Raw genomic sequence first — 144,179 nt, 5'->3', positions numbered from 1 at the left:
CATAACTTTCTCTTTTTATTCTTTCCAGAGCTCTTTACGCGTACATACAATGGGAGAACGCAATTGAATAAAATACAAATCAGAGAGTGACGTTTTTATTTAAATTTTGTTGTGAGCATTATCAACAAAGGCAAGCCATTAAAAAAGGTTGTTTCCTTCCGAGTAGATTAATGGTAGAAGGACAACCAGTGTAAACTATTCCGCAGACAAGCCAATAATGAAAACATAGTTAAAGCAGTTTAGCTTGCCAACTACTGATGAGACTCAGGAGACATTTCTTAACAGATGTTTCCCTGAGCAAATATATACTTTGCCTACTCTGATTATGATGGTCTTGAGAATTCGTGATTTGATTCAACACTCAGCTAGTCTTCAGCAGCCTCATAAAAATATGATTCTTACAAAGAGCATATTCTAAATTTTCCTTTCCCGAGAACCAAGATATAATATATTTATGGTACTCAGTCCCATATGGCGAAGCAGCGGTCCAACAGCACGGTTTATTACACTATAATTAAGGTTGTGGCAGTATTTTATTCTGAACGAAAGGAGGCAAAGCCTTTTTGTGTTTTTCCTTTTATAAGCTGCCTTTAGTGGAGAGCCCACTGACTATGGCAATCTGCTCTGACCTCCCAATTGGCCGCCTGCAAAGAATTTCTGACATCTTGCTCTTGGCTGACTGATTTGTGTACAAACAGTTCAAAAGAGCATTTTTTGAAAACAAAGAGATTGTTCCTGACAGTTTAACCTTTCAGGTTCATGTCTAATAGTGTATTATTCTGAAGACTTCTTTCTGGAATGAGCTTTAGCAGGAAAAATTTGGTGGTTTTTAACAGCCATAAAACAAAATTTATAGAGAGCAGCGAGGGCCACAATGATCGAGTCTATTCCAGTGCTTATCGCTGGCATCACTCTGATTTTATTAATATCTATTTGTGTTTATTAAAACCACAATAGCACTCATAATTTCTTTCTAAAAATCTTCCTTTTTTTTTAATTGGCTGAGATAACATGAAGGTATGCCCTTACTAGTTAGTTGTGTGACTTTGGGCAATTTACTCAGTTGCTCTAACATCGGATCTCCTGACTACTGAATGGGGATAATACGAACATTCTTTCCATCAGACTACGTGAGAATGAAATAGGATAAGCCATGCAAAGTCAGCCCAGTGCCAGTTACGTAATGATGACCCACACGCTCTCCAGCCTTACCTAGCTCCACTTTAGGTACTACCACAGACCCCTCATTCTGCAATTGCCTGACGTAAGATATAAGTATCTAACTTTCTAACCCACACTCTAAATTTTTTTTTTTTTAATTCTAACACCAGCTACAAATTGACTGAATCGATGACTGCTGTTAAGATTAATACATTATCCTCTAGGCTCCCCAAAGGAGAACAACTAGTGCTGACTACGGCTGTTTATCAACCTCAGAGCCTTGTGCCTGGTGTAGAAGTGTGTGCTTCATAAAAGGTTAGTTTTTAGTGCTATTAAATACATATGGTATTACATGCAGTTCTGCAACTAGCTCGGTGCAAATAATTCACTTCTGAAGCTGTGGTTTGAATCTCTGATATGGCTGGTAAGTGAAAATGCAAACTTGCTCTGGTGTTTTGTTATTTTTGCAGCTTTTGCGTGAGTCAGAATCAACTTGACGGCAACTGGTTTGGGTTTTATGTTAGAGCTACTGTTAACTCACACTTTCCCCCAGAGGTTTTGAGCTGAAACTGGAAGACATGCTATGGTATTACCAAGGTGCACTAACCAAGTTGCCTGGACACTGTGATTGGCAAGGAACCCAAAGTCCACAGACATCCTGAGCCAAAGAGAACTTCAGCATACCTCTTTACACCTCCTTGCTGTGGGCTGAAAATATTTATTGCAGCTGGTGCCTCTTATTGCTAAGCCAAAATTCTCCCACCTCTTCCCCGCTCCTAATTTCCACTTCCAGAATTTCCAGGACTTCAGGAGAATCTTTCATCAAACTCCATTTAAAAGAATAATTGCCTCTGTGCATAATTAAAAAGAGCAGGCATCTAGCTGCTAATATTTCCCAGTTATATTTTAACTATTATGTATTTTTAGGTCACCTTCAAATATGAATGAGCAATCTCCTGTATAATTTCGTGAGAACCCGATGATAAAGCAGCTGTATCAAAAATTGATCAATGGTAAAATAGCCGGCAGGACAGCCCTTCACCAGAACAATAGAAATGCTAGCACATATTCGGGGTGTATTCACAGATTTCTTTTCTTTTGTATTTGACAGGTAGCAGATTCAATAATAAAGCCTTAAAAAAAAACTGGCATTAATGCTTTATTATCACAGAATCTAAATATTTCATCCTGTCCTGATAGGCAAGAACATTTAATCTTTGAAGGATCTCCCTGAGTGCGTTACCAAGGGATAATTCACACGTGCCACCTTCTCTTACCAGTTGTGGCATTCTCAGCGGCTGAAAGCTGCTGGAATCATTAACCGATTCTACACTGTTCCATTCCTTTTGCTGTCTAACCTGTCACCTCCAGGCTTTCCGCGGTCTTTCCTCGCCTTACCGACTCCCTCTCAGAAATGCCTGTCAGGAGAACTGGCTCCTTCCCTTTGTCCCGCTGCCTGACAGGCTGCTATTTTGCCTTCGCCCTCCTGGGAGCGCTGCTGGACCATGAGCCTGCTCTGGATGTGGTGAGCTGAGTTACTGCCACTCTCCAATCAACCCAGGAAGAAAAAGATTCTTTGTTAGAGCAATACAGTAGTGCCGGCATTTAACGAGGATTTTACTTCTGATTTCAAAAGACAACTTGTTTATGTGAATGAGACACTAACGTCGAGCACCTTAAGGTAGTTAAGTTGTTTTTTTTGTTTTTCCCTACTTGGTAATTTTGCAGAGAACATGCATTATCAGGGCAAATTCTTTGTTTTAGCAAAGCTTCATTATACAGGACAGTACAAGCATTCTTTTTACTGAATTTCCCAGAAATGCTGGCATTTTTGGCCTTTTAATTCATAATAGGTAAAATATGGATAAAACAGTAAACCAGAATCAGTTTATTAATTCTATTGTAGAATTATACCTTTATAATTCTAAGAGCTTACATTTTGTATGCCCCCGTATCAGTACTCCTTGTAGCAAAATACAACTTAAATGTTATTTAATGAGCATTGCATAGCTTTAGAAAAGTTACTTAAGTGACTTTCATCAACAATGCTAGGAAGCACTTAATAATGTCTCCATCATATATCTTTTCCTTTATTTCTTAGCAACATGGAAAGATTTTCTAATTTTGCATTTTCTACAAATTATTTATATGAAAATGTGTCTTAGCATTCAGAAATAGTTTTAAATGAAAATATGGGTTTCTCTGTCTGAAAGTATTTTCCACATGGTGTCTGTGATGTATCAGAACTACCTGAAACAATGAAGAAACACTGGGTAAGAGAAACAATTACTATTATTGTTTAAATGTGGTGCTTGTATCGTGACCATTTATTGCTAAAGAGTACAAAAAGCAGACCGAGTGATCTTTACAAAACATAAATAGGACTGTGTCGCATCCCTGCTTAAAATCTTGCAATGACTTCCGATGAAAGCAAAAATGGAATGCAAAGTTTTTATATGGCCTGCAAGGCCCAACACGACCTGGCCCCTGACTCCTCCTGCTCATATGTCCTCTCTTCCCCACCCCCACCCAGCTCCTAAACACACATCACAATGCACTTCTTTCAGTTCCATAAACAAGCTGAGAAGATGCCTACCCTGCTGTGGGGTCCTTACACTTGAGTCCTTTTGCCTTCAATGCCCTTCCCACTCTTTGCCTGGCTAAATGCTGCTTTCCTGTTCAATTCCAACTTAAATGTCATTCTCAGAGTCCTCCCAGACTCTCCTTTTCATTATACTTTCTTGCAACACCTTTTGTTGTTCCTGGATAGCACTTGTCACATTTGCAAGTTTCAGTAGGCGTTTTGTGTGATGATGGGTTTTTCATTTCCACTGATGGTGGAGCAGACACCACAGCTTACCAGTTAAGAACATGGTTTGTAAAGACTGGCTACTATGATTCATAATCCCAGCTCTGCCAATTACTAGCTTCGTGGCCTTGAGCAAATTTCTCAATATTTCTGTGTCTTAGTTTTCTCATGTATAAAATGCAGTGAGGGTTCAATAAGTATGTGTATATGTAGGGCACTTATAACATGCCTGTAACCCGATGAGAATGGGCCCCGCCCTGTGCAACCCCTCGAGTTAACGGAGAGACACCAGGCCTTTGAGAAAGAGAAAGTGGACTTGAATGCAAGCCTGTCAAGCAAGGTGCTTGGAGACTAAGTCTCAAACTTAGGTCCCCAAGGTTGAGGATTCTAAGGCAGTTATAGGGCTCAGGATAGGCAATTTATGCATAATTCATGAAGTATCTGGGAATAGGTGGGCAATTTCAGAAACTAACATGTATGGGGGTGCAGTGGGGGATGCAATACGGCATCTGGGGGCGTGTATGACGTATGAAGTTTATTTAAGGACAGTTTTTCAGCTTACTGCTCATTTCTGAATGGAGGGAGGTGGCAGTTGGTGAGTAGTGAAATGGCCTTGAGCAGAGAAGCAGCAAGACAACCTTGGGCTCTAACACAGAAATGTCTTATCAGGAACTCAGAGAGCCTGGCTGTCATGGAAGGAGGAGGGGGAATAGTTTAACCCTTTCGGCTACTTTTCAGGAGGGGGAACAGTTTAACCCTGTCTGTTACATGTCCAGGGTAATTACTATGTAAGTGCTTACACAGTATTTTGTGTGTCACTGTATAAACAATGCCTAACACATATGTCTTAGTTATCTAGTGCTGCTATAACAGAAATACCACACATGAATGGCTTTAACAAAGAGAAATTTATTCTCTCACAGTCTAGAAGGCTAGAAGTCAGGGTGTCATCTCCAGAGGAAGGCTTTCTCTGTCTGTCAGCTCTAGAGGAAGGTCCTTGTCATCAACCTTCCCTGGTCGAGGAGCTTCTCAGCACAGAGACCCCAGGTCCAAAAGAAGTGCTATTCTCCTGGCTCTTGTTTCTTGATGGTATGAGATCCCCTGTCTTTCTACTTGCTTCTGTCTTTTACACTTCAAAAGAGATTGATTTAAGGCACAACCTAATCTTGTAGATTGAGTTCTGACTCACTAACATGACTGCCTCTAATCCTGTCTCATTAACATCATAGAGGTAGGATTTACAACACATAGGAAAATCACATCAGATGACAAACTGGTGGACAATCACACAACACTGGGAATCATGGCCTCGCCATGTTGACAGATATTTTGGAGGGACACAATTCAACCCATGACAACATAATAAACCCTCAGGAAATATTCGCTATCTGAATGAGTCAGTGAAAATTTTTCCTTTTCCTTTTCCTCATAGAAAACTGGATACCAAATGAAAGAACTCTTCCAGTCGACTGAGACATAGATCTTAATTTTCTTGAGAGTGATCTAATAAGAATTGGGGTAAAAAAATAAAAGGGACAGGGGACACATACGTCGGGTATTTGAAATCACTTTCTCTTCTCCTTTGCCATTCTCTTCTCCCATATCTCATGATTCCAAATAAATTTAGGATATATGAAGGGCGTGATCCATGATAGCCAATGAATTCATTTATTCATCATATATTTTTGAGCACCTGCTATGTTCTAGGCATTATTCTATCTAGGGATTAGAAGAGGACGAAAACAAAACCTCAAAATTCCTGCCCTTGTGGAACATGCCCTCAGTAATAGAGGAAAGTAAACATGAAATTTTTGGGTTCTCCCTAACTTTTTTTGAATTTCTAAAGTAAATGTTATTGCATATCTTGAACTACCTGGAAAGTTTCAGTCCTATTTACTCAGCATACCTAAGGGTCTCTGGAACTTAGAGCCGATACGGAGTGGGAAGTACACGCATAGAGAATCTGACTGAATTAATGAAGCATTTCTCAAAGTGCACACTGTTAGACAATGGATGTTACTCAAAATGCAAGTTCTGTGGTCAAGTACGTATGAAGAACAATGGTTAAAAAATCTTTTTTGGTTATTGTTGTGGCTTTTCTTGTTTTATTCCATTTTACTTTATGTTGACTCCAGGGCCTTCTCGCTAAGGTAACTGTTAAAATACTGTTTCACTTTTTTCTACTTGCGTCCACTTGGGCAAATTATGAAATCTTTCTATGCTTCAGTTTCCACATCTGCAAAATGAGCATAATAACATACTTGCCTCCTAAAATTATTCAGGACTAAATGAATCAATAGATAAAAAGATTCTTTAGTACAGAACTTGGAACATGGTAAGTACTCAATGTTTTGTTATTGTTGTTCTTGTTATATGCCTCCTAATTAACCAAGAGACTCTTTATCCCAGGAATTAATTTCTGTAGATCGCACTTGGGAGATACTGAATTAACCAAAACATTACACTTACACACTGAAGATACCAACGTACTTCATTGTGGCAACTTCAAAAATGGAGCCCTGGCTCAACAGGCACAATCAAATGAGCATGTGTAAGAAGGGCAGGTAGTTAAGAATCAGCCACTCATGCTACAGGGGAGTGTTGAGGGCCCCTACAGTGATAGGAAAATCCTTTTCCAACCCAGGCAATGTCAGTGACATTAAAATAAAATAAAATTTCACATGTTCTGTGTGACCAATATGGCACAGGCTAGCATATTTATGGCTAAAAGCTCTAATACTCCCAGTAAGATCTATTACTTCATCTCCAAAAATTGTGAATGTAAAAACAGAAAGTGCAGATGGAATTTGATCACAATGAATGCCAATAAAACATGAGCTGTTTTCCGTATATAACTGATAAACTTACAATGAATATTCTGAATCCGAATATCATACACAGCAATTATTCTTTTGCCTCCTTCTTACCCCCAAATTCCCATCCTATCAACTTAAACTACCAAATAAGCTACTAAATAACATAATATAAAAATGATCTTATAGACAGAAAAGATGTAGATAAAGTTTTATGTCTTTCATCTTCTCATTTTCTCTACCAAATAATTATACTAAGCTTAAAAAAAAAAAAATGGCCAGTTTTGATGGGGAAAAAGGTCAAGGGAGGAAGTGAGTTAGAGAATTGAAGTTAGATGAGGAATCAGGAATCCAAAAACATAGATTTATTGCAAATCAAGACAAGAGAAGAATTCAGATAGAGCAGAGGTGGGGCCTCAGCATAGGATTCATAAAACAAGCACACATCAGTAAGTTTCCATCCGAATTTACCCGCATGACCAGGGTTATAAAAGCCCCTCATAACTTGTACTTGGGCTCCTGTGACACTAAGATCCTCCTCACGTATCTCGGTAGTTCATAATCCAAAAAGGAGATATGCCCTGTGTGACTGAGAAATGGCGCTGAAAGACTGTGCCTGGAAGTATTCTAACATCTCTACAACTTCCTGGGATTTCTTTTTCCTGCTCTACCGTACCTTTTACCTTTATTAAAGCCCTACATGCGTATATCTTGTGGACATTTGTGAGTCCTTTCAAATATATATTAGGACACCCTGGTGGCATACTGGTTAAGTGGTACAGCTGTTAACCAAAAGTTGCGCAGCTTGAATGCACCAGGTGCTCCTTGGAAACTCTATGGGCAGTTCTACTCTGTCCTATAGGGTCGCTATGAGTCGGAATCGACTGAACTGCAAGGGGTTTGGGTTTTTTTGGTTTTCAAATATGTAATCCAGCATAATCATTGCACTCATTTTTTGAAGCATTTCTTTTCATTATTAATGTCAAATGCAAAATGAAATGTTTGCTGTTTCTCGTTTAGAGCTTTCGTACTAGAAATGCAGTTATAGTTATGTACCCCTTAGATCTCAGTTCTACTGCAACAAAGATCAGCTACCTCTTCTGGTCCATAATAATGATAGTTTTTGTATGGGTCATACATATTCTTTATCTGTATGAGAGTCACATTCTGAGATTTCTGATGTCATTGGAAATACCTAGTTCCAATAACTTAGAAAATGCCATAGGAAATAAAGTTTAAAACTTGGTATCATATATCTATTAATATTATGTCTTCCCAAAGCCAATCTAAATCTTTGAGAGAGGTTTGAGGAACAGAAGGAATCTTCTAGTCACTCTAACAAAAGTGAACGTTTTTTTTCGCCCCCCCGTGGAACCACTGATATTTGCAACCTCAGCATGGGTTTATAAAAGCGGTCACAGGGCTTGCCGAGGATAGGTGTTCTCAAAGGCCAGACAAGAGATTAAAACTTGACTCTAATATATCCCCACCTTATGTTCTTTATCACCCAGCTAGAGGAGATTCTTCTCTCATCAGTCAATGCTTAACCATTAGCCAGTTGCTGTCGAGTCGATTCTGATTCACGGCAACCCCAAAGGTGTCCGAGTAGAGCTGTGCTCCATAGGGTTTTCAATGGCTGAATTTTCAAATGTAGATTACTAGTCCTTTCTTCTGAGGAGCCTCTGGGTGGACTCAAACTTCCAGTCTTTCAGTTAGCAGCCCAGAGCCTTTGGACCATCTTAGAGAATGCTTAGGAAATAAATATCCTGAAGCAAAATTCAAAGAGCTAAATGTATTAACTAATAACACTTTGCAAACCCATACTCATTACTGTTGAGTCAATTTTGACTCAAAGCCGCCCTATAGGACTTAGTAGAGCTGCCCCACAGTGTTTCCAAGGAATGGCTGGTGGATTCGAACTGCTGACCTTTTGGTTAGCAGCCAAGCTCTTAACCACTGGGTTACCAGGGCTCCAAACTTTGCAAGTATAAATTAAAATGTAAAGTTCAACAAAATAATTTACTCTTTAAAATCAATGAGTAAATATCCACAAAATGAGAACTTTTAAATAAACTATCAGAAAGATACTTTTTAAAATGTTTCTTTTATCTTAGTCTTTTTTCCATTAACATTGAATTCTTTTGCCAATAATGAGTAAGTCCTTGCTTAGAAGAGATAAACAAGTATAAGTAAAACAAACACAATGCAAGTTATTTTATGTGTACACACTACTGAATCAGATACTATTTCTAGCCAATTGAGCTTTTTCCTGTGGTTTCTGTGCAGTTCATACTTTTCATGCTGTGTATGTGTGATTTATCTTTCAGTTTCATCTTCCATAATAAAAGGAATCCATCCCCCAAAGCTTTAAATCCAATTAACTTAGGGTTATATTTCTTCTTCTTTCCTTATGAGCTTCTACTTCAGTTAAAAATACAGTTAAAAGTACAGTTGCAATACAAAAGAGGATGTGTTTAGATCAGAACCTATAAGAGCAAACACACCAAATGTCCTAATAGTTAGCAGTCAAGAGTATGTCAAAAGGCCAGCACACTCAGTCTGGCCCAATTGCCTCCACGAGAATACTCTGGATGGACTGACCATCCATACCCTATTGTTAAGAAATCAACTTCACCATGCTGTATCCGAAATACGAATATATTAATGAGTCATATATGAGTCAAAATTGACTCAGTGGCAATGGGTTCAGGGTTTTTTTTTTTTTTTTTTTTTTGTAATTATTAGTTAATTGACTTTAATATATCAAGGCTTTATTAGAAAAGAAAAATGCTTTAGCCTTAAGTATGAAACTAAATATCGAAATTACTTTAGCAATGGGCTGGTTGCCACTTATTTTCGTGACTTAAGAATATTGAACAAAAGAGGGCAAAAGTGCTCATAGACTTCAGTCTGGAGGAGTCAGAAACATCCATTTTATGAGTTTTATGAGGCATGGTTTATAAGTACACACTATGAGAACTGAACCTAATATTTACTGCTTACAACTAACACCAAAAGCAGATTCCTGGGCTTGATGGCGCCTGAGCCTGAGCGTGGTAATTCTCACTCGTTGGGTCGTGTTAAATATTGCGGACTGGCTTGCTCAACCTGGATTCTACCCTATTTCTAATTGAGATTTGGGAAAGCTGAAAACAACGTTTATCCATTACAACTATGAGTTATGGAGGCAAATCAGGTTCCTCAGATTAAATGCACTTGAGTGTGATTTAGTAACTAAGAGCGAGGCAGAGACCCTTTTCTTGTCCCTTTTGATGCTTTGCAGGCTAGCAAGATCATGAAAATGTGAAGGTTTTCTGCTTCATTACTTACGTGTCTCTTTTCCTGCTTCTATTGTCTTGATGGGAAGTTGTATCAGTGGTAGCAGTGGCATCAGTCTCTTGAGGCTGGCTTCCTGATGCCTGTAGCATAGATCTATTCCATTCCAGTCATTGCTTCAGTGAACTTGTCCTTCCAGTCTTCCTTAATGATTTTGTAAGCATGCAATTCTCTGTGTTTAGTCTTTTTGTCGTGGATTGAATTATGTCCCCCCCAAAAATGTGTGTATCAACTTGGTTAGGCCATGATTCCCGGTATTGTATGGTTGTCCTCCATTTTGTGATTGTAATTTTATGTTGAGAGGATTAGCGTGGGATTGTAACACCACCCTTACTCAGGTCACCTCCCTGATCCAAGGTAAAGGGAGTTTCCTTGGGGTGTGGCCTGCACCACCTTTTATCTCTAAAGAGATAACTTTATAATTCAAGCATAGGGTTAGGTACCTCATACAACCAAGAAAGTAGTGCCGGGAGCAGAGCGCGTCCTTTGGATATGGGGCCCCTGCACCTGAGAAGCTCCTAGACCAGCGGAAAATTGAGGATAAGGACCTTTCTCCAGAGCCAACAGAGAGGGAAAGCCTTCCACTGGAAACGACGCCCTGAATTTTCACTTGTAACCTACTAGACTGTGAGAAAATAAATTTATCTGTGTTAAAGCCAACCCTTTGTGGTATTTCTGTTATGGCAGCACTAGTTGACTAAGACACTTGGCCTTTTTAAAATACCTAGAGTAGATCCTATTCTGCACTGAGCTCTGACTCGTAGACTATCTGGTACTAGAAGTAGTTGCAGGCACATATCCTCAAAAATGGGAATTTGGGAGTGATAGTGAGGCCTGATTTAGTGTGAGACAAGGATGATCCCAATACCATTAAAAAAAATAGAATACACAAAGCCTATAGCATACAGTTACTCCTGTTGTCACCTTCAGTCGCTTTAGTAAAGAGCCTATTGAGGCAAGGTTTTAGCAGATCAAATGACTGTCATGATAGAGCATCGTGAAGGGAGTGAAAATTACAGAACTCTGGCTGTTTCTCGTGACACTGGACAGTTGAAAGTGGGGGTAGGGGGTGGAAAAGACAATCACCAGTTTTAAATTCTCAGCCCAAGACATGGTTAGAAGATCGCCATGAGTTGGAATTGACTCAGTGGCAAAATGGCAGCTTTTTATTTTTTAATCATGATCTCATGCAGCTACAAGGCTGACATTGCCAGAAATCACACACAAAGTCGGTTCCTTGGAAGAAAGGCCTGACCACCGACTTCTGAAACGTCATAGCCATTGAAAACCCTATGGAGCACATTTCTACTCTGACATACATGGGGTTGTTATGAGTCAGAATCAACTCAATGGTCACTGGTTTGGTTTGTTTAATTTTAATTTGCTACATCACAACATAAGTTGAGTACAAAGCTTTGCCATACCTCTCGTATCAAAGATGAGGCATTTATTAAGAGAACGTGGAGCCCTGACTGGGATATTTTGGTGGATTCAGATGAATATGATCACTCTGAAATGCTAAAGACCAATGAATATCCTTTTGTTAACAGAAATAGCTCTTCCTCCCCTCTCTGATTAAACAAGCCTTGACTTATTTGGACACCCCATAATACTCCCAAGTCTGACAATATCCCTCTTCTCCAACCTCGTGTCTACTGCACCTCATAGACACTAGACTTATGACAAGAGTTGGATCCCAGCTTGCCCAGGGAGACAAATAGTGCCTAGCATGGAAAGAGGTATCCAAAAACCAAAACCAAACCCAGTGCCGTCGAGTCAATTCCGACTCATAGCGACCCTATAGGATGGAGTAGAACTGCCCCATAGAGTTTCTAAGGAGCACCTGGTGCATTCAAACTGCCAGCGCTTTTGGTTAGCAGCCATAGCACTGTACCACTACGCGACCTGGGTTTCCAGAAAGAGGTATGTTACATATTAAAATGGATCTGTGAATTAGCTAACATATATTAGCAGAAAGCTGAGTAATGTGTGTTAGAATGGGTTCTAACAGGTCTGAGTAAGGAAAAAGAAATATAACTGTTGATCAGGCTAAATGCATCAATATGGATATACCTATGAGAGATTATATATTCAATGTACCAACTCAAGCTTCTTTTAATGGTCGTAAATATTGATTTGGTTGGTTGACTGGAATCTGGGCTCAGCAGTGGCCAGCGCTAAATGAAGGTGAGATGCCTAAAATTATTTAGCATAATACGGAAGAAAGAATTTTAAAACTTAGAGAGGTTAAGAATGAAGTGGATTTATTTGGTGCCACTCCACTTATTTAATCTATAAGAATTTCTCCTGAAGTGGCCCAGAAGATCCTCCCCTTGCATAGGCATTTAGAAATAAATTGATAAAATAATTAAAGGCAGAAATAAACTATCAACCACTGGGGAAAAATGAAAAAGTGTGAATCTTTACCACTAATAACTAGATTAATAAATAAGTAAGTAATGGAGGGGCTAGTGCTTTAGAATAATGCCCGTTGGCTAGTAAATATAAAGTACTGGAATTTGAAAAAAAATCATTGTTTTTGCAATTATTATAGTAAAGATGGGTACAGGTAAGAACTCAGAGGATAAATTTTCATAAAGACCAAAATATTTGTATGATCTTAAATTGTTTATGGATTGTTTATCAACTGGAAGGAAAAATATACATATAACTATACGGTGGAGAAATTAGACAATACATTGACTTGGGAGTTAAGACATCGTGTGCCTTTGGATTTCATATTCTGAGAAGAACATAATATCCCCTATATGGTATTCTGGCTGGAATATGCAACCTAAATCTAATCATGAGAAAACATCAACGAAACCCAAAATTAGGAAAATTCTTTTCTATTTTCTAAGTGTATGGGTAAAAGAGAAACCCTGGTGGCATGGCGGTTAAGAGCTACGGCTGTTAACCAAAAGGTCAGCAGTTTGAATTCACCAGATGCTCCTTGGAAACACTATGGGGCAGTTCTACTCTGTCCTACAAGGTCACTATGAGTTGGAATTGACTTGACGGCAATGGGTACGGTATGGTATATGGGCAAGGGGAGACTGCATTCTGCAAAAAATCTAATGTCATAAAAAACAAAAAAAGGCTGAGGCAATAGTCCAAATTAAATGAGTCTTAAAAGACATGACAACTAAGTGAATAACTGACACTAGACTGTGTTCTGTACTGGAGGACAAACAACTTCAATAAAAGACATTATTGGATCATTTGACAAAATCAGAGTACAAGTGGTAGATTAGATAAAAGTCTTGAATTAATGTTAAATTTATTGAAGATGATAATTGCACGGTTGCTATATAACAATATATCTTTATTTCTAGGAGTAAGAATTTAGAGGTAAAGGACCAAGATGTATGAAACTTACTCTCAAACGTTGAGAGAGTCCAAACAATGATGCAAATGGACCAACACATTAACAATCAATGAATTTGGGTAAACAGTGTATGGTTGTTCTTTGTATGTGCTCATTTTTCCACCTTTCCTATAGGTTTGAAATTATTTCCAAATCAGAGATTACAAGTATATATGTGTATAAAAATACATATACAGAACCTTATAAGGTGCTGGAATGACTGTCCCTAACAGCCAGGTAAAACGGTGGGAAATGCTGCCATTGAAATGCACTCACTGATTCCAGTGAGGATGATTGGATCCAACTGCTAGAAACAAGGTGTTCAAGGTTACAAAAATAGGCAGCAGGGACAAAAGGATAATCAGAATAATTTGCCCTGTAAAGATCTTCGATAGTTGCTAATTAACCATGGTGTCTCTGGGACTAAAATAGTTAGGCTGACTCCTAGGTTCTAGTTGATCTGAACATACTAACAAAAACTCCAGTGTAAGCAGAGGCCTAATTTTGATGCCATATAAGAGCTTGCCTGAGTTTCCTAAGGCGGCCACAACAAAATACCACAAACTGGGTTACTTATAAGAACAGAAATTTATTGTCTCACAGTTCTGGAGGGTAGAAGTCCAAATAAGAGTATCAGCCATGCTGACTCCTTCTTAGGGCTCTGAAAGACAAACTCTTCCATGCATCTTTCCAACCTTCTAGTGGCTCCCAGAAGTCCTTGCTCTTCCTTGGCTTGCAGTTGCACCTGCCTCCATGGTCACTTGGTCATCTTCCTTTCAGTCTCTCTTCTCTTTTATGACATTGCTCAGATTGAACTAGGACCCACCCTACTCTGGTATGACCTCAGGTTAACTAATATCATCTTCAAAAACCCTGCTTCCAAACAAGGTCACCTTCACAGGTACTAGTGGTTAGGACTTCAACATATCTTTTGGAGGGACCCCATTCAATCCATAATAGAATATAAGAGCCTCTCATCTAATTCTCATACACCAGTTTTCATGAGCAATAGTCCCTCAAGTAAAGAGTAGAGCAAATTCCTTAAGGAAGGACCTTGTGACATTATTCCTCCCCTCCCCCACCAAAAGAACATAAAGTCACTTACCATAGGACTGGAAAGCAAAATTCCCAGACCCTTCAGGGATTACTGAGCTTCAACTGAAACCTGGAGTTTTAAGGACCCCAGTGTTATGCATCTCTCTCTTCCTAGCCTAAGGCTAGAATCATCTGATATTTAAACAAGTCAAAGGAGATTAACATACGTTTTAAATACTAATAAACACATTTGGAGAATTTTCATTGGATAAGGCCACCTAGGTTAGGTAACACATCACCACAGGTCCCTACCCATGGAAACACCTGAAGTATGGCATAACGTCCTGTCTAACACATACACCGTTACACCATGGTGGCCCAATTAACAGCCTGGTGGAGGCTACTGCTTCAGTTATCTAAAAGTAGAGACTGAGTTGAATGGATTATTTTTATGACCTGCTTGGCAACGTGGCCCTTTATGTAAGTCGCTGAGTGGATATATTTTCAAGACATAGCACTATGGTTATTTGAATGGTTCACTCATTTTTTTTTTTTTTAAAGGCTATAGAATTAACATTAAAACAAAAAATAAGCAATATTTACCTATAGAAGATTTTCAAATTCTCTTTCATTTTCAGACCAGAGAATGCATGAGAAACTGTGAATCATGTCAAAGATATAAAGGGGTTACTGATAACGTGAACGTTTTTTCATCCTAACAGCTGTGCAGAAAAATTTTCATAATAATGATTGCATTTAATTACATAAAGAGCAGTAAAGTCTCTTTCATTTTATCCCAGTAATGAAGCCTTGATTCTGATGATAACCCTAGCCCCTTCTCTGTCAAGGCCAGCATGTAAGTAACAGTGAATTCAATTCCCAGTCTTAACTATCCTTAGAGGATAAAACGAGAATAATTTTTTCACAGACATAATGAAGATGGAAAATTTACCTTAGGGCATAGTTTCTTTAATGTAATCTAAAATAGAAAGATTGATAAACCGATATACAAAAGGTAAAACAATTAGCTCTGAGTCATTCCTAAAGTTAACTGTAAACACCATTCAACAGCGAATTTAAAACAGGAGAGTCCTTCATTAAAAAGCAGCAGTTGGTTAAATTTTCTAGTATCCAAGCCTATTTCTGTGAGATTTAGCCATGGCCTCGGAGGCTGACACCTTTTCTTGCCCTTTGTTTCTGGGTCGATCACCAGTATTATGAAAATAATCAGGGAGCTCAGTTCTGCCACGCAAACTAGAGTCTTGGTGGTGAATTAAAATGGAATGAATGCTGCACATATGTGAACCACCGATAAAACCTGACCATCAGGTACCCGAGGTCTGTCATCTGCTGAGAACACAAAGAAAGACAGCATTGCAAATTAACTGGGGACCTTCATGTTTCGACTTTTTATTACAATCTTCAATTGACATTGATATCTGACACATTATACCAATAGAATCCGTAATTGTATATGACACAGCTTGTATTCACAGTATTCAGATATTTCCAAAATATTTCTGTGTATTCCTAATATGTAGTGAATGCTTTTTTTTTTAAGAAAAGTTGATACAATAATTTTGAAATGGGTTCACTGACTTCAGTGAGGATGTCATATGTCAGCTAGCGTACCTGGCCATATCTGACAAAAATTCTTTTTCAAAAATGACTTAGTCCCAAAAGTCACTCAAGAAGATGGTAGCAATACCAAAACTCCAGTACAAATGTCCTACTTCTGGGAGGAAATTAGAGCTAGGAGACCTGGGTTTAGAGCCTGAATCTGCTTCTTCAAATGATAGTGACCCAAGCAAGTCTTCTAAACTCTCTTAGTCCCTCTTTTTTAAATATAAAGTGCATACAAAAACAATTCACTATGCGTATATTCGATTTTTTTTATTGTGATAAGCTACGTATCACAAAAAAATTGCTGTTTCAACCCTCAAGTGTAAAATTCAATGGGATTAATCACATTCATCACGCGGTGCAACCATCGTCACTATGCATTTCCAGAAGTTTTTCATTACCCCAAAGAGAAACCCAACGCCCCTTAAGCAATAATTCCACATCTCCTCTACCCCTTCCCATGGTAATCACTGATAAGGTTTTGTCTCTGTGCATCTGCCTGCTCCAGGTACTTCATATACCCACATATAGAGTATTTGTTCTTTCGAGTCTGATATTTCACTTAGCATAATGTTTTTAAGGTTCATCCATATGGTAGCATGTATCAGAAATTCATTGAATGAATAATATTTTCAACAATAATAATAATAACATTCATTGACTGAATGAATAATAAATTCAGTGAATAATATTCCATTGTATGTATATACTGCCTTTTATATTTCGATTCATCTGTTTGGGTTGTTTTCACATTTTGGCTATTGTAAATAATGCTGCAATAAACATTGGTGTACAAGTATCTGTTTGAGTCCCTGATTTCAATTCATATGGGTATATTCCTAGGAGTGAAACTGCTAGGTCATATTAGAATTTCATTATAAAAAAATTTATTCTCTCTTTCCTTTGGATAAAGAAGTTTACTATTCTTGAATTCGTTACCTGAAAACAGCTTGATGGTAGGGTGAGGGGTTGTCTCTCCACAAATGCCGGAAGCTCTGGGCCACCACCAAGAAGTTAGAAGTTCACAGTAATGGACAGAGATAGAGCAATGCATGAAATTCCAATCAAAGATAAGAGACAATAGGAGTCAGAGATAGCGGCGCGTATAGAGTGTTCACCTACAGTGCTGTTTATACCAGACATACGTAGGCTAGGAGGACACAGAACTGAGAACATTATAATCTCAATCATAAAATTACCGAAAGATTTCAGAAAGTACCATGTTACGTTAATTGAATGGTACTTTGTAGCAGGTTACAATAGTTAACAAAGTTAATATACAGTCATCTGAAGCCTAAAGAATAGTATTCTGCTCTTGAGAGGCCTACAAAGTTTCCTATATGGCAGTGAAAAGCAATTTACCAAACTAGGATGTCAAAATAAAAAAGAGTAAAATAATATCATAATAACACCGCATTTCTATCCTCTCTGAAACAAGGGAGGAACTTGAGGGTTTTTTAATGAAATTCAAGAGCATGAACGTTAGAGCACAGATTTGTACCAGCATTATTGACAGGTCAGAGGCATTGTTTTCTTAATCCTGTTTTAATATATTCTGAACAATACCTTATTGAGTGAAGTACATGCATTCTACATGCATACATAAAACACACACACACTCCTTCATCAGATAGGAAAATTGAATTGATTTGATTTTTCATGGTGGAATACACACTACTCTCAAAGTGGTTACCTTTCTCAAACAAATTTAAACCCAAATGGCTATTTCTAAAATTATACTATATCAGGTTACGTTAATCCCTGTCTGGGAAATACTGTAATTTCACTCATGATTACAAGTCATTGGAGAGAGCTCCTCACTCCAAACAAAATTTCAGTAATCTGGGCCAGCTCATTATGACAACAGATTGAAAACCTGAATGTATCAGTTAGGATATTTCAACAGCAGCTATCAGAATACCTAATACCTGTTGTTTAGTGGCCTACACAATAAAGATGTGATGTCTTCTCATACAACAAGAAGGCTGAGGCAGGTGGTTCTAGGGTCAGTCCAACAGCACAAAAGAGACAGAATGTTAGGGCAGCATCTCTACGAATTCTTTTGTCTCTTCTTCATGGTCAAAAGACAGCTGCCACAGATGCAAAACACATCCTGGCATAACTAACCCCCATATAAGAAAGAAGGGACTGGGAGCAAACATGTAAATTCCTTTCTATAAGTTTGCCGTTAAAAGCCCAGAAATATCCCTGGACATTTCCCCTTATGTTTCATTATTAGAGACAGTCACATGCCCACTCCAGGCAAATTACTGGTAAAGAGGAACAGGACTGACAAAACTGGCTTTACAACAGTGTGGTCCTGTTAAGAAGGTAGAGGAAAAGTGACTTTGAATAGGCAATTAACAGGGCTTACCTCACAGGTGGCCCAAAATTGGAAAAAGTGTGTGGCGGGGTTGTATTCTTTCACCTTCCTTGTTTAACCTGTACTGTGAACAACAGTCCAAGAAGCTGAAGTCTATGAAGAAGAGCTCAGCATCAGGATTGGAAGAAGACTCATTAACACCCTGCAATATGCAGATGATACAACCTTGCTTCCTGGAAATGAAGACAACTTGAAGCACGCGCTGATGAAGGTCAAAGACTATAGCCTTCAGTATGTATTACACTTGAAAGTAAAGAAAACAAACATCTTCACAATTGGTCAAATAGACAACGTCATGATAAATGGTGAAGAAATTGAAGTTGTCATTGATTGCATTCTACGAGGATCAACAGTCAATGTCCATGGAAGCAGCAGTCAAGAAATGAAACAATGTTTGCATTGGATAAATCTGCTGCAAAAAACCTCTTTAAATTTTTGAAAAACAAAGGTGCCTTTTCTTGTCTTTTTATATAAGTGAGGTCTTGTAATATTTGTCCTTTCGTGATTGACTTTATAACCCTCAGCATAATGTCTTCAAGCTGCATCCATATTGTAACGTGTATCTTCCACTTTGTTTCTTCTACTGGATGAGGACTATTCCATTGTATGTATGGACCACGTTTTGTTTATCCAATCATCTGTCGATGGGCATTTAGGTTGTTCCATCTTTTGGCTATTGTGAATGGGTTTTTAAGCCTCTATTGAGCCTCTGCTTTCAGGTCTTTTGGGTATATACCTAGGAGTGGAAATGCTGGGTAATATGGTAATTCTATTTTTAGTTTTTTGAGGAACCACGACACTATTTTCCACAACAGTTGTACCATTTTGCATTCCCACTGACAATGGATAAGGGTTCCAATTTTCCCACATCCTCAAACATTTATTTTATGTTTTCTTTTTTTAATCTTAACCATCATAGTGGGAGTAAAAGGATACCTCATTGTGCTTTTGATTTGTATCTCTCTGATCGCTAATGATGTTGAGCATCTTTTCGTGTGTTTGGTGGCCATGTGAATGCCCTCTTTGGTGAAATGTCTATTCCAGTCCTTTGCAGATTTTATGATTGGATAATTTGACTTTTTTTTGTTCACTTATCAAGGGTAAACATATAGAGACCAAAGTATATTAGTGGTTGCCAGGGACAGGAGGGAGGGGGAAAGGAAGAAGGTTAACGGTGATGGGAAAATTGCACTGATTAAGGGTATAGTTGCACAGCCAATTATTGGAATTGATGTCAGTAAGTTGTACGCCTGTAAAAAGTTGAATTGGCAAAAGTTGTGTGATAAGTCTGCAAACCCTTTTCTGTGAAGAGCCAGATGGTAAGTATTTTGGGCTTTGTGTGCCACATAATCTCTACCACGTATTATTCTTTATTTTTACAACCCTTTAAAATTTTTAAAAAGCCTTCTTAGCTCACAGGTTGTATAAAAACAGGCCAGGGGCTGAGTTAGACCCTCATTTACTGACCCCTGGGTAGTCACATAAAACCCAAAACCAAACCCATTGCCATGGAGTTGATTCTGACTCATAGTGACCCTACAGAACAGAGTAGAATGGCCCCTTAGGGTTTCCAAGGAGCGGCTGCTGGATTCTAACTGCCAGCCTTTTAGTTAGCAGCTGTAGCTCTTACCCACTATGCCACCAGGGCTCCTGGTTTAATTATCTTTCATTCAGTTAGTTAATAAAAATTTTGAGTGTTTAAAACAGTCAGTTATTAGACTAACTGTTGAGGGGACAGAACTTAAGGACATAGAGTATGATCCTTAGAAATGGTGACAATTAGTGTGATGACCATAATAAAGCAACCTCAAATGTAAGCCAATCCCTTCTTTCCTTAAATGCTATGGATTAAATCGTGTCTCCCAAAATATGTATTGGAATCCTAACCCTTCCACCTGTGGATGTAGTCCCATTTGGGAATAGGGTTTTCTTTGTTGTGTTAACGAGCCCATACCAGTGTAGACTGTGTCCTAAACCCAATCACTTCCAAGTTATAAAGAACAACATAAACACAGAGATAAGCGAGCACAAGATCGAGGGAGGACAGATGCCACATGAGTATTGCAAGTAACCAAGGAATGTTAGGGCTACAGAAGCTGAAAGAGACAAAGATCTTCTCCTATAGCCAGTACCTTGAATTTGGCCTTCTAGCCTCTTGAACGATGAGAAAATGAATGTCTTTTCTTTAAAGCCACTCACTTGTGGTATTTGTGTTACAGCAAACTAGGCAACTAAGACACCAAAGTTGCTATCCCCCAATTTTTCTCCAACTTTAGTATATAAACCTTTACAGATACAGACAAAATTTCATGAAGTCATTTATAAACTTATTAATTGATTTGGGAAAATCACAGTTTCTAAAGATTTACACATACTTGAAGCGTTTATAGTCTACCTAAAATATAAAAAGATGCAAAATAGCCAAGACAATGCACAAATGTCCTAAGCTGTTGATAACATTGCTCACGCTGAAGCTAAACCAAAAAAAAAAAAAAAAGCTAAGCTCCTATTAATTTATTCTGTCTATCTATATATCTATATATGGAAACCCTGGTGGGGTAGTGGTTAAGAGCCATGGCTGCTAGTCAAAAGGTCAGCAGTTCAAATCCGCCAGGCGCTCCTTAGAAACTCTATGGGGCAGTTCTACTCTGTCCTGTAGGGTCGCTACGAATCGGAATCAACTCGACGGCACTGGGTTTTTTGGGTATAGGGTCAGTATGAGTTGGAATTGACTCAATGGTAGTAGGTTTGCTGGGTTTTGGTATATATGTATGTATATATATATAATGTATTACATATATAATACATTATATATATATCATACTGAGGCCTAATAGCATGAGTTTAGAAAGTAAAACTCAGAGTCAGTCATTTTTATAAGGGCTGTTGTCAAAAGAAAAGAAATTGTTATGCTGAACATAATACAAGATTGTCTGCAGTAAGGAAAATTAATCCATCTCTTAATGTAAAAGGTTAACATTTTATTATTGAGAGTTTAGTATTTTTAATGGAATTTCTTAAATACGCTGTGGAAGATAGACATTCTCTAGGAAAAAAAGAACACATTTAATCTGAATCAATCTGACTGGGCCAGTGTTTGAAGAGTATTTTAGCCTGATTTAAAACTCTTTACCCATATTACCTAGAGTGCCTGTTTGTGCTTGAGACCTCTTCAATCCATTGCCTTGAGGCTGTTGTAGGATCATTCAGTTGCTTGTTTTTGTCTTTCTTTTTTTAATTTTGACTAAAGAGGCACACTAAGCAGTCCTTCTAAACAAAGCAAAACAAAACAACAAAAAATAATCACCAAGGCATTTCTGGAAAAGAATAAAACTGTCTTTCGGAAAACTGAAATTGCATTTGGGAACTGTGTGTTTCTGTCTTTAAATGTAGTCAACAAAATTGTTGCTCTCTTAGAAATGGTTAGTTTGTGATAAGTCAGCTTTCTTTCCACAGACAAGTCCCCAGAGAAAGTTTCCATCACCAACATGTTCTTTCCTTGGACTTCATAAATTAGAGTCTGGGGATAACATACTTGCCTCCGCAGCACAAAAATGTTCCTGACTTCATGGGACTCCTGAACAGCTTTGGGAAACAGAATCCCAGAAACCACCCTGGGGAGTGCCCTGGGATGTTTATGGGGACCCTAATTCTCTACAGATGCACATTAAAAGTTTGCAACAGGCTTCTCAATAGACCTTCCTGGTGCTTTTGTGCTGAGGAAGTTCAGGATGCTTGATGGTTCTACACCTCGGAACAGTGCTAGAAACAAAGTGGAAAGTAGTCACAGGGAATTAATACAATCTTCTGAAAGAACATGACTTGCTATGTCAGCTCTGAAAAGTTGTATAGGTTTAACAATTTGCTAATAGAAGCAGGCTGGAGTAAATGAGAAGAGAAATGGCTCTCGAGTCAGAAGATTTGGTTTAAGTCTTTGTTCTATGGCTTATCATCTCTGTGATCTGGAAAATTATTCCTTAATTGACCTGTCTGATTCTTTTCTCATCTGCCTAATGGGGATAATGGTGTGAGCACCAAACGCAATAATTCCTTCATTAATTCTGTCGTTCACTGAATGTTTATGGAGTCAGGCACCGTGTCAGGCTCTAAACTAGGTGCCAGGAAGACAACAGGAAGAAGACAGCCATAGCCCTGCCTTAGGAACCTGGAAGTGCCTGGTGAACTGTGAAGCAATCTATGCATGCGAGTTACTGTCATTAAGAAGGACATAATGCAAATGAGGTGTATAACAACAACTGATTTCATTTCTGCTAATATATGGCAAACAATGCCAATAATTACTCAACATGGAGCTGATAAAAGTACATATACAAACTATTTTAGAGTCTTTCTTTAATATATGAGGTCCCTCACATAAATCATATTTCCACACGGTGATAGAGATATTAACTTGATACCTTTTGCCAGACTCTGATCAGTCCTATTCAATTCTTGTTATGGAGTACATCACTGAAAAGCCACCCTTAAGACACTGGACTTGTTGGCCCTGAAATCTGGATATGATTTTAATAAGAAGCCTAATGTGACAGTTCGATCATGCCTCAAAGTAGGTTGCTGATGGAATATATCAAAATGTATGAAATGGAAATAGTTTAGCAAAAGTTAATCATCTTGCATGAAAATTTAAAAAGGAATCTCTTTCCCCAAACATAAAAGGACACTGTTCCTCTCCTAAAGAACTGTAAAGTCGAGGTACTTTAAGTCTTAATTTCAGTTATATAAATTCTTCTTCAGAGAATAAATTTAAATAATACAGAATCCATTAACACAACCATGTTTTAAGAGCTATCACAGAATTTCACATTGAATTTGGTCTTAAAGATAACTTTTTAAATGAAGAAATAAAGAACAAACAAGTGAGCTTTTTTTGTCCTAGTTCACACAGCATTTTCATAACAAACTTGAGATCTGAACGCAGAACTCTCAAGTTTAATCTACGTATTCCTTCTACGAAATTTCTTTTATCTCAGAAGCAAATAAATCAATAGCATAAAAAAGAATATGAAAACAAAGAAAGTAATTACCGAAGGGCTTTGTCATTAGTGAGAAATAATAATAAAATGCTATTTCATTTCTATAAAAATATTTATTCATCCATTAATTGAGTCAATAATTTTTTTCTCTGTGCATACAAAAATAAATAAGACACATCCCTGATTTTTTAAGAGCATCCAGGGAGGAAAGAGCCCGTTGCCATCGATTCAATTCCAACTCATAGCAACCCTATAGGACAGAGGAGAATTGCCCTATACGGTTTCCAAGGAGCACCTGCTAGATTTGAACTGCCAACCTTTTCATTAGTGATCATAGCTTTTAACCACTATGCCACCAGAGAGGAAAGAGATTGGAGCAAAATCAGGTCATATAAAAGAGTGTAATAAAGACTATAATACCTTAGAAAGCAGGTACAACATCCTGGTAATAGCAAGACCCATGAATCATGCTTTTTTCTCTACTGATGCCGTTGCGAAAAGAAGAACTGGGATTCGCTGGGGAGCAACCGTACAGAACTGGTGAAGCTGGACTAGTTTAACATAGACTGGCAGGAGAAGATGATTTAGGTAAATTCTCAGGACAGCAGCCTTTGTTTCCTTGTCTATAAAATAGTATTAGTCCCTATTTCATAATAAGATTATAACAAATGAAGTGAGAGTGTACAATGGCAATATTAATAGAAATACTTATAGAAGCTCTAATACCAGAAATCCCTCAGCAAACTCCTAGAAATTCAAATAGAAGGCAATTGGTGAATGGCACACAGTCTCCGGAACACTCTTACCCAAGTTCATCTCATTAACTTTCTATAATAAGAACTCCACATCTCCTAATTTCTATGAATGGATTTTTGATCCACTAACAGCATAATGGTAGGATTTTATTCACTAGTAAGAACTACTATTTATTAAGCATATATATTATTCCAAGCACTCCCTTATTTAATCCCCACAACTCTATGACAGGACAACTCTCAGTATCCCTGTTTTACATTCCGGGAAACTAAGGTTTAGAGAGGTGGAGTAATTTGCCCAAAGTCAAGCAACTCCTAAGTAGGTGAGGCCAAAATGTGAACCTCAAGAGTCTGACTCCAGAGTCTGTAAAAGTCTAGTTCAAAGGTTGGTAAACTAAGGCCCATGAATCAAATCCAGCCCACTGACTATTTTTGTACAGCCTACAAGGTAAGAAACCCTAGTGATGTAGTGGTTAAGTGCTAGAGCTGTTAACCAAAAGGTCCACAGTTCAAATCTACCAGGTGCTCCTTGGAAGCTAGATGGGGCAGTTCTACTCTGTCCTATAGGGTCACTATGAGTTGGAATTGCCTTGATGGCAACAGGCTTGGGCTTTTTTGGTTTTTACAAGCTGAGAATGGTTTTTACATTTTTAAATAGTTGGAAGAACTGCCTTCAATCACTATTCTTAAGCATGGGATGACTTTTAAAATCAGCTTTTGCTAATTATGTCTATAATGTCTCTCAGTGAATTCAATGTAAAATTACAAGGCACAACAATACATGTAAAAATACCAATGCACTAAAGCCATTTCTATAACTAACATTGTTTGAAACAGAAGTAACGTCAGACTCTTGTGTATACTTCACGTGCTGACAAAGTGAAAACAAGAAACACGATGGCTATTCCCAAACAGATTGGCAGAGGGTATACTTGCCAAGTTGAAACTCTAGTTCTAGCAGCTTTTTTTAGACTTCGATGAAAGTCAAAAAAAAAAAAAAACCTTCATATTTCAAAATCTATTCAACTGTAGGAAACCCTGGTGGCATAGTGGTTCTACTCTGTTCTATAGGGTCGCTGTGAGTTGGAATTGACTCAACATCATTGGTTTGATTTGGTTTATTCAGCTGTACAGTTGAGAAGCTTCCACCTAACCTTCCTTTAGAAATTACTAATATGCAATGTAGTAACACACTAAAATCAAACATCAGGAGAAATGTTAATAGAATTCTATATTCCCCCAAGGAATGAATACGTTCAATGAAAATCATATGCGTGTATATTGATTCCAATATTTAATGATAATTACATCTGTGAAACAATATTTTCAAAGATGTAATACATAAAATTTCATTAAAGATATACTTTAACAGATGAATCCGTGATCGATTTTGATGATAGAGAAACTAACTGTAACTTTGAACACCAATTGAGCAAATTGTTATCCTTCCACAAAAGACTTCCATTCTTCTCACTCATAGATCTGTACTACAGAAAAAAAAAAAAAGTTGAATTCAATTTTTATTATTATCATATCCTGAATTTTATCACTAAATGGCTCACGGAAATTTGTTTTCTCACTTGTTACATATATACCTACATTATATCTTTAATTTTTACTCTTAGCCTGAAATGCCCAAAATATTTTCTAAATTTGCCCTTCTACAGAAAATGTTTGCTGACCTCTGGCCTAATTCCCTTAAATGTTCATTTCATATCATTTCTCTTCTAGAGTTGTCTGCTGAATATCTTGACCTAGACAGCAATTCCTAGTACTACTTCAGTTGTCTCCAAAAGCCTTGGGTAAAAATTACAGGCCATACAAAATTTTATTTTATGGACTTCCCATCTCTTTCTAAAACATCTTCACCTCTTGCTTACTAATGTCCTTCCATTCCCTGCCCCATGACACCTCTACAGATACCCAATGTCTCTATGCTTCTCAGTCATTGCTCTTTGTCATCCTCCTGCTAAAGCTTCTCCTTGGACTCCAAAATTTCCCTTCTCTTTTCTTGAATCAGTCAAAAATCATTTTATTTGAGTGCTTAGCTATGCTCATGTCATTGTTAATCCATTTTCTCTGTGTAGGCAGGGACTGAGGTTCCTGACTCCTCCTAATGATTCCAGTCCCTGAAGGGAGCTCCCAGGCTACATGAGTGAGCCTATAGCTACCATATCTTTCTCAAGACCTAAGAAACAACTGTTCATGAGCAAGTGAGCCATGAACAGTTAGTTCCCAATATTTGAGGAGGGGAGGCCATTATTTGACAATAATGGATAAGGCAAAGAATATGAAATGAATCAAAGCAACACGTTCCAGCATCTTTAGAACAGGTAAGCTATTCAAATGCAGTGATGGAGGACGACCCAAGCATCCCCTTGTTCATGGAAGGACACTGAGGCTATTTCTTTCAAAATGACTTCTGCAATGTTTAGACTCAGCCGAGTTTCAGGGGGCTTTCTTCCTTCCGTTAGGTGGTATCATGATTGAAAGAACCACAAGGAAGAAGTGCTGCAAGGGGAAGGGCCAGAAACAATCTGATTAAAGGAATTTATATTAAAGGGAAATAATGATCTAATTGTTCCAAAGCTATTTTCTTTTTAAAAGGAATCTATCTTGCTCACATTGGTACATGACTGTGTAAGGGGTCTATTTCTGAACAAGGGCTCCAGTTCCTTGAGTATTTCTTGCTCAGTCAGAGTGTGGGTAGCCCATCACATTGTCAGTATTGGAAATGCAAAATCTTTGTCTATGAAAAGACATTCTTTTGTTGGAGGGGTTGCTACAGGGGGGCTTAAGGAATCAAGGTTTGAAAGGAGTGGGATATTAAATTGTCATTAAGTGCTTAAATATAGTAGAATGAAGAAAAGTGACTGACTATTCATGGCATTAGAGAATAGTACCAAAAAAAAAAAAAAAAAAAGCAGCTGCCATTGAGTTGATTGAGACTCATGGCGACCCCATATGTGTCAGAGATGAACTGTGCTCCGTATGATTTTTAATGGCTGAGTTTTCAGAAGTAGATCTCTAGGTTTTTCTTCCAAGGTGCTTCTTGGTGGACTCAAACCTCTAACCTTTCAGTTAACAGCAGAGCATGTTAACCATTTGCATCACCCGGGGACTTAAATAAGCTTAAATCACAGAAGAAATTGAAATAAAATAGAATAAATAAATAAATGCAACTTTCTAATATCAGATCAATGACTTCCAAATTATTGCAATAATACATATTGATTGTGTAAATTCTCTTCTCTACAACTCTCCGTTAGTGTACGAGTTACATAGTTTAACAGGATTTAATAAAAGTTTTTTTTTTTTTTTTTGCTGTATTTTTAATACCACAAGGTATTTTCATACAGTGTGATATGTCACACAAGCTAGTTTGGACACCCTTGTTCAAAAAGTTCTAAGATGTTGCAAGTGGGTTTTGTAGTCGTATTACAAGTATTGAAAGTTACCCAAGCTCCAAGTTTTAAATTGGACTCTGACTTTTATTTAGCATATGATACAAGTTCCCAGGCAGCCAGCTTTGAGCCCAGGAGTTTACACAGAGCAGGCTGTATTATTCAGGTACCCATGAGATGTGGGTAGGGATGAAGTCAAAGATGCCTTGAACACAACCCTAGTCCATTACTAAACTGAGAAGTGAGTCCACTGAGGCAGAATCAGCCCTAAGTCCCACCTACGTGTCTATGAATAAAGAGGTTATTTAGAAAATAATACTGGAATTATTATTATTATTATTATTATTTTGTCCTTGACCATAGAGAATGTGACCCAGCTGTAGCTGGGCTCACAAGAGTTCACAAGGACACATCAACTGGGCCCGGAGGTATAAAGACAATAGCTAGTGTAATCTTGGAAAATATCTTTTAGGGAACCTTAAACATAAGCCAATCAAACACAACACAAAAGAGTTTCCACTCTTATTTTTTTCTGTTAGAATTTAGTGAATAGAAAATCTGTTGGACCAGTGAAGACCCTCCTGACTGTCATTACTGAAACCTGCACCAACGATTGTTAAGAAAGATGATTCGAAATGTAGGATCACTGTTTCTAGCCAATCTGTGAAAAGGCAGCTTTCAAAGGTTTTGCCCATTTGTAATGTTAATATATGAAATGTTAAATGTTAATTTTTTTTTTATTTTTAATGTTAATATATACTGATGACTCTGTAACGTTCCTTGGACTAGGCCAGACACGGTTGTGGCAGCATGCTTGTCCATTTTCCCACTTTTGCTTATTCTGTAATTTCCCTGGAGTTGGGCAGACATGGCTGTGGCAGCACACTTGTTCGTTTTCCCACTTTTGCTTATTCTGTAATTTCCCTGGACTCGAGCAGACGTGCCTGTGGCAGCATGGTTGTCTGTTTTCCCACTTTTGCTTATTCTGTAATTTCCTTGGACTCGGGCAGACATGGCTCTGGCAGAACGGTTGTCCATTTTCCCACTCTTGTCTGTTCTGTAACAGTTCTTGGATTCAGGCAGACATTAGCTCTGGCAGCGTGTTTGTCCAATTTCCTACTTTTGCCTTTTTAAACATCTGCTGAATAAAACTTTCTTTTTGCTTTACTAAACTTTGTGATTTTTTTCCCCTACAACAGAGGTTTCAGTTTTTCTTGGAACTTTCAATATTGTTGAATTCATGTTACACTCCACACTCTTAGAAAGCCCAGCCCTTCAAGGTGAGGACAAGAACAAGAGGAAGCAAGGTACTATGTCAGCACTGTCCAACATTCTGCATGGATGGAAGTATTCTTTATCGGTGTCATCCAATATAGTAGCCACTAAGTACATGTAACTAGTGAGCACTTTAAAGGTGGCCATTGCAACTAAGGAATGGAATTTTAATTTTTATTTAGTTGTAATTAATTTAATTTTAAGTTGAATAGCCTCATGTGGTCAGTGGATACTCTACTGGACAGTGCAAGCAGACAGCTCCAATCCTAGGAAGACTCAGGAGCACGAGGGAGGGCAACTTTGTTTTTTTCTACACTATAGCTTCCTTGGGGCATATGTGTTGACAAATAAAAAGAACATGTGATATAATGCAATTTCCAACCACCTGCTTTATTAATAATATTCTCATGACTGGAATCAATGGTAAAAGAAACAGAGTTTCTTTACCCCTAAATATCTTAAACACTCATAATCAGATTTACATATTTACACCAAATCTAAGTCCTTCTTTCTTGTGTTCTATTTTGACTCAACAGGTTTCCTGACCCAGGAAGGTCCTCAGCACCACCTTCTCCTGTGCACAAATTAGGCTTGTACGTTTGGATCATTGTCTTACCATCTTATTTTAATACTGGAAAATTGAGTGTCTTAGGAAACCTTGGTGGCATAGTGGTTAGGAGCTACAGCTGCTACACAAAAGGTAAGTGGTTAGAATCCACCAGGCACTCCTTGGAAACTCTATGGGGCAGTTCTACTCTGTCCTACAGGGTCACTATGAGTCGGAATCAACTCGATGGCAATGGGTTTTGGGCGTGGGCTACTTTATTCAGTACCTATTCAGTCCTTTATTGTGGCTAATGTTTGCCTTCTTCCAAATGGGTAAAAACTATATTATGCTCCTGTGACTAAAAAATATGCAAAGAACCTGATGTTTAATTTGCATATATATTATAAACAGCTGATGTTATTTTACTATTCCTTTATATTTGTTTCTTTTTTTCTTTTTAAGCAAGCTTGTTTTTCTTGGTCTATTTATTTCTAAAGTATGTTTAGATCTGGTTTTATATTTTATTTTTAGTCTTCCATCAGATTATATAGCCAATAAATTTTTTCTGCTAAGCATATACTTGTAAAGACATGTACTGCCAAAGTATTACCTTATTAATTATTTGTCCTTGACAAAGTTGATGCCTGACTATCAAGATGGTATGAAGTTGATGAAAATGTCTTTGAAATAAAATCTGCAAACGTGGTATATCTCATGCCACTAGGTCAGAAATGTGAGTTAAAAAACAGAATGTGGGATAAGAAGCAGGAGAAACTAATACAATATATTTGATCTTTGATTTCTAATACAAAACATTTTCCACTACTGAGACTAGTTAAAGGAAAGAACAGCTCCCTTACACCAAATACTGTAAAGGAAGAGAACATACACCAAATGACATCTAGATTCCTGTTTAAAGTTATCATGCAGTTTAAAATCATTATAGATGGACTCCTTAGAAGTAAAGAAAACTGTGGCACCTATGAAATAGAAAGCACAATTATGTTTAACAGCAATCACAATCTGCAACTGTCCGCACGCTTAGTGAATCATTATTTAAGTGAGCAGGAGCATCAGGCTTTACCAAGTATAGGCTTTGAGAAAATAAGCATGCTACAGAAAAGCCATCTGCAATTGTAAAATGCAGAGAAGAGGGAGGATTCTAAAACACTCAAGAAATCAATGTGCACTCAGGAATAATGCAAGAGGAGAACGTGGCTGATGTGAATGACTAAAAACGGCGAAAGCTCTTGAACGAAAGTAAGAACGCACGTGTCAAATTTAGCATCACACTTTGTTTTGCTACTAAAACAAAGAAGAGTTATGAGCAAAGATAAACTATTAGAAAAACTCTCATTATGATGGAGGACTCGCTTATAAAGTGAGTAAGCAGAATAAAGATGCGAATATACACTGGAGAAACAAGCCGTACTAAACAAGAATGTAGTGTGATTTTAGTTGCACTACCGTAAAAGAACATAATCCATAATATAACTTGAATAAAATAATAGACCTTGTTCCTGAATTTTGTTAGACTTGTTAAGCACCTTCATCTACCTTGTGACATCAACTATGCGTCCTCACGCACCGTTACAACTAATGTCAATAGGAGATGTGGGACCATTAGAATATTTTAAGTTTAACTGAATTCACTAATGAAGATTAGGTTTTGTGACCTCTTGGGAAAATGTTACCACACTTATTAAAGGGCAACGTACTGAAGTTGAGAGATAACTGAACTATGACCCAGGTTCGAGTTCAGTTTTACCAGTTGTATGACTTTGGACAACTAATCTAAACTCTGACAGCACCAGCTGCTTCATCTACAAATGTCTGTCCTAATTATCCCTTTGCAGGGGTAATTTAAGGATTAAAAATAAATCATTTAGTAGTGTTCCCAGGACCTATAAATATTAGCTCTCTCTTCTTCCTACAAATCCTAAAGGTTCTGGCACATCATGAACTCAGCAATGTCATTGCTGAGCTCCATAATGAAGAAAATCGTTTCTACTAATAGGCATGCTGAGTAAACCCATTAATGATGAAAAAACCTAGCTAAAAAGTGTTAGTGTCACTTTTTCCTCAGATGCCTTCAGGGAATGTCCACAGTGTAAAAAGCTTTAACTTCAGGGAGCTGACAGCAGTGGACAGTATTGCTTGCAATCAGAGAGAAGCTCAGTGAGAACATAAACATCTGATGGTTCCGAAGCAGAACTGGAGCGGTAAACATTATGCACAGTACTAAGTGCCATGCCCCCTGTGGGCCCTGAAAAATGAGGTAATCCATGGTGATTATGACAGTGATGAATAGGACCCAGCCCTGGAATCAGAGTCTAGAGCCATTAATGAAAAGACACACTCTTAGGAGGAAGGCTGCTGTGTCCATGACACTAACTGAGCACGTTCCTGCACTCTGGGTTACAGGGCAGTGATTTGAGAAGTGTAGGGCTTTGAGAAGACAGGAAATGGCCTGTTTCGTGACCCAAATAAAATGCTGACAGCCTGTCATGAAACCATTTTCAGTTTCTGTCCCGAAACCTTATTTACATCTTTTTTCCCCCTTTAAAGTTCCTATCGTAGGGATAATAAATTCCACCAGAAAAAAATGTTATCTGCAAGTACTTGTATCAGAAAACTATGAAGTTAAAGACATGGCTTGGAGGCTTCTGGAACTATCTGAAGTAAAGCCAAGGAAGTGTCTACTTACAAGGAAGACATTGACCAAGAGAAAGGAGAAAGATTGATGTGCTTCCTCATAACATAAATGAATAAATGAATGAAGAAACAAATAAATGGAACAAAAATAATTGTGCAATGTTCTCTGTATTTTCTAATTTTTGTACAGTAATCATGTAGCAGGCACTATCACTTACTACTACCTATTTTTTTATTCTCCATAGCCTCCTTGCTAATAGAACTCCAATTTTGTTGGAGGTGGTTATCAATGTTCCTAACTTAATATGTAAATATATCTACCTCCTCAAGCTCTTTTATAGCTAGGGGAAGGTATGTCATCTATTCTATCCAGTAAAAAATAGGCAAACATACCTGAGGACAGTAGCCCTTCACAAGGACAAGACATAGCCTTAAGGAAAAGACTCCTGGAACTTTCTCTTTCTTCCTGCCTAGAATGGGAAGGTGATGCCTACAGGGGCAGCAGCTATCTTGCAGACAGGAGGACAAAGGCCACACACTGAGGAAAGCAGAGTAGGGAAGTAGAAGGAGTCTAAGACCTTGATGATCTTGACGAGTTTCATCTAAAGCAGCCCATAACAGAACTGATATTATGGATTGAATTGTGTCCCCCAAAAATGTGTGTCAACTTGGCTAGGCCATGATTCCCAGTATTGTGCGGTTGTCCACCATTTTGTGAGCTGATGGGATTATCCTATGTGTTGTAAATCCTAATCTCTACCATGTTAGTGAGGCAGGGTTAAAGGCAATTATGTTAATGAGGCAGGACTCATTCTATAGGATTAGGTTGTATCTTGAGTCAACCTCTTTTGAGATACAAAAAAGGGAATCAAGCAGAGAGGAGAGGGATCGCATGTCACCAAGAAAGAAGTGCTGGAAGCAGAGTGTGTCCTTTGGATCTGGGGTCCCTGTGCTGAGAAGCTCCTAGAACAGGGGAAGATTGACGACAAGGACCTTCCCCCAGAACCAACACTGAGAGAAAGCCTTCCCCTAGAGCTGGCACCCTAACTTCAGACATCTAGTCTCTTAAACTGAGACAGAATAAATTTCTGTTTGCCAAAACCATCCTCTTGTGGTATTTCTGTTATAGGAACACTAGACAACTAAGACAACTACCTATCTTCACACCTTCTTGTACATGAAAAAAATAATCCCATTCTGCTGCTAAGCAACTGTTCGTCAGATTTTCCATAGGTCAAAGCCATCAGGGATCCAAGCCAAACTCACTGTTATCTAAAACTAGTTGCCACAGAGTTAATTCTACCTCATGGTGACTCCATGTGTCACAGAGTAAAAGTGCTCCATGGGGTTTTCAATGGCTGTGATCTTTCAGAAGTAGATCTCCAGGCCTTTCTTTCAAAGTGCCTCTGGGTGGATTTGAATCACCAGCCCTTGGCTTAACAGTTTGTGGTACCTGGAAGCTCCAGTGTTACGTGGAGCATGTGTTAATGGTAGAATGTGGAATTTTTATTAGGTTTAAAATATAAGAAGCTTGGAAACCTGAGATTGGATAAGTCCTAATAAAAACCAAACCCATTGGCCATCAAGTCGATTCCAACTCATAGCGACCCTACAGGACAGAGTAGAACTGTCCCATAGGGTTTCCAAAGAGCACCTGGTGGATTCAAACTGCCAACCCTTTGGTTAGCAGCCAAACTGTTAACCGCTACACCACCAGGGTTTTGTCAAGATCCTAGTAAAAGGAGACTGCCCAGGAGGAGATAGACGGTTGAATAGAAGTTAAAGGACCCCAGGAATCAGCCCTTACTCATTCTACAAGTGACTGTACCTTAGTCTAAAATCCATCTAAAGGATATACTACTCTCCTGTTAGGCAGATTTCCTTGAAAATTCTTGTCTTTTAAAGCCAAAAGAGTCTACCTGCTTTTAACTAAAGAAAAAAAAAATCTGAGATGCCAGAGGCATTTTTTTTTTTTTTTCAGTGTCAGACAACACTAAGACTCACTTCATCTCTACAGTGGGGTATTGAGACCCTGGCTCTCAAAGAGATTGTATTACCTGTAGTTCTAGTCCTGGTTTGATCAAGCCTCAACTCTGCATTTTCTACTCATCTTGCCTTGACTTGGTTCCTGGAAAACTCATGTTTGACTGCTGACATTTACTTCTAGGCTCAATTCTGCCAGTTTCTTGGCCTCAAAGTCTGCCTGCTCAACCACTTAGCTGCTGAAACCTGGGTGTGCCCGCATGGCCTATTTTTCTTGTCAAGCCACCAGTACTTAGCTGAATGAAAAGAAACTACAGGGAAGCCAAGGCAGCAAAATCTCGTAGTTGATAAAGGTGGGGAAAGGGCATTTTAAGAACTTTATTTTAATTAGGCAGACTTTCGCAAACTTCTTCAAATACTCACAAGACTTAATTCTAAAGAACTAAAAACAGCATTTCCAAACTGCATTTATTGGAACACTTATCAATGGCCAAATAGGTTTGGGAAATGGTGTACCATACCTACATCTTGGAAGTTCACAGTGTACAACTTATTAAAACCATGAGAAGTCTTCACAAAAGAAATCTCCTTTAACTTTATTTAACCCCATTTCCCAAAACTTAACTTTTCTTGGAATACTTTTTTCAAAATAATAACTGGAAGAGCACAATTTGGGCAATACTGACCTAAAGGATAAGGCCAAATATTTAAAATAATGTGGAGCGGGGAAGGGGAGGCAGATATTTTTTACTTCAAGCAGGAGTCAAGATGAATTAACTTGCTTGAAATACATATGCCTTAAGTACTGAATCAAAGTAGTTCAAAACTTGTAAGAAAGGTCCTGAATTAGACAGTAGGCATTTACTTTCTCAAATTGTATTCTAAAATTTTAGGTTTAAGCACAAGGTATGGACTTAATGCCATTTAATTCTAATAAATTACATATAATCTTTTTTTATCAAGGTTTAGAAAATCCTATCGTTAAAAATCTGAATTTTTTAAAAATACACTTTTTTAATAATAATTCATATATGCCAGGGAGTACAGAGAAAAGGCAGACCTATTGAGGCTCTGATTTGCAATGACAAACATGCCTCCTATTCTCTCTCTTAAATTATGCATATTCCTCCCTACAGTAAATAATTATAATTTTTGATTGATATTAAGATTAAATCAATCTTTTTTTAAATTTTTATTGTGCTAAGTGAAAGTTTACAAATCAAGTCAGTCTCTCATACAAAATTTTATATATACCTTGCTATATACTCCTAATTTGATAAATCTGTCTTTTAATGAAGAATTATATTCTGTTCTCCATCCAAAATCATAAATGGTAAATAACTGTGTTTGTTTGAGGTGGTATTGTTTCTTTTGCTTGCTTTTCATCATTTTTTGTTCTTTGCTTTGTTTTTGCTTTTGTTTTTTCAGTTTGCCATTAATGTTTTTGGTAAATTTTTACTTTGATGAATTTCCAAATTTATAGAAAATATGCAAGGATAGTAAAAAACAACTTCAGATGCCCGGTACTCAGCTTCACCAATTATTTACATTTTGCCTCATTTACTTTGTTATTACTTCACTCTAAATATATATATGTATTTTTTTCTGAACTATTTGAGAGTAACTTCAAGAAATCATGGCATTTTACCCTAAATATTTCAGTATTTGTTTTCTAGGAACAAGGTCATTCACTTGAATACCCATGGGATACTTATCAAAACCAGGAAAATTAGAATTTATGCAATATTATTATATAATCCACAGTCCATGCTGAAATATCATTAATCGTCTCAATAATGTCTTTTATAGCATTTTTTTTTTTCCTAGTCCAGGATCCATATCTCTTTAGACTCTTATTTTGGAACAGTTCTTCAACCTTTCTTTGTGTTTCTTAACTTTTATATTTTGGAAGAGTACAAGCTGGTTGTTTTGGGAGATGTTCCTCAATTTTGGTTTCTCTGATATTTCCTCATGATTAGATTCAGATTATTCATCATTGGCAGGTGTTATGGATTGAATTGTGTCCCCCCAAAAAATACGTGTCAACTTCGCTAGTCCATGATTCCCTGTATTATGTGATTTTCCACCATTTTGTCATCCGATATGATGTTCCTATGTACTGTAAATCCTACTTCTGTGATATTCATGTGGCAGGACTCAATCTACAAGATGAAGTTGTATCTTAAATCAATCTCTTTTGAGACATAAAAGAGAAAAGCAAGCACAGAGACATCACAGGGACCTTATACCACTAAGAAAGCAGCACTGGGAGCACGTCATGTCCTTTGGACCTGTGATCCCTGTGCTGAGAAGCTCCTCGACCAGTGAAAGATTGATGACAAGGACCCTCCCCCCAGAGCCAACAGAGACAGAAAGCCTTCCCCTGGAGCTGGAACCCTGAATTTGGATTTCTAGACTACTAGACTATGAGAGAATAAATTTCTGTTTCTTAAAGCCATCCACTTGTGGTATTTCTGTTACAGCAGCACTAGATAACTAAGGCAAATGGTATCAACACAGTGTATCCCTTAGATTTCAACTCTCCAAGACACCTTAGGAAGAATGCTTTGACTAGCTTTTGATTTCTTATCCAGCATTCTCAATCTAGCACACCTTCCTAGCCTTTCTGTGGTATGAATAGTTGTTTTGGCAGGTTTTGTTTGTTTGTTTGGTTGGTTGACTGGTCGGTTGGTTTTTTGATTGTGGTCTTTTTGAAGCACTGTGCAGGAATGAACTCTCCAGCGATAAGCTCTCAGGATGTCATTATTCCTTGAGAACAGAAGCTCTGTGCACTAAAGTTATTTTAAACAAAATCTATTTATAATTAAGTACATTATGAATAAGAAGATGTGATGTACAAAATAACTATCAGTATGTCACAGGCACTGTCAAATTATAACGTTGTTGTTGTCATGTGCTATTGAGTTGACTCCAACTCATAGTCACTCTATAGGACAGAGAACTGGCCTAGGGTTTCCTAGGCCAAAAAGGACTTTTCTCCCTCATAGCCGCTGGGTGGGTTTGAACTGCTGGCCTTTCAGTTAGCAGCCAAGTGCTTAACCATTGCACCAACCAGGGTACCTTCCAAATCATAATGGACACGGTTAAGTGCCTTAAGAAACACCCTGCTCATTATCTATCCAAGATCCATTCTCTTCTTTTTTACTAAAAGAACCTGTATTTTGTTTTTTATTGGCAATGCATGAAGGGAGAAAAACGCCTACTCGCAGACTCTATTACAGCAAAGCCTGGCCATATGATGACATGGTTGGGTCAATGAACTTAGCTAAAACCACCTGGGAAGGTTTGCTTTGCTGACACAGATGCCAGCCCTCATAGCTTTCTTATTCTTCCTGCCTAGAATATAGAAGGGAGACTACTGGTAGCGAATACTATCTAGTGATCATGAAGTAACTATGAGGATGATGGAAGAAAAAGACAAAAGAAATTCAGAATGTTGATGACATTGCAAAACTACTACACCAGCCCCTCACCTCCTATGTCCAGAGTTATTGTTCTGAAAGAAAGAAAAAAAAAGTCCGTATTCTGTTAAGCCGCTATAGTTGTTTCTGTTATAGGCTGTTGAACATAATCCCTAAGCAAAAAAAAGAGAAAATCTTAGGAAGTTCATGATTCTATCGGAAGCCACATTCAAACTTCTGCTTTCACATTTTCTACGATTCTAGAATAGTTCCTATAAAGAACAAACTTTAAAACCTTCTATGTTATCATGCAAAGAACTCAGTGTGGACTTTTTTCCATTATACATCATTTGGTAATCAGAATTCCTCCAAGCAGAGTTTTGCCCTCTTTAAAATACCACTACTTTTTCTAAAATTAAATATTAAGTCCAGGCTATAAAGAGGAAGATTGTTGACGGCCCTTCTGTGAAACAACTCAAATTCCTCCATAGTTTGAAAGACATGACCAAGGTGAAATTTGTACGGAATTATTTTCCTGTCTGGAATTTCTGCAAGTGGGTTTCTGTAACTGCCTTTCCCTTTTCTAGCTGAGCTGATGTTATGCTTAACCCTTTGCTTTTGGGGAGTTTTGAATCCCCAGTGTGCAGTGCTAAATCCCTTTCCCATTAGCACTCAACCTCATAAGCAAGTCCTAACACGCATGTGGCGAGGAATTAATCACAACCATTTATAATCAAGCTGTCACATAAATGTCTCCTGAAGCAAACTTCCACATCTAACATAGACAGTAATTCCAGTCGGCATTTAGGACATGGCTCCGGATGCCCTAGTTGAGAGTTAATACATGAATAGAATGCAGTATTTCTCAGCTTTGCTAATCTGAATTAGAATGTTTTGTAAAGGTGAGCACTTATCACTGAAGGACTATAAAAAATATGCATGTACGCGAGCGGGCGTGTGTGCACGCATACACACATCTTAGCATTTCCCATCTGCTTCACAAATGAAACCAGTGGAATAGAAAACCCTAGGTGTCAGTATTTAGCAAGTAAGCAAGATCTACACATTTTTAAATGCCTGATAGGTTTAGGTCTGATAAACCTTTCACGTACGAGAGATTAATAATGAAAAACACAGCCTGTTATGGCTTAATCGCTAGTTCATATTGGGTCTAAGCCAATAATAATCAGATCAGAAAGGCAAAAAAATCCTCGCTAAGGCTTAATATATCAATTCTCAACCCTGTCTGCATAAAATGAAAAATTTCTAAATATTATTGCAGTTTTTAATGGGTTTCAAGATATCTACAAATTATAAAAGACTTTTTCTGTTGACTTTGGTAGCTGGTTGAAATTATATGCTAAAAGTTCGGGCAAGAAGTGATCTTTTGTTTAGCTACTTAAACTGATCTTTCTGTTCTGTTAAGAATATTAATCCATTTTCCTATATTATAACCACCATATTCTCATTAAGACATCAAATACAATAGGATACAGTAGTACAATAGACTGGACACGATCACCTTCCAAGGTTTCTATTTGTTCTATTGCATAGGTAGAGATGGACGTACATATAGCTGACAAGTTCACTCTCAGGAGTATAAATGTGATCGAGAAGGCTTAGAGCATGCTCAACTGTCTTAAGCAAGCTCACTATATTTACATCTGACCTTTAGTTAACGACATAACCTGCTTTTACACAGTCTGTCAAGTTCAGGATTGAGTATTTTTGCTTCAGCTTCGCCCACCTTTGATTGCCTCATGTAGCAAGGTCCATACGTGGCTGTCACTTCACAGCTACCGATTTCAGTGTTGCCTGGCTTCAAATCATGTCTGAATACAACCAAGCGTAGCTCGGAGTGTCCACAGAGTAGATATCATGGCGTAGTGACATAATTCAAGATTTCTCTTTTAAAACTTCAGGTCCATTCTTATATTCAGGGTTCTTTTTTTTTTTTTTCTTTTTCCTTCTTTGTAGCAGTCAGGAAGACTCAGCTCAGTCTTTGCTCTTCTTGTCAGCTACCACTTCCAACTCTGTCCTTTGCTTCCACTTCTCCAAACACCTTTCTATCCCTAAAAACAACCTCAGAATCAAGCTTGTTTATGTCTTAAGAGTTTTCTAATTACTTGCTATGAAATTGGCAGGCATAAAAACAGCAACACCAGATCTGTAGGTAAAAAGCTTTCAAGCCTGTAACAGTCTTGGTCTTTAGCCGAAACACTAGCTAAAATCTAGTAAGATTTCTCATTTTACCTTCTATTTCTTAAGGTGAACTCATCACTAAACCATTTCCCTCACATTGAGATCCAATCAAAGTGGATGACAGCTGCACGTTACCTCAGTGGGAACCATGCATTTGTGAAGAATGATGACGTGTACTATGAAATATTTCCTCACTAGAACAAAGGTGATCTCCATTAGAAATTTAGTTTTCATCGTAGTTGACTTCTGGGCCCTTCTCCCTTTTATATTTGAGTTTGCCCACTAAAACACAGCTTATATTGAAATGATTATTTTAATTATTTGCACTAATAATCTGACAGGAATTATGGGGGAAACTGTCTTCTAAAATGGCTAGCAACCAAAATGGCAACAGCAAATGTGACAACTATACAAAAATGCTAATGTTCTTAGATCTTTCCAAAATTGCCAAATACCAAGAACTTGGAAATTCTGCTGCAAAGCTTTAAAGCTCATTTGTAATGAATTACAGCAAACATTTTAACTGACTAAATAAGCTTCTTCTAAAAATGTCTTAAAACACCTTTGGTATTCCTCTTTTTCTCCCTTGATGCTTAGTTGAAATGGGGTCCTTTAAAGTGAAACTTTAAAAATTGCACAATCTTTACCTTATAAAATCTCTTCCAGAAAAGAAAAAGCTGCCCAAGTCATTTTATAAACCTAGTATTATAATCTTGATATAAAAACTGGATAAAGACAATATAAAAGAAAAGGAAAAAAATAGAGAGCCTTAGTTCCCTTCCAAGCACAAATAAGAAAACACTGAACAAAATACTAGCTAACTAAATTCAAAATGTATCAAGAATACAGTGTGATTAAGTAGGGCTTATTCCACTATTGCAAGAATGGCTTCTTGATCAAAATTCTATTAATATTCAACAAGAATACAACAAACAATCCAATCAAAAATGGCAAATGATTTAAGTAGAGATATCTCCAAAGAAGAAATATGAATGGCCAATAAGGACATGAAAAGGTGTTCAACATCATTAGTTATTAGGGAAATGCAGTCAAAACAAGATTGAGATACCACTTCACATTCACTAAACCAAAACCAAACCAATGGCATGAAGTCAATTCTGACTCATTGTGACCCCATATGTTGCATAGTAGAACTGCACTGCACAGGGTTTTCAAGGAAGAAGATTACCAGGCTTTTCTTCCAAGGTACTGTTGGGTAGGTTCAGAGGTACTAAGATGACTATTATGAAAAAAAAGGAAAATAACAAATGTTGATGAGGATGTGGAGAAATTGGAATTCTTGTCCATTGCTGGTGGGATTAAAATACTACAGACACAGTAGAAAACTGTTCAGCAGTGCCTCAAAAGGTTAAACAGAGAATTACTATGTTATTGTTGTTGTTAGATGCCCTCAAGTAGGTTCTGACTCATAGCGATGCTATGTACAGCAGAAGGAAACCCTGCACCATCCTCACAACCACAGCTATGTTTGAGCCCATTGTTGCAGCCACTGTGTCAATCCATCTCCTTGAGGGTCTTCCTCTTTTTCGCTGACCCTCTACTTTACCAAGCATGATGCCCTTCTCCAAAGACTGGTCCTTCCTGATAACATGCTCAAAGTACGTGAGATACAGTCTCACTGTCCTTGCTTCTAAGGGACATTCTGGCTGCACTCCTTCTAAGGCAGATTTGCTCATTCTTCTGTCAGGCCATGGTATACTCAATATACTTCTCAAACACATTATACAAGGACATCAATTCTTCTTTGGTTTTCCATATTCGTTGTACAGCTTTCATATGCATATGAGGCTACTGAAAAACCATGGCTTAGGTCAGGAGCACCTTAGCCTTCAAAGTGACATCTTTGCTTTTTAACAATTTAAAGAGGTCTTTTGCAGCAGATTTGCCCAATGTAATAAGTCACTTGATTTCTTGACTGATGCTTCTACAGGTATTGATTGTGGATCCAAGTAAAATTAAATCCTTGACAAGTTCGACGTTTTCTCCGTTTATCATGATGTTGCTTATTGGTCCAGTTGTCAGGATCTTTGTTTTCTTTATGTTGAGGTGTAATCCATACTGAAGGCTGCAGTCTTTGATCTTCATCAGTTGAGTGTTTCAAGTCTTTTTCACTTTCAGCAAGGAAGGTTGTGTTATTTGCATATCACGGATTGTTAATCAGTCTTCCTCCAATCCTGATGCAGCGTTCCTCTTCCTAAAATCCTGCTTCTCAGATTAAGCGCTCAGCATACAGATTGAATAAGTATGGTGAAAGGATACAACCCTGACATACACCTTTTCTAATTTTAAGCCATGCAGTATCCCCTTACTCTGTTCAAATGACTGCTTTCTGGTCTACGTACAGGTTCCTCATGAACACAATTAAGTGTTCTGGAATTCCCATTCTTTGCAATGTTATCCATAATTTGTTATGATCCACACAGTCAAATGCCTTTACATAGTCAATAAAACACAGGTGAACATCTTTCTGGTATTCTCTACTTTCAGCCAAGATTCATCTGACATCAGCAATGATACCTCTTGTTCCACATCCTCTTCTGAACCTGGCTTGAATTACTGGCAATTCCCTTTGATGTACTGCTGCAACTATTTTTGAATGATCTTAGTAAAATTTTATTTGCATGTGGTATTAGTGATATTGTTCAAGGAATTACTATATTACCCAACAAATCCACTCCTGGAAAGCAATGTTCATTGCAACACTATTGATGATAGCCAAAAGGTGAACGTAACCCAAGTGACTATCAACAAAGGGATAACACGATGTGGCGCATGTGTACAATGGAATATTATCCCACCGTTTAAAAATGAATGACATTCTAATACATGCTACAACATGGATAAACCTTGAAAACATGATGCTCAGTGAAATAAGCCAGACATGAAAAAACAAATATTTAATGATCCCACTGATATGAAATATTCAGAATATCTAGAAACCCTGGTGGTGTAGTGGTAAAGAGCCACAGCTGTTAGTCAAAAGGTCGGCAGTTCAAATCCACCAGGTGCTCCTTGGAAACCCTATGGGGCAGTTCTACTCTGTCCTATAGGGTCACTATGAGTCGGAATCGACTCAACAGCAGCTGGGTATCTAGAATAGACAAATGATAGATACAATAAGTTGATTAGTGGTTACCACGGGCTGGAGCACAAGCGAATGGGGAGTTATTGCTTAATGATATAGAATTGCAGTTTGGGGTGATGAAAAATTTTCGAAACAAATGATGGTGATGATTGCACAACATTGTGAATGTGATTAATGCCACTGGATCATAGATCTGAAAACTTAAGATGGTAAATTTTATGATGCATACATTTTACCACAATTAAGAACAAAATAAAAAAACTCTATTGATGTAATTCACCATAATGGTGAACTAAAAGAAAAAAATACAGGATCTCAACAGATGTGGAAAAAGCATTTAATAAGTTATTAGATATAACAGTGATGGCATCACAGATAAAAGGACTAAATGTACACATAAATGTTTAATTTCCTCAGGTTATTCTGCATAACAAACCATGCCAAAATCTCAACAGCTTACAACAGTAACGTTTTATTTCTCACTCACAGGTTTATGGTTTAGAGAAGTAACGTTCAATTGAACAAATGTAGTCAAATGGGCAGGCCTATGGAGCCCTAGTGTTGTAGCAGTTAAGAGCTCGGCTGCTAGTCAAAAGGCTGGCAGTTTAAATCCACCAGCCGCTTCTTAAAAACCCTATGGGGCAATTCTACTCTGTCCTATAGGGTCGCTACGAGAACCAACTCAATGACACCGAACAGCAACAACAGTGGCACAATGAAGTCTAACTCCCCAACAGGGAGACATGGCAGGGATGGGGACGGTACCACCACTGCAAGGGAGCAAGTGGGTAATTGGGATCAATAATCAGTGTACCATCATAAAGCTCTAAAGCTAATGGAAAAAAAGATAGCAAGACATTTTTATGACATTGGGATGAGGAAGGCTGTTGCTTGACTTAGGGGAAAATACAAAATAATATAAAATAATGATAAATTAAACAAATGAAAAGTAAAAACTTCTCTTCAGGATAGAAAAAGTTTGCAAACATATGATAAACTAGGAAAATCAGCATTATATAGGGTTTTTTTTTTTTTTTTAGTGTAATAAGGAATTCATAAAAATCACTAGCTTGTAAGCTTCAAGCAAAGAGGAATCTCCAGTTGTAGCTCAGTGCCCAGAAAAATGTTGGGCCATATGAATACCTCCTTACTCTTTACCCAAGGAGCCCTGGGGTGCAACCCTTAAAACCTCAGCTGCTAACAGAACAGTCAGTTCAAACCCACTCAGCAACTCTGCAGGAGAAAGAATTGATGATCTGCTTCCGTAAAGATTACAGTCAAAAAAAACCCTGTGGAGCGCTTCTACTCTGACACGTACCCTGTCTGGAGATTTTCTTCCATCTATGCATCTTCTAGATCAGATGTCTAAGCTTCCTATTGCTGCTGTAACAAGTTACCACAAATTCAGTGGCTTAAAACAACATAAATGTGTTCCGCAGGTCAAAAATCTAAAGTCAACATCATTGGACTATAGTTAAGGCGCCAGCAGGGCTGGCTCCTTCTGGAGGCTCTAAGGGAGAATCTACTTCCTTGCCTTTTGTAGCTTCTGGAAGCCGCTCACATTCCTTGGCTCGTGGCCCCTTCCTTCATCTTCAAAGGCGTCAGCATAGTGTGTAACGTCTCCTTCCCTGACTCTGCTTCTGTCTCTATTGCCTTCTCTGCCTTTGACCCTCCGTCCTGCCTCCCTCTCATAAGGACCCTTCTGATGGCATTGGGCCTGCCAGGATAATCTAGGACAATCTTTCCTTCTCAAAACTCTGAACTTCGCATCACATCTTCGAGTTCCTTTTGCCATGTGAGGTAATACATTCACTGTCTTGGCGGATTAGGATGTGGACTTTTTTGGGGGGGAGGGGGCATTTTTCAGCCTACTACACCAGGGTTTCTCAAACTTGGCACTATTGACACTTTGACTGGATAATTCTTTGTTGCAGTGAGTTGTCTTGTGCATTGTAAGGTACTTAGCATCATCCCTGCCCTTTGCCCACTAGATGACACTAGCTCCCTCCCTCTACCCTAGTTGTAACCAAATGTAACCTGAGGGGCCAAAATTGTTCCCAGCTGAAAACCACTGTTCCACAACTGTTTGTTCTGCTGATCTTTTTAAACAGCAAATCTAATCCTGTTACTCTTCTGCATAGAATTTTTTTTTCTTCAGTCCTCATTGCTTTCAAAATAATACCCAGACTTCTTAGCATATCATATTAGATTTTTCATAATCTGGCTTTGCTTATTTCTCTTAGCTCCGTCTACCCTCTCTTCCTATCCTCCTGCCTTCCAGATATCCTTCCAGCTCCCCAGAATATCATGTTCTCTCACACCTCCTGGTGTTGCAAGTGTGTTTTCTTCCATTTGCCTGGAAAGCCCCTTCCTGTATTCTGCATTTGATGAACCCTTATTTCTCCTTCAAAATTTAGTTTAGAAACCCGAGGATCCAAGTCCCCTTGCTATGCATACTTGCAGCACTCTAAGTGTTACCTCTGTCGGAAAGCAGATATTTATTTCCTCTATTCACTACACTAGTCTCTGAGCTTTACACCTTTCACCTTTAACTGTATCCATGGCTGTAGCACTGTTCCTGGAATGTATTAGTTGTACTATAATTGCATTTCGACTGAATGCGTAAATGGTGGATTTCATGCCTCAACACTCAGACGATCTCCTGTGGGAATCTGAGACTGAGGAAGGATGTTGCTCCAAGATATTAACAGAAGATATCTTGGTTTTCTATTTCAAAATAGAAAAGAAATTAATTCTCCCATCCTCTCTTACACAGAGAACTCTTTACCAAGAGATCATTTCAGTTCATTTGCGAGAGTTTAATAACCATTTAGTCATTTTCCCCAGTGTTAAGGTTCATGTTCAGAAACTACTTTTACCCACTTAATATTGTTTACACTTGAAAACTAAACTGGAAAAATTTCTTCCACAAAGAACTTGGCAAAACAAAGTTAGAATTAAAAGACCACAATCATGGATTTCACAACACTACGACAAAGGCAAAGCTTTCATAACAGTTCCTTTTATCACCCAGGAGGATAAGGTTGATTTTGCAATTTAGATCTTCACTTTGTAGGCAGAAAACTGTCACTTGGGCACTTCCAGAATTCACAATGGAACAAAATCAACTGATTGGCAAAGTCCCAGCATTTGGTATATACTTCAAACAATAAAAGTGTCAAAATGTTTCTTTTGCTGTGCATTTTATTATTCTTCTGGTAGTCTAATGCTAAAAGTTTCTCTTAATGTGTAGAAACTGGAGACTCTTTAGTAAATACCACCAAAAACACCTGCACATAATGTTCACTAATGATGGTTTCTTTGATTCAGAGCTCAAATTAAGGGGGTGCCCAGAGGGGATGAATGCCATCTCTCTACTTGTTAAATATATCAGGTAATTTATGTAAAACACAGAAATTAAAGAAATTTCCCCCATGCTACATTTTTATCACTCCAGCTATGAATCTACCCACAGATCTCGTAAGGAGAAGGGCAAAAACAGAATTTCATTATACAAAATATGTCAAAACTTAATATGTATAATGAAGGGTTTTAGAATCTGTTTAATTCCCACATAATGTATGTTTAAAAGGTTACTTCTCCTCTAAACCGTAGTTTTTAAGTTGTTGCTAAAATTATTTAGTTGATGGCCAGTGTAACACCACTGATGTTGCTGAAAATATCTGGCTAATTATCTTGGCTTATCTGGTTGAATCCCAATTCGTAACCTTGGGCAAGTTACCTCGTCTGTGCCTTAGTTCCTTCCCTTGTAAAACGAAGATAACAATAATAGGAACTTCCTCAGAGGATAATTGTGAGGATCATGAGTTAATATTTGCAAAACACTTTGAATATTGCCTTGTACATTGTCTACGCATGGCCTAGGTAAGTGAAATTTGCCTCCAAAAATGGAGAGTGCTAAGAGACTGAAGAAAGAGGTGGGCAACTCCAGTGTGGCAGCAAAGGAGTTTTATTAGGGATATTTACATATGATGCCAAGTCCTGGGTAGGTGCAGAAGCAAAGCAGATCTCCATTCCCTGCACTGGGAGGATGGAGGTTTTATAGTGGTGGTGGACAATAGTGGCTCCATGCCAGGGACTTACATAAGAACCCCAACTGTAGTAAACTAGTGGACCACATGAGGGCGCCCATGTTTGACCTCACACAGCCTGTTTCCCTTCACATATAGAAGTACTAAAATAGGTATTTGGTATTATTATTAGAGAAATAGAGAAAATTTGAACTAAGGACTTTTCAAAATGCTATAAACTCAGCATTGTATAATAAAATCTACCCACCTAATATCAGCAACTGTGAAGAATAAGGAAATAGGTGATCCAAGTGAGCAGCTTGGGTTCTCTGTCATTGTTTGAATGAAGCTCTGCGTTTTAGTTTTAATAAACACATATTGCTAAATGTGGATTTGGGGGATCCTTAAATACTTTTTTTTTTTTTTAATACCAGATAAGGTATTTAAGTGGTTAAGTGCCTGGCTGCTAACCAAAAGGTTGGCAGTTTGAACCCGCCAGCCACTCTGCAGGAGAAAGATGTAGCAATTTGCTTCCATAAAGACTGCAGCCTTAAAAACTTTATGGGGCTATTCTACTGTGTCCTATAGGGTCACTATGAGTTGGAATCTACTTGATGGCAACAGGCTTAGTTTTCGGTTTTTAAAAGCTGGTTGCTGTTGGGTCGATTCCAACTCATGGTGACCTCACGTGTGTCAGAGCGGCACTGTGCTCCATAGGATTTTAATTCACTGATTTTTCAAAAGTAGATTACCAGGCCTTTCTTCCAAGGCCCTTCTGCATAGACGTGTACCTCCAACCTTTTGGTTAGTACTAGTTCATTAGCCATTTGCTTTACCCAGGGACTCCTTACCAAGACCTGCCCAAAAGTTTTATTATCTATCCCAGAAACATGAATTCTATTTTGTTTTCTTCTGGATGCTACATACTATGGTTCCTTGGAATCTTTCCAAAGTTATCTACCGCTACTCCTCTGTTTGATACTTCTGCTTGAATAACTGAGCCTCCAATATATAATACATTTGTGTCTCAAATACATCACATATCTTCTTTAATATTCCTTGCTTGCCTTGCTTGGAATTTCCTTACTTGGCCTTTCTACTTGCCAATGGCCCCCACTTCTTTAAGTACTCACTTAGTTCTCCTCTCCCCTCTATGTCCTAAACTGTATCTCTTCTGAGTGATCTACCCACTAGTGTCTATATCCTTTTTGTACTTAGCATGAGGCCTCTTCTCCTTCTATTACATTTTTAATGCTATTTTCTCCAGCTATGTTGTAATTTCCTCATGCACAAAGGCTCCTCTCTGTCACTTTGCACCTTGGAGCCTGGCTCTGTGCCTCACACACGGCAAGTATTAAATATGATTTTATTAATGAATTTTTTTGGAAGTAAAATTGAAAGTAACATTTTAGACTCATCTCTATTTCACAATTTATTACTGCTTTTCAACACTTGTTCCACTAGTACTATGTGCTTATATGCTATATATTGGCTACTTGAGGTCCTGAAGGAAGCCATCCTTTCCAGTGTTTTAGACGTTTTTACTTCTCAACATTTAACTGGATTATGAGTAACAAACAAACAAACAAACAAAACAATCTCTTGTCTACGGGTCAGAGGTTTTAGGTTCCATGTTAATTTCTTTGTTGGTTCCCACATGCGAGCATAGAAAATAAAAAGTATGAAACTTGGTTTCTTTACTGTAAAATAGTAACGGTATTATCTTGACTGGCTACCAGACAGGGTTCCTGTGAAGATAAATGCATATAAGTTAAGATACAAAAATGACCGCGCATTTTATTTTGCTAGGGCTGCCATAACAAAACACCACAAAGTGGGTGGCTTTAAAGAACATAAATTTATTGTCTCACAGTTCTACAAGCTACAAGTCCAGATCAGGGTATTGGCCATGTTAATTGTTCCCCAGGGGCTCTGCAGTAACGCTGCACATGTGGTTGATCGTGTCCCTCAGGAATACAACTGCACTAAGCAAGGGACACAGTAGAAAAATTCTACCTTCATTGCTAACTGCCTGGTAAGGGCCAGTTTGAAGCTAATTCCCGCCTGGAAATAGATCCAGTCTTCACCACTCCACTTCTCATCCTCATCACCAGCCATCCAAGGGCCGCTCTTTCCCAGACCCCAGTCACCTAGAGTTGAAAATCGAAATACGGCACATTAAAACAATGTCAATTTATAAGTGACTGTCTTAGTTATCTAGTGCTGCCATAACAGAAATACCGCAAGTGGATGGCTTTAACAAAGAGAAATTCATTCTCTCACAGTCTAGTAGGTTACAAGTCCAAATTCAGTGTGTCGGCTCCAGGGGATGGCTTTCTCTGTCAGCTCTAGAGGAGGGTCCTTGTCATCAGTCTTCTCATGGTCAGAGAGCTTCTCAGGTGCAGGGACCCCAGATCCAAAGGACATGCTCTGTTCCCAGCACTGCTTTCTTGGTGGTATGAGGTACCCAAATCTGCTAGCTTTCCCTTCCTTTCATCTCTTGAGAGATAAAAAGTGGTGCAGGCCACATCCCAGGGAAACTCCCTTTACCTTGGATCAGGGAGATGACCTGAGTAAGGGTGGTGTTACAATCCCACCTTAATTCTCTTCACCTAAAATTACAATCACACAATGGAGGACAACCACACAGTACTGGGAATCATGGCCCAGGCAAACTGATACACACATTTTTGAGGAGACATAATTCAATCCATGACAGTGACTTAAAAAGCATATCATTGTGCTGCAGTTCAACCAAAAGAATGCATATACTAGTGACTTTGAATATGCCAAAGACGTAAATTTGAAAAGTGTTGCATCTTTCTCTTTGTGCAAAGAGATAAGTGGTCAAAAGTTGGCTGGACCATGTTCAGGACAATTTGTACTTTGCTCCCTTGTTTTAACTTTTGTTTACTCTTCCGGATCATGTTACAAAATGATGAAGAAAGAATCCTATTCCCTCCAATTTAAATGCAGTCATAATCTCTGTTCTTTGATGGTGGAAAGTCCTATACAGCTTCAGGTTCAGCTTTTTATTTTGTATCACTACATAACGAGTTATACCATTTGTTAGTTCAAATTTTCTGTGGATCAGAAATTTGGCAATGGTCTAGGTGGGTGGTTCTGGCTCAGTGCCTCTCAAAAGGTTGTGGTCAAGATGTTGGCCAGGGCTGTAGTCATCTGAAGACGAAGACATTTAAAGTAACAGCATGGGCCAAGACACAAAAAGTGTAGAGTTTATTCATAAAATAACACGTAGACTTTAACTTAATTACTTGAATTTGTAGACTGCTTTCTGGTTTTCAAAGAGTTTTCACTTAGTTTATATTTGTGAATTCCTCATTTTACAGATGAAGAAAGTGAGTATTAGAGAAACCGAATAACTTATATAAAGGGAACAATTAATAAATTGTGTTTAAGGAGAAACTGCACTTAAGAACATTAATAATACTGTGAAAGGGAGTTTTGGAATAGTTAAGTGCTCCGCTGCTAACCAAAAGGTTGGCAGTTCGAATTCACCCAGGGATTCTACAGGAGAAAGACCTGGAGATCTGCTTTCATAAAGATTACAGCTAAGAAAACCGTATGGGACAACTCTACTCTGTCACATGGGCTAGGTGCAACGTTCCAAGAGTCCCCACCAGGCTAAGTTTGCTTGTGATGGTGAGGCGGCGGTTTTTACAAATACCACAGATGTACCTGCGTGTGATTTTGCTCTTGACTGGATACAAGGAATGAGAGACAAAGAAGGGCACCGAAAGACTCAGAGGCTAGTCTAGTCGCCTATAACAAATATCTGGCTTAGTTTTGCAGGTCACATCACTGAGGTCTCAATACGTTCAGTGCCAATGCTGAGCTCTTAGTTCTCTGAGGAATGGTAAAACCTAATTTTTATTGAACATCATATTTGGCCCAAATGTACATCAGTATACAATGCCTACATAGAAATGAGAAGTCCTTGATGAATAAGATAAATGAAGGTTATGATGGTGTAAAATGTGTCCACACATTTTTTTACATTCCTCCCTTCAAGAGGTAAAGCTTATTTGGCCTCCCCTTGAGTGTGGGCTGTACTTTCTTACTCTTTTCTAGTGAATACAATAAGGGATAAGTGATGAGGTGTCACATCAGAGACTGGGTACTGAAAGGCACTGAGACTTTCTCTCTGGCCTCTCCCTTGGATCACACACTCTAGGGGAAGTCAGCCCTCACGTTATGGGAATAACCAAATATCTATATGCAAACACCCATAAGATGAGAAACTGAAGTCTCTGGCCAAGAGCCATGCAAGTGAGCCATCTTGGAAGCGGACCTTTAGATGACTGCAGCCCTGGCCAGCACCTGGACCACAACCTCTTGAGAGGCACTGAGCCAGAACCGCCCACCTACACTATTGCCAAATTTCTGATCCACAGAAAATTTGAAGTAACAAATGGTATATCTCGTTATGTAGCGATACAAAATAAAAAGCTGAACCTGAAGCTGTATAGGACTTTCCACCATCTAAAAATGAAGAGGTTTTTAAGGTAACACTAATATATATTTAGCATGCAAAGCCATTTTTTCTAGGACATGGTAAATCTAGAGGGGAAAAAAAAATACAATAAAGCTGTATGTTCCAAAAACCCTCCTCTCAATCCCTTTCCTCCTACCGCGTCTGAAACAGAGCAGGCAAACAAACAGAAGCCTGCCAGGCTGTGACAAACTTGGGTTTTAGGACGGAGGAAAAGGCAAGTCAGTCACTATGGGTTGGTGTGCTGAGTAACTCAGGGACAAGGGCAGAACCTCAAAGCTGAAAATAAGTTTGGAGTTTATCAAATGCCAAGTTCCTCTCTTCTACAGTTCAGATTTGTTGGGTCAGCTCCACTCACCCAGCTTTTGCCAATAACATCTGGAGCCAAGGGGTGAAGAGAGGGCTTTTGCTGCAGAACAGCCAGCACTTGTGAGGGGAGGACCTCGGGGGGCCTGGGGCGGGAGGCCTGGGCGGGGCCTGGGCGGGCCTGGGCGGAGTCCTGGGCGGGGTCTGGGCGGGGCCGGGGTGCTGGGCGGGGTGCTGGGCGGGGCCGGGGCGGGGCCAGGGTGCCGGGCGGGGCCTGGGCGGGGCCTGGGCGGGGCTCGGCGCGCGGGAGATTTGAACTTCCTTTCCGCGCTCAGGCTGCACAGCAGCCTTCCTCTCTGGGCCCTGCGTCTAGCGGGCCGCGGAGCCGGCTTCGGAGATGGTGGAAGGCCCAGGTTGTACCTTAAATGGAGAGAAAATTCGGGCGCGAGTGCTCCCCGGCCAGGCGGTGACGGACGTGCGGGGAAGCGCTCTGCAGGGCCTGGAGGGCCGGGGCTTGCCGCGCGCCGCCTCCGTGGCTGCGGGCGCTTCTCAGGTGAGCTGTGCCTGTTGACTTGCCGCGGGGCCGGCAGAGGAAAATGGGCTAAAGACCCTCAGGTCTCCAAAGGGTCGTCTCTTTCATCTGGTCCAGGCTCCCTCGGGCCTGGCGTTTCCCAGTTGGTCTGGACTTGCACGGAGGGCGGTTCCAGCGCCCCTGCGTAGGAGAGACCTGCTGGGGTGCTGGGCGGGTGTGTAGACACAGGCAGGAATTGACTCGGGGTGTTTTCACGTCCTGTCAACTTGCTCAGCTTCTTTATAACCCAGCGAAAGATGTTCGCCTTGTGTCTGTAGCTGCGTTTTCTACTGTTAATATTACCATCTCTACAACCTCTTAACATGTTTTTTTTCCACTGCCCTTCACATTTTTAAGACAGTAAGTTTTAACACAGAATTCTAGCTTCTTGCTTGCCTAATATTCTGCAGTTGGTAAGTAGTTCACAGCTAATGTATAATTCTAAAACTGCACATAGAAAATTTAGCACTAATCTTCCCACTCGACTTAATATTGCCATCTAGTGAAGGGGCAGCAAAACCCAGTTCTGGGTGAGTTTATTTCTTTTTAAAATAAATTGCAGCACAGCTTCTTGCCACTCAGGCATTCATTGCAGATAGTGTGGTATTCATCTGGTAAGAAGTTAGAACTTCTAAAAATATTCTGATTAAGCCATGGTGCTTTAAAAAGCCCTTTAAATGTGTGAGTGATTGTATTTCATGGATGAATGCAATATTGTATTGTACTTCATTTTCTCTTGCAAAGCGCCGTCATACCTTTGGTCCTGGAAGAAAAAGTTGCTTGCTATGAAATTAGCATATGCTTACAGCTTGAAAGAAATGAGGCTCTAAGTTTGAGAAAACAAGTCTTCAGACTTAGAAAAAGAATGAGAGTAAGTTTTCCATCTCCTTCCGATTATCCTTTTGTTTTATTTATTTTGATATTTTTTCAGTAAGTACTCTGTCCCTGTTCTTTGCAATAGTTTTTCTCAAAATTGTCTCAGGGCACCACAGAGATGGATCTTGGGTTGATTTCTTAAGAATATTAATGCTTATGGAAAATCACTCATTCAACAAAATTTTGAATACTTAAGGCACCTGGGGAACACATGAGGTGCAAAAATAAAGACTTCCTCTCACCTATACTTTAATTGGGGAGATACACGGACATTGATAAAGTAATAGTATAAAGAACTACTATAAACCGATATGCACTCAGAAGGAAAGGTACACGGAATTTATAGGAAGAACTTTTAGGAAGATCAAAAGAGGCTTCCTAGGGAAGTGACAGTTGAACTTAGCTATGAAAAATGAGTAGGAGATATGCGGAATCTGGCCCAAAGGTTGGCAGGCAGAAAGATAGCAAAGAATAGTACTCAGAATAGAGGAGAGGCTGAAAGAAAACCAGTGTGGATGGAAAGGGAGAATGAGATAGAAGAAAACAAGTACCTAGTTACCATCAAGTCAGTTTGCACTCCTGGTTGCCCCATGTGTGTCAGAGTAAAACAGCCCTCCATAGCATTTTTCAACGGCTGATTTTTCGGAAGTAGGTTGCCAGGCCTTTCTTCTCAAGGGCCATCTGGGTGGACTAGAACCACCAGCCTTTAGTTTAGCCGCCAAGTGAGTTAACCGTTAGCGCCATCAAAGGACTCTGGGTTTTAATGTAGGTTGTTTGAAATAAGGCTGGTGGGTAGCAGCCAGACCACGCAGAGCATCGTAGACCAGTTTAGGGACTTTAGTGTTTATCCTAGAAGTAATGGGAGTCTTTGAAGTGAGATAAGATCCATTTGTACTTTCAAATGAACACTCTACCTTGAAAAGGGAAAAAGGAAAAGACAAGGAAAGCCAGAGTCCATGTTGCTCTCTCAGTTGGGAGACTGCTGTAATAATCCAGACAAGGAGTGACTAGAGCTTGGACTAGAGTTCTGGTGGCAGAGACGAAGAGAAGGGAACAGAATTACTATTTTGGAAATGAAGGCTATAGGACTTGGCAATGGATTTGATACGAATATACGTAATTTGCATCTTTCAACAATAATGTATTTTGCGTTAGGCTTTACGCTAGCCCCTGGGAAGACAAAGATAAATAAAACAAGGTTCCCAAGGTGAGAATCCAACCTAATGTTTTAAATAAATATGACTTCTTTGGTATTTAGGCCAAAAATAATGTGAGCATTTCCTTTTAGTTTTGCTGTGATTTCCTTTTCGGTTTGTTGTGATTTAGGCACAAAGTGCTGTTGAAGTGCTTTTACACACATTATCTCATTTAGTCCCGAGAAATAATAACCCTCTGACAAAAGACTCACCTGATTCTTTGTGAGAATTTTTGTTTTCTTTATGTTGAGGTGTAATCCATACTGAAGGGTATAGTCTTTGATCTTCTTCAGTAAGTACTTCAGTCCTCTTCACTTTCAGCAAGCAAGGTTGTATCATCTGCATATCGCAGGTTGTTAATGAGTCCTTTTCCTATCCTGATGCCATGTTCGTCTTCATATAGTCCAGCTTCTCAGATTATTTACTCAGCGTACAGATTGAGTAAGTACGGTGAAAGGATACAACCCTGATGCATACCTTTCCTGATTTTATGTGGTAATGATTACTTATTAACTAGAGAAGTGAGACCCTGGATTTTTTGCATGTCTGCTACTGCTTTTAGTTATGTTCAATTTATATTCTAAATTCTCTTATCCACTCTGCTAATTCACTCCTAATGGCTTTCATTTCAATGTTCAGATTGGACAACAGAGTGTAGCCTCATATAATATAAATGCTTCATTAATGGTTGTAGAGTTATTAACATCACTTGGTAAATACCCAAACAAGCTGTACTCCACAAGTAAAAAGCCATACCCTTAAAGCTATTATGTTTGGTATCTTGACAGAGAAGGGCATTAAAAATTAGAATAGGTCTTTGTGACTTAGGATCAGGGAATCTAGTGCTATGGAAACTGGATTTGAAAATCAATATGGAATTATGTAATCTCTTTGTGGCTGTTAGTAAAGTTCCAAGTATTTTTCCATGCCTTCATTTCCTGGAACTTTGATCTGAAAAAAAAAAATAACCGTTTGTAAACATGAAGGGCCTGTTGCATTTTAGAGGTATGTTGGAACCATAGTAAATGTCATCAAAACATGGTAGGTTATCACAAACCTCAGGCAAGATCATTACAGTAACAGATTCCATTTTTCCTAGGCATTTATGCCAGAACGTTGAAGCTATTTAAATGTTTCTACTACTAGCTAGAAATGATTAGTTTTCACATGACAACATTTAAAAATAATTTAGATAGTTGGGGCCAAGATGGCAGAGTAGTCAGATACTTCCTGTGGTCCCTCTTACAACAAAGACCCAAAAAAGCAAGTGAATTGATTATATACGACTATCTAGGAGCCCTGAACATCAAAGTCAAAGTTGGGGAGTCAGACTGAGCAGCAGGGGGAGGGAGAGACTGTTCAGAAGCAGCGAGAATTTGCCAGACCTCACCTGGCCGGCACCCTGCAGCGTGGATCGGCTGGCGCTCAGAGACTGAGGCAGGCAGTAGCACTCAAGGTGCATTTTCTGCATCCGGAGAAACAGCGGAGGAGAATCTACTCAAGCCTCTGGAACTAGGGAGAAGCAGCACTGAATCAGCAAAAGTTAGGCGCGTGCCTCTAACCTACTGCGCAGGATAAAAAAAAAAAAAAAAAAAACCCTCCCCGCTTTGGGAAGTACCTCTCTCCTATTTATCAGCCCTCTATCCTCTCTGCTCCCATCTGGTCCAGCTTCAGCAATTGCTGCCCTCCCTAGGCCGGAAGTGGGATTCCTCATGCACCCCAAGCCATTCTCCCAGTTTTGGAGAGAGAACAAATTAACAAACAGTAAAAAATAATCTGCTAGTTTCCCTAAGCTGGGAACTCAGGCAGGCAGAGCCCCTTTGCCTAGACATAAGGGGTCTATGGACTTTAAAAGCCTTTCACCCCTGCATAGACCTGTGTAGGCCCATTTCAATAGTATAGGCCCTCATTAGCACAGTACAACAGGGTATATACCTGAAGCCATTTCAACTACAGCTGCAAAAGCTTAGGGGGAGTGGCAGATTCATGACATGTGACACTGCCCTGCCCGTCAAGCAGGGTCCTCATCTACCCAAGACTAGAACACAAGATGGAACAACCAGGTATCAACCCAGACAGGGAAGTCACGAAAATAAATCAAAGCTAAAACACTGAAAATAGGGAAACAGAGATGTCAATATGTAAAAGATGACAACATTAAAACTAAAAAAAAGGGACTAAATAATGTAGTCATAGAACTTTCATATGGAGGGGAAATCAAGGCAGTATCAAGAAATAAAAGATTTGTTTAAACTTAGAAAAATAGAAGTAAATATTAAGGTAACCACAAAGGAAACTAACAATCCTACACATCAAACTAAAAATGAAGAAAAACATAAAGATGCAGTAAATACAAAATCAGCAACAATGAAAAAGATTAAAAGAAAATGCATAAAGAAAAACAACTCAGTACAGAAAATTAAGTGCAACAAAGACACTGTCAACAACACACACACACACACGAAAATACATCAACAAGACAGCACTAAACTCATGTCTATCAATAATTACACTGAATGTAAATGGACTAAATGCACCAATAAAGAGACAGACAGTGGCAGAATGGATAAAAATAAGGTCAGTCTATATGCTGCCTACAAGAGACACACCTTAGAATCAAAGACACAAGCAAACTAAAACTCAAATGATGGGAAAAAATACAATCAAGCAAACTACAATCAAAAAAGAATAGGAGTGGCAATCTCTGACAAAATAGACGTTAAAGCAAAATCCACTACAAAGGATAAGGAAGGACACTATATAATGATTAAAGGGTCAGTACACCAGGAGGACATAACCATAATAAATATTTACGCACCCAACGACAGGGCTCCAAAATAAATAAAACAAACTCTAACAGCATGGAAAAGAGAAATAGATAGCTCCACAATACTATTAGGAGACTTCGACACACCACTTTCAGTGAAGGACAGAACATCCAGAAAGAAGCTCAATAGACCTAGAAAATCTAAATGCCACAATCAACCAAGTTGATCTCATAGACATATACGGAACACTCCACCCATCAGCAGCCAAGTATACTCTCTTTTCCGATGCACATAGAACGTTCTCCAGAATAGACCACATATTAGGCCACAAAGCAAGCCTTAACAGAATCTAAAACATTGAAATATTACAAAGCCTCTTTTCTTACCATAAAGTCGTAAAAGTAGAAATCAATAACAGAAAAATCAAAGAAAAAAAAAGTCAAGTACATGGAAACTGAAGAACACCTTGCTCAAAAACTACTGGGTTATAGAAGAAATCAAGGATGGAAAAAAGAAATCCATAGACTCAAATGAGAATGAAAACACATCCTACCAGAACTTTTGGGACACAGCAAAAGCAGCACTCAGAGGTCAATTTTTAGCAATAAATGCATGCATCCAAATAGAAGAAGGGGCCAAAATCAAAACATTAATGCTACAACTCAAACAAATAGCAGCAAAAGAAGCCCACAGGCACCAGAAGAAAGGAAATAATAAAAATTAGAGCAGAATTAAATGAAACAGAATAGAAAAACAATTGAAAGAGTTAACAAGACCAAAAGCTGGTTCTTTGAAAAGATCAACAAAATTGACAAACCATTGGCCGAACTGACAAAAGAAAAACAGGAGAGGAAGCAAATAACCCATATAAGAAATAAGATGGATGATATCACAACAGACCCAACTGAAATCCTAAGAGAATATTATGAAAAATTATACTCCAACATATTTCAAAACCTAGAGGAAATGGACAAATTTCTAGAAACACACTACCTACCTAAACTAACACAAACAGAAGTAAAAAACCCAACAGCTAAATAAACCTATAACAAAAGAAGAGATCAAAGAGGTAATTAAAAAACTCCCAACAAAAAAAGCCCTGGCCCTGACAGCTTCACTGGAGAATTCTATCAAACTTTCAAAGAAGAGGTAACGCTACTACTACTAAAGGTATTTCAGAGCATAGAAAAGGATGGAATACTCCCAAACTCATTCTACGAAGCCAGCATAACTCTGATACCAAAACCAGGTAAAGACACCACAAAAAAAGAAAATTACAGACCAATATCCCTCATGAACTTAGAGGCAAAAATCCCCAGTAAAATTCTAGTAAATAGAATTCAACAACATATGAAAAAAATAATTCACCATGACCAAGTGGGATCCACACCAGGTATGCAGGGATGGTTCAGCCTTAGAAATACAATCGACGTAATCCATCACATAAATAAAGCAAAAGACAAGAACCACATGATCTTATCTATTGATGCAGAAAAGACATTTGACAGTCCAACACCCATTCATGATAAAAGCTCTCAGCAAAATAGGAATGGAAGGGAAATTCCTCAGCATAATAAAGGACGTTTATACAAAGCCAATAGCCAACATCATCCTAAAAGGAGAGAGTCTGAAAGCATTCCCCTTGAGAACAGGAACCAGACAAGGATGCTCTTTATCACCACTCTTATTCAACATTGTACTGGAAGTCCTAGCCAGAGCAATAAGGCAAGAAAAAGAAATAAAGGGCATCCAAACTGGTAAGGAAGAAGTAAAAGTATCCATGTTCACAGATGATATGATCTTATACACAGAAAACCCCGAAGAGTCCACAAGAAGAAAAAACTCTTGAAACTAATAGAAGATTTCAACAAAGTATCAGAACACAAGACAAACATACAAAACTCAGTTGGATTCCTCTACGCCAACAAAGAGAACTTCAAAGAAGAAATCACCAAATTAATACCATTTACAATATACAAGAAGATAAAATACTTAGGAATACATCTAACCAGAGACATAAGAGACCTGTACAAAGAAAACTACAAGACACTACTGCAAGAAACCAAAAGAGACCGACACAAGTGGAAAAACACACCTTGCTCATGGATAGGAAGACTCAACATTGTGAAAATATCAATTCTACCCAAAGTGATCTTCAGATACAATGCAAACCCGATCCAAATTCCAATGGCATTTTTTAATGAGATGGAGAAACAAATGACCAACTTCATATAGAAGGGAAAGAGGTCCTGGATAAGTAAGCATTACTGAAGAAGAAGAACAAAGTGGGAGGCATCACACTACCTGATTTTAGAACCTAATATACCACCACGGTAGCAAAACAACCTGGTACTGGTATAACAACAGATACCTAGACCAATGGAACAGAATTGAGAATCTAGACATAAATTCATCCACTTATGAGCACCTGATATTTGATGAAGGCCCAAAGTCTATCAAATGGGGAAAAGACTGTCTCTTTAACAAATGGTGCTGGCATAACTGGTTATCTATCTGGAAAAAAGGAAACAAGACCCATACCTCACACTAGGCACAAAAACTAACTCAAAATGGATCAAAGGCCTAAATATAAAATCTAAAACGATAAAGATCATGGAAGAAAAAATAGAGACAATGCTAGGAGCCCTAATACATGGCATAAACAGTATATAAAACACTACTAACAATGCATAAACACCAGAAGAGAAACTAGATAACTGGGAACTCCTAAAAATCAAACATCCAAACACTTCACCAAAAGAGTACCTACAGACTGGGAAAAAAATTTTGGCTATGACATAGCCAATCAGGGTCTAATCTCTAAAATCTACCAGATACTGCAAAACCTCAAAAACAAAAAGGCAAATAACCCAATTAAAAAATGGGCAAAGGAAATGAACAGGCACTTCATCAAAGAAGACATTCAGACAACTAACAGATACATGAAGCAATGCTCACGATCATTAGCCATTAGAGAAATGCAAATCAAAACTACAATGAGATACCAACTCACTCCAATGAGGCTGGCATTAATCCAAAAAAAACTAAATAATAAATGTTAGAGAGACTGTGAAGAGACTGGAATACTTATAGACTGCTGGTGGGAATGTAAAGTGGTACAACCACTTTGGAAATCAATTTGGTGCTTCCTTAAAAATCTAGAAATAGAAGTACTACATGATCCAACAATCCTACTCCTAAACATCTCAAAACATGGATGAATCTGGAAGACATTATGCTGAGTGAAATTAATTGGTTGCAAAAGGACAAATATTGTATGAGACCACTAGTATAACAGAACTCAAGGAAAGGTTTAAACACACAAGAAAACATTTTTTGATGGGTATGAGGGTGCCAAAAAAAACCAAACCCAGTGCCGTTGAGTGGATTCCGACTCATAGTGACCCTAGAGAACAGAGTAGAACTGCCCCAAAGAGTTTCCAAGGAGCGCCTGGTGGATCTGAACTTCCAACCCTTTGGTTAGCAGCCGTAGCACTTAACCACTATGCCACCAGGGTTTCTGACTAGATAGTAAAAAAAAAAAAAAAGATAGTAGACAAGGATTTTTTTAGATGAAGGGAAGGACAACACACTCTACAGGGGAAGTCAGCACAACTGAACTAAACTAAAAGTTAAGTTTCTTGAACACACCCAAGTACTTTGAGGGACCAAGTAGCAGGTCTGTAGACCATGGTTTCAATGGACATCTAGGTCAATTGGCATAACAAAGTGTATTAAGAAAACATTCTGCATCCCACTTTGGTGAGTGGCATCTGGGGTCTTAAAAACTAGCAAGAGGCCATCTAAGATGCATCAATTGGTCCCAACCCACCTGGAGGCAATGAAGGCAAATGAAGAACACCAAAGACACAAGGAAAATATGAGCCCAAGAGAAAGAAAGGGCCACATAAACCAGAGACTCTATCAGCCTGAGACCAGAAGAGCTAGATGGTACCTGGCTATCACCAATGACTGCCCTGACAGAGCAGGAGAAAAGTGTGGTGCAGAACTCAAACTCATGTAAAAAGACCAGACTTAACAGTCCGACTGAGACTGGAGAAACCCCAGAAGATGTGGTCCCCGGTCTGTCTGTTAACCCAGAACTAAAACAATTCCCAAAGCCAATTCTTCAGACAAACAATAGACTGCAGTATAAACATAAAATAATACTCTTCATGGGTGTGCTTCTTACTTCAAGTAGATATATGAGACTAAATGGGAAGCTCCTGTCAGGAGGGGGATGAGAAGGCAGAAAGGGACAGGAGCTGGTTGAATGGACACAGGAAACCCAGGGTAGAAAGGAGGAGTATGCTGTCACATTGCAGGGATTGCAGCTAGGGTCACATAACAATATGTGTATAAATTTTTGTATGAGAAATTAACTTGAGCTGTAAACTTTCACCTAAAGCACAATAAAAATAATAATAATATAGATAGCAACACTTCATCTTGCTTACTTTGGACACATCATCAGGAAAGATCAATCCCTAGAAAAGGGCGTCATGTTTGCCAAAGTAGAGGGTCAGAGAAAATGAGGGAAACCCTGAATGAGATGGATTGACACAGTAGCCACAGCAATGGGCTCGAACATACCAACGATGATGATGATGGTGAAGGACAAGGCAATGTTTTGTTCTGTTACATGAGAGGTTGATGACAACTAACAACAGCAACATATACTCTGCAATGCTGTAAACATGACAAGAATTATAAAGGAGAGTTAGAAAAATACTAATTGAACATTAAAAAATTAATTCTTACACTTCAGTAATCACTGTACTAAAAATAATTTTAAAAAACCCACCTCAGAGGCTACTGCTTTAATGAACAACTCTATTTATCATAGAGTATTCTACTTTGTTCCCGTTTAAAGTTCATAGACTTTGTTCCTGTTTAAAGTTTATAGACAGTACACCTTAATGCATGCCTCCTTGTGACAACTGAGCTTCATTTTAAAAAGAAAATCTAGCCATGGAAGTTCCCAGCATCTGCTAGTCATGTATGCACTATATTATTTCTCAGGGTTTTGAGCCACTATCCTGTCAGCATAAAATTATGCCACTGTGTGAGCACATTGCATAAAACCCTGCTGGAGCCTATGGGACCTTATGGTAAGAAACTACTGGAATATAAATGAACAAGTCTGGTTAATGAGCTGTGAAGTGTCAATCCTCCCATTTTAATAGCTGGGCGGATACAATATTTTAGTGAAATCAGTAGGTAATCTGCATGTGTTTCCAATCTCCTTTTACAAAATGGGAGATGAAACAGAGTTTATCTATGAGCATTCATTTCTTTTGAAACATGGTCATCTGGCCATTCCCATTGCTCCTTAAGATTTGATCTAGGTATTTAATATGCAAAAAAAAAAAAAAACCCAAATCTGTTGCCATCAAGTTGATTTTGACTCATAGGATGGAGTAGAACTGCCCCATTGGGTTTCCAAGGAGCAGCTGGTGGTTTTGACCTGCCAACCTTTTGGTTAGCAGGCAAACTCTTTACCGCTCTGCCATCAGGGCTCCATTTAATATGCCAGCTACTCTTACTCACTTTTTTATATCTTTATAGTGTCATGGGCAGAGTATTCACTTAATAAAAGTTTTAGCGAATGGATGGATGGATAAGAGCAAAGTTTTGTATAATTGCCAATGAGTAAGGATTTAGAAATACATTCACTTTGGAATGGTCATAATGAGTATGTATGTGTAGCGTGTGGATGGTTATATATATGTTACTTGGAGCTCCCTACTGCAAAAGAACAAAGAAGCCACACGCTCACAGTTTTCCTTCTACCTCCCCTTCTTCTAAATGGAAGGAAAAAACAAAAGCATAGCTTCTTTCATTGCCATTATTTGTATACGAACTGGGCAAGGCTTTTGCAGACATTAGCTACATCTATGTCAATTCATTTTTTCCAGATAAATTAAGCTCATTCCTTTAAAATTAATATTTTATAAACCACTAATTATATAATTTCTTACATTCTTAAACTAATATAGATGATGACTTCACCTTAATGACTCAGGGTCATCAAAACAGCATCCAGCATTACATGGAATCTTCAAACAAGAGATAACAGATGTCTGGCCAACCTTATTCTCAGCGCTAAGAACACTAAGAAAGGTGATTTGTCATGGCCCTTATAGTTTTCAATCCAACATTAAAGTATTCCTTGTGCTGTAGAGAAAAGAACATCTGATCATCTTGACTTTGAAGTCTAGTTCTTTACTTCCTCATCTGGAGATGCTTATATACATTTCAGCTTGTCTGGTCAGGATTAAATTAGAGAACACGCAAAACTCTTAGTTGAGCGCTAGCAGAGTAAACATCCTGGCAATTGTTTCTTTTCCTTTGGGTCAGGGCCGTCTCACCAGGCCAGTTATCTGACAGATGCCTTCTTCCCTTATGAGAGGTTTGTGTTCATTTGGTCTCCTTAAATTATGTACAGAGCATTTAGTTTCTGGGTAAGGACGTGAAGGTTCTGCTCTTACAAACCTGTAGAATATGTTTTGATGTATGGACCGTATGACCTCTATTTTGATGCTTAGAGACCATTTTAAAATTAGGTTCTTTACTATGTTCTCGATGGCTTAGATTGGTAGGTAAATAACCTTTGATTAAGAAAAGGATTGTATTAGGGAGAAAAAGCATGTAGAAAAAGAGAGACAATATGCAAGTGAGTACGGTATTTTTTTTCCCTCTGTGGGAAAAATATGTAATGGCACTAGAGTTGAAACATCTATCTAAGGAAAAGTCTTATTCTGCTCTGAAAAGTTCATTTTCGTTCACCCATGGGTAAGCAGGATAAATGGTAATCAGCACGATAAATCATGTGCTGTCTCTGAAAATGGATGTTGTTTTGAAGATTTTATATTATTAAGCCACTTGAAAATGGGAAGGTGAACCTTTCTCAATCACACTTAAAATTGTGGCAAAGGAGATTTTTGTCTGTGTTTCAGGGGGAAAAAAAGGATGAATGTTCAAATAACACAGCACTGGGATTATAAGGGTCAACACGAGAAAGTCAAGTGTATATTGGGCAATTGTATATAGTTATAGCAAAGATAGTAGGCTTATGGAAATTAATTTTTGGATTTGTCTGGGCAGCTGAAGCTTATAAAAAGAGGTGATAACCTACATTTCTATAGGAGTACAAGTGAATATCTTGTAATCTTAGTTTTATTGCAAAAGCCTTGCCCAGTTCGTATACAATAGCACTCAAAATAGTTGGAACAAGCCATCACTGAAACACCAGAATTTCTCTTTAAAATGGAGCAAAAAAAAAAAAAAAAGTGAAAAATATATTCACGTGCTTGAGATGGTTAGTCAACTGCTTAAAATATTATTTTGTCCCCTGTATATTATCCAGAGCTGTATTTTAGAAATGATAGTAGACTGGGGACCAGGTGCCTTGGGTTAGGCATGATAAACCACTGAATAAAAACATCTCTAGGTATCATTTCCCTCCAACTCAGAATGAAGTACTGGAATACCAAAAAAACACCCATTGCCATTGAGTCGATTCTGACTCATCGCTACAATAGATGGATTTAAACAACCATTTGAATGCGGAGTAAATGTCTCAAATAAAAACAAGGGCATTCTAGGACTGATTGGTGAAAATACATCAATCCTTTTCTAAGCTAGGTTCCTTTTACTTTATGGGAAATCCCCGTAAATATAGTATTTTACTTGTATATAGCTTTTGGTGGTCATGAGAATTTGGTTTTCCTGTTTAAATCTCTCTATAGTGGATAATTAGAAAATAAGAGACTGGGATGTTAATAATATAAAAAGAAGGTGAAACCAAGGACGAAGTAGTTTTTGTCAAGAAGTCTTGGGAAAGGTAAAGGAAGATGGGGATGGTGGCCACGCTCAGTCTTAGGAGGGAAGGTAAAAGGAATCTGAGTAATCCCACCAGGTGAAGGTGGAGCTCTCAGGATATTAGCTAAACACAGTAGCCACTGTCTGCAAGGGGCTTAGAGACACAAGTCACAGACATATAATAATTCAGCGTGGTGAACACTATGAAAAGAGTTGTGGGAAAGACTATACTAGTTTGGGAGGTAGAAAGCCTCAAGTTTATTCTTCTATCTTGCTGGGGAAGCTCTAGTCCCAGAGGGCCTGGGGTGGTGCACATGATTACTGTGCTCAGTAATTCTGGAAAATGAATCACCACTGATTAGCTACTATATTTTTCTGCAAATAATGCACGGCTGCTATGTTCTCTTGCCAGCCGAGCATCCCCTCATGAGACGTTTTCATAAGCATGCTATGCTAATATTTTTACAGCAATGTGTAAAAAAAATTGGCATAGTGGTGCTTATGAAAATACCTTGCAAGGGTAGGGTGCGATTGGCAAAGAAACTTAGAAGACGTGCATTATTTGCATAGAAATACAGTAATTTCTTCAAATAACGGCAATAAAAGCAGTGATGATTTTGTTTTTTTCTTCCATTTTGAAGCAAAGGAAGGCTAACTGAAAGGTCAGAGGTTGAAGGTTTGAGTCCACCCAGAGGCACCTTGGAAGAAAGGCCTGGTAATCTACTTTTGAAAAAGCAGCCACTGAAAACCCTGTGGAGCACAGCTCTATTCTGACACACATGGGGTCTTTTTTTGTATGTGAGCAAGAAAAAGGTTATACTGACATTTCATTTGAATTTCCAAATACGTAATCAAGGATGAAAAAACCAATCTCAAGCGTATTGAAGCCAATGTCACACAACCTGTGCAACTGGGACAGTTTCTGCTGCTCTGAGGTCATTTGGTGGTTTCCGTCACTTTTTCCACAAGCGAGTATTTCCCTTCCTGTAATAGTTCTTTCACTTGCCCTTCTGCCGACATCTGTGCCATAATATTCATATCCATCAGATCATAAACATTTTTTTCTGCATTTGTAGAGACTTTGATTTTATAACTGCTTCAACTTTTGTTTTCTGATGTCATATTGTATGCTGTTTTTAATTATGGACAAGAGGGAAAAACACCAGAAAAATAAGTAAGGCAGGAATTAGACATTTAAGGATGTGTTTTGTGGGTCTCTGAGGCTCTGTCAGCCAAGATAACGTATTTCACTTTTCATTGACAGCTATGTGAAAAGATTTAATGGTCTCATGCATTTTGGCCTTTGTATTTTGGGACTCACCTTCTTATACAGAACAGGATTTATTTACAAGGGCACATATTCCCCTTTGTCTTGTTAATAAGTAGCCCAGTAACCATAAAGTTTTGGAAGACCTTCCATGGAAACTCTTCTAAATAGTCAAATTTCACTTATTTCTGTTACCTGACAATAGATTTGGATACCATATGATTAATGCCTGCTCCACCACAAACATTTCTGCCTTTAGGGTTTAATTCTGCATATAAAATCTGTTTTAGCCCACCCCCACAAAGTTTGTTATAGAGAACTTTTCAGCTGTGCTCTCCACAAGCAACTACAAGTGGTGTCGAATTCCCCACCCTGTAGGTTTTTTACAGTCTGGAGACCAGACCCTATAAGCCCATAAAGCCCATAGTTAGAAATCTCCTCGGGGAAAATCTAGGATAGAGATCAGAATAACCCAGGTTTGAAATTCTTCCTAATAGACATTATTAGGAACCCTGGACATTTTAATACATGAGCAAGAGAGGCAGAGATTTCAATTTCACAGTTTTAGAAGCCATTTATATCCTAATCACTAAACAAATACATATCTCCAGCCCAGACCTCTTCCCTGAACTCCACACTCATATATCCAGCTGCCTACTTGACCTTTCCATTCGCATGTCTAATAGACATCTCAACCTCAACTTGTCTAAAACCGAACCCCTGATCTTCCTTTCTCCATCTGCCCTACCCAAGTCTTCCTCATCTCAGTTGACGGCACTCCTATCTTTCCATTTGTTCAGGCCAAAAACAGATCATGGCAGATCCTCTCTTTCTCACTTCCATCAGCAAATCCTTTTCAAAGCATGCCCTCTTTTACCACCCCCACTGCTGCCATGTTGGTACAGATCTCTGTCATCCCTTGTCTGGATTATGGTAGTAGTGTTCTAAGGAATTTCCCAGTTTCCACTCTCAACCTCCTTAGCCAACACTCTACCCAGCAGCCAGAGACAACATTTTTTTTTTTAATAACTTTTATTAAGCTTCAAGTGAACGTTTACAAATCCAATCAGTCTGTCACATATAAGTTTACATACATCTCACTCCCTACTCCCACTTACTCTCCCCCTCTTGAGTCAGCCCTTTCAGTCTCTCCTTTCTTGACAATTTTGCCGGCTTCCCTCTCTCTCTATCCTCCCATCCCCCCTCCAGACAAGAGCTGCCAACACAATCTCAAGTGTCCACCTGATATAATTAGCTGACTCTTCATCAGCGTCTCTCTCCCACCCGCTGACCAGTCCCTTTCATTTCTGATGAGTTGTCTTCGGGGATGGTTCCTGTCCTGTGTCAACAGAAGGTCTGGGGAGCATGGCCACCGGGATTCCTCCAGTCTCAGTCAGACCATTAAGTTTGGTCTTTTTATGAGAATTTGGGGTCTGCATCCCACTGATCTCCTGCTGCCTCAGGGGTCCTCTGCTGTGCTCCCTGTCAGGGCAGTCATCGATTGTGGCCGGGCACCAACTAGTTCTTCTGGTCTCAGGATGATGTAGGTCTCTGGTTCATGTGGCCCTTTCTGTCTCTTGGGCTCTTAGTTGCCGTGTGAGCTTGGTGTTCTTCATTTTCCTTTGCTCCAGGTGGGTTGAGACCAATTGCTGCATCTTAGATGGCCGCTTGTTAGCATTTAAGACCCCAGACGCCACATTTCAAAGTGGGATGCAGAATGATTTCATAATAGAATTATTTTGCCAATTGACTTAGAAGTCCCCTCAAACCATGTTCCCCAGACCCCCGCCCTTGCTCCGCTGACCTTTGAAGCATTCATTTTATCCCGGAAACTTCTTTGCTTTTGGTCCAGTCCAATTGAGCTGACCTTCCATGTATTGAGTGTTGTCTTTCCCTTCACCTAAAGCAGTTCTTATCTACTGATTAATCAATAAAAAAACCCTTTCCCACCCTCCCTCCCTCCCCCCCTCGTAACCACAAAAGTATGTGTTCTTCTCAGGTTTACTATTTCTCAAGATCTTATAATAGTGGTCTTATACAATATTTGTCCTTTTGCCTCTGACTCATTTCGCTCAGCATAATGCCTTCCACGTTCCTCCATGTTATGAAATGTTTCAGAGATTCGTCACTGTTCTTTATTGATGCGTAGTATTCCATTGTGTGAATATACCACAATTTATTTACCCATTCATCCGTTGATGGACACCTTGGTTGCTTCCAACTTTTTGCTATTGTAAACAGAGCTGCAATAAACATGGGTCTGCATATATCTGTTTGTATGAAGGCTCTTGTATCTCTAGGGTATATTCCTAGGAGTGGGATTTCTGGGTTGTATGGTAGTTCTATTTCTAACTGTTTGAGATAACGCCAGATAGATTTCCAAAGTGGTTGTACCATTTTACATTCCCACCAGCAGTGTATGAGAGTTCCAATCTCTCCGCAGCCTCTCCAACATTTATTATTTTGTGTTTTTTGGATTAATGCCAGCCTTGCTGGTGTGAGATGGAATCTCATCGTAGTTTTAATTTGCATTTCTCTAATGGCTAATGATCGAGAGCATTTTCTCATGTATCTGTTGGCTGCCTGAATATCTTCTTTAGTGAAATGTGTGTTCATATCCTTTGCCCACTTCTTGATTGGGTTGTTTGTCTTTTTGTGGTTGAGTTTTGACAGAATCATGTAGATTTTAGAGATCAGGTGCTGGTCGGAGATGTCATAGCTGAAAATTCTTTCCCAATCTGTAGGTGGTCTTTTTACTCTTTTGGTGAAGTCTTTAGATGAGCATAGGTGTTTGATTTTTAGGAGCTCCCAGTTATCGGGTTTCTCTTCATCATTTTTGGTAATGTTTTGTATTCTGTTTATACCTTGTATTAGGGCTCCTAGGGTTGTCCCAATTTTTTCTTCCATGATCTTTATCGTTTTAGTCTTTATGTTTAGGTCTTTGATCCACTTGGAGTTAGTTTTTGTGCATGGTGTGAGGTATGGGTCCTGTTTCATTTTTTGCAAATGGATATCCAGTTATGCCAGCACCATTTGTTAAAAAGGCTATCTTTTCCCCAGTTAATTGACATTGGTCCTTTGTCAAATATCAGCTGCTCATACGTGGATGGATCTATGTCTGGGTTCTCAATTCTGTTCCATTGGTCTATGTGTCTGTTGTTGTACCAGTACCAGGCTGTTTTGACTACTGTGGCTGTATAATAGGTTCTGAAGTCAGGTAAGGTGAGGCCTCCCACTTTCTTCTTCTTTTTCAGTAGTGCTTTGCTTATCCAGGGCTTCTTTCCCTTCCATATGAAATTGGTGATTTGTTTCTCTATCCCCTTAAAATATGACACTGGAATTTGGATCGGAAGTGCGTTAAATGTATAGATGGCTTTTGGTAGAATAGACATTTTTACTATGTTAAGTCTTCCTATCCATGAGCAAGGTATGTTTTTCCACTTAAGTATGTCCTTTTGAATTTCTTGTAGTAGAGCTTTGTAGTTTTCTTTGTATAGGTCTTTTACATCCTTGGTAAGATTTATTCCTAAGTATCTTATCTTCTTGGGGGCTACTGTGAATGGTATTGATTTGGTTATTTCCTCTTCGGTTTTCTTTTTGTTGATGTAGAGGAATCCAAGTGATTTTTGTATGTTTATTTTATAACCTGAGACTCTGCCAAACTCTTCTATTAGTTTCAGTAGTTTTCTGGAGGATTCCTTAGGGTTTTCTGTGTATATAATCATGTCATCTGCAAATAGTGATAACTTTACTTCTTCCTTGCCAATCCGGATACCTTTTATTTCTTTGTCTAGCCTAATTGCCCTGGCTAAGACTTCCAACACGATGTTGAATAAGAGCGGTGATAAAGGGCATCCTTGTCTGGTTCCCGTTCTCAAGGGAAATGCTTTCAGGTTCTCTCCATTTAGAGTGATATTGGCTGTTGGCTTTGCATAGATGCCCTTTATTATGTTGAGGAATTTTCCTTCAATTCCTATTTTGGTAAGAGTTTTTATCATGAATGGGTGTTGGACTTTGTCAAATGCCTTTTCTGCATCAATTGATAAGATCATGTGGTTTTTGTCTTTTGTTTTATTTATGTGATGGATTCCATTAATGGTTTTTCTGATATTAAACCAGCCTTGCATACCTGGTATAAATCCCACTTGATCAGGGTGAATTATTTTTTTGATGTGTTGTTGGATTCTATTGGCTAGAATTTTGTTGAGGATTTTTGCATCAATGTTCATGAGGGATATAGGTCTATAATTTTCTTTTTTTGTAATGTCTTTACCTGGTTTTGGTATCAGGGACATGGTGGCTTCATAGAATGAGTTGGGTAGTATTCCGTCATTTTCTATGCTTTGGAATACCTTTAGTAGTAGTGGTGTTAACTCTTCTCTGAAAGTTTGGTAGAACTCTGCAGTGAAGCCATCCAGGCCAGGGCTTTTTTTTGTTGGGAGTTTTTTGATTACCGTTTCAATCTCTTTTTTTGTTATGGGTCTATTTAGTTGTTCTACTTCTGAATGTGTTAGTTTAGGTAGGTAGTGTTTTTCCAGGAATTCATCCATTTCTTCTAGGTTTTCAAATTTGTTAGAGTACAATTTTTCATAATAATCTGAAATGATTCTTTTAATTTCATTTGGTTCTGTTGTGATGTAGTCCTTCTCATTTCTTATTCGGGCTATTTGTTTCCTTTCCTGTTTTTCTTTAGTCAGTCTAGCCAATGGTTTATCAATTTTGTTAATTTTTTCAAAGAACCAGCTTTTGGCTTTGTTAATTCTTTCAGTTGTTTTTCTGTTCTCTAATTCATTTAGTTCAGCTCTCATTTTTATTATTTGTTTTCTTCTGGTGCCTGATGGATTCTTTTGTTGCTCACTTTCTATTTGTTCAAGTTGTAGGGACAGTTCTCTGATTTTGGCTCTTTCTTCTTTTTGTATGTGTGCATTTATTGATATAAATTGGCCTCTGAGCACTGCTTTTGCTGTGTCCCAGAGGTTTTGATAGGAAGTATTTTCATTCTCGTTGCTTTCTATGAATTTCCTTATTCCCTCCTTGATGTGTTCTATAACCCAGTCTTTTTTCAGGAGGGTATTGTTCAGTTTCCAAGTATTTGATTTCTTTTCCCTAGTTTTTCTGTTATTGATCTCTAGTTTTATTGCCTTGTGGACTGAGAAGATGCTTTGTAATATTTCAATGTTTTGGACTCTGCAAAGGTTTGTTTTATGACCTAATATGTGGTCTATTCTAGAGAATGTTCCATGTGCGCTAGAAAAAAAAGTATATTTTGCAGCAGTTGGGTGGAGAGTTCTGTATAAGTCAATGAGGTCAAGTTGGTTGATTGTTGTAATTAGATCTTCCGTGTCTCTGTTGAGCTTCTTACTGGATGTCCTGTCCTTCTCCGAAAGTGGTGTGTTGAAGTCTCCTACTATAATTGTGGAGGTATCTATCTCGCTTTTCACTTCTGTTAAAATTTGATTTATGTATCTTGCAGCCCTGTCATTGGGTGCGTAAATATTTAATATGGTTATGTCTTCCTGATCAATTGTCCCTTTTATCATTATATAGTGTCCTTCTTTATCCTTTGTGGTGGATTTAAGTCTAAAGTCTATTTTGTCAGAAATTAATATTGCTACTCCTCTTCTTTTTTGCTTATTGTTTGCTTGATATACTTTTTTCCATCCTTTGAGTTTTAGTTTGTTTGTGTCTCTAAGTCTAAGGTGTGTCTCTTGTAGGCAGCATATAGATGGATCGTGTTTCTTTATCCAGTCTGTGACTCTCTGTCTCTTTATTGGTGCATTTAGTCCATTTACATTCAGGGTAATTATAGATAAATAAGTTTTTAGTGCTGTCATTTTGATGCCTTTTTATGTGTGTTGTTGACAATTTCATTTTTCCACATACTTTTTTGTGCTGAGGCGTTTTTCTTAGTAAATTGTGAGATCCTCATTTTCATAGTGCTTGACTTTATGTTAGTTGAGTCGTTACGTTTTTCTTGGTTTTTATCTTGAGTTATAGAGTTGTTATGCCTTTTTGTGGTTACCTTATTATTTACCCCTATTTTTCTAAGTAAAAACCTAACTTGTATTGTTCTATATCGCCTTGTATCACTCTCCATATGGCAGTTCAATGCCTCCTGTATTTAGTCCCTCTTTTTGATTATTGTGATCTTTTACCTATTGACTTCCATGATTCCCTGTTATGTATATATTTTTTTTAATTAATCTTAATTTGTTTGTTTTTGTGATTTCCCTATTTGAGTTGATATCAGGACGATCTGTTTTGTGACCTTGTGTTGTGCTGATATCTGATATTATTGGTTCTCTGACCAAACAATATCCTTTAGTATTTCTTGTAGCTTTGGTTTGGTTTTTGCAAATTCTCTAAACTTGTGTTTGTCTGTAAATATCTTAATTTCGCCTTCATATTTCAGAGAGAGTTTTGCTGGATATATGATCCTTGGCTGGCAGTTTTTCTCTTTCAGTGTTCTGTATATGTCATCCCATTCCCTTCTTGCCTGCATGGTTTCTGCTGAGTAGTCAGAACATATTCTTATTGATTCTCCCTTGAAGGAAACCTTTCTTTTCTCCCTGGCTGCTTTTAAAATTTTCTGTTTATCTTTGGTTTTGGTGAGTTTGATGATAATATGTCTTGGTGTTTTTCTTTTTGGATCAATCTTAAATGGGGTTCGATGAGCATCTTGGATAGATATCCTTTTGTCTTTCATAATGTCAGGGAAGTTTTCTGTCAGGAGTTCTTCAACTATTTTCTGTGTGTTTTCTGTCCCCCCTCCCTGTTCTGGGACTCCAATCACCCGCAGGTTATCCTTCTTGATAGAGTCCCACATGATTCTTAGGGTTTCTTCATTTTTCTTAATTCTTTTATCTGATTTTTTTTCAGCTATGTTGGTGTTGATTCCCTGGTCCTCCAGATGTCCCAGTCTGCATTCTAATTGCTCGAGTCTGCTCCTCTGACTTCCTAATGCGTTGTCTAATTCTGTTATTTTATTGTTAATCTTTTGGATTTCTACATGTTGTCTCTCTATGGATTCTTGCAACTTATTAATTTTTCCAGTATGTTCTTGAATAATCTTTTTGAGTTCGTCAACAGTTTTATCAGTGTGTTCCTTGGCTTTTTCTGCAGTTATCCTAATTTCATTTGTGATATCATTAAGCATTCTGTAAATTAGTTTTTTATATTCTGTATCTGATAATTCCAAGATTGTATCTTCATTTGGGAAAGATTTTGATTCTTTTGTTTGGGGGGTTGGAGAAGCTGTCACGGTCTGCTTCTTTAAGTGGTTTGATATGGATTGTTGTCTCTGAGCCATCACTGGGAAACAAGTTTTTCCAGAAAATCCGCTAAAAAAAAATGCAGTCAGATCCCTATCAGAGTTCTCCCTCTGGCTCAGGCTATCCAGATGTTAATGAAGCCGCCTGGGGAGGGTGGGGGAGGGAACAGAGAGATAGGAGAGTAGCACCTCAGAATATAGCCAGAGTTGCTTGTCTTGCTTGGAATGACTATTATATCTGAGATTCCCGCGGGTGCGTCGCCTATGTGTGCTGGCTGTGTGGAGATTGCCCCCGGGGGGTCTGGCCCGCTGGAGTCACGGTCAGATCCTCCGCTTCCAGCCCCATGCCCAGCGTCAAGGCTCCCCTACTGGGACGGTGCACTCTCGACTCCAAAATCAGTCGCTGCCTCCCGGGGACTTCTCGTCCCTCCAGCCGCGTGGCCGTGCCGCCTCCGAGAACCAGTTGGGCCTCCTCCCGGGGTTAGTTCAGATGGGTGGAGCCGGTCCCCGTGCTTGTGCCGTAACCGAGTGTCCCGGCTGGGATGCTGTTCTCCCCGCTCCAATACCAGTCGCTGCCTCCCAGGGACTTCTCCTACCGGCTGCGTCCCACGCCGCCCGCGCGACCTGGCTGGTCCCCATCCCGGGGTTAGTTCAGGGGGGTGGAGCAAGTCTCCGTGTTTATGGCGTACCTGCGTCCAGTCCAAATCCCTGCCGGACGGTTCCCCGGCTCGGATGCTGCTCTTTCTGCTCCAAGACCAGTCACTGCCTCCCGGGGACTTCTCCTACCGGCTGCGTCCCACGCCGCCTGTGGAACCGGCTGGTCCCCCTCCCAGGGTTAGTTCAGGGGGGTGGAGCAGGTCTCTGTGCTTGTGCCGTACCTGACTGGTACGCTGGCTCCAGGCTCTGGAAACAATCGCTGCTTCCCCGTATTAGTTCGTTCTCCGTCTCTAAATCTGTGTTTGTTGTTCAGCGTTCGTAGATTGTTATGTATGTGATCGATTTACTTGTTTTTCCATGTCTTTGTTGTAAGAGGGATCCGAGGTAGCGTCTGCCTAGTCCGCCATCTTGGCTCCGCCCCCCCAGAGACAACATTTTAAAAATTATGTAGATCATATCTTTCTTCTCCCTCATTTCTGCCAGAGAAAAAAGCCTGTCTTTAGAATGGGCCTTGCGGGCCACATGATCTGGTCCTATTATACGTCAGACCTCATCTTTCCACTACTTTCCGCCTTGCTCTCTGAGCTCCAGACACCCTCCCGCCTTATCGCCTCTCACTGCCATTCCCTTTGCCTGGTTAATGGCTCACTCCCTCTTCTGTATCTTTTTAAGAAGGGCTCATTTAGTAGAATAAAGTGAACATGTTATCATAAACATTTAGAATGACGTTTCTGTAAACCCAAAATTGTGATTTGCTTCCTGGCTCTGTATCTAAAAATTACTCTGTAACCATCTCCCTAACACCCCCACCCTCCCCACCAAGATTTCTTCCAGGATCTTCTCAGGATTTTTAGGTCCATTTGGTAAAAAGGAAAAAATAAATTTCAAAGTTAGAGATATGCAAGAAAACTACTTTAGATAAAGAGTTAATTCTTAATTATGTGTAAACATATTTACCTATTATATTTTTATATGATAGTTATGCATCTATAATAGGTTTGATTTTTTCATTAAATTTGAGTGCAAATTTAAATGTTTATAAAACATATGTAATGAATAAAAAATATTGATACAAAGAACATCAGTATACATAGTGCCTGATTTAAGAAAAAGAACATTACCAGTATTGAAACTCAACCCCATTCCTTTCCAACTCCACAGAAGAACTTACATTTTATGTTTATAATCCCCTTGATTTTCTTTAGAGTGTTTATCTCATATATTTTAATCCTAACAATATATTGTTTGGTTTTGCATGACTGATGGGAAAAAGGAGTGAAAAAAACAAAAACAAGAAAAAACCATTGTCGTCCAGTGGATTCTGACTCATAGCGACCCTATAGGACTAGAACTGCTCTATAGAGGTTCCAAGGAGCCGCTGGTGGATTCGAACTGCCGACTTCGGTTAGCAGCCATAGCTCTTAACCATTGTGCCACCAGGGCTAATGGGAGAAAGGTGTAAAGGGTTTATTTTTCCTGTATCATTGATATTGGGAGGAGGGACATGCCTCCTATTAGATTCCCCCACTCAGGTAGACCCTGGCTTTGTCTCAGTCCCCCTGCCCTGCAAGACCACAAAACAGAAGGCCTCATGCCCAAGGTGCCATAAATGCCTTCATGGCCAAAGCTGGCTTAAGGGATCTGCCTGCCTCTCAGGGCTTTCTCCCACCTTTATTTGGTTTTTCCCCTCTTATTAGTCCGTGTTTATGAGTTTATCAATGCAGTTACAAATATTTTGTTTTTCATATTTTATCTAACATTTTTAACTGTTTTTAATGGAATGTTCTTTCAAGGAACCTGGCTATCCTTCCGGAAATGGAAGACCCTATATTCTAGATTTAGTTTTAAGACAGTTACATAATTCTCCTCTGCTTTCTTTTCATATGCGCAGAGCTAGATGGTCCTGGAAGAAATTCATTTTGATTGTCTGTCATTTACTTTTTTTACTTAACTTTTTTGACCTCCTTCTTTTTGCATGGCTGCATAGTAATTTGACAAAATGTATGTAAACCACTGATTACATTACTTGACTTGCTCGAGATTATTCTTCTCATTGGAATGCACCTGGAAGTGAAGTAATATAAATACATTTAAGAATTAAATTATAATTTGTTTATAGTTTATGTGTGTGTTTATATGTCTGTATGTATTTTCTACTAGGCTGCTGCACTGAATAATAATAAAGATTCCAGATGGAATTTCTTGAGACTGTTTAATGGATATACTTACAGCGGCGTAGAAACTTTGGGGAAAGAGCTCTTTATGTACTTTGGGCCGAAAGCTTTACGGTAAGATAAACCTGTACAATACATCTTATCTCGCTGTGTTTAAGGATGTGTTGAAGGCTTTTCTTGCAGTTTGCTGGGTGTCACATTTAATCATGTGGAAAGTACTCTATTTTTAAGAAAGCTCTAACATATGAGGTCTAGATTCTATCGTGGAAAGCCCTAAGCAGCAGAAGAATAAATTGTGATGTCATCGTTACTTGGAGGGCTAGTCAATTTATTTCTTTTTTTAAAAATGATAGGCTAGTGGGGCTTCCCAAGATGTATTATAGCAACAGATCTCTGCTTTCCTTTTCCCTAAACTCCCTACCCTGCTGTTCTTCTCTTTTGTTTCCACCAAGTTATTGCATTCAGTGACATGAATTTCTTTATACTTGTGACAGCACCTAGTTTGGTCTAAATGTCTCACTAGATTTTTATATTTTTCTGTCTTCTTTTTTTTCTCTGAAACTGAGTGAAATTTGAAAACTTATTTATACAATTCAAAAACTTTCCACAGGAGAACATGTTCCCCATTGTTTCACAGTTCTTCTGGAAATTCACGGGTCATATATGGGCAAAGAAGGTATAAGCAGTCTACTACATTGGTTGATTTAATGATAAAAAGGAGTCAAAATTTATGTAATTTCCAGGGCATGGTCACTGTTTAATTTTTGCAGGAAAATGATAAAGTTCTGTGGATTAATATGTCTCAAATCTCAGCCTGCCTTTTTTGAGTTTAGCCTAAGTTATTGCAAACTATAAAGATTGGTACTGCATCTTTGAATCTTTTTTTATGTTTCTTTAAGGTAGCGAACACTTTTTAGCTCAGTAATGAAATCACTCCTGAGGTTCACCCTTCATCCAAAGACTAGACAGGCCCATAAAACAAAACGAGACTAAAGGGGCACACCAGCCCAGGGGCAAGGACTAGAAGGCAGGAGGGGACAGGAAAGCTGGTAATAGGGAACGCAAGGTCAAGAAGGGAGAGTGGTGACACGTCATGGGGTTGTTAACCAATGCCATAAAACAATATGTGCACTGTTTAATGAGCAGCTAGTTTGTTCTGTAAACCTTCATCTGAAGTACAATTTAAAAAACGACTATTAAAGATTATGAACATTAATAATAAAAAAAAAGATATTAAACAGTTATCACCCACTTAAAAGTAAAGTCCTATTACTGGATCCTGTTTTTCCAACTGAAGGTGAATATAGACACAAAGAGCTTATATGACTACATGATTGTTATTTATTGTACTTCATCTACCACATATTTAGAATACTTCAGGGTTTATGTAATTGCTTTTCCTCTGAGGTGTTCTCTGCTCATTGTCAGCAGCTGCTGTCCTTGGACAACATTGTCACTTGGTGGTTTTTCTTAATCCGGGGTTGATAGCGTCAGCCTATGCCTACTGGTTCATGCAGTAATGATATATTGCAGGTTACATTATTGCTGTTGTAGACTGATGTGATTGAGAACTCTTAGCTATGAACAGAACAGCACACAATGGAATCCCATGCAAGACAGTTGAAAACATTGATATGTTATTGATTCTCTAGTGTGAGGTGCAGATTTATTTCTGTAGGATGAGAGGACGGCGTTTATCAAGTGCTCTCCACCAGACTGATAAGGAGGAATCATTGCTCAGTCAGCACTGGCAGGAAGTGTTCCAGGAAGTTCTACACAAGGGCAGTTATTTCTCCATTCTAAGCAAACTAGTTCCTGGAGAGTTGGTGTCTCGGCATATGGGTAGGACAGGTACAGTTGCTTGCTTCCTTTCAATTTCCTGGAGCCTCAATGACTATTGGCTGTAACAATTCAAGGTCAGCGGCAGATCAGCTGTTTGAACTAAGCAATCTAGAATCAACTGTATCTCCTTTTGCGATTTAACGTAAGTTTAAAAAATGCACTCCCAATCTATGCTTCTTAGGAGAATGGATGATTCTATCAAAGAAATGTGACCTGGTGTGGGGCTGCAGGTCTGTGAGGAGGAGATAGAAGCATGGGGTGTTCGTGTTTGACCTGTTTTCTACTCACCAGTCTGCTCTGCATTTTAGAGGACAAATCGCAGGAAACATGCTTAATGATGGCTTCCAGTTTCCCCTTAATACCCAGCTTTTCAAAATCAAACGTGCCTACAGGATTTTAGTCAGAAAGCATGTGCATTTCACAGGGTAGGCCGTGATTCTTACTGGGATGTGTTTGATTATGAGAGAGGAATACAGGTGTAGCCCTCTTTGAGAAAAATCTGCCATGTAAAAACCCAAACTTCAGAAAGATACAAATTAGGGAGTGATTATTTCGGTTACTAAAGGATTTGTCAAGGCGCTTGTAATAGTACCATAACCAAAACCAAAAAACCAAACCCGTTGCCATTGAGTTGATTCCGACTCTTAGCGATCCCATAGCACAGAGTAGAACTGCCTCATAGGGTTTCCTAGGAGCACCTGGTGGATTCCAACTGCTGACCTTTTGACTAGCAACCATAGCTCTGATACACCACACCACAGGGGTTTCCAAATGGTACCACAGCATAGTAAAAATTATTTCGTATACATTTATTTTCGGAGCACAGCTTTTGGTGTGATCTGTGATTAATATCTATACTACTTCTGAATGCTCACAGAAGCTTTTCAGCTCAAAACAAGCAGAAATCACTTCTATTTTTTGTTGTAAATGTAACAAATGCTCTCTAGAAAGAAACTGAAAAAGAGTGAACAAATAAGAATAAAGTAATACATTTGCAATCCCACTACCAAATATAATCTCAGTTAACTTTGGAGGCATGCACTGCCAGTCTGGTGTGGGCCTGTAGCTATATGTCTACTCACCCAAACCCACCCTACAAGCTTTCATTTTCAGTGAAAATGGACACAGCTGTTACATCTTGGATTAACATTTAAAAGGTATATTTATTTAATGAATATCTCCAAAACACTTGGCTATTTCCAATCTGTAATTTATGTGACTCTAGTTGTTTGCAATTATCATACATATTCAGAGACCAGAAATATTTTGGAGGCTTCGCCATTTTCGAGATGCTATATACATAATCAATTTTTTAATTTATTGGCGTTTAAGCAGTGTGAACTTATAAATAGACGTGCAAGAGATAATGAATGTAGTGGTTCTTTTTAGTGGTCTTTATGGAATCCATCATGCGCTGCTTATGAAAGGATTTTACAGCTTAGACATAGTTTTGGCACAACAAGATAGGAGAAATTGAAATGTGATAAAGATTTTAAATTATGTTTTTCTCTATGAGTCAGAATTGACTCGACAATGGGTTTGGTTTTTTATCGTTGTTGGGTGCCATCGAGTTGATTTTTGACTCATGGTGACCCCGTGTAACAGAGTAGAACTGCCCCATAGGGTTTCCACTGCTGTAATCTTTACGGAGGCAGATCGCCAGGTCTTTCTCCTGTGGAACCACTGTGGGTTCAAACCGCTAGCCTTTTGTTTAGCAGCTGAGTGCTTAACCATTGCACCACCAGGGCTCCTTAAATTATATATTATAAAATAATAGATACCTATTGTTTGCTTACCCAGTGTGCCCACTTTTCTTTTAGGGACAGCATTCCATCTAGAAACTGGTCTTCTGGCCACCACAATCACATAATTCAAGTTGGATTTAACATAATCTTACATACTTTATCTCATACAGAGTTGATTAGGTCAGTCTGAGTTCTTCTGTGAGACTTTCTCATCTGGACCTGAGGAGGCTCAGGATCTCTCTGATGTTGGGAAGCTGGAGATACGAGGCCTTAGAACTTGTAGGTAGCTGCCTATGATGGTTAAGATTGTGTGTCGATATGCCTGGGCCATGATTCTCAGTGGTTTAGCAGTTACGATATAGTTTGTCAGTTATATAATGATGTAATCACCTCCATGATGAGATCTGTTATGAGCAGCCAATCAGTTAAAAGGGAGCTTCCCTGGGGGTGTGGCCTGCATCTAATATATATGGACTTTCTGCAAAGCTCCCTGGCTTTTGCTGTGTTCTGGATCCTGCATCCGGCTTGTCTTTATCTGACCTCCAGTTCTTGGGACTTGAGCCAGCAGCCTGTTGTCTGATCTGCTGATCTTGGGTTTGTCAGCCCCTGCAGCTACATAAGTCAGGAGAAGTTTCCAGTCTGACCCCTGACCCATAGACCTGAGACTTTCTAGCCTCTACAACCATGCGAGCCATTTCCTTAGTATGTTTTTGTTGTTAGGTGTCATCGAGTCAGTTCTGACTCATAACAACCCTGTGTTCAACAGAACAAAACACTGCCCAGTCCTGCACCATCCTCACAATCAATGCTATGTTTGAGCCCATTGTTGCAGTCACTGTGTCAGTCCATCTCCTTGAGGGTCTTCCTCATTTTTGCTGACCCTCTACCTTACCAAGCATGATATCCCATTCCAGGCACTTGTCCCTCCTGATAACATGTCCAAAGTATGTGAGACAAGGTCTCACTATCCCCACTTCCAAGGAGCACTCTGGCTGTACGTCTTCCAAGACAGACTTACTCATTCTTCTGGCAGTTCATGGTATATTCAGTATTCTTCGCCAACATTACAATTCAAAGGAGTCAGTTCTTCTTTGATCTCCCTAATTCATTGTCCCACTTTTGCATGCATATTAGGCAATTAAAGATTCTATGGCTTGGGTCAGGCACACCTAACTCCTCAAAGTGACGTCTTTGCTTTTAACACTTTGAAGAGGTATTTTGCAGCAGATTTGCCCAATGCAATACGTCATTGGATTTCTCGACTGCTGATTCCATGGACATTGATTGTGGATCCTTCATATAAATCTCTCTATCTTTCTTTCTCTCTCTCTCTGTCTCTTTCTGTATATATATGTGTGTGTGTGTGTGTGTATGTACACTTCACTGGTTTTGCTTCTGTAGAGAACCCAGCCTAAGACAGTGTCTGCATTGCATGGTCTGCCAAGAATGACATTGTGTGGTGATAAAAATAAAACCAACCTACATAAAGCAGAAAGAATATCCCAAAGTCCCTTATTCTGTCTTTTACTGAGCTCCAGCTACATTGCAGCCTTTTCTTCAGTTTTATTGTTCAACCCTTCCTAAGATTTTGTAAGCTACTAAATAGTCCTTGGTGCCTAACCCTTTTCTGAATTGGGTCCCTGTCACTTGCAACCTAAGAGCACTGACTGTTAAAGTAATCTGCAAGTAGAAAATTGAGTATCTGTAGTTTTTGAAATGGTGGTTTTAATTTTAGTTACTCTAAATAGTTCCATGTGTATCTGGAGAATATATGGACATCTTTACTTTAATTTTCTGTCCCTTCTGCACCTGATATTCTATAGGACACTAGTTTTGCTTTCTTTCCATTGCATAAAAACCCTATGGAGCGCAGCTCTACTCTGCAACACCTGAGGTCACCTTGAGTAGGAATCAACTCCACAGCAACTGGTTTTTAGTTTTTATCCAAAACAACATAGTTTATTTACATATTTATACATTATAATTATTTTTATATCATATTATATAGTATAATTTTTATGTAAATGAGAATGTTAATATATATTTGGCTTCTTAAACAAAAAATACATGTTGCATACATCAAAATATACATTCCATTATTACAGTAAAACCTGCAAAAGCCAGAACCTGTGTAAGGCAGAAACCTGTCAGAGGGAGAAAACGTTTAAGTATTTTCCGTTAGTAGAGAGAACTAGAAAAGTGTCCATGCCCTGTCAAACTCGTGAGACGCGGAAAAACAAGGCAGTCCAGTCGAGCTCTGGCTCTCACAGGTTTCACTGTGTTTAATGTGTGTAGAATTTCTATTTAAGATGAATTATCATTTTTTAACCAATCCCCCTTGATTACCATTTTTCCCCATTTTTTGCTCTAATAAAAAATTGCAGTTAACATCCTTGAACCTGTATCTTTTACCATTTTAATATTTTCTTAGGAGAGATTCCTTAGTCTTAGTGTTTTGAGTCTCGGGTGCTTGTGCATTTTTATATTCATGTTTATCATCGGTGGAAATCAGACACCTCCTACTGGTTGCACACTAGAGAATGACTCATGTGCACGGCTGCCTTGGCTCTGATTGTTTAGTATTTGTCTTCGTCTCCACACAAGGTTATAAAACCCCTAAAACCTGTTAGAATGAAATCTATCTGCAGCACTGTGATACTGTGGAAGGTGGGGAAGCTTATCACAGACTTGCCTAGCGTGGTTTTCCCAAGGCTGCTTCTTCTTGCTATTTAGTAATTTTACCTGGACATTTCTCCCTCTCTAGACCTCCCCCCCCCCAGTTCTTTGTTGTTGTTAGGTGCCATCAAATTGGTGCCAACTCAGAGACCCCATGTACAGCAGAACGAAACACTGTGTGGTCCTACACCATCCTCAAAATCATTGCAATGTTTGTAACCACTGTGTCAATCCATCTCCTTGATGGTCTTTTTTTTCGATGACCCTCTACTTTGTCAAGCAAAATGTCCTTCTCTAGGCACTGGCCCCTCCTGATAACACGTCCAAAGTACATGAGATGAAGTCTTGCCATTCTTGTTCTAAGGAGCATTCTGGCTGTACTTTTTTCAAGACAGATTTGTTCAGTCTTCTGGCAGTCCATAGTATAGTCAGTATTCTTTGCCAACACCACAATTCAAAGGCATCAATTCTTCTTTGATCTTCCTTATTCATTATCCAGCTTTCGCCTGTGTATGAGGCGATTGAAAACACTATGGCTTGGTTTAGGTGTGCGTTAGTCCTCCAAGTGGCATCTTTGCTTTTCAATGCTTTAAAGAGGTCTTTTGCAGCAGATTTGCCCAGTGCAATAAGTCACTTGATATCTTGACTGCTGCTTCCATGGGCGTTGATTGTGGATCTAAGTAAAACGAAATCCTTGACAAGTTCAATCTTTTCTCCATTTATTACGGTGCTGCTTATTGGTCCAATTGTGAGGATTTTTGTTTTCTTTATGTTGAGATGTAATCCATGCTAAAGGCTGTAGTCTTTGATCTTCAGCAAGTGCTTCAAGTCCTCTTGCCTTTCAGCAAGCAAGGTTGTATTGTATCATCTGCATATCGTAGGTTGTTAATGAATCTTCCTCCAACCCTGATGTCACGTTCTTTTTGATATAGTCCAGCTTCTTTGATTATTTGTTCAGCATACAGACTGAATAAGGATGGGGAAAGGATACAACCCTCGCCCACGCCTTTTCTGATTTTAAACCATGCAATATGTCTTTGTTCTGTTCAAAAGACTGCCTCTTACTCTATGTACAGGTTGGGCATGAGCACAATTAAGCGCTCTTAAGTTGTGTTTATCAGGTATAACTTGCTGTCGAGTCAATTCTGACTTGTGGCAACCTCATGTGTGCAGAGTAGAACTGCTCGATAGGGTTTCCAGTGCTCCGACCTTTTGGAAGCAGATCACCAAGCCTGTCTTCTGAGGCACCTCTGGGTGGGTTCAAACCACCAACCTTTCAGCTAACAGTTGAGTGCTTAACCGTTTGCGCCATCCAGGGACTTCATGTATAACTTATTTATTGCATAATTCATCTTTTTTAAGAATATACTTCACTGAATTTTGAGTAACCACCACCACAGTGAAAATAGAGAATATTTCCTAAAAAATCCTTTCTGTCCCTTGGTAGTCAGTGCCCTCGCCTATGTTTGGCAGCCACTGATATGATTTCTTTCACTACAGTTTTGCCATGTCTAGAATCATCTGCTCTATTTTACTTTGATCAATGCTTTTGAGATTCATTCATATTGTTTGAAATATCAGTAGTGCATTCTATTCTACTACCAGGTAATCTTCCGTTGTATGAAAGACCGTGATTTGCAGATCCATTTGTCAGATGATGGACCTTTGAATTGGTTCAAGTTTTGAGTTACTGTGAGTAAAATTGCTAGGCTTATTCACATGCATGTAACATGTATGTGTGGACATATATTTTATTTATCCTGGGTGAATACTTTGGAACAGTATTTCTGAGTTATCTGGTAATTGCGTTTGACTTTAAGGAGAACTGGCAAATTGTTTTCCAAAGTGGCTGTAACCCTTAACTGTAACCCCTTGCTGTTGAGTCAATTCCAACTCATAGCGACCCTATAGGACAGAGTAGAACTGCCCCACAGGGTTTCCAAGGAGCGGCTGGTAGATTCAAACTGCTGAACTCTTAACCGCCGCGCCACGAAGGCTCCAAAGCATTCCCACCAGAAATATAGTAAAACCTGTGAAAGTCCAAACCTGTCTAAGGCAGAAACCCATCAGAGAAGGAAAACTCAAATATTTTCCACTAAAACGAGCTATAGAAAAGTGGTAAGACTGCACCCTGTCAAAGGTGGAAAACCTGCGACATCTGGAAGAACAAGGCAGTCCTGTTGAGTTCTGGCTCTCACAGGTTTCACTGTATATGCGGATTGCATTTCACATCCTTGTCAGCTCTTGGTATAGTTGGTCTTTTTAATCTGAACTCTTCAAATAGTTACGTAGTATGTCTCATTGTGGTTTCAATTTTCATTCCACTAATGACCACAGAAGGAGTCCCTGGGTGGTGCAAATGGTTAAACCCTGGTCTACTAACTGAAAGGTTGAATGGTCAAACCCATCCAGGTGTACCTGAGAAGTAAGGCCTGGTGATCCACTTCTGAAAGGTCACAGCCTGGAAATCCCTATGAAGTGCAGTTGTACCCTGCATACATGGGGCCGCCATGAGCCGGAATCAACTTGACAGCAACTAGCAACGATAACCAGCGATGCCATGTACTTATTTGCATTTTTGGGGAGGGGAAGTGTCTGTTCAAATGTTTTTTCCAACTTTTATTGAATTATTTGTCTGCGTATTGTTGAGTTGTAAGCATTCTTCACATATTCTGAAAATAAGCTTTTCATCTGATATGCGTCCAGCAATTATTTTCTCCCAGTCTTTGGCTTATCTGTTAATTTAGTGAAGCATGTCTTTTGAAGAGCAAAGCCTTTTAATTCTGATGAATACCAATTTTTCAAACTTTTTTTTTTTTTAATGTGTCATGCTTTTTGAGATCAGTCTAAGAAATCTTTGCCTAATTCAAGGGCACCAAGATTTTTCTTTTTTTCTCGAAGTTTTATTGTCTTATCTCTCGTATTTAGGACTTTGATCCATTTTAATTTTCCTATATGTAAGTTCATTTCCTTGCATATGGAGGTCCAAATGTTCCACCACCGTTTGTTGAAGATATTATCCTTCCTCCATTGAATTTCTTTGTCAGCTTTGTGGAAAATCAATTGACCATGTATGTGTAGGTCTGTTTCTGAACTTTCTACGTTTGATTAATCTATGTGCCTGTCTTTTCACCAATACTACACAGCTTTAATTAAAGTAGCTTTAAAGTAAGTTGAAATCAGCTCGTTGATTCCTAAAAAATTCCTTCTAGGGTTTTGATTGGCATTACCTCTAATCCGTAGATCAGTTGAGTGATAACTGACATGTTATCAAAAATATTGAGTCTTCCACTCCCTAAACCCCATATATCTTTCCATTTATTTAGGTCTTCTTTGATTTCTTTGGTCAGTGTTTTGTAGTTTTCAGATTCAGGCGTACATTTCGTATTTTTAACTAAGGTTTTTTTTTTTTTGGTGCTTTGTAGATGGTATTCCTTTTTTTTTTTAAATTGAATTTCTAATTGTTCATTTTTTTTAGTATATAGAAATATACTTTTGTGTGTTTGTAATAACTCACTTATTCCTTTTAGTAGCTTTTTTTCCCTAATTCTTTGGTAGATTATTTTTTATGTAGAAAATCATGTTATTTATGAATTGAGGCAATTTTCTTTCTTCATCTCAATCAGCATCCCTCTTATTTCTTTCTTGTTTTATTGCACTGGCTAAAAACTTCAGAACGATGTTGAATAAGAGCAATGAGAGCAGATAGTTTTGCCTTGCTCTGTATGATATTAGGTGTATGGGGGGGGCAGTAGATGTCCTTGATCAGATTGGGGAAGTTTCCTTTTATTTCTGGTATTTTGAGAGTTTTTATGATGAATGAATGTCAAGTACTTTTCCTATATCCAGATGATCACATGGCTTTTCTTATTTAACCTGTTTTTATTTATGGGGAATTACACTGATTGATTTTTGAAAATTGAACCAGCTTTGCCTTCCCAACATAGGCCTCACTTTTTCATTGCACGTGATCCTTTCTCCATATTGCTAGATTTGATTTGCTAATATTTTGTCAGGATTTTTGTTTTGTCTATGTGAGCAGTGTTGACCTGTAGTTTATTTTCTTGTTAATGTCTTTGTCTTATTTTGGTACTAGGGTGATGCTGACTAAAACTGGGTTAGAAATTCCCTCCTATCTGATTTTCTGGAAGAGTTTATGTAGACTTAGTTTTGGAGGAATTTCCATGATCTGTAATGAATTAATATTAATGAAATTAGACAACAAAAGAAATGGACAAATTCCTTGACAGACAGAAACCACTGAAGCTATTATTACTATTAAAACGGTTTGGAGGATTCCTGTTTTATGTCTGTTTTTCCTAAATTTAATAGATTTATAAGACAAAAAAAGGCACACGTATTTGATTCAAGGTTCTTACTGGGGCAACTCTTGCATTTGAATTGGGCCTTAACCTTTGAGATTTTTGACATGGATATGGTTTCATTATAGAAAGTGGTTTAGACTCCCCTTTATGAGCCATGCAGCTGAAAAGCCTTTAGATATGACGGCTTCTGGGCTTGACAGTTGTACACCTTTCTCTAGGGTTGAACCTTCGTAAGCTAAATTATGGGGTACTTACAGGCACACGTTTTTCCTGTCAGGAACTGTGGGGCATGTAAGATGCGTTTCTGATTGATAGCAGGGCACAGAGAGTTTAAAACCCACATTTTTAAAGTCAGACTAGTTAACCTTGCACAAAACTGTAACACTGCGCTTTGGAATTCGAACCAGGGAGCAGTAACATTTGTTGCCAAAAGGGCCCTCATTTATTGACTCATCAAAGCTGTAAGGAAAAGGATTTGAAAGGCAGAACAGTTTTTCATCTTGAGAATCATTTTTGATCTTCATCATCAGTTGTCTCAAAGAACTATTTTTCTTTTTTTTTTAAACTGGACATGTTAATCAATCTTATAAAATTTGAAAGGTTATAAATTTTTCATCACTGCATTGCAGTTTTAAAGTTAACTGTAAATATTTATAAATCTCTTCTCCCAATACATAGAAAGGTTAAAGAAAACTAAAAGAATGGAAGACAATAGGATTTTGACTTGTTTTTTCTTTTTTTTTGAGACATAACGATTTTGCAAAAAAAAAAAAAAAAAATTGTTTTATTCCTTAGCCCAAAGCTGAGGAAGAAAAGAGTAACGGCTTTTAAAACTATAGATGTTATTTTGGAATGGGTAAACATTTTCAATCACTGTGGCTAGAAATAAAGAATTGGAATGCTACTGGCTTTGTGGGATTTATAAAAGCACAAACTACAGGCAATTTAAATTTAACCTGGTCTCATCTGAAGCTTTTGAATCTGAAAAAAGCTGAGAGACTGCTCTGTGAATAAAAGGTACTTCATCTGACAAGAAAGCAAGAACAGAGATTTGCTTTCTTGTGCTTATTTGTTGGGGCCGTATATATATTTTTTATCATTTCTCTAGGAAGTTGTTTTTTTTCTGTGAGTTGAAAAACTGTCACCTTGTCTAGCTTTATAAACATATGAAAGTTATAAGAGAAAGATATATAATAACATTAGCTACCATTTTTTGCCCTTTAAAAGTACCTACCTGATTACTATCTGTTTATAATTAAAAAAAAAAAAAAAAAAAACAAAGCGAAGGAGCAAAACTCTGACCCATGATATACTTTCTGCCACTCAAAACCGGGATTGATTTTGTTTCAGGATTCATTTTGGCATGAAAGGCTCCATCATGATTAATCCACTTGGGCATAAAAATAAAAATGGAGTTTCTCCTGTTTTTGAAGTCCAGCTCACCAAAGATTTGATTTGCTTCTTTGATTCATCCGTAGAACTCAGGTAAAAGTAAAATAAAAGTACTTCAGCAGTACTCAACTCTAACACTTGCATCTACAGTTTGGTTTGGCATGTCACAAGTGTTAGAAAATAAATGAATAAATGGGTGGTTTACAATTGATAGGAGCCCTGGTGGCGCAGTGGTTAAAGCACTTGGCTGCTACCCGAAAGGTTGTTGGTTCTAACCCACCAGCTACTCCACAGGAGAAAGATGTGGCAGTCAGCTTCCATAAGAATTACAGCCTTGGAAGCCCTATGGGCCAGTTCTACTCTGTCCTGCCGGTCGCTATGAGTTGGCAATCAGTGGTTTTACAATCGATAAAATCTCATTCTAATGGAACCATCAAATAATAGCTTTTTAGGGTCTTCACTGTTTGCCTGTAGAACTATTAAAAAAAAAAAAACTGATTAACATGAATTGTTCATATTTACAACAAGGCTCATTTTAAATGACACTTTTTGCAATTGTAACCAGACTTACAATTAATGTGTTTTCTATTCCTTTCTGTAGAAACGCATTGGAAAGTCAACAGAGAATAAGAATGATGGAAGAATTAGATGTGTGTTCACCTAAATTTAGTTTCTTAAGAGCAGAAAGTGAAGTTAAAAAACAGAAAGGCCGAATGCTATGTGATGTGTTAATGGATCAGAAAGTCTTGCCTGGGGTAGGAAACATCATAAAAAATGAAGCTCTCTTTGACAGTGGTCTCCACCCAGCTGTTAAAGTATGTACCAAGTGTTTTTAAAACACTTTGTATGTTTTTAGCTACAGTTAAGGGGAACAACGTGGAGCACTTACATCTGTGTTACAGTGAGATGCTCTCCTCAGACAGACTCCCGGTCTGCCCCAAGTCTTTCCTCATGTCACTCTCCCAGTAAGGCCAACCTTGACCACCCTGCGTAAAGCTGTAACACGCATGCCTTCCTCCACTTCACACACCCAATCTTCCCTAACCTGCTTGGCTTTTTATTCTCTTCATAACCCTTATCACTTTCAAATATAACATAATAATAATTATTATTATTGTATTTATTGTTTAAAATCTTTCTCCCGCTAGAATGCAATCTTTTATGAAGTATCCCAAGGGTCTAGAGAACAATGTCTGACACATGGTAGGCACTGAATGAATACTTGTTGAAATATGAATGAACTGAGGTCACACTTTTCCCTTCTGGCATATTAAACACGCACGCACACACTCGTGTATTCCTATTTATACCTATTGGCCTATGCTCTCCACCACATAGGGTGGCACCCACTGCAACCTCCCTTGGAACCTGGGAAGGGGGTGGAGGGATGTGCTGTACCCCACACAGTCCAGTTTGGTGACAGAGCTTCATTTCACTGATCTGCCTGGCAGGGTGGGAACCAAGCTGTTAATGTGCAAAATAGATAGTAGATTTTTTTTTACTATTGTCATAAATGGGAAATATCAGATAACAAAATAGTCAATAAGTGAGGAGTAGGTGTATTTTAGTTTACAAGGAAGAACTTAACTTTATCACTTTTATCTAGACTTGAATACCAAACCTGTTGCCGTCCAGTCGATTTCAACTCATAGGGACCCCGGAGAACAGGGCAGAACTGCCCCATAAGGTTTCCAAGGAGTGGCTGGTGGATTTGAACTGCCAACCTTTTTTGGACAGCAGCTGTAGCTCTTCACCACTGTGCCACCAGGGCTCCACAGAGCTGAATAGCCTCTATTAACTGATTTTTTTTCCCCATGAATCCAAAAACACCTATTTTGTATAGATATTTCCTTGATGTTGTTGTTGTTAGGTGCCATCAAGTAGGCATTGACTCACAGCAACCTCATGCATAACAGAGCAAAATGTTGCTCAGTCCTTATGGATAGCAACAGACGTTTTCTTGGTAGTCCCACTAAAATTTAAATCATTAGAAATTAACTTTTAAAAGAAACCAGTTAATGTTAGTTCTAGATTAGGTTCTGCTTTCGACATCTGAACAATGTAGTCAGATTCCTAAAATATAGGAATAACGAAATTTTAACAAAACTGAGCTTTTTAAAATCACTTAGACTGCTTCGGGAAATGCTTTAAAAAAATACCAGAGTATTGTTTTTATCTAAGATAAGCTGAGAATTTATTTTTTTCTGTCCGTTCATCGAGACTTTCAACTAGTAAAAGATTGTTTACTCATAATGTCTGATGAGGGTATAAAAATTAATGACATTTCTGAAGTTTAGCTATCAGTCCCTTAAAAGCATGCATGTCATAACTGAAAAAAGTACAGTTTAATACTTCAAGGTGTGACTTAATATACCATAAAAGATATGGTAAGGAATAAATGAGTTTTAGAAGTACATATGGCTTAGACTTATATTTAATATACCATAATAAACAATTATATTTATATATATATCATCATAAACAATGAATATACCATAATAAACAATTGTGTGTGTATATATATATATGGAAACCCTGGTGGTGTAGTGGTTAAGTGCTACAGCTGCTAACCAAAGGGTTGGCAGTTCGAATCCGCCAGGAGCTCCTCGGAAACTCTATGGGGCAGTTCTACTGTGTCCTATAGGGTTACTATGAGTCTGAATCGACTCAAAGGCACTGGGTTTGGTTTTTTGGTTTTGTATACATTCATGTATATACCTCAAAGGTAAGGCATTGGACAGAATTTCATGGAATTACTGTTGAAAGCACACGTACCAAATGATAATAATTCTGCCCTGATAACACTGAGATTTATGCCAGATTTTGTCACCAAAAAAAAAGAAAAACTTCAGTAATGTCTGTTTCCCAGCTCTTCCATGTGTTAACAAGTACTTTGATATTAATGCATGTATAGAAATTCATATCTTTTAAAAACTTGATAGTGACATTAATGGTTGTCTACTCTAGTTCATATTTTTCTTCCTTTCCTTCTTTCTTGCTTTTGTTCATTTGTTTGTTTTTCTTATTTTTCACATCAAATAAGAGTTTTCAGGGTGATTGATAGAAAATGCTGGAAATTGGAAGGTACTGTATACAGAATAGACATTCAATAAAAACTTGAATTAATTAAAACATAAAAAAGAACGGTAGTTTTTGTCTGTAGTACCACCCCTACAACTATTGTTAATTAATAACATTAAATAGAAATATGAGAACTAGAGTTCTAGAAGATATGCATGTATTTTTAAACCTATTTACAGTAGCTAACAGAAGTGGCAACTTTTTTTTTTTTTTTAGTAATGAACAAATTATGAAATTATCTTTCCATTTTAAGGTTTGTCAGTTAACAGATGAACAGACCCTTCACCTTGTGAAAATGATACGTAATTTCAGCATCCTGTTTTACAGGGTAAGGACAAAGTTCTTCAACTACGTAAAATGTCAATGGTTTCCCTTTTCGTGGCACCAAATATGTCAAAGCCGCATATAGCCATCTAGTGGTAAGGGTGTGCAGGTACAATGAAGGACGGGGTATTTTATGGAGTAATTAACACCTTGAAATCCTTTAAATAATAAGTCAATCTAAGCTTGTCTAACAATAATTATATGAAATTACCTTATACTAAGTTGGGGAGCAACTGTATTAGTGTTTTACTTAGATTCTTGTTCTAGTTTTTGGACACATAACAGTAAAATATAGAAAGCCTATTGAGATAGACGGTCTACACTGGGATAAAAAGACCTCAGTGTAACTCCAGGCTTTGCTACTTACTATCTGTGTGACTTAGGTTATTGACATAACTTTATTTAGGTTTAGTTTCTTCATTTGTAAAATGGGATAGTATTTCTCCATCTACTACACGATTGTTTTGAGAATGAAATAAGTGCTTGCTAAAATGATGTGAATTTTGAATGTTGTATATACGCATATATAGAAAACCAAAAACCAAACCCATTGCTGTCAAGTCAATTCTGACTCATAGCCACCCTATACAACAGGGTAGAACTGCCCCTAGTGTTTCCAAGGAGCGGCTGGTGCATTCGAGCTGCAGACCTTTTGGTTAGCAGCCAAGCTCTTAACCACTGTGCCACCGGGTCCCCATCTTTTTAAAAAAAAGTATCACGAATGTCTGGTGTTTTCCTCCACAGTCCATTTTCTATATTCAACACTTTTAGTTTTATTATGTTCAGAAAGCAGATATTGTTGAATTCTTCATTAATTGGCCTAGAATGTTAATGGACCTCTTGCTTTACAGAGCTGCCTTGGGTAACTGTGGCTGCTTTTTAATTTTATGTGCTTGTTTGTTCTTCCAGGGAAAGATAATTATAGAAAAATGCCCATTTCTTGCCCACATTAAGTTAGGCATTTCAATACTTTGCTTAAATTAATATCAGTTATTTGTGTAATTTCCAGCTTACACAGGGTGAGCCGTATTTCTGGGCTTTTAGATTTTCACACTGCTGATGTAAATCTGAAATATTCTCTTTGTAAGAGCTTTCAATGTACGTGAGTAGGATAAAATTTGGACAGAAAATATCAAAATGTCTTTTGAAATAGAACTTGTATCAAAATGGAATATGTTCTCTGCTAGAATGGTGTTTGAATATTTATTTTCTTTTTTAGAGATTCTGTAAGATTTAAAAAGAAAAACTGCCCTTTGTCAGGTCAACCAAGAAGATGGTTTTGTTAAATTTTGCCCCTAGAAATAAATGTTTTGGCTGTCGAAACTGACTGAGTGAGCAGCTTAAGGTTTCTAAGAACAATTAGATTTAAAGCTCATCTAGTCTTTTTTTTTATAATCACATAATTATGTTTAATTAAAAAAACTGAAAGCTTGAAAGATATTTTAAATTATAAAACCTTTATATCCCATTTGGATAAAAGGATAAAGCTATGCAAAGAACAATTCTGAATACTATTAAGTTATAAAATAATGACTTAATTATTTCACACAAATCTTGTTCGTCAAATATTGCTGATTCTTGTCAATACCTTTTTCTCAGTTGAAAGAAAAAATTATACGCACATAAGTACAAACATGGAAATTTTTAACAGGTTATTTTCAGAGATGACTTTCAATAATATACGTTTGACTGTTTAGCAACACTTTTTCTGTGGATAGCAAGTTAACTTTTGTTTTTTTTTGTTTTTGTTTTTTGTTTAGTGCAATAAAGCAGGATCGGCTGTCTCTAAACACTATAAGGTTTATAAGCGTCCTAACTGTGGTCAGTGCTACTGCAAAATAACTGTGTGTCGCTTAGGGGAGAATAACAGAATGACATATTTCTGCCCTCAGTGTCAGAAAGAAGATCCTCAACATGTTGACATAAGGTAAGATAAATATTTTTTTTTCCTAATTGCTGTTGAGTTGCCCCAACTCATGGTGACCCCATATATGTCAAAGTAGAACTGTTCCACAGGGTTTTTTTGTGGTTGATTTTTGGCAAGCAGATCACCCAGCCTTTCTTCTGATATCGAGTTTGAAGAGAAATTATTTGCTCCCAGTTCTCTAATTACCAAGTATTAGTAAACGAACATAACTGAAAAGTATTTGAACCCTTGGAAAGAAATAGGAAATAACATCACCAAAGTACCAGAAGGGGCCAAAGATGATTTATGGATGACTTCTGAAAACCTCTAGCTCCAGTGTCAACTTCCATCCCTGAGTTCAGTCTGATTTGTGAAATAAGTACCACGAGGTGTAGATAAGTCAATAATTGAAAAATGCAGCTATCTTCAAAAGTCTGTGCTCCATTCGGAAATATTATTATAAACTGTGACCATGATCTTTTTTACAGAATTTATATCTTGTTGGTGAAACAACCCATTAGTTATTAAAGATGTAAGTAGCATCATGAATATAAACCCATCGCCATCAAGTTGATTCCGACTCATAGCTACACTATAGGAGAGAGTAGAACTGCCCTATAGGGTTTGCAGGGAGTGGCTGGTAGATTCAAAGTGCCAGCCTTTTGGTTAGCAGCCTAAGGTCTTAACCACTGCACCACCAGGGCTCCTCATGAAATGTATGTGATTATTAACCAAAATACCTTGTACAGACTTGAAGCACATTAAATGCCAGGACAGATCAGGGATGTTAAACGAAAGCAGTTGCTGTCTAACAGTTAATTCTGACTCACGGTGACCCCATGTGTGTCAGAGTAGAACTGTGCTCCACAGGGTTTTCAGTGGCTGATTTTTTGGAAGTAGATCACCAGGTGTTTCTTCTGAGGTGCCCCTGGGTGGACTCAAACCTCCAACCTTTTGGTTATCAGCTGAACACATTAACCATTTACACCATCCAAGGACTCCTCAGGGATGTTAGAGGTTTGTATATACAAGAGAGGTTGGGAAGATCTCATAAAGAAAGTATAATTTGAAAAGCAGTTTAAAAACATCTTAGAATGTTGGTTAAATAAATGATAAAGCAGTATTATTTAACTGAAAAAAACGAGCACAGCCGCAAGTCTTGAATCATTAATAAGCATGGCATGTTGGAGAGTTGATGATGATATTGGCCAAGCCAAAGAAGGTTTCAAGTTGTCGAATAGTAAAAATTCTACAAGTAGGATGGGGCCAACAATGGGTTAGTTTTCTCTAAACTACTCCCTGTTCCCTTCCCCTCAGCTTCTCCATCCCATCTTACTGTCGTTATTGATGTTGTGTGCCACTGAATCAATTCCAACTCATAGCGAATCTATAGAACAGAGTAGGCTGTCCCATAAGGTTTCCTAGGCTGAAATCTTTACGGGAACAGATTGCCAGGTTTTTTCTTCCACGGAGCCACTGGTGGATTTCAATTGCCGACCTTTCAGTCATAGAAATCTGAAATATGTTTAGTAGATAGCTCATTATATTGTATGGTTTTAAAGTTTTCATCTTTCTCATAAATAAGAACTATTTTTCATAATATAGGTGTATATTTTTTAAATTGTTACAAAGCAAAAAAAACACTAAAATATTTTTAAAAGTGTACCTTTTTAAAGTGTTAAAAAGCAAAGATGTCACCTTGAAGACTAAGGTGCACCTGACTCAAGCCATGGTATTTTCAATCACCTCATATGCATGCAAAACCTGGACAGTGAATAAAGAAGACCAAAGAATTGATGCCTTCGAATTATGGTGTTGGCAAAGAATAGTGAATATACAATGGACTGCCAGAAGAACAAACGAATCTGTCTTGGAGGAAGTACAGCCAGAATGCTCCCTTAGAGAGAATGGCGAGACTTTATCTTACGTACTTTGGACATGTTATCAGGATGGACCAGTCGCTGGAGAAGGACATCGTGCATTGTAAAGTAGAGGGTCAGCAAAAAAGAGGAAGACCCTCAATGACATGGATTGATACAGTGGCTACAACCATAAGGATGGTTCAGGACCAGGCGGTGTTTCGTTCTGTTGTACATAGGGTCCCTATGAGTCAGAACCAACTCAATGGCACTTAAGGTTTTCTAGGCTGAAATCTTTACGATTCATTGACTTGATCAAATCTATTTAACACAGTACCTGGAATATAGAAGACATTCAATATACATTCGTTGACTAAATTAATGATTACTGCTCAATATTTATTTTCTATGAATGGATAGCTTTTAAGATTAAAAAAAACAAAAAGCCCTCTTTATTCTTCCAAATCAAATAAATATGTTATTTATCATATAAATTAGATAACTGGCAATTCCAAAGGTTTTTGGAACTGGATTCTAAGTGTTCAGGGGCTTCCTGAAAGAGCCTTAGAGGTCATGTATGAATGAGGGGTGCCGTGCAACTCTGAGAATGTTCTGGGCCCTGCAGCCCTTCCTCCCACCTATGCTACTTCTGGTTTATATACCAGCATTCAGTCTTAAACTTTCTTTGAGAAAGCAGGTATCCACTGCAAAATAAACACATACCTAATAAAGAAAACATTGGAAAACCATCATTCTTTGCCCTATTCTTAGTGTTTTCTGTGACTGTATTTCACTCACATTCTGGATTAGTATCTGAACACTTTATGTTGGCTGAGCTTTCCCATTCTAATATAAAGCCATCTCAACCTAAGTTGAAGTCTGAAAAGCCCAGTGCAGTGGCCTAAATCCTTGTGTTCCTTTCAATTACTAAAAACTTACTTAACTCCTTTCATGAAGCCCTTCCCTCCTTTTCCAGTTTACATTGATCACAGCACACTTTAAATTCCTATGCCATTTATTGTTGGCTCTTCATTATGTACTAGCTTATGAAGGTAAGTTTTGTTTCCTTTAGGAGAAACTTTCTGGCATTATTCTTTGTTTTTAATAAATATTTATTAGAGTTTACTATATGCCAGCGAGAGCCCTGGTGGTACAGTGTTTAAGCATTCAGCTGCTAACCAAAAGGTCAGCAGTTTGAACCCACCAGCTGTTCTTTGGAAACCCTATGGAGCAGTTCTACCCTGTCCTATAGGGTTGCTACAAGTCAGAATTGACTCGATGGCAACAGGTTTGGTTTGTTGTGGTTTATATGCCAGGTATTGGGAATACAAAGACAAAATAGAATACAGGCTCTCAAAGTGCTCATGGTTTAATGTGGGGAGTAAATAGACAATATCCCATGGTGAAAGTTCTGCAAAAAGGTATGTTTTTAGGAATGGCAATGAAAGTACAGAGGAGGAAACCTTTAAATCAGCTTGGGAAGAGCAAGGAAATCTTTCTGAAGGAGGTGACATTTGAGCCTAGATGGAAGGAAATAGGAATTCATCAAAGACAAGAGGTAGGAAGGGATTTCCCAGAAGAGAAAACAGCATGTGGGAAAGTACACAGGGAGGTGCAATGCCTGGTCAAACTGAATAAAGAGAGGATGCTTTGTTCTTATCAGAAGGTATATTCATATAAGAACTCAAGAAAAAGTTTAAACACAGAAAACATTCTCTGATGGTTACAAGGGTAGGAGGAAGAAAGAAGGAAATTCACTAACTAGGTAGCAGACGAGAATTATCTTAGGTGGAGGGAAGGACAACACACAATACAGGGGAAGTCAGCACAACTGGACTAAAACAAAAGCTAAGATGTTTCCTGAACACAACTGAACACTCTGAGGGACAGAGTAGCTGGGGCTGGGATCGGGGGACCTTGGTTTCAGGGGACGTCTAAGTCAATTGGCATAACAAAGTTTATTAAGAAAATGTTCTGCATCCCACTTTGGTCAGTAGCATCTGGGGTCTTAAAAGCATGCAAGTGGCCATCTAAGATGCATCAATTGGTCCCAACAAGTTGGAGCAAAGAATGAAGAACACAAAAGACACAAGGAAAATATTAGCCCAAGAGACAAAAGGGCCACATAAACCAGAGACTCCATCAGCCTGAGACCAGAAGAACTAGATGGTGCCCGGCTACCACCAATGATCACTCTGACAGGGAACACAACAGAGAGTCCCTGACAGAGCAGGAGAAAGTGTGGGGAGGAAGGCAAACTCACATAAAAAGACCAGGCTTCATGGTCTGACTGAGGCTGGAGGAACCCCCAAAGCCACGGCCTCCGGATGCTCTGTTAACCCAGAACTAAAACCAGTCCAGAAGCCCACTCTTCAGACAAAGATTAGACTGGACTATAAAACATAAAATAATACTTGTGAAGAGTGTGCTTCTTAGTTCAAGAAGATACATGAGACCAAAGGGGTGACTCCTGTCTGGAGGCAGGATGAGAAGGCAGGAAGGGACAGGAGCTGGCTGGATGGACACGGGAAACCCAGGGTGGAAAGGAGTGTGCTGTCACATTACAGGGATTGCAGCTAGTGTGACATAACAATATGTGTGTAAGTTTTTGTATGAGAAATTAACTTGAGCTATAAACTTCCACCTAAAGCACAATAAAAAAAAAAAAAAAAAGATCCACCCAGGTCTTTAGAAATTGTCTAGTTTGGAGATTTGCTGATAGTTGATTGCTAGTTGATGAGAAGTTAGTGTTGTTTGCAAAACAATTCTTGAGGTGAGTCTGAGGAAGCAAAGTTTTTTGAGGGGGTGGAGCAATAGGGCACTTGGAGAGCTGAGGAAAATGTGTGATGGGTTATTTTTGGTAGGATAACCTTGTTTGGGGAAGTGAGTTCTATTGCACAGCTGCCGTGTTCAAAAACATAATTTAAAAGGGTTTCTTTTTTTTACTACAACGAAAGAAGGACAACTCAGATTAGCTTAAACTAAAAAGGGAATTTATGGCTTATATAGCAACAGTGAATATATGAGTAATTCACAGAATTAACAGAAAAGCTTCAGGAACCGGACCCTCAAAGACCGGTACCCTGTAGGTGACCTCACCTGGAGTGTCCACAGATAGAACAAATAGAAAGTCTAAAGGCTTCCTGCCTAAACCTCATACCTCAAGCCTCATGATAGTAGGTTCTTTTCAGTTTCAGTAGAAGAGTGACATTCTGGAGAGCTTCCTGAAGTGTTTGTGCTCCATGACTGAAGAAGCAGAATAGACCTGAGGAACTAGCAATTGAATTCAAACCTTCCTTAAATGCTATGTGATTTTGCATAACTTTCTTTTAGTTTTATTAACATTTATATTGCTATCTTTTAGTGGTTATTTAGACACAGCAAAATTGTTCCCTGTGCTAGTAAAGTGTCTGAGAAACGCAGATACCGTAGGGTCAGTGTCCCCCTCTGTTGGTATTTTATCCCTTCAGTTTTTGAGAATAAAATCCCTCCCCATCACCCACTTGGAGTTTCTGCTTTAATATTACGGTTTAATCTCATAGTGTTTGTGATAACTGAGGACGTGAGGAGAGAAGAGAGGAGGGTACAGGAGTTGAAATTATCTTAACTTTGGTGACCAAGGAGGCCCTGGGGGGTGCAAATGGTTAACAAGCTCAGCTGCTAACCAAAAGGTTGGAGGTTGAAGTCCACCCAGAGGTGTCTCGGAAGAAAGGCTTGGTCATCTACGTCTGAAAAACCAGCCACTGAAAATCCTGTGGAGCACAGTTCTACTCTGACACACACGAGGGCGCCATCCGTCGCGACTCACCCCGCTGTGACTGTGCTTGTTTGGGTGACCAAAAGAAGAAAGGGAGCCTACAAAACAATGTCACAGAAACTAAGGTGGGACGTGATGGAGAGAATGAAATTCTACCAAGTCAGAGAGGATGAGGCTTGAGGAAAGGCCATTTTTTTTGACATCTGGGAAATCAAGACGATTTTCAAGAGAGCAGGTATAATAGAGGTATACAGGCAAAATTCATTCATTACACCTATATTTATGGAGTATTTATAAAATAGTATATTCCAGTGAGAGGAGACAGGTTTAAGAAAAACCTATATATACATATATGTATACGGTATCTAAGGGAGCCCTGGTGGCACAGTGGCTGCATGCTTAGCTGCTACCTGAAAGGTTGGCGATTCAAATCTACCAGCCACTCAGGGGGAGAAAGATGTGGCAGGCAATCTGCTTCCATAAAGATTACAGCCTAGGGAACCCCACAGGGCGGTTCTACTCTGCCCTGCAGGGCTCCTGTGAGTTGGAATCAACTCAATAGCAGTGGGTTATAAGGTGTCAGGCAATGATAAGGAGCCATCAGTCCTCTGAAGAAACATCAAGCAGAGTGAGGGGATAGATTGTAGTAGGAAAGGTTCATTCTAGAGAGGGTGGTTGGTGAGGTCCCTGAGAGGGAGATATCTGAAAAGACCTGATGAGTGGGGAAGATCTCGGGTGGGGGAGAAATACTGAAGAAAGTAGCACAGAAAGCACAAAGCCCCTGAAATGTTCACGTAGGACGAAGAAGAAAAGTGGGACGGATCACAGCAGGATAAGTGAGGGGTAGAGGAATTGCTCTTCCTGGCAAGGCCTCATTGGCCATGGAGAGGAATTTTGCTTTTATTTTCAGCGTAATGGAAAACTGTTCCAGTGTCGTGAGCAGGCGTGAGATATCTGATTTAAAAAGATGGTTCTGGCTGATGTGGGGGAATTGACTCTACGTGAGGTAAGCTGAGACGCCGTTGGAAGGCTTTGAGCAGAGGAGTGGCATGATCTGACCTGTGTTTTGTGAGGATCATTTGGGCTACTGTGTGGAAAAGAGACTAGTGTGACTAGGGTGAAGCAGTGACATCGAGCCTCTCAGCAAAAGTCCAGACGGTAAATGAGGGTGGCTTGGAGGACAGAGGGAACGGTAAAAAATGGGTGAATTTAGGATATTTTTAGAAGGCAGGGTAGGAATAAGGCCTGAAACTTACAGAGTTTATGGGCTTTCTTTATGAAAAAGAATTAACTGCTCTGACAGGGAACACAACAGAGAGTCCCTGATGGAACAGGAGAAAAGTGGGGTGCAGAACTCAAATTCTAGTAAAAAGACCAGACTTAATGGTCTGACTGAGACTACAGGTACCCCAGAAGACATGGCCCCTAGACTGAAACCATTCCCAAAGCCAACTCTTCAGACAAAGATTAGACTGGACTATAAGACATAAAATTATACTCATGATGAGAGTGCTTCTTAGCTCAAGTAGATACATGAGACTAAACGGGCAGCTCCTGTCAGGAGGCAAGATGAGAAGGCAAAAAGGGACAGGAGCTGGTTGAATGGACACAGGAAATCCGGGGTGGAAAGGAAGAGTGTGCTGTCACATTATAGGAGAGCTACTAGGGTCACATGATAATGTGTGCATAAATTTTTCTGTGAGACACTAACTTGAACTATAAACTTTCACCTAAAGTACAATTAAAAAAAAGAGAGAGAGAGAGAAATGCAAATCAAAACCACAATGGGATACCATCTCACCCTGGCATTACTGGCATGAATCAAAAACACAGAAAGTAACAAACATTGGAGAGGCTGCAGGGAGTTTGGAACTCCTATGCACTGCTGGTAGGAACGCAAAATAGTACTACCACCTCAGAAAATGGTGTGGTGCTTCCTTGGAAAGCTAGAACTAGAAACACCATATGATCGAGCAATCCCACTCCCAGGAATATGTCCTAGAGAAATAAGAGCCATCACATGAATAGACATATGAACACCCATGTTCACTGCAGCATTGTTCACAATAGCAAAAAGATGGAAACAATCTAAATGCCCTTCCACAGATGAAGAGATAATACAAACTATGGTACATACATACAATGGAGTACTACGCAATGATAAAGAACAATGATGTATCTGCAAAGCATCTCACAACATGGATGAATCTGGAGGGCATTATACTGAGTGAAATAAATCAATCACAAAAGGACAAATATTGCATGAGGCCACTACTATAAAAATTCATGAAAAGGTTTACACACAAAAAGAAACAATCTTTAATGGTTACAAGGTTGGGGATGGAGAAACACTAAATAGACAATAGATAAGTGATAACTTTAGTGAAGGGTGAGACAGTACACAATACTGGGGAAGCCAGCACAACTTGTCCAAGGCAAGGTCATGGAAGCTCCATAGACACATCCAAACTCCCTGAGGGACTGAATTACTGGGCTGAGGACTGTGGGGACCATGTTTTCAGGGAACACCTAGCTCAATTGGTATAACATAGTTTACGAAGAAAATGTTCTACATTCTACCTTGGTGAGTAGTGTCTGGGGTCTTAAAAGTCTGAGTGGCCATGTGAGATACTCCACTAGTCTCACCCCTTTAGGAGCAAGGGAAAATGAAGAAAACTAAAGATACGAGGGAAAGATTAGTCTGAAGGACTAATGGACCACAACTACCACAGCCTCCACCAGGCTGAGTCAGTACAACTAGATGGTGCCTGGCTACCACCACTGACTGCTCTGACAGGGATCACAATAGAGGGTTCCGGACAGAGTTGGAGAAAAATGTAGAACACAATTCTAACTGACAAAGACCAGACTTACTGGCCTGACAGAGACTGGAGAAACCCCAAGAGTATGGCCCCCGGACACCCTTTAGCTCAGTAACAAAGTTACTCCTGAGGTTCACCCTTCATCCAAAGATTAGACAGGCCCATAAAAAAAAAAAAAAAAAAATGAGACTAAAGGGGCACACGAGCCTACAGGGAAGGACTAGAAGGCAGGAGGAGCCAGGAAAGCTGGTAATAGGGAACACAATGTTGAGAAGGGAGAGTGTTGACACGTCATGGGGTTGTTAACCAACATCATAAAACAACGTGTACTAATGGTTTAATGAGAAGCTAGTTTGTTGTGTAAGCCTTCGTCTAAAGTACAATTCAAAAAAAAAAAAAAGGAAGGTCTTAAAAAAAAAATTATGAATACAAAGTTAGGGTCTAATGTGAATATTGGAATGCAAAGAGAAATCACGACAAAGTACAATTTTTAAATACCAAAAGATTCAGAGAAATAAGATATTGTTATTTATTATTATTAGTTAACTGCCTGATACACTGTATGATTGCTTTCCTATATGTTCTGGCTGCTTGATCCCTGACTGCCTTGTCATATGACCGCCAACAATATTAGTTTTTTTTTATAGCTTCATCTTTGGGTTTTACAATTGGCTGTTGATAATGGCACGTTTCTAACTGCTCTGATAATATTTGCTCAAGCAATACTTCTTGTCTGTAAGGAAGCCCTTAGAGCAGTGGTTCTCAGACTTTTAAGTGATTCAGAATCTCCTGGTGGGCTCATTAAGACACAGATTGCTGGGCCTAACACCCAGAGTTTCTGATTCAGTATCTGCATTTCTGACAAGCTCCCAGGTGATGCTCATGCTGCCGGCTTGGGGACTGTACTTTGAGAACCATTGCCTGAGGGAACCTCAGCCCTCTCATCTCCTTCTGACTTCCCACCTTGATCAGACAGTTTCTGGATTGGGCCTGGGGTGGTGCATGGGTTGAGTGATTTTGAAGCCTGGGTCATAATGGCCCATGAGCAAGGAATGGAGCTGCATCTATTGTTCAGATCCTCTCCTCGAAGGTCCCTGGATGGCACAAACAGTTTGCCCTCTGCTGGTAATCAAAAGGTTGGCAGTTCGAACCTACCCAGCAACACTGTGAAAGAAACAAGACTGGTAATCTGCTTCCGTAAAGATTTGTCAAGAAAACCCTGGAGAGCAGTTTTACTCTGTAACACGTGGGGTTTCCCAAGTCACCAATCAACAACAGATCCCCTCCTCAAGGTTAAAGAGTCCACGTTTAGTGAGGTCATCAGGACACATCGTCCTTGGCCACTGAGCAGATGTGAGGTGGTGCTGGCAGCCTGCAGGCTCTCCTAGGACCTCAGGACAGAGTTTCATCATGGACAGCGTGCTCAGCCTTCGCACATGGCTGGAGTTACTGCTTCCGTTCTCTTAGAGGAGAATCACCAAGCCATGCAAGGTGCCTGTGGGAGCTTAAGCTTCCTTGACTGCACGGTGAATTTGCCTCAGCAGCAGAGCCCACAGGAGTTGCTGATGGATCAGATGTGGGATGTGAGCTGTTAAGGACGACTACTAGGGTTTGGTTTGATGGATTGAGTGCACGGTGATGCCATTTATGGAGATGAGACAAACTAGGAGAGTTGCAGATTGGGGAGAAGAGGGGAAATCACAAATTTGGTTTGTATTAGTTTCCTGTGGTTGCCATAATTAATTACCACTGGCTTAAAACAGCACACATTCATTCTATCACAGTTTTGGAGGCCGGAAACTCAACACCAGTTTCACTGTGCTGAAATTAAGGCTTTAGCAGCACTGCTTCCTTTGGAGGCTCTGGACAAGAACCTGTTCCTTGCTGATTCCAACTTCTGATGGCTCCAGGCATTCCATGACTTGTGGCCTCATCACTGCAGCCTCTTGCCTCCTTGGTCATGTTGCCTTCTCTTCAGTGTGTATCAAATTTCCCTCTGCCTCTGTCTTATAAGGACACTTGTGGTTGGCCCACCCAGGTAATCCAGGGTAACCTCCCCATGTCAAGATCCTTAACTTGATTACATCTACAAAGACTCTTTTTCCTTATAAGGTAGCATTTACAGGGTCCCAACATTCTGACCTGATATCTTGGGGTAGCCACTCTTCAGCCTACGACAGACACGTTAAGTTTGAGATTCTTGTTACACATCCAGGTGGAGATTGGAAAGGATTCCTTAGTGGGTGATTCAAGAGTGGAAAGAATGTTTCCAAAGCCTCCATGTGTAATAATAAACCTCCCCTTATGATTCATGAAATCTCTACAGCAGGAGAAAATAGTGAAAAGTTGGAGCAGATTCAAAATGTGAAGGTCAGTTAAATTGTTGCGTTTATTTAATTATGAATAAATGCATACTGCCTTTTAGAGAGAGAGCCTGGTGGCACAGTGGTTAAGGCACTCGGCTGCTAACTGAAAGGTCAGTGGTTCAAATACACCAGCCACTTGGTGGGAGAAAGATGTGGCAGTCTGCTTCCATAAAGATTTACAGCCTTGGAAACCCTATGGGGCAGCTCTACCCTGTCCTATAGGGTTGCTGTTGTTACCGCAAATTGCGGGTTCGAGCCGCCTGCTGCAAAGCCAATACTGAGACAAGAGGAGGTAAGCAGTAAGAAGGCTTTATTGAATACCAGTATTCAAGAGACAGAGGGGGTTAAATTTCTCCCAAATTCTGTCTGCCCTAAAGGGTTGATGGGAGGGTTTCATAGGGGGAAGATCAGGGTTACCTAATGTGTTGAGCACGTAGTCCACAGATGGTATTATACATCACAAAACAACTACAAAACTCTGTAAAACTAAAGATAAACACATCAGGCACCTGGACTCTAATCAGTATATTTATAACAGGCTGAAAAACTCTCATAAGAATCTCTCGGCTTGTGGAGCTGTTTTGCCAAGTCCACTGTGGCTGAGATAGGGAGCAAGAAAGAAAGCCTTCCTGTCGGTTTGTAGGCTGAGGGCCATTTCTCAAGAGAACAAAGAAAGAAGAAGAGAGACCAAGGCCACAGGAGCTGAGAGAGCTCCGCACCCCTTTGGAAGAGACCAGTGCAGCTGGTGCAATTAAAAAATGTTTAGAGATACTTAGAGCATCGCTATGGCGTTAGTCATGTCAAGCTCTCAATCACCTGTTTTGAACAGGGGAAAACATGTTGTAAGGTATTAGGGTGTTCGTTATGTTTAAGAGCGAACAGGCTGCTCAGCTATATTTTGAACAGAGCCTGCACCATGTTTCAAGGACTAGAGATTAATCACAGCTTATACAACGATACTAAAACAAATGAGAAAATATATTCTCCCTAATATTAAAACACTAAAGAAAAAGCATTTTTGCTACTTCATTATGAGTCAGAATCTACCCGACGGCAGTGCGTTTGGTTTGGAGCCTCTCGGAGTGAGTTAGCAGAGGGCAGGGATTAAGCCAGACAAGCAAAGTTTATAGAAAGTCTGGTGTTCTACAGGAATAAGAAATACTAGGTGGCATTAGAAGTCCAAGTAAGTAAGTAACGATAAAAGAATCATAATGAGATGCATCTTACTTTCAGATTTTCTCGTGCTATTCAGAATGTGTAAGAACAAGAAAATTGTAACAATGCTAATGATTAATTTTTAAATTATTTTCCAGCAAGGTGCCAACGAGAAATACCGTCATCAGCTGGCCATGTAGCAGGATGGACGTTTTGGACTCGGTGGCTAGGAAAGCTGAAGAGCAGTGGGCATGCGGGGTCTGTACACTAATCAACAAGCCTTCTGCTAAGGCATGCGATGCTTGCTTGACTTCAAGGCCCAACGGTAAGACTGAATTTCAGTTTCGAGTTCCTTCCACTTCTAAGAGGGGAGCCCTGGTGGCATAGCGGTTAAGAGCTTGTCTGCTAACCAGAAGGCTGGCAGTTTGAATCCACCAGCTGCTCCTTGGAAACCCTATGGGACAGTTCTACTCCATCCTATAGAATCACTAGGAGTCGGAATCGACTCGACAGCAACAGGTTCATTTCTAAGGAGGCTAATTATACAAAGTCAGGTACATATCGCTCTATTCTGACAGTCAGTAATTAAGTAAAACGCTTTCTTTCTGAGAGGTTTAAAGGAGTTGCCAGCCTTCGCATGTAAACCATGCTGATATGCTGTTGAGTACTTTTTTAACAAGGAGGGAAAACATGCTTGTGCTAAAACAGTATGTGCCTTTGTATCTCAAAAAACGGAGATGATCACATCTGTTCTCTACTGTTTCTAATGAATTATTCAATAAAGCTTTGTTTTATGCAGATTTCAGCAACTTTCAAGTTTGTTATTCAGTCTGAGTGTTTCATAAATTGAAAGGGAGGATTCCTCTAAGAATATCTTGCAGGTGGAATAGAAAAATGCTGAATTTTTTTCTCTTCTTTATCCTTCCTACCCCTTGTTATTAAAATCTTTACCCAGACAATTGTACTGATTTCATTGAAATCCTTCAAAATAACTCTTTATGGCTCACAATTTCATGCGTTCAGAGAATGTAAAACCTCGGAGGAAACCTGTGATTAAGAACCATCGCATTGATGCTGCTTCTATTGTGTTCTCAAAGTGTTCTTTCTTTCTTCAATTAGAGATAAGAAAGTGCACTCTTGACTGATGGACGCTGCATTGTGTTAGCTGTCATATTGTGTTTTGTTCCCTGGGCCAGAAAGGCGGGCATCGCCCCTGGTACAGCTTTGCTGGTAGCAGAAAGGATGGCGCCCGCTATTTCTGTCCCTCCCTCTTCAGGATCATCAGCAGAGAGAGCCCTGGCAAAGCCACAGCCTTAGGTTTCCACGTTCATTTGAACATTCTGAAATGCCTTTGCACATCTCATTCACCTATTTCCATACCTTTTCTGTGTATGAAAGACATACGCAATTATAATTTAGAATATGTTATAATACAGAGTCCAAAATCTTGTAACACTTGGTTGAAGGTGTATGTTTAAGAAACGTTGTCTGCGTAATTCACCATTACTTACGGGTAGTAATCTTTAAATGCTTAAACATAATACAAAGCAAATACAAACCTTTGTTAAACCCATCTCGGGGTCCCCATAAGTCACTCCAAGAAGGTGGCTGATTCTGAAATCCGTACGCTAACTTGGTGTAGTGTAGTAAGTGTCTTACATAAGAAGGTGTTCTAAATAGTTAACACAGTCTATGTACAGGAATATTGCAGAATTACTTTTCTCTCCTTTCAGATTCAGTACTTAAGGACGAAGAAAACTCTATTGCTTTTAGCAACTTAGTGAAGTATCCTTGTAATAACTTCGGAAAACCAAATACAGAAGTGAAGATCAACAGAAAAACTGCCTTTGGGACTGCAACCCTTGTCTTGACCGATTTTAGCAATAAATCCAGTACTTTGGAAGGAAAAAAAAGCCAAAACCAGATACTAGATGGGGAATTTCATACCTCTGCTCCCACTGGCTTTTGCTTTGGTGATACACAGCACCCTTCCGAGGAGAGAACAAACTATGTAACTCAGCTGTCTAGCAAAGTAAACATATCACCTACGGTCGGCCCTCGGTCTAAATTATTTAGTCCAGCACATAAAAAATTGAAAACAGTCCACTCATCACCAGATCTGAAAAGTCGTAAGCCAGGATTTTCAAACAGGTATGATGCTTCTAATCTTGGTCTTCAAGGTATCTACACTGCGCTTTAAGAAGATAGAAAAATCACGCATTATTAATGAGGACTTTGAATTGATTTTGGTAATGTAAATCAAACCCTGAAAGACCATTTTATAGTAACTTGCCTTCCTTCCTTAAAGAAGGGAAGAAATCAAAAAACTACTTTCCTACATCTATAAAGTTTTTTTTTTTTGTCTTTTTTGTCTGACTATAACCATATACGTGCTTCATATAGAATAGTTGGAAAGTATTGCAAAGTATAAAGATAAAATTTAAATCTCCCACAGTCATACTGATTATCAGTCAGCACTGTCAGCATTGTTTTATATTTCCTTCCAAGGAAAGGTAATTCTTCCAAAACGAAACTGTCCTTCATCAAAGTTAATAAGTCTCAAACCATCCGCAAGAGGGAGTCCCCACGTGGTATAACGGTTAACAATCTCAACCGCTGACCTAAGGGTTGGCGTTTTGAGTCCACCCAGAGGAACGCTGGAAGAAAGGCCTGGCAATCTACTTCTGAAAAATCAGCCACTGAAAACCATATGGGGCACAGTTCTACTCTGACACAGAAGGGGTCGCCGTGAGTCAGTATCCACTCGATGGCAACCGGTTACCCTAAAGAGGGATCTAAGTTACCTTTAGTGACATGTGGGATGGTGTTCTCTATTTCAACCAAAAAGACCCAAGTAGCGTGCATCCTACTTTTATACTTAAGTTACAAACTTGTAATTCCAGTTAATAAATACTACTTGACCAGATACGTTTTATGAGACTTCCAGCTGTATGTCCAGGGGAAGACCCCCCATTGCTGTCACCAGAGTTACAGAAATTTTAATAACCAACATCATCCGTTGTTGTTCCTTACTGCCTGTTGGCAGCTCCTGAACCAATCTTCAGTGGACGCTTCTGCCCCTGCCTTGTTTAGCCCTTTGATTTGAGCTTCCTAACTTCACAGCTTGATATTATGCCTCCATCAGAGAAAGGCCTTCCTCCACTACTTACTTTCCCTAGCTGCTTGGGTATTTTGTTTGCTTGTTTTTTCATTTCTTCAGAAAGCAGGTGCTATGTATCCAGCACTGTTTAATGAAGACGATATAACATGTGAAGGCAAGGGTCTTCATCCCATTTATGAATGTCTTTTCTTGCCAGTGGGAAACAAGCAGAGAAGGAGTTACTGTGGGTGGCCTGTGAAATAATCTCAGGGTTCTGAGTGTTGCCCTTCCTCCGATTGACTGTGCCTTTGCTGATGGTAAGGTGTCCCCCCCGGCAGTGGGATGAGCGGCCAGCTGGTGTGCACTCACAGACCAACCTCTGGGAATCCTTAAAGCTTATTCCATGACTGCTGGGTGGCTTTTGGTCAATGGATGCGTTTGTCTCAGGTTTGCCATTCCCATTCTAAATTGTTGTTGTTAGGTGCTGTCAAGACGGTTCCAATTCATAGCAACCCTAGGTACAACAGAACTAAACACTACCTGGTCCTGCACCACCCTCACAGTTGTTATGCTTGAGCCCATTGTTGCAGCCACTGTGGTAGTCCATCTCGTTGAGGGTCTTCCTCTTTTTCACTGACCCTCTGCTTTACAAAGCATGATGTCCTTCTCCAGCAACTGGTCCCTCCTGATAATACGTCCAAAGTACGTGAGATGAAGTCTCAACATCCTCACTTCTAAGGAGCATTCTGGCTGTGCTTCTTCTAAGTCAGATTTGTACCTTCTGCAGGCAATGCAGGGTTATTCACTATTCTTCACCAACACCATAATTCAAAGGCAGCAATTCTTCTTTGGTCTTATTCATTATCCAGCTTTTGCATGCATATGAGGCAGTTGAAAACATCATGGCTTGGGTCAGGCACACATTAGTCCTTAAAGTGACATCTTTGCTTTTTAATACTTCAAAGAGGTCTTTTGCAGCAGATTTTCCCAATGCAATACATTGTTTGATTTCTTGACTGCTGCTTCTATGGGCATTGATTGTGGATCCAAGTAAAATGAAATCCTTAACAACTTCAATCTTTTCTCCATTTATCATGATGTTGCTTAGTGGTCCAATTGTGAGGACTGTCATTTTCTTTAGGTTGAAATGTAATCCATACTGAAGGCTGTGGTCTTTGATCTTCATCAGTAAGTGCTTCAAGTCCTCTTCACTTTCTGCAAGCAAGGTTGGGTGATCTGCATATGGCAAGTTGTTAATGAGTCTTCCTCCGATCCTGATGCCCCATACTTCTTCATATAGTCCAGCTTCTTGGATTATATGTTCAGCATACAGTTTGAACAAGTATGGTGAAAGGATACAACCCTGACTTTAAACCATGCAGGATCCCCTTGTTCTGTTCGAATGACTGCCTCTCGGTCTGCATACAGGTTCCACGTGAACACAATTAAGTGGTCTGGAATTCCCATTCTTCGCAGTGTTATCCATAATTTGTTATGATCCACACACTCATGCATTTGCATAGTCAATAAAACACAGGTAAACATCCTTCTGGTATTCTCTGCTTTCAGCCAGGATCCATCTAACATCAGCAATGATATCCTTCCTTCCATGTCCTTTTCTGAATCTGGCTTGAATTTTTGGCAGTTTCCTGTCGATATACTGCTGCAACCATTTTTAAATGATCTTCATTGAAACTCTACTTGCATATGGTATTGATGATATTCTTTGATATTTAAGCATTGTGTTGGGTCACCTTTCTCTGACGTGGATACAAATATAGATCTCTCCCACTTGGTTGGCCAAGCAGCTGTCTGCCGTATTTCTTGCCATAGACAAGCGAGTGCTTCCAATGTTGCATCCATTTGTTAAAACATCTCAATTTGTACCCTGTCAATTCCTGTAGCCTTGTTTTTCACCATTCCTCCTTCAGTACCACCAGTTCTTGATCATATGCTACCTCTGAAATAGTTGACCCTCATCCAATTCTTTTTGGTACAGTGACTCTGTGTATTTCTTCCATCTTTGATGCTTCCTGCATCATTCAATATTTTCCCAGTAGAATTCTTCAATATTCCAACTTGAGGCTTGAATTTTTTCTTCAGTTCTTTCAGCATGAGGAATGCCAAGCATGTTCTTCTCTTTTGGTTTTCTAACTCCAGGTCTTTGCACATTTCATTATACTTTGTCTTCTTGAGCCACTCTTTGAAAACTTCAGTTCTTTTACGTCATCATTTCTTCCATTCCCTTTAGCTATTCTACATTCAAGAGCAACTTTCAGAGTCTCTTCTGACATCCATTTTGGTCTTTTCTTTCTTTCCTGTCTTTTTAATGACCTTTTGCTTTCTTCATATATGATGTCCTTGATGTCATCCCACAACTTATCTGGTCTTTGATCACTGGTGTTCAACGCATCAAATCTGTTTTTGAAATGGTCTCTAAATTCAGGTGGGATATACTGAAGGTCATACTTTGGCTCTCGTGGACTTAATTTTCTTCAGCTTCAGTTTGAACTTGCATATAAGCAACCAATGGTCTGTTCCACAGTTAGCCCCTAGCTTTGTTCTGACTGATGATATTGAGCTTATCCATTGTCTCTTTCACAAACGTAGTAGCTTTGGCTCCTGTGTATTCCTTCTGGCAAAGTCTATGTGTCTAGTCACCACTTATGTTGTTCAAAAAATATATTTGCAGTGAATAAGTCATTGTTCTTGCAAAATTCTATCATGTGATCTCTGGCATCATTTCTATCACCAAGACCATATTTTCCAACTCTGGATCCTTCTTCTTTGTTTTCAGCTTTCACATTCCAATCACTGGGAATCTCGACAGCATGTTTGCCCAGTTTCAGACTGCAGACTTTGGTAAAAATCTTCAGTTAAAAAAACTCCAAATTACTATCAGTTAAGATGGCTCCTTGGGCCAGTTCACCCTTGACGGTTTTTTAAAAATACTTTGTCCATGATTATTTATGATAACTTGTCTAACTTTGGTCCAGAATGCTCAGAAATGACAGAGTTTTGGATTAAACTATGGGTGCCAAACTTCTGATTGACTTAATGAATACACCCCCTCTTCAATGTAACCATAATTAACGCCTCTTGATGAGAGCTCACATACGAGTTAGCTCAGAGTGTCTGGGCTGGCAGGCTACCCTGGGGTAGAAATCAGTTTTGAACAGTCTCTTCTGTTCTCTGGCTTAAGTAAAAAGAAGTAGAAGTGATCATTTTAAAATATTGTGGCATTTGTTGTACCCAGATGAAATATCTTGGCATATTTTTATTTCCTTAGTGCTTTGTAGAAAATCCCAGACAATATAAGTAATGAATTAGGGATTCAAAAAAAAAACATTAACGTAACCTTAAATTTAAATGATTTTTTCATAAGCCATTAGTAATAGGATCGTACGATTAATCACAGTGCACGGCGTTACTTCGAAATGCTGTGGCCTGCCTACGTGTTAATATAACACCAGACGGAGACCCTACAATCAATCAAGATCAACCAGCAGAATGAATGTCAAGTGATGAAATAAATTCACCCAGCAGCCCTTCCGCACCCCGCTACTTTGCAAGGAATAAATTGCAAATTACTGTCATTTATTTCATTTTTCTCCTTGCCTGGCAGCTACGGTGTTCATCTTGTGGACAAGATACCTAGCAGAAGTTCACAACATGGTAACAGTATTATAGCAGGTGGTCCACTCGTGGAACGTTTAGCCAGTTTATTTTTTCTTTAATAATTTGTTCTCTTACTTGCTGATCACATCACCCCATGATGCACCAGCCCTCGCTGCTATATTGATGAGACATATTTTGGAACTGGTTTTGAGATACTTGAATTTTATCCAGCTACTCGGTTTTTTTAACTCGGTTATAAATTGGATGGTTGCACCCATTTTTAAGCAGTTAAGAATCACAGTCCTAGAAACAGCTTTAAGTCTTTGATACAATCATTGTAATCACTGAGCGCAACGCACAGTGATGGATTTTCAGAGAGTACGTTTGTTTTATGTTGGAATTTTTCCTGAATGGACTTCAGGGCTCACTTACGTGAAGGAAGTGAAACTGACAAAGTTGCTAACCTTCTCCCCTGGCTGCTGCCACCCGGGGTGGTGAAGGCTGCCTGAGTCACCGGAGCAGGGGCTGGCACCTTGCGCTTGCTCCCGGCCCACCTGCTGCAGCTTTCAGTCACTGAGGATTTCAGAGCCACTGGAACCGTCCAGAATGAGTCAATTTACCTCTGTTTTAGTCTTCAGAATACCGCTAGACTGCAAAATCTACATTCCATGAGCGTGATTAATTCAAAAAATTCAGGCAAGATTTTCGTTGTAATGAATCACCCTATTTGTAAAATAAGTTAAACCATAGTAGTTGACCAAAAAAAATAATAATACTCGTTTTAAAATTATAAACCCGTGCTTGGTCGTGTCGTCCTTCTTGATAATAACTTTTATTGTATCACTTAATTTTTTTTTTTAATTTATAAGGATTTATTGAGAATCTACTGTGCTTCGAGCGTTGTTCTTGGTTCCAACGACCTCTGTATCAGGCAAGCAAACTATGCCCAACAGATCCAAGTCCAGCCCCTCCCTGTTTTAGTAGATAGAAGGTTATCGGGACCCACCCATACCCATTCGTTTACATATTTCTATGGCTGATTTTCACGCTACCACAGCAGAGCGAGTACTGGCCAGCCTAGAGTGTTCACTGCCTGGAAAAGCTTATTGACCTCTGCTCTAGTAACACCGCTTTATAACCTAGTATGAATACTCAAAACGATGGTTCTGTGTATCAGAATAAGTCAGACTCTTCTGTATACCAAATTTACCTAAGACAATGCTCTGCTACATTTTAGAAAGTTTTTGTGAAATGATTAAAACAAAGAGGAACCCAGATATCTTCAATAATCAGAATGTTTCATTATCCTGGATAATGTTTGCTATCATAAAATGAAGATTAGTTGTGCATATTTAGAACTGACGTGATGACAGGTGGCGTCAGTATCTTGGCTACGTTAACTCAGTGCTTTGCAAAGATAATGTGTCTGAGTCACCTGGGAATCTTGTTAACACGCAGATTCTAGTTCTGTAGGCAACCTGGTGGATGATTCTGTATTCCCAGGGCTTCGAGCCGGTTCGTTCCGCTCCGAACCCCTGCTGAGAATTTTCCTTTCCACCCCAGATATTCTGAATCGGAATCTACATTTTAACAAGTGGTATAATAAATTGAATCTACATTTTAACAAGCTCCTTCTTCCGTATAACAAATTTTGAGAACCACTACTGTACTAGTGGTCCTCAGAGCTGGCCCCTAACTAGTGTGTTAGCGTCACCTGGGCACACGTTAGAAATGTTCATTCTCAGCAGGGGTTGGAATCAGGTAGAACCAGTTAGAAGCCCTGTGTATTTCTAACGAGTTCCCAGGTGATGCTGTTGCTTCTGGTCAGCGACTCATAGTTTGAGTATCAAGGGTGAGATTATATATATGTATTAAGATACTTGGTTCTCAGATACTCAGAGTGACCAGAAACATCAGTGTGTGTGTGTACATATATGTATAGCAAGAGAGAGAGAGAAAGCCCTGGTGTGCAATGGTTAAGCACTCTGCCGTTTACCGAAAGGTTGGCAGTTCTAGCCCACCAGTGGTTCCATGGGAGAAAAGACCCTGTGAAAGATTACAGCATAGGAAGCTGTACGGGGCAGTTCTACTCTGTCATATAGGATCCCCACGAGTGGCACACAACAAAGATATATATACTTTGTTTTGTTTTGTTTTACCCAAGGAAGAAATGGAGTGAAAGACAGAAATGAGGGAAGACACTGGGGCCTTTCCTTCCCACCTTAGTCCCACCTCCCCCAGAAAGGCTTTAGTAGTAAGGGACTCTGAGCGTCTCCCTGCAGATGTGGTGCCCTGGAGATCTCCAGGTTGAAGCAAGTGGATGAGGAAACGCTTAACTAATAGTTATCTAAGACACCGTCTTTAAAATAATATATAAAACCATGTTTGCATGTGTGTGTTTGTTTTAAAAGGAAAGTGTCATGTTATTCATTTCTGTTAGTATCCTTATAACTTCTTTTCTCCTTCTCCTTTAAAAATTAAAAAACTGAAACTTTTTATGACCCACTTGCTTTAATTTGAAATCCCTGGCTTCTCTATAACCAGCCAGACAACTAGTTTCTCTGGAGGTTGTTGATAGTTGCCACTGAGTTGGCTCTACCTCACGGCAAACCTCTGTACAACAGAACAAAGCACTGCCGGGCCCTGTGCCCTCTTCACGGTCACTGGGACGCTCCAGACCCTTGTGGCAACTGTATTTTGAGTGCCTTCCAGCCTAGGGGGCTCCTCTTCCAGCACTGTATTGGACAACGTTCTGTTCTGGCCCATAGGGTTTTCACTGGCTAATTTTCAGAAGTAAATCGCCAGGCTTTTCTTCCTACTCTGCCTTAGTCTGAAAACTGTACTGAAACTGGTCCAGCATGGGTGACCCTGCTGGTATTTGAGATACCGATGGCATAGCTTCCAACATCATAGCAACCTGCAGCCCACCAAAGCACAACGCACCGGCAGGCAGGTGGTGGTCTCTTGAAGTTCAAGTCTTAATATCCCCTCTTATGGTGGAGGGGAGGAACGTTGTGTAAGGGAGGGATGGTTGTGGTATTCCCGTAATTCTAAAATACACGCCATTCCACCTACATCCTGCCCAGTGAAAAGGGTACCAACAAAACAGTTGCTGCTGAAATATTTAACTATTAATGATTTTCTTAGCAATGCCTACAGCTGCTTTCACTTTACAAACGGCTGCTCTACCAGCAGGCTCAGAAACTATCCTCGCAATGTTTCAATCCCTTGCAGTTCTTCAAGCAAAGTATTTAAACATCTGCTGCAGAAATGAGTTTTAAACCAATTCCAATGTCATCCTAAATAAAAGATCTTATATTATGAACATCTCAGTTATGCTGACTTGAGACATTCTTATAGGAAAAATACATGAAAAATGTAGTTTACAAAGTGAGAAAAAGGGAAATGATTTTCACGTATTTTTTTTTTAATTTTTAAGAATGTTATTTTATTTCTTAGACATTTACCCCAAAAAGAGAAAGGATGAACTGTTTTATCATTGAAATTTTTTTTTAAAAAGGGATATTAGATGGAGGGACTTCTGATTTTAATTAATATGAGCAGTTTTTCTCTTCAATGGGTTCACTATAAGACAAACTGCTCTAATGACAGTATTTAAATATGCAAAATACTAAAAATAACAGTGGAAGTTTTTTTCAAAGAGAAAATTCAGCTTATACAGCTACAGACGAGCAGCGTGTGGCCTTTGTACACTGTATACAGGAATGACCTCCAGCTACTCTTGATCCTAGTCACGGGGCAGAATAAAGCTTCCCTCCTAGCTTTACAAAATACACATTTCTGCTCTGCCAGGCAGCCTGCATCTTGCTGAAATATGATTGCTACTATTATAGTGGCCTTGGTCAAAGAAAAGCATCGAAGATTGCCTTTAAAGTGGACAGTAGAGAGTGATCTCTTTGGCCTTGTCAGAGCCATTGATGAGAGCATACTACCAGTGAGAAAATAATTAGAGAAGATTGTAGCTCTAGTTATGTTTGGAGGGGTAGCTGGACTTGAGAATATTTTAAAGGAACTGAAAGTGGCTACACTGTTATGTTGATCCTTGACCAAGGGAAGAACTGAATATCTCAAATGAAAACCAAGAAATTGTAGCCAGTTGATGTACTAGATGGACAACTCAGTTGTTTTTATTCTTTAAAAATTTAAACTAGGTGCTTTAGGCATGTAGGATTCTTTGGAAGTAAATTAGAATTACCTGAGAAAACAAAGAATTAAAGACCCATAGTGGTTTGTGTGTTTGCCTAAAGTTGACCATGGTCCACTTTTTGCTATAATCTCTTTGTGCAAGCAAAATTCTAATGTGTGAGGATGGGGTGGTGTGGATGATCCCTTTAGCACTATTTTGCTGTAGTTTATTTTGTAACTTGTCATTACAGTGAACTTCAAATTCACGGGACAGATGGTACTTGGGCGTTGAACGCTGGCAGTCCTCGCTGCAGTAAACACAACCGTCTCTGCGTTCTCCGAGTTGTGAGGAAGGATGGCGAAAACAAGGGCAGGCAGTTTTATGCGTGTCCTCTACCTAGAGAAGCACAATGTGGATTTTTTGAAGTACGTATAAGATTTGTCAACCTTAGAAACCCATTGCCATTGAGTTGATGACTCATAACAACCTTATAACCCGCTGCCGTCAAGTCGATTCTGACGCATAGTGACCCTATGAGAGAGAAGAATAACGCCATAGGGTTTCCAAGGCTGCAGTCTTTATGGACGCAGACCACCACATCTTTCTCCCGCAAAGCGGTTGGCGGGTTCCCACCGGCAACCTTTTGGTTTGCAGCTGAGCCCTTAACCACCGCACCACCAGGGCTCCTTTTGTCAACCTCACCACAGTGTAATTGAATACTCTGGCTAAAATGTAACAAATAGCCATCTTTTCCCAGTTTTACCTTTAAGCTTTAAATAGCCATATTGATATTCATTCTAAAAAGACCGAATGATGAATAACTTAAAATTTAAAGTACTTCATAAAAAAAAAAAAATTAATAAAATCCTATTTGTAACCACAAGTGTAGAAGTGTTGCCCTCGGTTTGTAGAGACAGAAAGGTATTGAAGCACCTGGCCCATGTGGCTAATAACCCAAAATAAGAGCTTGCTCCTGCTGACACCAGTGCTACACCCAAACCCTCAGTTTATGTATTGATAGAGGTGCGGGAGACAAATAATCTACATCCTTTGATTTACAATCAACTTAAGCAAGTCCGATTGCACACGCTTGACGTAAATAAAAGAAATGGCCCAATAATGATTTAGTGATAGGCAATTCTTCATGCCTTCCCAATCTATGGGTGTATTCTTGAAAATGAGTGTGGGATAGGAAGCAAGAATGTGGGGTCCCTTTAGTCAGCGTGGAGCCCTGGTGGCACAGTGGTTAAGAGCTACGGCAAGCCACGCTCCTAACCAAAAGATGTCAGCAGTTCAAAGCTGCCAGCCACTCCTTGGAAACCCTATGGGCAGTTCTCCCCTGTCCTATAGGGTCGCTATAAGTGGGAATCGACTCGATGGAAATGGAGTTAGCCCACTTCCTACCTTTCTCAGAGTGTGAGCATCACCAGGCTGACTGTGATTCCAGTGGTTAAAGAGGCGTGTTTTTCCAACTGCTTCATCGGGTGCTTAATTGAGAAAAAGAAAATATTGACCTGTTCAAAAGCTGGAACAAAATTTCCGGTTAGGCTTGTTGAGAGATAAAATATCTTTCTGCAACCTGGTGCCTTCCTAAGGAATTTCCTCTGGAAAAATTGATGTTGGTTTTAGATCTTAACCCTTGCACAAGATGTGACACTACCCTACTGAGCTCACCAGTCTCCTCTCCAAGGAGCTTTTATAGATGGAAAGGATGTTATCAGCAGTAGTGCTGAAATCACAGCCTGCTTCACACCGCTTTTGAGGCCAAACTGAGTAAGAACGACATGATGGAATCTGCCTAATTTAGTCTGGTTAAGTCTGCATTGGATCCTTTCTTTTCCTAAGAGACGAAGGAAGTTTAGTGTTAGAGTCACGGCAAATCTTTGATCTTATTTTAACTAAAACAGAGCTGTAGCAGGGCCACTGGCGATTGCATTACATCAGGATTCTGTTAGCGTTCAACTGTTCTTAATGGAGTGAAGGAACTTCTATACGTATGCCTGTAAGACAAAGGGAAGCTCAGAGTGAGGGCAATTTTCTGTGTGATTCATCCAGATTTGGCAGGGATGCTTCTTCCAGGATATAAGCTTTTTTAAGGGCAGCCACTAATGGTTGACGTCTGTTTTACAATGTCAAATTAATGGCAACAACAGTGAAGACAATCTGGCACTAATCAAATGAGCCCAGGCTGAGCCTGTACCTCATGCTAACTTCCATATCAGCATTACAGTCTTGTCTTCTTTTTTCCCTAGTGGGCAGATCTGTCCTTCCCATTCTGCAACCATGGCAAACGCTCCATCATGAGAACAGTGCTGAAGATTGGACCTAATAACGGAAGGAATTTTTTTGTGTGTCCCCTTGGGAAGGAAAAACAGTGCAATTTTTTCCAGTGGGCAGAAAATGGGCCAGGAATAAAAATTATTCCAGGATGCTAATATTTTTTTCTTGTGTAAATTAACCGGCATTGAACCTCTTTAAGCTGTGTATAATGTTTAGTGCATAAAAAAAAAAAATTTTTTTTTTTTTTTATCTTTTCATCCTGTGGCTACATTAATTTTTTAATCTTGATGAGTGCTGCGTTTCATCAAATGTACAGTGTATTCCACTTAGAATGTATATTTTATATATTTAGTGATGAAACAGTATTTTCAGTATGCTCTTAATCTCTTGTAACTTGGAGGGAAGCAATTTTTTTTTTTTAAGAGAGGAATATACAATATAATAAAATAATATGGTATTCTGTCTGGTCCCTGGGTGACACAAACAGTTTGCACTCGACTACTAAATGTTGGCAGTTCAGAAACACTCAGCGGCACTGTGAAAGAAAGGCCTGGTGACCTGCTCCTGTAAAGATTACAGCCAAGAAAACCCTATGGAGCAGTTCTACTCTGTAACACACGGGGTCACCGTGAGTCGGAGTCGATTCAACAGCAACAAGTTATTCCATCTGTAATAAATACTTTTCTCAGTTACTACCACTATGCTTTTTAATTTATGATTAAAAGTATTTCTTGTTTTCTCAAATAAAGTTTTAAAAATGAGATCTTCAAAAAAGAAAAGAGTATTTTCTTTTTTTGTTCCATTCACCAAGCATTAAGTTCCTGTTAGACAACAGGCACATGCTAAATATTTGTATAACTTCAAGTACAGTCTCATGGAAAGCTGTAGGAATTTAGAATATAAAAGTTTTAACACTTAAGAACAAAAGTTGTCTGTGTATGTGTGTAGTCTATTAGAGTTAATATGGAACCACTTCACATAAAATATAGAAAACTTGCAATCATGTATGTCCTTTCACTCTCCCTGTCCTTTGTATCTACTTATGTTATAAAACTCAAGACAATGTGTGTAATATAGAATTTGTCCTCGATTCCTGCAAATCATCATAAAGCAATTCAAGGATCAATTGTGAATTCTCTTAAAACCAATGAAAAGGTGGAAAATTTCAGCAAAGAAATAGAAATTATGAAAAATGAAAAGTATACAGCTGAAAAATATAGTCAAAGTAAAAAAACTCGTTGATTGGCCTCCATAGTAGAGTGTATATGGCAGAGAACAGAATTAGTAAATTTGAAAACAGATCAAAAAAATTTACTCAACCTGAACAACAGAGAATATAGACTGAAAAAAATAAAAATAAAATGAACAGAGCAGTAACAATCTGTGGGACAATAATATTCTAACATTTGTATCATCAGAGTCCAGAAGGAGAGGAAAGAGTATTGGATTAAAAATGTATTCAAGGAAATAATGGTTGAAAACTTCCAATTTTGGTGAAAGACAAACCTACAGATTCAAAAAGCTGAATGAACCCCAAATGGGACAAACCCAAAGAAATCCATACCAAGACACATCATAATTAAACTTGAAATCTGAAGATAAAAAAAAATCTTAAAAACAGCCTGAGACAAAAGATGTGCTATCTATAAAGAAACACTAATTCTAATGACAGTGAATTTCTTAGCTGAAACCATGGAAGCCAGAAGGAAGTGGCACAATGCTTTTTAAGCGCTGAAAGAGAAAGCAAAGGAATTATGTTTGGGGAATAATAGGGAAGTAAAGATGAAGGGAAACTAAGAGAATTTGTTGCTAGGAGATTTACCCTTCAAGAATAACTAAAGGAAGCGCTCCCAACTAAAAATGATAAAAGATGAAAGAACAACAGAATGCATAAAAATGGAAGTAAAGACATAATATTTACCTTATGAGTTTTTTTAATCACATATATATTTGCAGCAAAAGATATAACATTACCTAATATAGTGTTTAATGTATGCAGATGAAATATTTAAGACAATTATACTTAAACAATTGTTAGTTGCCACAGAGTCATTTCTGACTCATGACGACCCCACGTGTGCAGAGTAGAACTCTGTTCCATAGAATTTTCAAGGCTGTGACCTTTAGGAAGCAGATCTCTAGGCCTATCTTCTGAGGCACTGATATGTGGGTTCAAACCACCAACCTATTGGCTAGTAGTCAAAATAAATATAAATTGTCCTAATACACAAATTAAAAGACAGAGATTGACAGACTGGAAAGAAAAAATGGCCCAACTATATGCTGTCTACAAGAAATACATTTCAAAGCTTAACAACATAGACAGGTTGAAAGTAAAAGGATGGCAAAAGTTATAACATGCAAACATTAAAAAAAGCAGGAATGATTACATTTAATATTTGATAAAGCAGACTTCAGAGCAACAAAAATTACTAGGAAAAAGGATACAATAAAAGGATCAATCCACCAAGAAGACCTAGTAACCCTAACTTTATCTACACCAGACAACCAAGCTTTGAAATATATGAAGCAAAAACTGATAGAGCTAAAAAGAGAAATAGAAAAAGCTACGATTATAGTTTTGGACTTCAACACCCCACTCTCAACAACTGAAAGAACAAGTGGACAAAAAATCAGTGAGAATATAGAAGAACTGAACGCCATTACCAAACCATAGGATCTTATTAACCTTTATAAAACACTCCACCCAACAACAGCAGAATACAGACTCTTATCAGGCACCCACTGGGATTATTTCTTGATCCTTGATCGTACTAGTCAATCTCAGGCTGGCAGAAGGGCTTTGCTCAGGGTAGTCACTTGGGGACTCAGGCGGAAAGCTTCATCACACCTACTGCTTTCCATGATCACTGCCTTGAGGGGTGGGTACACCTGCTCTAAACGCTTCTGGCTGGAAGTTATACACTCGCTTCTCGTATTTCGTTGACCACAGGAGGTTGTATTTCTTCAAACGAGATGGGGAAGAGCAACCCCGCTCTGTGCCCTGAAGGAGAACTGAAGTGTGATGAACAACTCTATTGACTCCTACAGCAACAGAACCAGGATTGAACCAGGGTGGTCTGACTGCAGAGCCTGAGCCCGTATCTATTAATCACTATGCTGAACATTTGGAAGATGCTATGAGGTCTGCTGCTATTCATCTTTTTGGGTTTTATCTGCCTATTTTCCGTTATTTCAAACCAATATCACAAGAAGATAAAGTATTTTGACGACAGGAGAAAAAACTGAGAGTGAGCTAGACAGTAATATGAGGAAGATAATGATTTTAAGAACCGCTGTTTATTTTGTGACAGGTGTTGAGCACTTTTTATACATTACAGGTAGTCCTCGGCTTACGACATATTCAAGTTACAACGAACTGCACTCACAACTGTCCATTTTTGTACATCTTATTGCTAGTAATATGTACTGGATACAACGTTGCAGCATGTAATTTCCTGATGTTATCATTCTCAGATGTTCACTCACAGATGTTCAATTTTATGACTTACTGTTCAAAACACGCTGGAAACCCTGGTGGCGTAGTGGTTAAGTGCTATGGCTGCTAACCAAAGGGTAGGCAGTTTGAATCTGCCAGGCGATCCTTGGAAGCACTATGGGGCAGTTCTACTCTGTCCTATAGGGTCGCTACGGTTTGGTTCAAAACGCAGCCATAAACACTTAGTTTTCTAAACTAAATCAGGGGCTCCAGTTGCTTGAAAACATGGACCCAAATGCTGATCGGTTTGTTAAAGTCAATAGGCAGATTTAGGAAGCAGTGAGATGTTACTGCGAAATATATGAAGAAAAAAAGAAAAGGACTATGCAGACAACTCTCACTAATTTTCTAACTAGAAAGGCCACCCTCATTACCAGGGATTCATAACCCAGATGGTCCAGAACCTTCCACAAGTGGAGTCCTTACTGGAACTGATAAAATGCCAACACCGTCCCACTTTTCATCATCAGAGTAAACTTTTACGATCTGTGTATTTTTTAATGTATGTACATATTAAAGTATATCCGTAAATTTCAGATAATGTTTCCAACTCCCAAAGACAAATAAAGCTCAGATTTATAAAGATACTGATAATAAAAGCAATAATAATGAAAACTAAAAAAAAAAAAAAAGTGAGGTATTCAACTTACGTCAGAACCAACTTATGATGGTGTTGTCGAAACAGGACCCTGTTGTAAGTTGGGGACTATCTGCATTTCATTTAATCCTCTTGATGACCCCACGAAATAGGCTTGTAGTGGTAGCAGTAGAAGCAGTATTTCTAATTTTCTAGTTTAGGAAACCTGGGCTTACATAAATTAAGAAATGTGTCTATGTCACGCAGACCAGGATTTGAATGAAGTTTGCATGATGCTGAAGCCCACATTCTGAATAAGCTATTCTGCTTTCCATGTATTAAGTAAAAGAGGCTGGACCCAGAATTACATGCCCTTAATATATACAACCGCCACGTGTCTGTCAGTTTACTGTGGTGGCTTACATGTTGCTGTGATGCTAGAAGTAATCCCGCTGATATTTCAAATACCAGCAGGGTCACCCATGGTGGGCAGGTTTCAGTGGAGCTTCCAGACTAAAGCAGACCAGGAAGAAAGACTTGGTGATCTACATCTGAAAACCAGCCAGTGAAAACCCTACGGATCACAGGATATTGTCTGACTTTAACTCGCTTACTTGGGATGCACCATCAGCAGGAACCAATCACTGGAGAAGTAGAGGGATGGTAAAAATAAGAGAAACCCCGAAGAGATGGATTGACACAATGGCCGTAACAATGGACTCAGTTGCCAGGTCTTTTTTCCCATGGAGTAGCTGATGGGTTGGAACCACCGACCTTTCAGTTAGTAGCCAAGTGCCTAACCATTCTGCCACCAGGGCTCATTACTATGGGAAATACTGGGGGATAAATCTGTAAAAAAAAAAAAAAAAAAAAAACTTCTATAACACCAACTTTATGTGCTTTATGTGGAAAGAGGCCCCAGATAAAATAAAGTATTATTGAAGAAAAAGAACAAAGTAGGAGGCCTCACACTACCTGATCTCAGAACATACTATACATCCACTGTAGTCAAAACAGTCTGGTACTGATACAACAGACACATAGGCCGATGAAACAGAATCAAGAACCCAGACATAAAATCATCCACTTATGGTCAGCTGATCTTTGACAGAGGACCAAACCCCATTAAATGGGGAAAAGACAATCTTTTTAACAAATGGTGCTGGCAAAACTGGACATCCATCTGTAAAAAAATGAAACAGGACCCATACCTCACACCATACACAAAAACTAATTCAAAATGGATCAAAGACCTAAAATGATAAAGATCATGGGATAAAAAATGGGGACAACACTAAGGGCCCTAAGACATGGGATAAAAAGAATACAAACATAAATTACAATGCACAAACACCAGAAGATAAGCTAGATAACTGGGAGCTCCTAAAATTTAAACACTTATGCTCATCAAAAGACTTCACCAAAAGAGTAAAAAGAGAACCTATGGACAGGGAAAAAAAAAAATTGGCTATGACATATCCAACAAGGCTCTAATCTGTAGAATACTTCAGCACCTCAATAAAAAAGATAAGATCAGCAGCCATTGCAGAAATTCAAATCAAAACTAAAATGAGATTCCATCTGACCCCAACAAGGCTGGCACTAATAATAATTTTAAAAAAGCAGAAAATAACAAACGTTGGCGGTATTGCAGGGATATTGGAACTCTTATGCGCTGCTCATGTGAATGTAAAATGGTACAACTACTATGGAAAATGATATGACACCTCCTTCAAAAGCTAGAAATAGAAATATCATATGATCCAGCAATCCCCTCCTAGGGATACATCCTAGAGAAATTAGGGCCATCACAGGAGTAGACATATGCACAGCTATGTTCGATGCATTATTCACAATAGCAAAAAGATGGAAACAAGCTAAGTGCCCATCAACAGATGAATGGATAAACAAATTACGGTACATATACACAATGGAATATTACACAATGATAAAGAACAATGGTGAATCCGAAAAATATCTCACAATATAGATGAAAATGGAGGGTATTATGCTGAGTGAAATAAGTCAATCACACAAGGACAAATATTTTGTGAGACCACTATCATAAAAACCCAAGGAAAGATTTACACACAGAAAAAAACAATCTTTGATGGTTACAAGACGGGGCAGGGAATCATTAACTAAATAGTAGGCAAGTGTTAACTTTGGTGAAAGGAAAGACAATACACAATATAGAGGAAGTCAGCCCAACTTAACCAAGGCAAAGTCATAGAAGCTCCCTAGACACATCCAAACACCTTAAGGGACCAAGTTGAGTGCTGGGGACCATGGTCTTGGGGAACATCTAGTCAATTAGCATAATGGAGTTCATTAGAAAATGTTCTGCATCCTACTTTGGTGAGTAGTGACTCGGGTCTTAAAAGCTTGCAAGTGGCTGTCTAAGTAAGATACATCTATTGGTCCTATCATATTTGGAAAGAAGAAAACCAACGACACAAAGAAAATATTATTCAAAAGGACTACTGGACCACATGAACTACAGCCTCCACCAACCTGAGCCCAGAAGAACTAGATGGTGCCCAGCTACAATGGCTGACCACTCTGACAGAAATCACAGTAGAGGACCCTGGGTAGAGCAGGAGAAAAATGTTGAACAAAATTGAAATTTGCAAAAAAAAGACCAGAATTACTGGTCTGACAGAGACTAGTGGGACCCCTGAGACTATGGCCCCTGGACACCCTGCTAACTCAGAAATGAATCCACCCCTGAAGTCCACTTTTCAGCCCAAGATTAGACAGGCCTATAAAACAAACAATAACACATGTGAGGAACATACTTCTTAGTTCAATCAAGTATACAAATGGGCAACACCTGCCCAAAAGCAAAGACAAGAATGCAGGAAAGGACAGGAAAACTGGACGAATGGACACGGAGAACCCAGGGTGGAAAGGGAAAGGGGGAGAGTGCTGACACATTGCTGGGATTGCAAACAATATCACAAAACAATTTGTGTACAAATTTTTGAATGAAAAACTAATTTGCACTATCAACTTTCACTTGAAACACAATAAAAATACACACACACAAGAATAATAATAAATTGCATTTCACAGCTATAAACAGAGTTCCTGAGATGGACCAATTCTAGGTCTTGAGGATATAAAATAAATCACTTTCTCCCCTCTAGGAGCCCATGGGCAGATAAGTAAGCCAATGCACACCGGGACACACACTAAACTAATGACGCAAACACAGGACTCTGAACAAATGAAAAAGGGATTTATTCTGCCAATCAGTGCTGTGTGAGTCGGTGTGCGTGATGGCTACTCCGATTCTGGAGTAAGACTGGGTTCTGGGGTCGCATTACCGGTTCATAGACCTTCTCTACCCCTTACCAGTTGTATGACCTTGGACATGATCTCTACTAAACTTTGTCTACCGTTGCTAAGTCTTAGCCACCTCATTTGTCGATGTTGACAATAATGGCACCAACTTCACAGGGCTATTGTGAGGGTAAAGTGCGATACCCACCTAGAGGGCTTAGGACATAAGTCTTAATTATTTATTAGGATGGTAATAAAGCAGTTAGTGCAAACGTTAACGTGTTCCACTGCTAACTAAAAGGTTGAAGGTTCAAGTCTATCCAGATCGGAAGAAGGACCTGATCTACTTCCAGAAAAACAGCTACTGAAAACCCCGTGGAACACAGTTCTACCCTGACACATGTGGGGTCCCCGTGAGCCAGACTCGACTTGAAAACCCTGTGGAACACAGTTCTACCCTGACACATGTGGGGTCCCCGTGAGCCAGACTCGACTTGAAAACCCTGTGGAACACAGTTCTACCCTGACACGTGTGGGGTCCCCGTGAGCCAGACTCGACTTGAAAACCCTGTGGAACACAGTTCTACCCTGACACGTGTGGGGTCCCCGTGAGCCAGACTCGACTTGAAAACCCTGTGGAACACAGTTCTACCCTGACACGTGTGGGGTCCCCGTGAGCCAGAATTGACTCTGAAAATCCTGTGGAACACAGTTCTACCCTGACACATGTGGGGTCCCCGTGAGCCAGAATTGACTTGAAAATCCTGTGGAACACAGTTCTACCCTGACACGTGTGGGGTCCCGTGAGCCAGAATTGACTCTGAAAACCCTGTGGAACACAGTTCTACCCTGACACATGTGGGGTCCCCGTGAGCCAGACTCGACTTGAAAACCCTGTGGAACACAGTTCTACCCTGACACATGTGGGGTCCCCGTGAGCCAGACTCGACTTGAAAACCCTGTGGAACACAGTTCTACCCTGACACATGTGGGGTCCCCGTGAGCCAGACTCGACTTGAAAACCCTGTGGAACACAGTTCTACCCTGACACGTGTGGGGTCCCCGTGAGCCAGACTCGACTTGAAAACCCTGTGGAACACAGTTCTACCCTGACACGTGTGGGGTCCCCGTGAGCCAGAATTGACTCTGAAAATCCTGTGGAACACAGTTCTACCCTGACACATGTGGGGTCCCCGTGAGCCAGAATTGACTTGAAAATCCTGTGGAACACAGTTCTACCCTGACACGTGTGGGGTCCCGTGAGCCAGAATTGACTTGAAAATCCTGTGGAACACAGTTCTACCCTGACACATGTGGGGTCCCCGTGAGCCAGAATTGACTTGAAAATCCTGTGGAACACAGTTCTACCCTGACACGTGTGGGGTCCCGTGAGCCAGAATTGACTCTGAAAACCCTGTGGAACACAGTTCTACCCTGACACATGTGGGGTCCCCGTGAGCCAGACTCGACTTGAAAACCCTGTGGAACACAGTTCTACCCTGACACGTGTGGGGTCCCCGTGAGCCAGAATTGACTCTGAAAATCCTGTGGAACACAGTTCTACCCTGACACATGTGGGGTCCCCGTGAGCCAGACTCGACTTGAAAACCCTGTGGAACACAGTTCTACCCTGACACGTGTGGGGTCCCCGTGAGCCAGACTCGACTTGAAAACCCTGTGGAACACAGTTCTACCCTGACACGTGTGGGGTCCCCGTGAGCCAGAATTGACTCTGAAAACCCTGTGGAACACAGTTCTACCCTGACACATGTGGGGTCCCCGTGAGCCAGACTCGACTTGAAAACCCTGTGGAACACAGTTCTACCCTGACACGTGTGGGGTCCCCGTGAGCCAGAATTGACTCTGAAAACCCTGTGGAACACAGTTCTACCCTGACACATGTGGGGTCCCCGTGAGCCAGACTCGACTTGAAAACCCTGTGGAACACAGTTCTACCCTGACACGTGTGGGGTCCCCGTGAGCCAGAATTGACTCTGAAAACCCTGTGGAACACAGTTCTACCCTGACACATGTGGGGTCCCCGTGAGCCAGAATTGACTTGAAAATCCTGTGGAACACAGTTCTACCCTGACACGTGTGGGGTCCCCGTGAGCCAGAATTGACTTGAAAATCCTGTGGAACACAGTTCTACCCTGACACGTGTGGGGTCCCGTGAGCCAGAATTGACTCTGAAAACCCTGTGGAACACAGTTCTACCCTGACACATGTGGGGTCCCCGTGAGCCAGAACTGACTCTGAAAACCCTGTGGAACACAGTTCTACCCTGACACATGTGGGGTCCCCGTGAGCCAGAATTGACTTGAAAATCCTGTGGAACACAGTTCTACCCTGACACGTGTGGGGTCCCGTGAGCCAGAATTGACTCTGAAAACCCTGTGGAACACAGTTCTACCCTGACACATGTGGGGTCCCCGTGAGCCAGAACTGACTCTGAAAACCCTGTGGAACACAGTTCTACCCTGACACATGTGGGGTCCCGTGAGCCAGAACTGACTCTGAAAACCCTGTGGAACACAGTTCTACCCTGACACATGTGGGGTCCCCGTGAGCCAGAATTGACTTGAAAATCCTGTGGAACACAGTTCTACCCTGACACGTGTGGGGTCCCGTGAGCCAGAATTGACTCTGAAAACCCTGTGGAACACAGTTCTACCCTGACACATGTGGGGTCCCCGTGAGCCAGACTCGACTTGAAAACCCTGTGGAACACAGTTCTACCCTGACACATGTGGGGTCCCCGTGAGCCAGACTCGACTTGAAAACCCTGTGGAACACAGTTCTACCCTGACACATGTGGGGTCCCCGTGAGCCAGACTCGACTTGAAAACCCTGTGGAACACAGTTCTACCCTGACACGTGTGGGGTCCCCGTGAGCCAGACTCGACTTGAAAACCCTGTGGAACACAGTTCTACCCTGACACGTGTGGGGTCCCCGTGAGCCAGAATTGACTCTGAAAATCCTGTGGAACACAGTTCTACCCTGACACATGTGGGGTCCCCGTGAGCCAGAATTGACTTGAAAATCCTGTGGAACACAGTTCTACCCTGACACGTGTGGGGTCCCGTGAGCCAGAATTGACTTGAAAATCCTGTGGAACACAGTTCTACCCTGACACATGTGGGGTCCCCGTGAGCCAGAATTGACTTGAAAATCCTGTGGAACACAGTTCTACCCTGACACGTGTGGGGTCCCCGTGAGCCAGAATTGACTTGAAAATCCTGTGGAACACAGTTCTACCCTGACACATGTGGGGTCCCCGTGAGCCAGAATTGACTTGAAAATCCTGTGGAACACAGTTCTACCCTGACACGTGTGGGGTCCCGTGAGCCAGAATTGACTCTGAAAACCCTGTGGAACACAGTTCTACCCTGACACATGTGGGGTCCCCGTGAGCCAGACTCGACTTGAAAACCCTGTGGAACACAGTTCTACCCTGACACGTGTGGGGTCCCCGTGAGCCAGAATTGACTCTGAAAATCCTGTGGAACACAGTTCTACCCTGACACATGTGGGGTCCCCGTGAGCCAGACTCGACTTGAAAACCCTGTGGAACACAGTTCTACCCTGACACGTGTGGGGTCCCCGTGAGCCAGACTCGACTTGAAAACCCTGTGGAACACAGTTCTACCCTGACACGTGTGGGGTCCCCGTGAGCCAGAATTGACTCTGAAAACCCTGTGGAACACAGTTCTACCCTGACACATGTGGGGTCCCCGTGAGCCAGACTCGACTTGAAAACCCTGTGGAACACAGTTCTACCCTGACACGTGTGGGGTCCCCGTGAGCCAGAATTGACTCTGAAAACCCTGTGGAACACAGTTCTACCCTGACACATGTGGGGTCCCCGTGAGCCAGACTCGACTTGAAAACCCTGTGGAACACAGTTCTACCCTGACACGTGTGGGGTCCCCGTGAGCCAGAATTGACTCTGAAAACCCTGTGGAACACAGTTCTACCCTGACACATGTGGGGTCCCCGTGAGCCAGAATTGACTTGAAAATCCTGTGGAACACAGTTCTACCCTGACACGTGTGGGGTCCCGTGAGCCAGAATTGACTCTGAAAACCCTGTGGAACACAGTTCTACCCTGACACATGTGGGGTCCCCGTGAGCCAGAATTGACTTGAAAATCCTGTGGAACACAGTTCTACCCTGACACGTGTGGGGTCCCCGTGAGCCAGAATTGACTTGAAAATCCTGTGGAACACAGTTCTACCCTGACACGTGTGGGGTCCCGTGAGCCAGAATTGACTCTGAAAACCCTGTGGAACACAGTTCTACCCTGACACATGTGGGGTCCCCGTGAGCCAGAACTGACTCTGAAAACCCTGTGGAACACAGTTCTACCCTGACACATGTGGGGTCCCCGTGAGCCAGAATTGACTTGAAAATCCTGTGGAACACAGTTCTACCCTGACACGTGTGGGGTCCCGTGAGCCAGAATTGACTCTGAAAACCCTGTGGAACACAGTTCTACCCTGACACATGTGGGGTCCCCGTGAGCCAGAACTGACTCTGAAAACCCTGTGGAACACAGTTCTACCCTGACACATGTGGGGTCCCGTGAGCCAGAACTGACTCTGAAAACCCTGTGGAACACAGTTCTACCCTGACACATGTGGGGTCCCGTGAGCCAGAACTGACTCTGAAAACCCTGTGGAACACAGTTCTACCCTGACACGTGTGGGGTCCCGTGAGCCAGAACTGACTCTGAAAACCCTGTGGAACACAGTTCTACCCTGACACATGTGGGGTCCCGTGAGCCAGAACTGACTCTGAAAACCCTGTGGAACACAGTTCTACCCTGACACATGTGGGGTCCCGTGAGCCAGAACTGACTCTGAAAACCCTGTGGAACACAGTTCTACCCTGACACATGTGGGGTACCCGTGAGCCAGAGCTGACTGTGGCAACTGGTAACAGGTAAGGAAGCTGTCAAAGCTCTCAAGTTAATTTTATTATCTTTATGATTACACTACTACTACTACCGTGATCCCAAGTTCACAACTATTATCAGGACATGTTTCAGAGACGTCATGGCAATGGCTGTAACCTTAAAGAAGGGCTTGAATTTTCCCAGACAAAGGACTAGAGGCAGAAAGAAGCAACCTGAGGAAGCATAAGGAAGTACATTTGGTGTTCGGGGAACACAGAGTCCAGAACTTTCCAAAAGAAAGTATTAGAAAGAAGATGCTGAAGTGAGTTAGATGGTTCCAGTGAAGAGTCAAATATTTAGAACTATAAAACATGAAAGAACTGATAAAAATCTGTTAATCCCTAAGAAACCGAGAGATCAAAGCTTCAGAGTAACTGAGGCATACATCACATTTTAGATAAAAGTTATAGAGCAGAAGAGTAAGTATAAACCATGTCGAATTTAAATTCTTCTAATCTCATTCTTTCTCTATTTCTTTGCGACAGAGATTGTGGTTTTCGCGTGCGTGTAAGCACTCCAGGTCTAGTGTTTGCAGAGAAGCAGGTCTCAGGATAGCACGGTTTCACCCAGAGCTACCGCCCACGCCGTCCCAGGGTCCCGTTTACTGAACTCCATTGCAACAAGAGTGAATCCAGAGGCGGCCTGGGGAGCGTCGCGGAACAGAACCCTATCACTGCTGGAAGTTTAAGATGGGAAGCCAGGGGTTCTTGGCTTGAAATTCTTTAATACCTATTATTTGAATCCTATTGGCTTTGCTAACAAAAGCGCAGTGAGGGTGGAAAAAAAGGAAGTTAAAAGAAATGATGAAAAAGTGATAGCGGCAGGAAGCAAAAAATAAGATCTTGTGAACTGGCAGGAAAGAACGAAGGGCAACACCTAGAGCATCTGTCCTGGCGCTTGGATCCAGGGTTTTGCAACTAGAAACAGAAATATAGAGTCAATGGAAGAACAAATTTCTAAATTTTTTAAAACTGCATACTAGCTTTTTAGGCTAAATGCTATCATAAAATGCAAAATTGCAAAGCAAATTAACATTCTCATAGCAACAATCCCATCTCCACCTTCCGTACTAACATAGCTGTGTCACTCCCAATCGCCAGCCTTGGCACCTCGGTTTACATATTAATAAATACTTGCCTGCTTTTAATATGCATTTATTTTTCTCATTATTATGTTATTACATTCAACTTGTTTGGCAGCATTTAAAAAGAATTTATTTTGCTATCAATGGCAGAAAACAATTTAGGAAACTGAACAGAGCAGGAAAAATGTTAAATCTAAGTAGTTGAGCTGGTTATTGACTCATTAGTTTAATAACTCCTCTCCAAACTTGAATAATTTAAATGCATTAGAAATCATACCGCAGTAAAAAGTGCATTCTTAAAATGGTAAACACTGGATCTAGGATCCGAGTTGGTAGTTATTACTTATTTAAAATAAACAAGCAAATTCCGTTGAGATATGGTCTCATTTTCAGGAATGGTCTATTAGCGGGCAGCAGTGAACACAATTAACCGTATCAGCACATTAAAGCCTAGTGTGTAAACTCAGCTCAGCAGCAACACACAACCTACCGTGGCCTATTAAGTAATCAGAAATGACTGCAGATAATTAGCTCATGAACAGCTGCATAAACTCAAGTATCCCATTTTTTATCAGACATGGAGACTTCAAACAGAAAGGAGGTTTATCAAAGGTGTCTTGAACTGGGTGGGAGTGTCACCGTGAAGAAAAATTAAGGACAAATTCGAACATTTGATGGTGCAAAGCTATTTTAAGTTTTCCTCTGATAATACTTCAAATGCTCACATGGATAGAATTCTGTTTAAGTGAAAAATATGGACGAAAGGATATTACCAATGACCAAAACCTCTCGTAAAATGGGAAATTGAAATAGAATCTGAAAGCGAAATCAATTAGCAAAGTTCCTTTAACAAGTGTGTCTCATTCATACGAAGTGCCGGAATGGCACAAATAGTTTGCACTCAACCACTACCCATCTAGCAGTGTCACAGAACAAAGTCCTGGAGACCTGCTTCCTTAAAGATTACAGCCAATAAAATTCTACAGAGCAGTTTTACTCTGTAACACGTGAGGTTGCCAGGAGCCAGAATCGACTCAAAGGCAACAGGTTATCATTTGTACTTGTTTGTATTTTTTAGCTTAAATTTGATGTGCACGTTCCCATATATCCCTTCTGAATGAGATTTTGTATAGCACTGATATTAAATGACACAATCACACATGAATTAATAGATATCCTTGATTTAAAAAAAAAAAAAAAACCCGCTGCCATCGAGTTGATTCCGACTCATAGCAACCCTATATGACAGAGTAGAACTGCCCCATAGGGTTTCCAAGAAGCGCCTAGTAGATTTGAATTGCCGACCTTTTGGTTAGCAGCCATAGCTCTTAACCACTACACCATTAGGGTTTTCTGTCTTTGATAAGTACATCTTTTATAAATTAAAAAAAAAAAAAAAAACGTAGTTTTTTTCACTGAGAAAATATATGCCAGGCAGAACATAGCCGCCATTAGAAATCTGGAGGACTGATATGAAAAAGAAAATTATATTTATTCTGTGCAAGTCCAGAAAAATTGAACTGGGAGATATAGGTTTAAATAAAAAAGACAACATTTCAAAAATGCGAGTTGCTAAAACTGAAATAGGTCTACTGCGAGGTGCTTAGTTTCTGCCAGGAATGACGTCACACAAATTCAGTGACTCACCTACTGCAAGGCGGATGTACTCAGAAAGGACTTCCGTGCTGTGTGAGCCAGGTTGTAGCGAAGATTCTCTCCCACTGTATGATTCTAGGAACCAGAATGAATGACGCTAAACTTTCTGAGGGCACTTTCTGAATGCCTGCCTTGATTATTACCTTCAATTACACTTACCTGTTGCTGTTGAGCTGAATTCCAACTCATAGCGACCTTAGCACGTATTTATTGTTTTCTGACAGACATTAGTTTTCATTTTATTTATAGGTTTGCCAAGGATGAAGGTCCCTGGGTGGCACAAGGAGGTTACAATCAGCTGCTAAACTAAAGGTTGGTGGTTCGAATCCACCCAGTGGCAGTGCCATGGAAGAAAGGCCTGGCGATCTGCTTCGGTAAAGATTATGGCCACGAAAACCCTATGGTGCAGTTTTACTCTGTAACACATGGGGTCGCTATGAATCAGAGCTGATTTGTTGGCCCTGAGTTTGATTTAGTTTTACCAAGCAGAAAGTGGATATGTGTGTATATACAGAGAGAGAGAGAGAATAATAAACATATAATTTTATAAGAACCATGAATTTCACTCACTAAGAACAAGTTTTATTACATGTATTTTAAAGAACAGTGCCTCAAGGAATTTAAAGTCTTGAGAGGGGGAGTGGGAATAAGTATGAAAAGCAACAATTACTGTTCAGTGTGACAAGGCTGTAGCCCTAGTGGCTCAGTGGTTAAGAGCTTGTCTGCTAACCAAAAGGTCGACAGTTGGAATCCTTGAAAAACCTATGGGGCAGTTCTACTCTGTCCTATAGGGTTGCTTTGAGTTGGAATCAACTCGACTCATGGCAATGGTCCCCCACCCTCTCCCCCTAGTGACAATGGCTACAGTGGAGCAATATAGGGTACAAAGAGAAAATAGAAGGGAGACCTGTCATGGCGGCCTGGAGGAGACCAGGAAGGCTTCCCAAAGGAGGTGGCACTGGAGATGAGGAGTTAGTCAGCGGCAACCAGGTAAAAGCCTATATGCAGAAAAGGAGTATGGATAAAGGCAGTTTGTCAAGGAAAGTCTTAAAGAAAGTATATTGTACATATAAAAGATAAAACCAAAACTAAACCAAACCCACTGCCGTCGAGTCAATTCTGACTCATAGCGACCCCAGAGGACAGAGTAGAACTGCCCCATAGAGTTTCCAAGGAGTGCCTGGTGGGTTCCAGCTGCTGATCTCTTGGTTAGCAGCTGTAGCACTTAACCACTATGCCACCAAGGTTTCCATATAAAAGATAACTAGAGCTAAAATCAGCAAACTCTGGTAGTGGTAATTATTTTCATGTCCATTAATTCATGCATATTATTAATTTTATGAATTATCAATTCACCGCAAATTATGTATTGCTTTCACCCAAATTACCAAGAACAGGCTAACTCCTTTCAGTTTCCTAGAGCAGTGCTAGTAAATCAAACCAAACCAAACCGTTCTGACTCATAGCGACCCTACAGGTCAGAGTAGAACTAGCCCATAAACCAAACCAGTTGTCATCAATTCGACTCTGATGCATAGCGACCCGATGTGTTTCAGTGCAGAACTGCGTTCCATAGTGTTTTCACGGCTGTGACCTTTGGGTAGTAGGTTGCCAGGCCTTTCTTTTGCTGTACAGCTGGGTAGGTTGGAACCATCAACCTTTCAGTTAGCAGCCAAGCACTTTTAACTGTGCCACCTAAAAAAGCTAATAAAAACATGGACCAGCAACAGCAGCACCACTCTGAAGTCTGTTAGACTCTCCGGGATTAAGGTCCATGAATGTTACTTTCACAAGCCCTCCAGGTAACACTTGTGCAAGCTCAAATTTGAGGATCAGTGCTCTAGAGCAGAGTATTTGAGTGTGTTTTAGACAAGGCTTCCAACTGGTTCATTCCAGTTCAAACCCCCGGTTAGAATTTGTATTTCCACACCAGATATAACTAAATCAGAATCTTTTTTAACAAGATTTCCAGGTGGTTCTTAAGTATAATAAATTTTGAGAACCACAGCTTTACTAGTGGTTCTCAGAATTGGTCCCTAACCAGCAGGAACTTGTTAGAAATGCAAATTCTCAGCAGGGGCCCCAACTGAAAGGAACCAGTTCAAAGACCTGGTTTTAGAAAACATTTTAATCTACTATATAGGGTTGATATAAGTCTGAATCGACTTGACGGCACTGGGTTTGGTTTTTTTTTTTTAATATTCAAATAAGGAGCACTTGCGGTGCAGTGGTTAAGACCTCAGGCTGCTAACCAAGAGGCTGGCAGTTTAAATCCAGTGCAACGCTCCTAGGAAATCCTATGGGGCAGTTCTACTCTGTCCTATAGGATCACTAGGAGTTGGAATCCACTCGACAGCTACAGGTTTGGTTTTGGTTTATCTTACAATAAAAGGACTATGAGTCAAAAATTAACTCGACGACACCTGACAACAACGGCATGTAATACTTACATTATACTTTAAAAAAAAATGTATCACAGTAATCGCGCAAATTAATTTGCAGTGGAATGGGACTGTGAGGTTGAAAAAAGAGCAGTGGACTGGGATCTGGCGACCTGGTTTCCAGTTGCAGCTCTGCCACTAAATAGCAATAATAACTGTCACTAAATAACGTGTAACGCTGCCAACTGACTTAACCCCTTTGGATCTCAGAACCTCCAACCATAAAACAAGGGGGTTGTATTAAAAGATCTCTAAGACCCTTTTGCAAGTAGGTTTTAACATTATTTGCATAATTAAATAATATAATCATCCCAGTCCTTGCAGATTACCTTCAATTGTTGTCTCTTCTTGTGTCTTTTGAAAGCTCCCTGTGGAGCTTCCTGCCTGTCACTGTGTCACTGTTAAACCCTCTTGTCTTTCTGCCTTCTCTCATTTGGGTCAGCGGTTGGTTCACCACACAATTATTTAATGTGAGATTATCTCAATTTATATACATGTAACTCCCATGAAGTCTCCTTGATTAAAACTCCCCAACAAACTTTTAGAAGAAAACAAAACAAATGGCCCTCATCTCAGAGCGTGAAGCATCCTGTCTTGAATGTCAGCTGAACAATTCACAGAGGGTGGGAGCTAAAAAGAAAACAATGTTTCCCTGAAGTTAACAGAAACTAAAGACCCTGGAAAAGGAGAATTTAACCCTTATGTTTGTACCCTACACCTAGGGAGTCGCTCTCTCTTTCTCCTTTTTCCTCCTTTCTCTCATTTTTGTGTGTTCATTTTCTAGCTATTGAATTTCTTTGAGGCCTAATGAATAAACACTCCAAGAAAAAATGCTCAATGCCTTGTAATTCCAGTCACAGTCAGTAGGTTGGTTTTCCCTACCATCAGCAGGGCTGCTTACGGTGTTTCATCTGTATTTTTGCAAGAAGGTACATTTTTTCCACCTGCCTATTTGCTGCTTCACCTGCTCCTGCTCCCTCTTCTGCTAGATCTGTGACTGGAGAGCTAACATACGCCTGTACTTGCCTTACGTCTTACACCGTACGGTGTTTTAGCACTCCCTATTTTACGTCCTGGTACTCCACTCCTGCAAGTTCCCGGGTAACGCAGCTTCTGCCTGAGTGCCCTTGAGGCCCACTTAGAACCTGTGCATGGTTGATCTAAAACTTTTCAATGACCCTTCTCTGCCTCCGATAGGAAATTACAGAAGAACGCTCTATCCCAGCATCACTTGGCAATCATTCCACCTTTATGCCTTGTGGACTTGCATCCCCAAATTGGTCCTATCTGCTACAGCTGATTGTTCAGTGCTTTACAATAGGGCTGTAACCATAACACGTTTCCAGCACCCTCCTTTTGTTGCAGAAGCGAACATAGATAATTTTGATCCATGGTCAGTTCCAGTGGTGTAAGATCTTCAAAGCTGTTATCTGTTCTAAAAATATCGAAAGTAGTTCATTTCTAATTGGTACATCATTGGAGCCCGGGGACGTGGTGATTAAGGGCTAGGCTGCAAACCACAAAGTCGGCAGTTCAAATGCAACAGCCGTTCCTTGGAAAGCCTGTGAAGCAGTTCTACCCTGTCCTATAGGGTCTCTATGAGCCGGAATTGACTCCACCTCAGCAGGTTATGTCAGCCCTCTTTGGTGCCACTCTTAAGGGAACATTGACAGTAGTCTTTTTAAATAGTCCCTACAAGAATAATTGTTTTGTCACAGATCATTTTTGAACTACTTAATTTCACCCAGTTTCTTTCCAGTGTTAACCTAGCTTTATGCCCCTCAACTTTATTCATTCTTGTCTTTGGCCTTCTCTTTCCCCTTTAATAAGGTACGTATAAATCTTCCAAAGGGATCCCCAGAGAAATCTATAAACCTCAGATCAGGTCAGGTGCCCAGGTGATTTTTATCAGTTTAGGTAAATCCTGTTTTTTTCCTCCTAGAAGTAGTCACAACCGAAACAAAGCAGTGCATTGTGTAACTTATTTAATATATAAATTAAATGAACTGTTTTAAAATATAGACTCCATGAAGACATGGACGTCCTTCTTTTCAACCTGCTGCATCAAGCTCCTGGGCCAGTGGCTCAAGTATAGTGGGCACTCCTCAGTGGGATGTTGAATGAATATGTACCCTCTTAAAAAAATCTTACTCTTCCTTTATTAATTTTACTCACTGCTCTTCGGCTGTTATTATAATTCTAAAGCTGCCATCCTTTGGCCTAAAAGCTGATAAGGACTGCGGCTTGGCTGATGGCTGCACTCTGTCTTTGTAGGCAAATCTACATATGAATGAAGCCTCTGAAATCCAGATCACCATGGAAACAGCCCCTGGGCCTACCTGCTTGCTCTGCTGAGCTCTGTGGCTGCACTTCTCACACTGGAGGGAGCTGGTGCCATAGACAAATTCCGGCTCCTTGGGCTCCCCTTTTCCTTACAGACACCCCTCTTTAGTTAGTACAGTCTTTCTTCAGGTGGGTTACAATACAATTGATTGTGATTAGAGGACTTAATCTATTCACCATAACTGATTAAGTTACTGCTTGATTGTGTTACAGCTCCATCCATTTACTGTGATTGGATTGTTGCTGGAAATATACGGATACAATCAAGCTTCTGGTATCGTCAAATTCCTCAGGGTGTTTCTAAATTTCTTCACGTAATCTTTTTTGGCTTATTCCTTAGGGTATGTCATTTCTACAGATAACTAATCTCATCCATTAAATTCTGCATCTTACTGATTTTATTCTTGGAGGGCAACTTTATCACAAACTCCTGGGGTGACTTCCTATCCTCCCCCGACTAACCATGACAGGCAAGTAACCCTAACTCGGTGCTTGTACAGGTAACAAACCACGTCCCTTCTTTCTTTGCCTTTTCTACTTCTCTGTTCCTTAGTCTCAGAGGAGTGTGGCAGAGACTTGTTCATAAATAACTCCTAACAAAGAGTTCCAAAGCCTTTTGTGACTTTTTCATCAGGGGCCTGGAATGTAAGTTCGGGTCGCTCTCTTCAGTAGATCATAGGAGCAGAACAGGCAGAAGCACCCATACCCGTTGCCGTCGAGTCGATTTCGACTCACAGTTAAAAATAATGATATTAAGAAGTTTCTAACTTCTCAATGTCACACACATTTAAAAAAAAAAAAAAAAAAAAAAAAAACCACCACGACTGAGTTTATATCCGACTACTTACATTTGGAGGTCGCTACTTTTTTTTTTTATGAGTCGGAATCGACTGGACGGCAGTGGGTTTTTACTTACATTTGGGCTCAGCGCTTCCAGGGTGAAATAGGGTCAGGTAATAGCTCCAAATACGCCTCCCACCAGCATAGGAGCCATCCTACACAGAGAATCTCAGCAGCACTACACATCTCAGGCCGTTTGGTTCACTGCATTTGTTCTCTAGGAGGTCAAGAGAATAACAGGGTGGGCTGCGTCCCTGCCTGTATTTGACATCTCAGCCTTGTTTGGATGAACAATGGACAACTTCCTCTAGTGTTCACAGCAATCAACTCTCAGAGGCTTCCCTAAGGCTCCTCCAGAAATATTATAGTATAGCCCGTCATTACCTAAAAAAAGTTTGTTTTTTTCCCCAAGAAATTCAAGAGAGTACAAAGGATCTCATGGTAGATATTAATTGTTGTTGTTGGGTGCTGTCCAGTTGGTTCTGACTCATAGGGACAGAGTAGAGCTACCCCATAGGGTTTCCAAGGAGTGGCTGGTGGATTCGAACTGCCGACCTTTTGGTTAGCAACCAAGCTCTTAACCACTGCACCACCAGGGCTCCAGATATTAGTTAGTGATTGAAATTCTTTTAGTCTTTAAATAGTTATTCTTATCAGCCTTACATCTCTTGTATGCTCTTAAAGTATGTTAAAGCTTGCGAGTCCTAGTTTTCTGATATTTTTGATCTCTCTTCCATTTGTACAGTCAGATCCACCCCAGCACTCCATCTCCAGGGCTACATCTAATTGCTTTCCAGGCAAAAAAGAGAGGTGCAACCTTGAAATTAAATACATACAAAACACATCTTTATTTTCCAAGCTTTCCTAACCTATTGGAAATATAATCTCTTGACACACAAGCAAAAGAACTTTACAAAATAAGTATAATCCCAAAACAAACCCATTGCTGTGAAGTCAAATTACCACTCAAAGTGACCCAAAAGGACAGAGTAGAACTGCCCCATAGGGTTTCCAGGGCTGTGGTCTTTATGGCAGCAGACTGCCACATCTTTCTCCCACAGAGCAGCTGACTGGTGGGTTCAAACCACCAACCTTCTGGTTAGCAGCCAAGCACTTTTACCACTGGGCCACCAGGGCTCCAAAATAAGTATGCTGAAAGGAAAAACAGAGCTACAAATAACTATATATTTTTAATTTCAAAAATAACTTTTCTGCTGTATAATATCTTCATTCCCAAAAGGCTTCAAGACATTCTTTTCATCTAAATGTATGGCCATGTTATGCGCACTTCAGAAACTGGATAAAATTTAACTTGTCTTTACATACCTCACTAGCAGATTTAATAACTTCTGTATTTTGAGCTCATGTATCCAACAATCTCATATAACCCTAACACTGTGGGATAAGCAAAATGTGCTTTTGAGGAGCTAAAATGTAGGTCTCCAGGTTCAGGCACCAAACTTCTACAACTTACTTTCAGAATGAACTCCTGCCACTTTTAAGAGGAGGATGGGATTCTAAGCCCGTTTACTCTTTGTGCATTATTTTCTCGAGCTTAATTGCCTGGTTTTCCAGACCTCAGGACACAAAAGCAAAAAGGAGAGATGGGGAGAAAAGCTGTGTATTGGTATCCTCGTTGGTAACATTTTATATTCAGCTCCCAACATGTTTTCTGGCACATGCCAGGGATTCAGTTGATACCCTTTGAATGATAGTGTGAAAATAGACCTCACAGAAACACAATAGAAGTGAGCTACATTGTGTTGTAATTTTGGGGGACTATTTCAAGAGAAGGGTATGAAAAAGTTAAAAGGATATCAAGAATAAAGAAGGTGAACTAGTCGGCCATCTAAGATACATCTATTTGTCCCATCGCATCCTGAGCAAAGGAGAATGAAGAAAACCAAAGATAGAAGGAAAATATTAGCTCAAAGGACAGAGAACCACATGAATCACAGCCGTCGCCGGCCTGAGCCCGGAAGAATTAGATGGTGCCTGGTGACCATAACTGACAGCTCTGACAGGGATCAAAATAGAGAGTTCCAGACAGAGCGGGAGAAAAACATAGAACAAAATTAAAATTCACAAAAAAAGACCAGACTTACTGGTCTGACAGAGACTGGAGGAACCCCTGAAACTATGGCCCCCAGACACCCTGCTAACTCAGAACTGAAGTCACTCCTGGAGCCCACTTTTCAGACAAAGATTAGACAGGCCTATAAAACAAACAATAACACATGTGAGAAATGTGCTTCTTAGTTCAAATATGCAAGACCAAATGGACAACTCCTGCCTAAAGACAAAGAAGAGAAGGCAGGAAGGGACAAGAAAACTGGATGAAGGGACATTGAGAACCCAGGGTGGAAAGGGAAAGGGGGAGAGTGCTGACACATTGCAGGTATTGCAACCAATCTTTGATTGAGAAACTAACTTCAGCTGTAAACTTTCACCTAAAGCGCAATTAAAAAAAAAAAAAAAGAGCTTGTAACTGAAAGTTCAATAAAATGGATGACGAAGCCATCAAAGATTGTAGGGAAAGGTCAGGAATACAGAGTTTTAAAAAATGGAGAGGTAACATAGTATAGCAGGATTCTAGATCTGCTGAAACTCACAGATTGAAGATTTCAGAAGGCCATCAATGAGGCAGAGGTGGTATAGAAAATAATTAAGATATAAATAAGAATCTCAGCCTAGGCAGGATTCTAGTAAGGGTTTGTATTAGAAATGGCCAGGACTGGATGACAAATGGAAAGGCAGAGGAGGAAATGGTCACTTCAAGTCAAGGATAACTATTTTTGGCCTTAGGAGCAACATAAAAAGAGGAAATTTGGAGAAAAAAGAGCAAAACCAAATTAAAAAAACAAAAACAAATCACCCATCCAGTCTATTCTGACTCATAGCGACCCAAGAGGACAGAGTAGAATTGCCCCATTGGATTTCCAAGGCTGTAACTCTTTTTGGAAGCAGATTGCTACTTCTTTCTCCCACCCAGCTGCTGGTGGGTGAGTGTTTAACCACTGTGCCACCAGCGCTCATTAAAACCAAAGTACTGTCTAGCATAACTAGAAGGTAGACTGCATTCTTTAAGAAATGAAGGATGAATTGACATAAAACTTTAGGAAGATAACAGATTCAAAGTAAATGATAAAAGAGGTAGCTAACTTAGAATAGGTTTGGGGCCAATGAAATTGTCAAATATTGTCATCAGATGCTGGGAGACCCAAATTCGGGCTTAATTGCATTAATCAAAGAGGTGTTTTGTTATTTAAGACTGGAAAATATTTTGAAAATGATAGAAAAATGCATCAAAAAAAGTCACTTGTGCCTGGGAAAGAAGGGCTTGCGTAATATGATCCAGGCAGCCTTTTATTACTGGTGGCTCACCTCTCCATTGACTGGATAGCAATGGGTTTGGTTTTGGTTTTCGCCTCCCCATTAAAATGTGCGTGACCCAGCCTTCTAGTTAGTACACGTCTCCTCACCTTCTAATTAAATTGTGCTCATGAAAAGAAGAATGATACCTAAGGAGTTTAACAAAATTTTGAGAATACATTGCAATCACTCTTGTCTTACAAATTAGAATTATTTTTCCTGAGCTTCTCATTAATTATAGGAATGAAAATCATGGAACTGGGTGCTTTACAATAAATATTCAAGCAACTGAGGATTTCAAATATAACCTGGCAATTTAAGTGACTTATTACAGCAGCTTAGTAAGGAATGCTGGAGACATTCCTATGAAGTGAAAATCTGAAATATTTCAGGTGAAATATTTAAAGAACAGGAGATGTCTTTAGACTAAAATGACAGCACTTGTCATTGAGACAGGTAGAAACCTTCCACTCTCCCTGCCCACAAAAATACCAACTAAAAAAAAAAAAACCTTTACTTTATTCCTTTATATAAATAGCATATTTTGCATAACATTGTATATAAAAAAGACAAGGAAAAATCAGAAATCTATTGCTTACTGGATGACTTTCACAACTAAAAAGAGCATAGATTTAGTACATTCTTTCCTCATAATTGTTATTTTCTGATTTCTAGCCTTGCTATGAGATGATGCGTGTGTGTGAAATATCGTTCTAAGAAACAAAAAGTGAGCAAAATGAATCACAGAGGTAAGAGGACATTTTACAATGGCACTTGCCTTCAAAGGGATGGTTTGAAGTTAGATGTATTCTCCAGCACATTAGTATTTTTTGTGGTGTCCAATTCACTCCTTTAAAGGAAAAGAACGTTGGCACCAGTTAAGCACAGACTATTTCCAAATCAGTTCTATTTTGTCCTTATGTTTTGAAAGTAGATCCAGCTGACCTTCTCATAATTCTTCTTAGTCAAAAGGGAATGGCAAAGCCAGACATAATTTTGCTAAGTCTATAATCAACCTGTTTTAGAATTTATAGACTGCATTTCATCTAATCCAAGAACATCAGGCACCATTCCCTACTAGAAGAGGGAAAAGCAGCACCCTGCCTCCGTCCATGGGCAGAAAAGAGCCTCCTTTTTATGTCTTCTTAGTCTCTCACATCAAAAATCAGCCAGTGAAAATCCTATGGATGACAAGGTTTTGATGAGAAAATGATCATGAGGATGTCACAAGACCGGGCAGTATTTCACTTCCTTGTTCATGGGGTTGCCATGAGTCAGGGGCCAACTCCGGGGCAGCTAACAACAACCACCTTCTTACTCTCCCCCACGACCCCATCCCATTTATCCAGCTGAAGTTTTGTGGGCAATCCCAATAACCGTCATGCTTGCTTGGCTAAATCATGATC

General features: G+C 39.6%; 1 protein-coding gene across 1 annotated transcript; it reads left to right on the top strand.

The window, feature by feature from the left end:
* Positions 1 to 51,185: 51,185 nt before the first annotated feature.
* On the top strand, positions 51,186 to 118,923 carry NEIL3 (nei like DNA glycosylase 3). Its single transcript, XM_064274162.1, has 11 exons — positions 51,186 to 51,326; positions 52,094 to 52,273; positions 76,310 to 76,437; positions 88,262 to 88,396; positions 88,905 to 89,118; positions 91,638 to 91,712; positions 93,469 to 93,635; positions 105,732 to 105,898; positions 107,307 to 107,724; positions 116,689 to 116,863; positions 118,691 to 118,923. Exons 1-11 carry the CDS (start codon positions 51,186 to 51,188, stop codon positions 118,871 to 118,873), a joined length of 1,983 nt encoding a protein of 660 aa, XP_064130232.1. The 3' UTR covers positions 118,874 to 118,923.
* The last annotated feature ends 25,256 nt before the right edge of the window (positions 118,924 to 144,179 follow it).

The sequence above is a fragment of the Loxodonta africana genome, chromosome 21, assembly GCF_030014295.1.
Source record: "Loxodonta africana isolate mLoxAfr1 chromosome 21, mLoxAfr1.hap2, whole genome shotgun sequence".
Lineage (NCBI taxonomy): Eukaryota > Metazoa > Chordata > Mammalia > Proboscidea > Elephantidae > Loxodonta > Loxodonta africana.
This window is presented reverse-complemented; position numbering and strand designations above follow the sequence as displayed.

Bases quoted from the DNA above. Each gene is read 5' to 3' on its own strand.
- NEIL3 (XM_064274162.1), top strand. From the start codon at position 51,186: ATGCAAGTGAGCCATCTTGGAAGCGGACCTTTAGATGACTGCAGCCCT. The intron at 107,725-116,688 runs GTATGATGCTTC...TTGTCATTACAG, and splicing joins AAGCCAGGATTTTCAAACAG to TGAACTTCAAATTCACGGGA. The intron at 116,864-118,690 runs GTACGTATAAGA...TTTTTTCCCTAG, and splicing joins CACAATGTGGATTTTTTGAA to TGGGCAGATCTGTCCTTCCC.